The following is a 144,179-nucleotide window of genomic DNA, read 5'->3' on the forward strand; positions in this document are numbered from 1 at the left end:
ACCTCATCTTTGTTGTCTTTAGGTGTGCTGAAATATTTCTGAGCAAGAAGACCCAATTCAATAGGATCCAGAGTAGCTTCAATTCTTCGAGGAGCAACAGGACTAGGTGTATGAATACTAGAAAGTGGGGTGATTGGATAATCTAATATGTTCCTAGCAGCTACAGGTACAAGCTCTATGATCAAATTTTGATTTTGCTCTGTAACAGTTTTGATATTTTTACCTAGTTCACTAATAGCATCAATAATCGGCTGTTCTGTGCGCTTGTGTTGTTCATAGATACCTCGGTTCTCTACTTTCCATCCCTTAAATCTTTTTACAAGATAGTCTCTTAATTTGAGATCATCAATAATTGGACTTTCATGGTTTCATGGACTTTTTATATGTTTCAATGTCTAGAAAATAGTTAATTTTATTTCTATATTTACCACTATTAGGTTTCCTTGTCATATCAATTATGACAAACCCATAACTATCCTGATTCCAGCACCTACTGCAAAATTTAGACAAATAATTGTAGCTCAAGTCACCACCTACATATTCATCATGTATGTGTTTGAGGTTAGTAAGGTCTTGATTAAACACACATATAAAATTGCTGTTGTCTCTTATCAACTGTTTTGGTATTTTAGAAAAAGTCTGTGCCAGGTAGAAGCAATCTATGTTTTTGTGTCGGCCCTGTGTAAAAATATTTCTAACCTTGTTTTGGTTTTCCAGTATAATATCATCAAATACAACAACAGAGTTATCGAGACATTCTTGAAGTGGTTTAACATCTGATTCAAAAGTGGGTATATCCAATCCATCATATAGATTCATCAGTTGCTGATATTTTAATTGTTCTAAACTCTTAGAGAAGACATACAAGTGCCTATTTTTCCAGTCTAACCAGTTGGGTGCCAATAAAAAATTATCAATCATTAGTGTAGTTTTACCACAGGCCGATGACCCAACAATAAGACATCTAATATTATCAGGCAACAGTTTGCCATTTCTCTTATTCTCCTGTTCAGGATCTGGTTGTCTTTTTTTAACGTCCAAGGTGTTCATAGTATCACTTTGTCTGCCTCGATCCAACTGTGTTCTGGGAGACCTAGCCATTTGACCAGTATTTTGTTGCCTTTTTTGCGAATGACTTTCTCTATGAGATATGTGTCCGGCTGCTTAGTTTTGTTGAGTTCTTCTTCATAAAACCTGCCTTCGAGAATTTCTACTCGCTGATCTTTTATTATATATGTATTACGAGCCACAGGTTTAACTTGAACCACTGTAAATAATTCAGTACTCCAATTTCTTGTAAAACCTCTTTTGAATAAGTGCTTATATTTGCTAATTCTTACTTGATCGCCAACTTTGTATTTAGCTTTTCTAGTTGTTGGTTGGTATCTAGGATAGTAAACAGTGCTGATCAATTTCTGCTCATCAGATGAAGTTACCTCAGAGGGTTTCATGTTGATTGTAGTGTGAACTGAATTATTATATTTATCTAGAAGTTCTGGTAAGATGGTAAGCCATTTATAATTACCTTGAAGGTTAAATTGTTTATACATATGATTTTTTAGAGTTCTGTTAAATCTTTCTACAATAGAGGCCTTGAGATCACTGTAACTCGAGTAATGTTTTATTGAATGGTTTTTAATAAATTGTTGGAACACCAAATTACGGAATTCTTTGCCATTATCTGTTTGTAGATAGCGTGGTGATCTTCCACTCTGATTAATAATTGTCCTGGAAGCTTCTGTAACACATTTTCCAATCTTAGATTTGAGCGGCAATGCCCAGGCAAATTTTGAAAATGTATCTATGACAGTAAGTATATACTTGTATCCTTTGTTGACCTTGTCTAAATTTTTCAACTGTCCCGCCTTTAGGCGAGGTGCCATTTCCACCAAGTCACACTGCCATAAATCATCTATGCCTTTTGTGACTCCTGGTAGTCGCTTATAGTTATGTCTGGCTGGTTTGTGTAATTCATCAACAATAATTTGTCTAGACATAGTATGTCAACAAGAATATTGCAACTATAGGGTGTTCAGCAGCAGATACCACAGGATTTTCTAAATATTTGTATTTTAAATTCCCGAGATCCATCATGTTCAACATAAGATGTTTCTAATGTATTGGGATCTGTAAAATCCTCTAATTCTATATTGGTGACTTTTGGTTTGTTGTCAGCATTTGTTATTGATAAGGTAGGGTAGTGGTGTGCTTGTGGTTGTAGCCAATATTTAATCTTGATTGGTCTAAGTGTACCTCCAACAAAAAACTGGTAATAAAATTGTGCAGGGAACAGCTTATACAGTTTACCACCTGGTGTAAATGGTGAATCATATTCATTATTAGGGATACTGTTTAATTCAAGAATTACTGTATGCTTAGGATTCTCGATTAGGCCAGTTATTTCTTTTTCTGCTGTAAGCAATCTATTTATTACAGATTCAAGATGCTCGTTGATAGTCCTAATAATCTCATCGTGACCTGGTTTAATTCTTATGTCCACAGAAAGTTTTTTGTATTGTTGCACAATTTCTTGAAGCTGGGTGGCAAAAACAGACAGAGTATTTGCTTGGTTGGATTCCATGGTCCCTAGTTGTTGCTTGATGTTTGCTACAATTTGCTGTAGATTTTCAACAACTGCCAATTTTGAATTTTGGGCAGTATGATCATGGACTTGTCTTCTGATATCCTCAAATAAAGCATGCAGTTCATTAATATGTTGATTGGTTGGTAGAGTGGCCACTGTCTGAGTAATCTGTTTGATCTCTGTCTGGATATTTTTGATATCTTCTGATTTCAGTATGCGATTTACTGATATCTTAATATTTTTAAGTTCCTGAGATGTGGGCAGATTTGCTACAGTATTCTGCAAAGATTCAAGTGCCAATTTTACACTATTTAATTCACTAGCGTCAGCCACACTACGCATAGCATCTTGGAGCAGGGTTATGTCTGCCTGAGTAGGTGTCGATTGTTGTAAAATTTCAAGTTTTGTTTGGATATCATCGATCAAGTGATGAAAATGAGAGAGCTTAGATTCGATGTTGAGGTTTTCAAGTTTGGTTATTTGTTGCTGAACACTGACAAGAGTGTCTACAATACCAGGCAAACGAGATTCTAGAGTTTCTTGTACATTTGTCAGATCACTTTGTACTGCTGCTATGGTACCCTCAAGGTGAGTTATGGTACTCTGAATTTTTCCAAAATCTTCATATGTTTCAAGTTGCAGCTTGATGTTGACAATACTGCGAGTTAAAGCACTTAGAGCATCAGAAGATGGTAAGTTGTTCATAAAATTTTCAAGTGTCTCAATTTTTTCTTTAACCTCGGCTATGGCATTGTTCAAGGGGTCCAGATTAGGTATCTGTAGTGATTGAATTTGTTCTTTTAGAGTAGAAATTACTAGATCAAAATCTTCTTGTGATTTTATGCTTTTGACAATTATTTGGAGCTGTCCCTGGACACTACTAATCTGCTCTTGTAGTTGTTGTTTCAATTGTTCAGAGTTGGTAGCCTGGGTTTTTAATTTGGCTTGAAGAGTTGCTATAGCCTCCTCTAAATTTTGAAAATTATCCAATGTTGCCAAATCAGTATATTTTTGAAGCAATAATTTAAGTTCTGAATCAATTTTAAGAAGAGGGTTCATGCATTGTGATTGTAAATTTGTAATTTCTAGTTGAAGACTGGCATTGAGTGTGCTTTGTAAAACTTGTAAATCATTTCTTAATTTTTTCACTGTGACATGAAGCATCAGAATCTCATCACTGTGATCATTATGTCTTCTATGGCCAAATATATCATTAGGCATTTTTGTTTTTAGTTTGTTTTAGGGGTTATTTATTATAAAATATCTAATTCTTAATTCTATAAAAAAGGTATAAGCTTGTCATAATATCCCGGGACCTCAATATATAAACAATCACCGGCAGAAACGGTATATACAGTACCAGAAATCATGTTTGAGTGCTTAATTCTATAAATTTTTCTCCCTACTGAAATTTTGACATCACCCTCGGGAGTTGTAATAAATTGTAATTGACCACCTATAGGTAATTGGTAATGATTTAAATTATTATTAAATATGTAACCTGTTTTATCATCAACATCTGTAAGTATGCTATTCAAATCAATAATCAACAAGCCACTTAATTTAGATTGTATATCAGGAGAGGGTGCTGGTGTTGGCAGGTCCAGAATAGCTTTTTTTTAAATCCAAATAAATTCATTGGCATGTTTTATTTATTTTAAATTATGTTCTGTAATTGGGCATTGATTGCCACTTATCAAGTCACAATGACCCCACGGTAGAGTATGTATGCCACATGAAAAAATGCATCTCTTATCGTCATGTGGGTCTAGTGCTACTTTTCTTACAATATTACTAGTTAACAAGTGATCTACACTCTGGATTCTACATTCTGATGTTCTAATTAACCTATCTGATTTAAGACAATTTTTATAATCTTCAAATTCAAGCTCTTTATCTACAATTACTCTACCAATGCTCTTGGCTTTTTTAGTAACACCACCACTACATGTTTTAAAACTATACATCTTGGCTCTTAACCCAGCAAATCCTACAATAACATCGCCAAGGGTCTCATCTTTTAATTTGCCAGGCACCTTTTTGTTGTGGGGTTGAATTTTTGAATGTTCACTGGTATCAAAATATTTAAATAATTCAGGATGTGATATATCTTTATAAACATCTTCTGTTTGAATATCAAGAATAAAACTATCTGTATCCATATACATTAATTTTATACTATTACCGTAAAAAGGTTTCAACACATCATAATATAGTTTTAACATATGTAATTTCGCCAATTCTAATATCACCGCCCCTACATAAATAGGTTTATCAAACTTAATTTTGGTTCTTTTTTCATATTAAAAAGCGCCATATTGTCATCATAAATTCTTCTATAATTAAAATTCGGCTTTGCCACTAATTTTGTGCTCCGGCTGGGGTCGGTAACTAACTATCACTATGCTTTCTAACATTTTCTATTGTTTTGCCATATACTGAATTAACCATTAATTTAAACAAAGTTTTTTTCAAATTGGCTTACTGCAGATGTTCGAAGCTCAGTATTGGTATCAATATATGGTTTCAACCATCTTGAGTGCCTGAATCTCAAAACTTTGCCAACCTTAGTTACTTTAACACCGTGACGCATCAAAAACTGAAGGTTTTTGTAATATATTACATAATCCTGTTTTGGATCCAGAGTCATCATTAGCATTTTTTGTTTAGAATTAGGTGAACACTCAACCTCAGAAATTGGTGGCAGATCAGAAAACTTATTGTGTAAATCTTCAGGAATTGTCAAATCAACCTCTAAGAATAAACCATAGTGACTGTCATCAAAATCCTGAAGATCCCCAATATTAAAATCCTCGACCCATTCAAGCTCTGCATATGGTAATTTATCCATCATAGCATGACCATATAAGTTATTAGCATCCACATAAAGTATATAATTTGATGGCAATTCTGGATCATAATCAGAAATATATTTATTATTAGCTCTGGTATATCTCTGAGCGCATTGCACCATGCCACCCCTTATACATTGCTCCATAAACAAGTACATATCTTGATTTTGGATTAAATTTAACTCCATTTTAGGTTTAAAAAACATTGCAGACCATGCTAGCCCTGGAGCACTATAGAAATAAATTGGATCTAGCTTATAATTTTCTATTGAAGATTTTCTAAATGCCTGAAGTATATCGGCTAAAAGAGTTACATCAAGTTTTAAATATGCCATATGATAATCACCAAGTGCCTGGCATTTTAAATTTGTCCACATCAACTTGGCATGGTGATAATCTTCATCAGTAATTTCGGATGCCCTAAGTTTACTATAGAATGCTTGTTTTGGTGGCAGAGCACACTCATCAAATTTAGAAAAATCAGTAACATAATCATATGGATATACCCCTTTTCGCCTAATTAATTTCAAGTCCTGATTTGGAAACATGTCACAAGTAATTTTAAATTGGTCATCAGATAATTGACTGGCCAAAGTAGCCAAGCTAGCCGACAGAATTCTGTATGAATCAAGAAATCGTAAGTGAATAGGAACACCATTAACTTTAATTATCTTGCTAATAGCTATATATTTCTCATCATTTTCTGCTAAAATATTTAAATTATGCTTGTCAAACCCCTGGTACCTGATCAGATGATGAAAATCATAATTGGATGCACCATGGCAAAATATCGAGACAAATTTTGGTCTCTGGATCTTAATATTACAACTATTACACAGAGCCATTAAAAATTTACCATTTGTATGGGAATGGTGTTTCACCTTGATATTTGTATTTGAAAATTTAAAATCACATACCGGGCATTTTTGTGCATTGTTGAAATTTTGAATTTGTTCTTCTGTTAAAGGCATCATAGGTTTTGATTTTAATAAGATATTAGATGCTATGTCATGGCACTCATTTTCTATTCTATGTGCAATTTCTTTGATAGCATTTTCTCCCATGTATAATTGTGGTTCACTAGCTACAGCATTCTGTACAACAACATAAAAAAACTAGAAGGTTCATGTACCTGGTATGATGTAATTGAAGATTCATCAGGATCTGGGTTGCAGAATGCAAGAGGTTTCAGGTTTGATTCAAAATCACAAACTATATATGCTGGGTTTTCCAACAAGGCTTCAAATTTTTTGAATTTTGCATTTTCATTTGGATTAGGCATCACCATATGAACAGGTTTATGGTTGCCACAATATTTTAAATGTTCAACTAACTTGTTTTTAGCAATTTCTGCATTCACTTCACTAATCCCATTCACCATTTTTTACCATCAAATACAGTCAAACATCTTCGGCACAACTTAAATATTGTATTAGATTTATTTATTTGTTTTCTTACTAAAGCTTCAAGATTGCGTATTAGAGTGTAATGGTATGTGCCATCCCCCTCAATTAAGAGTAAATCAATCGGAATAGCCAAATTATCATCAAGTGTACTAATTCTGAGAGGTTCTGTCAAGCAATTCCCAGCACCATTAGAACAAATAAATACATTAATAGATAATGGTTTACCATTGATATTTCTAGCCTTTTTTTCAAATTTATCAATATTTTGAACAGACATTGGATATTCTAAGCCCTCCATTGCGTCATCAAAATCGTGTTCATATTTTTTATAATAAGTTATTCTTTGTGGATCCCTTAAAACTGGATACAAAGCAGCTAAAATACACCACAGAAAACATTTCTCATCATTATTTTCTATGTTAACGACGGCTCTTTTGTGTTTAATATTGGCAGGTAATGGCAGATATGTCGAACCTTGTAGTGGATTAAATTTAGAAATATTAATATATAATTTGTGTGGACTTCCACATAAACTCCATCCAGATTCTTTTGCTGCAAATTCAGAATGTTTAATATTCAATTGCTCTATCAAACTACTTATTATTTTGTCTAAATTTCTATTTGAATAAACAGCTACAGTTTCTGTTATGTGGGGGTGTGTAAATTTTGTTCCATTTTGTTTCTTATATCGTGTAATTAGTTTGAAAGATAATTTATAAGAGTTATTTTGTTTATTTAGAATATCCTGCACATCAGAATTTATATTATTCAAAAAATTCTTAATATCACATTTTGACTGTGATATAAAACGGTAATCACTTAGTTGGCCATTAAAACTACTATAGATAGGTGCATAGCGTGGCTGTTTTGTTGGTTTATAATTAATAGGGGTTTCAAGTTTTCTTTTTAATCCAGATGAAGATGTAGATGGATGTGATAAAGTAGAAAACTGTGCAGAACAATTATTTTTATGTTTATATAAGAAATATTCCAGACTATATTTTCTATGACAATTTGGACATATTCTTGTGGGAGTTCTATATTTGCCTGGATCACATTTCTTTTGGTGCCTAGTCCAATTATGGCTAGATATATTTTTATTGCATTGTTTACAATATTTTTGATTTGGCATTTTTGATATTAGTTATAAAATTTCTTGGGGTTTAAATTAAATCTCTATATTTAATATAAAATATGAATTGGGTTCAGCAGTGTACTTTGTATAATTATTGTATATATTAAATATGTTAATATTATTAATTTTTATCCTAGGTTTATTATATCAGATTTCTCGGGATTCAAATCAAAATTTTATACTTAATAAAACTATCGCAAATTATAATGCCAATGGCTTACGTGCACGAAGGTGGAATAAGTATTGATCGACAGAAAAACAGTGACCTTTCTCAATTGCGTGTTAGTACAGGCACGTCGGTGGCAGTGACCCAATAGCGTGTGCTATGTATTGATCTTGTAAAACACACATAAACAGATTCCAACAGCTGCAGGCCAAAACTCTAAATATAAACTAATTACAACTAGATGTAACAAATATCAGACCTTTTTATACAAAATATAAGATTCTTGTTCAGTATACTAGAAATATGTTTAATATAAATTATAAGAAAATCACTATATCAAACCAAACAGAGCTATAATATGAGGAGCACTAGAACAACACTTCTGTACACTTCAACTATTCTCACAATATTAACTGATTTGTAATGCAAGAACTCTTTAAATAGCCTAAGCGCAAATCGCATCTGAAACAGTGAACCACCCATGATGACATAACCAACCAATCAGAAAACAACACACGTCTAATAATTTGTTGCATAATAATGAATAATAATTTGTTGCACTACATGATGCAATAGAAGTAACCAGAAGTAGACGTGTGTGTGTATGTGTAGGTAAATATATGTGGGTGGGTGTGGGTGTGTGTGGGTGTGTGTGGGTGGGTATAGGTGGGTGTGGGTATGTGTGGGTGGGTATAGGTGGGTGTGGGTGGGTGTAGCTCTTAAGAGCAGCTTGACTTATTTTTAAGTGTAGTTAAAACAATATTGAGAAAAGCTATATTTTTAACAAATTTATAAACAGCAATTTTAGCAAATTTAGGCTTGATCACATCAATTTGAGGGGGTGTCTTCTTTTCTTGGAAGCTTTTTTTTTACAAAAATCGTAGGTTTTACACAGTAACAATGAAATTTTATAGACATTTTGCCTTAGTTTTAAGTATTTCTATACAGTCAAAACACCTCTTCATTTATCGCATCAGTCCTACCGTAAATTACACAACTATGCTATCATTGCGCCATCCAGGAGGTCTCCCCAATATTTGCAACTTAGCCAAAAGTGGCACAAGAAGCGAAGTAAAATAGAGCAAATCAATCAATCGAACATAGGGTCTCCGGTTTCATAGAGCAGTATGCAAGGCACTCGGTCATGAAGACCCTCAAAATTGAAATAATAAGTGGAACAAGAAACCAACCTGATATTAGAGTATTTTAAGAGTTTAGGCAGATTAACAGTTCACGTCAACCTACAACAATTTCACCTGTATTGTGTGATATATGGTTCTGCCCTAATATAATTGAACGTGCTCTTGCGATAATAGTTACACATTTCCGTCTTGCAACACACAACCTCGAATCGGCACGATATGTGCATTTCCTTGCCCCTTTTCTGTATTCTTTTCTATTTAGGATATATTGCGTTGCCTTTTTGCCTCTTGGTTAATCCGTGGCGATGAGAATGATTGACCAATTGATAAAATGGATGTGATGGGGCAAACATGCCTTAATCATGGTTCGAACTTAAGACCTCTGTCTTCAAAGCACGTTACAATCTGCCATGTCTGTCTTTTCATCTCCAGTCACCATTAATTTCAAGAGGTAGAAAACGACGTTACACAAACAAATAGTATAAATAATTTTAAAGATCATAAACATTTGTTGCACTTGTTGAGAGAAATCCATACTCTCGTAATTTATAAGTAAACGTCGACCTACTTGATGTCGCAGGAACTCTTCCTTGCACGAAAATCACACTGTGTCCACATGATTTACAACTGAACGCTTACTAACGTGATAGAAATGTGCATACCCATTTCTATTAATCGTTCACTCTTCGTATATTTTGAGGTCGGCTAATTCGAACATACGACCCTAAGACAGCTACACACTGCCAAAAAAACCTGCAGTGTCAACAAAGTAATTACTGTATATTTATATATTTTATATTTTGTAATGGAATATTTTTCCCTTCAGATTCTTATTGAGGTTTGATTTGGTTTATTTTACTTCGCGTTTCTGCCACTTTTGGCTAAACTCGACGATGAGGATGAGCGATGAAATGATGAAGGAACACTCACAATGAACACCGATCGAACACAATGCCAAGGCGGTCTTTAAGCAAGCAGTATTAACCACTCTACCAAGGAGCCCGAAATCCTTTTTAGTTAGGAGAAATCGTTCCTTGACAGCGAACTAAAAACAGTTAATATGCGTCACGTCAGAGTTATAATATTTGAAATTTCTAACAATCAATTGGGATTTACTCTTAACCATTTTTTTGCCTACATAAAAACTTCCACACAGTTAAGATCGTTTACACTAAGAACAACAGCGTTAAAGTCTATGCTTTAAGAAATTATTAAGCACACTATGATGACGGAAAATAATAATTCACATGACTGTATTGATGCATTACATCGGTGAAACATTAATTTTCGTTCAGGAAGAAATATTGAAAAACGCAGGGACACAATGACCAATTTATTTATTTATTTTACTTAGCTTTTCTTCCACTTTTGAGTAATCACATAGATAAGGATGAAAGGTGTGTTAAGACGAAATTTGTGAAAGGCAATCACAAACGTAGGACACAGCCCAAACTTCACAGACCAATATAATGACTGGCTTTGTGTCTAGACGCCAGATCCTCGTTAGTCTGCAAAATATACTCCATTGTTACAATGACGTAAGCATTCGTAGAATACATTTGTATATCATTCTCCCCCCTTCCCCCCTAAGAAATGTGATCTAAACTAGTGCGCATTCTTTGATATGTTTATTACTTCTCAGGGATCACTCGCGGCTTTAAACTAGTTTTTCCTGAAAATTCTGCGGGTTAGGATGTTAACATACAGAGTGATTCTAAAGGTAGGGTACAAACGAAAAACCACAGATACCTCCCATGAAATAGTGACGAAAGTGCCCCTTCCACTTTGCCCAGAGATGCCTCCGTGAGGAGCTAGACAACGCCGAAAACGTCTGAAAATGAACTTCACACCGCTGTACAGCCAGTATCAGTGAAGATAGAAAGGCGGAACAAAAGAAGTCAAAAGGAACACCAAAGTCGCCCATCCGAAAAACACCAGGCGGCAGCTGCGCAACGCATGCGCATGGGGTTCCACAAAGGAAATAGCAGTGTCCCACAAGACAAGTGAAGGGAAAGGGTAGCGATTGACAACAGTAGGGACAAAAGAAACAATGAATAATGATGTAACAATTGCACAGTGAGTGCCCTGATTTTTGTACTTATCCAAATTAACAAGGCCACACTCTTTGTTGAGTGGTTGTTCTGGTAAAGAATCAGACATGTACACACCTCTAAAATTTTTGATGCCCAGTGGCTTGATTAAAGCTTCAATATCTTGGTTTGTAAGCGGCTCTTGTTTTTTTAAACTTTTTCATGGCTCTCTTAACACCTTTGCATTGTTTCTCCATGGCCAGGTTATGGCGCTTTATTTCATCTAATTCTGCCCTATTCTTCTTGGCATCTATTACTGTCTTTGCTATGGCAGCTGATCCCCCAGCCAAGCTCCCAACAGCCCCAAGTGCTGCTAAGATGGCCGGGAGAGTAAATATAAATCCACCCACATGTGATTTTTTTTCTAGATTGTTGTAATTTTTTTAATTGGGGGGTACTAAGCAACAATTTCATACCATGGCCCTTTGCAAGACAAGAGCTTTTTTTCTTCCGCTGCTTTTTGGTTAAAAGGCTATCAATAGTTTTAAGAGATTTAAGACCTGCATAAGGTATTTGATACGTAACACCCTTGGCCTTCATTCTAGGTTTATTATATATATATTCACAAACCCCACCCCAGTTTTTGTTTGGTGTTCATAGTTATGGTGGTCCCCAATGCTGCTATTCTTTCACTTAAAGAAGCACTTTTGCTTACAAATCTACCAAATGCAGCCTCTTCTAATTTCTTGTCTGCAACATGTCACTTGTCAAGATCGGAATGTGTGTTGTATGCTATGTCATGGTCTCTACAAGCAGCAATTAGGGGATTAACACCAGGATCCCCTCTGTTTAATCAATGCTCCAATTTTGTACCTGGACCACAATACTGATAGCCTGGAATATGTAGTTCAAATGGCATCTTGTTTATAATGTCATTAACCAACCCCCGACCCTCAGAAATATTTCAAAATTTAGGTGGTAGAGTATTAATAATTTTTATAAGATATCCAATCCCCTTAGTGTCATTTACTATAAAATTAGACAATTTTGTGCTTATCATGTCCATAATTCCAACCTTTTCATTGTAAAAATTGTGGTTGCCAGCATTTTCCTCCCCAGCTATCACCAATAACCTATCCACAAGTTTCCTGACATCATCAACCCACACAAATTCTTTAAGTAGGGTGTTGTATTGTTTGATTCCACTGCCAGTCTTGATCTGTGACCATATGGGCTTGATTAAATTGTTGTATTTTGCTCCACTGCTAGACTTGACTCTTTTTTGTGTGGGATCATTGTTCTGGTATAGAGCATCTGATTTTATTAATATTTCTTTGTAGTGCTCATAATCTTGATCTGTATAGCTGCCAGGTCTCTTCCTAGTCATCAGTTCCCACAACCCAGGTGTGCCGGGATATTTAACAAAACCACCTTTTTCTCCAAGATGAGATTCTGAATATATAATCAGATCATCTCCCATAAATGTTACTCTGAAATTGCCAATTCTATGTATGATGCTACCATCACGCTCTGTGTCAGCATATAAGCCAAAGACCTCATCCTTGTTGTTTTTAGGTGTGCTTAAATATTTTTGAGCAAGAAGACCCAATTCAATAGGATCCAGAGTAGCTTCAATTCTTCGAGGAGCAACAGGACTAGGTGTATGAATACTAGAAAGTGGGGTGATTGGATAATCTAATATGTTCCTAGCAGCTACAGGTACAAGCTCTGTGATCAAATTTTGATTTTGCTCTGTAACAGTTTTGATATTTTTACCTAATTCACTAATAGCATCAATAATAGGCTGTTCTGTTTGTTTGTGTTGTTCATAAATTCCTCGGTTCTGTGATTTCCATCCCTTAAATCTTTTTACAAGATAATCTCTTAATTTAAGATCATCAATGATTGGCCTTTTCATGGTTATTTATATATGTTTCAATATCTAGAAAATTGTTAATTTTATTTCTATATTTGCCATTATTGGGTTTTCTTGTCATATCAATTGTGACAAACCCATAACTGTCCTGGTTCCAGCACCTACTGCAAAACTTGGAAAAATCATTGTAGCTCAAGTCCCCACCTACATATTCATCATGTATGTGTTTGAGGTTGGTATGATCTTGATGAAACACACATATAAAATTGCTGTTGTCTCGGATCAGCAGCTTCGGTATTTTTGAAAAAGTCTGTACCAGGTAGAAGGAATCAATGTTTTTGTGTCGGCCCTGTGTAAAGAAATTTCTAACCTTGTTTTGATTATCCAGTATAATGTCATCAAACACAACAACAGAGTTATCAAGACATTCATGGAGTGGCTTAACATCTGGTTCAAAAGTGGCTATATCCAATCCATCACATAGCTTCATCAGCTGCTGATATTTTAATTGTTCCAAGCTCTTAGAGAAGACATACAAGTGCCTATTTTTCCAGTCTAACCAGTTGGATGCCAATAAAAAATTATCGATCATTAGTGAAGTTTTGCCACAAGCCGATGGCCCAACAATAAGACATCTAATATTTTCAGGCAGCAACTTGCCATTTCTCTTAATCTGCTGTTCAGGTTCTGGCAGCCTTTTTATAACATCCCAGGTGCTCATATTATCACTTTGTCTGCATCGATCCAGCTGTGTTCTGGAAGTCCTAGCCATTTGACAAATAACTTGTTGCCTTTTCTGCGGATGATTTTTTCTATGAGATATGTGTCAGGCTGTTTAGTTTTGTTGAGTTCTTCTTCATAGAACCGGCCTTTGAGAATTTTTCCTCGGTGGTCTTTTATTATATATGTGTTAAGGGTCCCAGGTTTAACTTGAACCACTGTAAATAATTCAGTGCTCCAGTTTCTTGTAAATCCTCTTTTGAATAAGTGCTTATATTTGCTGATTCTTACTTATTCACCCACCTTGTATTTGGCCTTTCTTGTTGTTGGCTGGTATCTAGGATAATAAACAGTCCTGATCAATTTTTGCTCATCAGATGAAGTTACTTCAGAGGGTTTCATGTTGATTGTGGAATGGACCGATTTGTTATATTTATGTAGAAGTTCTGGAAGAATATTAAGCCATTTATAATTACCTTGAAGTGTAAATTGTTTATACATAAGATTTTTTAGGGTTTTGTTGAATCTCTCTACAATTGAGGCCTTGAGATCACTGTAACTCGAATAATGTTGTATTGACTGGCTTCTAATAAATTGTTGGAACACAGAATTATAAAATTCTTTGCCATTATCTGTTTGCAAATAGCGCGGTGATCTTCCACTCTGATTGATGATTGTCCTGAAGGCTTCTGTAACATATTTTCCAGTCTTGGATTTGAGTGGCACAGCCCAGGCAAATTTTGAAAATGTATCTATGACAGTGAGTAGATACTTGTAGCCCTCGTTGATTTTGTCTAAGTTTTTCAGTTGTCCACTTGCCATCTCAACCAAGTCACACTGCCATAAATCATCTATGCCTATTCTGACTACTTGCAGTCTCTTATAATTATGTCTGGCTTGTCTGTGTAATTCATCAACAATTATTTGTCTAGACATCATATGAAAACAAGAATATTGCAACTATGGGGTGTTCAGCAGCTGATACTACAGGATTTTCTAAATATAATTTGTCTCCTATTTGTATATGAAATTCCAGAGAGCCATCATCTTCAGCATAAAATGTTTCTAATGTATTGGGATCTGTAAAATCCTCTAACTCTACACTGGTGATTTTTTGTTTGTTGTCAGCATTTGTTATTGATAAGGTGGGGTAGTGATGTGCCTGTGGTTGAAGCCAATATTTGATCTTGATTGGTCTCAGTGTGCCCCAACAAAAAACTGGTAATAAAATTGTGCAGGGGACAGCATATATATTTTGCCACCTGGAGTAAATGGTGAATCATATTCTTTGTTGGGGATACTGTACAATTCAAGAATTACTGTATGTTTTGGATTCTGAATTATGCCGGTTATTTCTTTTTCTGCTGTAAGCAATCTGCTTGTTACAGATTCAAGGTGCTCATTGATGGTCCTAACAACATCATCATGGCCTGGCTTGATCTTTATGTCCACAACAAGTTTCTTGTATTGTTGAATCTCTTGAAGCTGGGTGGCATAAACAGACAGAGCATTTGCTTGATTGGATTCCATGGTCCCTAGTTGTTGCTTGATGTTTGTTACAATTTGTTGCAAATTTTCAATAACTGCCAATTTTGAATTTTGAGCAGTAAGATCATGGACCTGTCTACTGATATCCTCAAACAGGGCATGCAGTTCATTAATATGTTGATTAGTTGGTAGAGTGGCCACTGTCTGAGTAAGTTGTTTGATCTCTGTCTGGATATTCTTGATATCTTCTGATTTCAATATGCGATTCACAGCTCTCTTAATATTTTTAAGTTCCTGTGATGTAGGCAGATTTGATACAGTATTTTGCAAAGATTCAAGTGCCAATTTCACATTATTTAATTCAGAAACATCAGCCACATTTTGCATAGCATTTTGGAGCAGGGCTATATCTGCCTGAGAGGGTGTTGATTGTTGTAAAATTTCAAGTTTTGTTTGGATATCATCGATAAAGTGATGGAAATGAGATAGTTCAGATTCGATGTTGAGGTTTTCAAGCTTTGTGATCTGTTGCTGGACACTGACAAGTGTGTCTACAATACCAGGCACGCGGGATTCTTGTACATTTGTCAAATCACTTTGAACTGCTGTTATTGTACCCTCAAGATGGGTTATGGTACTTTGAATTTTTCCAAAATCTTCATATGTTTCAAGTTGCAGCTTAATATTGGCAACACTCCGAGTTATTGCACTCAAAGCATCAGAAGATGGCAAGTTGTTCATAAAATTTTCAAGTGTCTCATTTTTTTCTTTAACCTCGGCTATGGCAATGTTCAAGGGGTCCAGATTAGGTATCTGGAGTGATTGAATCTGTTCCTTTAGAGTGGAAATCACTAGATCAAAATCTTCTTGTGATTTTATGCTTTTGACAATTGTTTGGAGCTGTGTCTGGACATTATTTATCTGCTCTTCCAATTGTTGTTTCAATTGCTCAGAGTTGGTGGCCTGGGTCTTAAATTTGGCTTGAAGAGCTGCTACAGCCTCTTCTAAACTTTGAAAATTATCTAATGTGGCCAAGTCAGTATATTCTTGAAGCAGCAATTTGAGTTCAGAATCAATTTTAAGAAGAGGGTCCATGCATTGTGATTGTAAATTTGTAATTTCTAGTTGAAGACTGGCATTGAGTGTGGTTTGTAAAGCTTGTAAATCACTTCTTAATTTCTTGACTCTGACATCAAGCATCAGAATCTCATCACTGTGATCTTCATGTTTTGTAAGGCCAAATATATCATTAGGCATTTTTGTTTTAGTGGTTATTTATTATTGAATATCTGATTCTTAATTCTATAAAAAAAGGTATAAGCTTGTCATATGATCCCGGGACCTCAATATATAAGCAGTCACCAGCAGAAACAGTATATACAGTGCCAGAAATCATGTTTGAGTGCTTAATTCTATAAATATTTCTCCCTATTGAAATCTTGACATTACCCTCAGGGGTTGTAATAAATTGCAATTGCCCACCTACAGGTAATTGGTAATGATTTAAATTATTGTTAAATATGTACAATGTTTTAGCTGTTTCATCTTCAACATCTGTAAGTATGCTGTTCAGATGAATAATTAACAAAGCACTTAGTTTAGATATCATATCAGAAGAGGGTTGTGGTGTTGGCAGGTCCATAATAGCCTGTTTTTTGACCCCAAATAAGTTCATAGGCATATTTATTTATTTCAAATCATGCTCTGTAATTGGGCATTGATTACCACTTTTCAAATCAAAATGACCCCATGGTAAAGTATGTATGCCACATGATAAAATGCATCTCCTATCATCATGTGGGTCCAGAGCCACTTTTCTTACAATATTTGTAGTCAACAAGTGATCCACACTCTGAATTCTGGATTCTGATGTTCTGATTGTGCTACATGATTTGAGGCAATTTTTGTAATCTTCAAATTCAAGCTCTTTGTCTACAGTCACTCTGCCAATGCCCTTGGCCTTTTTGGCAACAGCGCCACTACATGTTTCCAAACTGTACATCTTGGCTCTTAACCCAGCAAATGCCACAATAACATCACCAAGTGTCTCATCTTTTAACTTACCAGGCACCTTTTTGTTGTGGTGTTGAATCTCTGTATGTTCAGTGGTATCAAAATATTTAAACAATTCAGGCTGTGTTATATCTTGATAAACATCTTCTGTTTGAATATCAAGAACAAAACTATATGTGTCCATGTATATCAGTTTTACACGATCCTAATAAAAAGGCTTCAACACATTATAATACAATTTTAACATGTGTAATTTGGACGATTCCAATATCACAGCCCCTACATAAATAGGCTTATCAAACTTAATCTTTGTTTTTTCATGTTGAAAAGTGCCATATTTTCATCATAAATTCTTCTGTAATTGAAGTTGGGCTTTTCAATCAATTTTTTGCTCCGGCTGGGGTCAGTAATTATTTTAACATCAATATGTTTTCTGGCATTTTCAATTGTTTTGCCATACACTGAATTGACCATCAATTTAAACAAGGTCTTATCAAATTGGCTCATTGCAGATGTTCGAAGCTCTGTGTTTGTATCAATATATGGTTTCAACCATCTTGAGTGCCTGAACCTCAAAACTTTTCCAACTTTGGTCATGTGAACACCATGATTCATCAGGAACTGGAGGTTTTTGTAATATATGACATAATCCTGTTTCGGTTCTAGAGTCATCATCAATTTCTTTTGTTTAGAGCCAGGTGCGCACTTAAACTCGGGAATTGGGGGCCGATCAGAAAATGTCTTGTGTAAATCATCAGGAATTGTCAGATCAACCTCTAAGAACAGGCCATAGTTACTGTCATCAAAGTCCTGAAAATCCTCAATGTTGAAATCTTCAACCCACTCAAGCCCTGCATATGGCATTTTTTTCATCATAGCATAACCATAGAGGCTGTTGGCATCTACATACAGTATATAATTTGATGGCAGTGCTGGAACATAATCAGGAATGTATTTGTTATTTGCTCTGGCATATCTCTGAGAACATTGCACCATACCTCCTATTATACATTGTTCCATAAACAGATACATATCTTGATCCTGGATCAGATCCAATTGCATTTTAGTGTTTAAAAACATTGCAGACCATGCTAGGCCTGGAGCACTGTAAAAATACATTGGATCCAGCTTATAATTTTCCATGGAAGATTTTCTGAATGCCTGCAGTATATCAGCTAAGAGGGTCACATCAAGTTTTAAATAAGCCTTGTGATAATCACCAAATGTCTGGCATTTTAAATTGTTCCACATCAACTGGGCATGGTGATAATCATCATCAGTAATTCCAGATGCCTGAGTTTTGCTGTAGAATGCTTGTTGTGGTGGCAGAGAACACTTATTAAATTTAGAAAAACCTGTAACATAGTCATATGGGTATACACCCTTCCGCCTAATTAATTTCAGGTCCTGATTTGGAAACATAGCACATGTGATTTTGAATTGATCATCAGATAATTGACTGGCCAGTGTAGCCAGGCTAGCGGACAGAATTCTGTAGGAATCAAGAAATCTTAAGTGAATGGGAACACCATTAACTTTAATTATCTTGCTAATAGCAATATATTTCTCATCATTTTCAGCTAAAATATTTAAATTCTGCTTGTCAAACCCCTCGTACCTGATCAAATGATGAAATTCATAATTGGATGCTCCATGGCAAAATATAGGGACAAATTTTGGTCTCTGGATCTTAATATTACAGCTATTACACAGGGCCATTAAGAATTGACCATCTGTATGAGAATGGTGATGCACCTTGATATTTGTATCAGAAACTTCACAATCACTTACCGGGCATTTTTCTGCATTGTTGAAATCTTCAATCTGATCCTCTGTTAAAGGCAACATGGGTTTTGATTTTAATAAGACATTAGATGCTATGTCATGGCACACATTTTCTATTCTATGTGCAAATTCTTTGATGGCATCTGCTCCCATGTATAAATATTCTTTACTAACAACACCATCCTGTACAATCACATAATAAAAACTAGAAGGTTCATGTAACTGGTATGATGTAAATGAAGGTTCATCAGGATCTGGGCTACAGAATACAAGAGGTTTGAGGTTTGATTCAAAATCACAGACTATATATGCTGGGTGTTCCAACAAGGCTTCAAATTTTTTGAATTTGGCATTTTCATTTGGGTTAGGCATAAGCATATGAACAGGTTTATGGTTGCCACAGTATTTCAGATGCTCAATTAACTTGTTTTTAGCAATTTCTGTATTCACTTTACAAACACCATTTATTATTTTTTTTACCATCAAATACAGTCAAACATCTTCTGCACAACTTGAATATTGTTTTAGATTTGTCTAGTTGCTTTCTGACTAAAGCTTCAAGATTATGTATCAGAGTATAATGGTGTGTATCATCCCCTTCAATTAAGAGCAGATCAATCGGAATAGCAGAATCATCATCAAATGTACTGATTCTGCGAGGTGCTATCAAGCAATTGCCACGGCCAGTAGAACAAATGAAAACATTAATAGATAATTGTTTACCATTAATATCCCTGGCCTTTTTTTCAAATTTATCAATATTCTGAATAGACATTGGATATTCTAAACCCTCCATTGCTTCATCAAAATCATTTTCATGCTGTTTATAATAACTTATTCTCTCAGGATTCCTTGAAACTGGATACAAAGCAGCTAAAATACACCACAAAAAGCATTTCTCATTATTATTTTTTATGTTAACCACGGCTGTTTTGTTTTTGATATTGGCAGGTAATAGCAGATATGTAGATCCTTGTAATGGGCTGAATTCAGAAATATTAACATAGAACTTGTGTGAAGTTCCGCATAGGCTCCATCCTGATTCTCTTGCAGCAAATTCAGAGTGTTTAATAATCAATTGATCTATCAAACTGCTTATTATTTTGTCTGAATTTGTATTTGAATATACAGGTACAGTTTCTGTTATGTGGGGCTGTGTAAATTTTGTGCCATTTGGCTTCTTATATTGTGTAAACAATTTGAGGGACAGCTTATAAGAGCCATTTTGTGCAATTAGAATTGCCTGCACATCTGGATTTATACTGTTCAAAAAATTCTTAATGTCAAATCTTGGTTCTGATACGAAACGGTGATCCCTTAATTGGCCGTTAAAACTGCTATGGATAGGTGGTGCATAGCGTGGCTGCTTTGCCGGTCCAGCATTAACAGGTGCTTCATGCTTCCTTTTCAGACCAGATGTAGATGGTTGAGGGGGCAATGTTAATGACTGTGCAGAGCAAGTACCTTTATGTTTATAAGTGAAGTATTCCATGCTATATTTTCTATGGCATTTAGGGCATATTTTTGTGGGAGTTCTGCATTTTCTGGATTACAATTCCTTTGATGCCTGGCCCAATTGCGGCTGGTTATATTCTTATTGCATTGATTACAATATTTTTGATTTGGCATTTTTGTTGTTGTTTATTATATAAGATTTCCTGGAGTTCAAATCAAAATTCTATGCTTAATAAAAAATATCAGTTGGGTTCAGTTGTGTGATTTGTGTGTGTGTGTGTGTGTATGTGTGTTAATATTTTTGGCTTTGGTATTTATATAAAATTTCTTGGGGTTCAAATCAAAACTCTATACTTAATAAACCTATGACAGGTTGTCAAAAATTCTGTATATTAAATCAAATAGATTTGTAATTCAATTTATACAAATCTGCATTATTTTTGTGTTTAAAAATATGGGCAACACTGCAACAACACACCCTTACTCTTTAATAACTCTCACAATACTGGCTGATTTGCAATGCAAAATCTCTTTATATAGCCTAATCACAGACCGCATTGAAAACATCTGAAACAATAAGCCAATCAGAATATAACACACTATCACATTATGTCATAAGCAACCAATCAGAAAACAACACATGTCTAATAATTTGTTGCACAACATGATGCAATAGAAATAAACCAGAAGTAGGTCACAAGTGGGCCGGAAGTGGACCGGAAGTAGGCAAACCGGAAGTGAACCGGAAGTGGACCGGAAGTAAATATGTGTGTGGGTGTGTGTGTGTGTGTGGGTGGGTGTGGGTGTGGGTGAGGGGGGCTTAGTTTTAAGTGTATCCAAAAAAAATATCAAGAGGGGCATATTTTTAACAAATTTATGGACAACAATCTCACAGAAGTGCCTTTTGTAAGTGTAGGCAAATCAATCTGAGAGGGATCATCATTTCACGGGAAATTCCCGAGGGCATTTTCACAAAAATCTTGGATTAGGCAGGGTTCCACAATTGAGCAAAAAGCTCATGTGGGCATGTTGAGCCTGTTTTAAGTGTAGCCAAATCTGCCTGAGGGGGTTCATCATTTCTCGAGTTTATAATATCACAAATCACACTACTTTCGTCCTCTGCCGAAAACAAACAAAGTTCTCAGCCTCGGCGACCACCGGCCGATAAATATTCTTCCGGCTCTGTCCAAAGCTCTCGAACACGTTGTCAGTAACCAAACGCGTAATTTCTTATCACGAAACAATCTAATTAATCCATTCCAATCGGGATTGCGGCGCAACCATAGCACCTGCACAGCGCTCATCAACGTGACGGATGACATAAGACACGAGATGGACATTAAAGAAGTAACTATTCTTGTACTTCTGGACTTTAGTAAAGCTTTTCAGACTTTTGACCACGATATCCTGCTATCCAAGCTATCCTTCCTGAACAACTTCTCTAACCCAACCGTAGCTTGGTTCCGTTCGCATATTAATGAACGCCAACAATGCGTCTTCAACTCTGGTGAGAAATCGTCGTGGCGATCAATCAGCGCCGGTGTGCCCCAGGGAACCGTCCTCGGTCCACTCCTCTTCTCTCTGTACATTAACCATATTCCTGACGCACTCGAACATTGCAAATATCACATCTATGCAGATGATTTTCAGCTGTATTTGTCCTTTCCTCCAAAGAATGTTGAAAATTCTATTCGCGATATAAATTATGATCTGAACAAAATCAGTACTTGGTCAACTAATCATGGGCTGCTAATTAATCCTTCGAAAACCCAAACTATTATTATAGATTCACAAAAAATGCTTCCCGCATTTGAAAATTCTTCCCTCCTGCCCATAATTGTCTTAGGGAAAGCTATTAAATTAAGTAAAACAGCCAAAAATCTGGGCGTAAAGTTTAATCAGCATCTCTCATGGTCAGATCACGTAAATTTAACTAGTAAAAGAGCCCTCGCTGCATTACACGCTCTTGTTCGGCTTAAACATTTTCTACCCGTTAGCATTAAAATCAAACTGGTTCAAGGACTTGTTTTTCCTTACTTCGATTACTGGGATTCTGTCTATTCCGAACTACCAGATGATCTCGCTCAACGTCTTCAACGAGTACAAAACACCTGCACCCGCTTTATTTTCGATCTGAAATATAGGAAATATAGGGACCATTTATCCGTTTTATTTACAAAGCTAAATTGGCTCAAGTTAATTGATCGGCGAAAGGTACACAACCTCACCCTTCTCTATATGGCAATCAGTCCAAAGGAACCGGCTTATCTCTCGAGCAGATTCTCAATGCTTTCCGAATCACACACCCTGGACACCAGATCGCGAGGGAGAACTCAACTTCTCGTCTCCATTCATAACTCTAATTTTTATTCAAAATCTTTCCCCGTCTCTACTTCTCGTCTTTGGAACTCACTGCCTCTCGAAATCCGGAACTCATCTTCGGCATATGTCTTTAAGACACAATTAAAACATTTTTTATTGATCACAAATAGTTAGCACATTATATTTTAGTTGTAAATTGAATAAAGTTAAGCGCAGAAAAACGATGAAAACCCTTATTCACCTTAACATTTCAAATCCCTGACTACTGTCATGAATATCTGATTGTGTGTGTGTGTGTATTTTGTTGTATGCTCGTGAGTATAGGTTAGGTTTTTATTCCCGTATGTATTTTTTTCTTATCTTTTTTTTCTGTAATTTTTTCTTTGTAATTTTATATTTCTCTTTCTATATTTTCATATTTACCTTTCTATGTAATTGTTTAAATGTTGTTGTAAACATGGTTAAGTGGTAGAAAAGGCTACAAAGCCTTAACTTCGCCATGATCAACAAGACCCAATAAATAAATAAATAAATAGAGGAATATTCATCAGCTTATGCTTCACCTTGTTTTTTGGGGGACAAAAGATCTGGAGGACATCGTCTTTTATGCTTGTACAAACATCTAAACAGGTTAATTGCCTATGATAAATTTCCCCAACCGAAAATTGACCTTTTTCAGCATTTACAATCGGCAAGAGTCTTTTCATGTTTGGAGTTATGTAAGAGTTTTCACCAGATCCGATTGGATGAACACAGCAAAAATCTTAGTTCTATTGTTACATCATTTGGACAGTATCGTTATACTAGGGTTCCTTTCGGGATTAACCTTGACACACAATTGTTACCTCGTGCTTTTGATAAAATGTTGGGTAAATTTAAGTACAAATTTCTCATCAATTATTCAGACGGCTTGCTTGTTTATAATTCAGATTAAACATCCCACTTGCAACCCACTTCAGCAAATACTACATGATTTGCGCGAGGCAGGTTTAACGGTTTACCGATCAAAATCCACTTGGGTGCAGCGGGAACTAAAGTATTTGGGGTATATTTTGCGTGAGGGTGAGCTTATTTTGGATCCTGACAGGATTTCTGCGAATCAAGAATTACCTCCTCCAAAACAACTTGAAAGCTCTCCAGAGAATTCTTGGTTTACTCGCTTACTATGCTAGATTTATACCTTCCTATGCTGATCTCACTAACTTTTGGACTAATAAAAAGGGAAAGGGAGTCACCTTTGTTTGGACACAAAATGGCCAATTACAATTCGAGCGTTTAAAACAGATATTTTTAAATAACACTGTACTATCCTTGCCTGACTTTTCACGCGACTTTGTTCTGCAGTGTGATGCGTCTGGGTTGGTTCTAAGAACAGGATCGTTCTTTACGTCCCATCGCGTTCGCCTCTAACCAACATACAGAGTTGGAGCGTCGAGAGTCCATTTATGAGGCAGAATCTTGCGCAATTGTTTTCGGATTGAAGAAATTTTAGACGTACCTCAAAGCCAAACCTTTCACCTTACAGATGGATAATCAAGCCTTGTTCTGGCTCCTCAGACATCCTTAGCAGTATGGTAAATTTAGATGTTTGCTCCAATATCTCTCTAGGTTTTCATACTTGGTGGAGCATATCCCGTCCCGTCTTAATCCAGTATCTGATTTCTTATCTCTAGGGCTCGGAAGTTGAGGAAAAATCCTATTTTTTCCTAGTGTCCGAAGACGAGGCCCAATATAATATATGTTTATTTTGGGTCATTGTAGGCCAGAAAAAGGTGAGTTTTATTTGTTCCTTTTTGCCTTTTTCGGCATTTTTTGGCTTATTGGCATTTTCTAGTATTTTTCTAGGTCTTAACGGCTATTTTTGCAACTTCACCTTCATTCGACTACGTTTTTATTGCACATTCTCAATTCGAATCACCATCAGTTCATCACCTCTTAAACATCATTTCTGTAGTAAAGAGTTAAAAAAACGAAAGAAATACATTTGAACCATCCCTGAAACGAAAGAAAAACATTTTTTGACTGAAAGAAGATGCATTTCATTCATATAGTTTTTTCGCACTGTGTGTTCAATACCACCAGAATTTTGTATTTTGTAACGGGCAAAATTCTTTATTTTATTGGCAATAGTGACAGCAGTCTCAAACAATAAGTCGCATTAAGTAAAATCCTTATTTTGCAGGCATTCTGCCAAACAAGCCACAGAGATAGCGAGTCCGATACTTCCTCTAGGAAAAGTCAAAGGAAAGATACCATCTTTCCCTTATTCTGGCAAACAACACAGTTGAATAACAGGATGTGGCCTAGCAAACGCAAATGTGAGATAATCTGTCATTAGGGGAGACGAGGTCAGATAGCAATCGCTAGTGTCCTCACCCAAGGTCTCAACATGCACATGTGGTTAACCCAACCCCTCCACGTGCATGAGATAATGATCGCCCTGATAGCTTGTTCTCTGAAGGGCAATACAGTAGGAAATGGACTTATGCAAAAATGGTCACTGGAATAGAGAAGGTTGCTTCAAGGGTAGGTCAAGTATCGAGACATGCTGACTGAAATGGTATAAAAAAAACTCCCATTTCGGAAACAGCATCCTGTACTAGGGGAATTACTGCCTGACGCTGATGGTGTCGCTTCTGCAAATCTTAGATAAAAAGGACTTTACTATATTCTTCTATAGTATGGCGCCTTAGATTATCTCCATTCACTAACTAAGAGGATTAGAACTTAGATCTTAGAACTCAGTATCTTAGAACATAGTGTCTTATCGGTTGGACATTATGCTATATACGCATTACTGGTCTTATATATCCGAACTTACGGAACCTTGTTTATTATTATTGAGTTTATTGAGCAATTTTCACACCGAAAGTACCCCGCAGGGGCATCGGTACATGTACATTACAAAATACAACACGTTGACATCGCACATAATAAATACGGTATCCGCCAAAATATACAGTACTGAAACTTGTGCAACTCGAACGCGCATGTGCGGTTGTCGATGGGGCATAGCTCCAGCCGCTCGTGTTGTCAGTAGTAAAAAGGAAGTTATAACTCGTTAATAGTGTGTATGTAAGTGTTTCTTTCTGGATAAATAAACTGACAGATGACAACAATGTAATGTTCGTCTTTTTATTTCAGTAATGTATATTTTGGCGCATACTGTATCTATACATCAATTTGGCAGAATTTTTTAATTATAATAAAACATAATATAATAGTAAAACACAATGACAAATTATTACTTGAAGCGAACTTGTGCTGTAAAAGTTCATATTAGATAGTGTATGCAATCTATTTTTTTTATAAAGTTATTTAATTCTTGAAATTCTTGAACTAAATATAATGTGTATTCCAATAACAATTGTTTCATTTTACTTTTAAAGATTGTGGTTCTTTCAAAACTTTTGTATTTTTTTGGTAATATATTGTATAACTGGACGCCTGAGTAAAAAGGTCCTTCTTGGTATGAAGTTAACCGCACTTTGGGAATGTGGAAGTTATATTTTTGTCTGGTATTGTAATTGTGAGCTTGATTGGATAGCTTGATTTTGTTTTGTGTATGAAAGTAAGAGTTTCACGTATGTACAAACTTGGAAGTGTTAATATACAGATTTTTTTTTGAAAATAGGTTTACATGTATCAGTTTTGTGTGCATTTGCCAAAATATGCAATGCTCTTTTTTGAATTTTAAAAATACTCTGTGATTGAGCCGAGTTCTCCCAAAATTGGATACCATACCTCAAAATACTTTCTAAGTTTGAGAAATAGATATTTAGTATACATACTGTATTGCAACTATTTCTTAAGGTTCTTAATTGGTAACATACGGTGTTTAGCCTCTTGCATAAATGATCAATGTGAACTTTCCAGTTTAGAAACTCCCCTATAAATATTCAAAGAAATTTTGTATTGTTAGTAGCTGTTATAACGGCATGCCCTACTGTGAAATTATCTTGCTTAATAGAAGAGTTTTTGGCTCTAGATACACAACATCTTATTATATTAGTTTCTTCGTTGTTCATAGAAAGTTTATTTGTTGAAAACAAGCTTTGTAGATCTGTAAGAGCTTCTTCCGTTTTTTTAAAATTAAAGTTACATCGTTAAAAAAATCTACTTAAGCCGTAGTATCATCAGCGAAAAGAGTAACTCTGGCAGTTTCGACATCTGCTGGAAGGTCATTTATGAACAAAAAAAACAATAGGGGCCTTAGTATCGATCCTTGGGAAATTCCAATAACCACATTTTTCAATTCTGAGTAATATGTTGTTTGTGTCCCATTATTGGTTAAGCTATTTATTGCAACGCTCTGTTTTCTATTCGACAAATACCATTCTATTAATTTGTTTGATAGACCGCGGATTCCCTAGTATTTAAATTTCTCTAGTAGTATGTGAAGATTCACACAGTCAAACGCTTTTGATAAATCATAAAAAATTCCAACAACAGAATACGTTTTGTTTATGGCGGAAATAATATTAACAAGTACATCAAAAATTGCATTTTTTTTGTTTTCGATTTCACAAACCCATTTTGTTGCTTTATGAGTATCTTTTTATCTTCTGCATTCTTTATTATCCTATTATAAAGTAATTGTTCGAAATTGTTTTCTTATATAAGGATATTACTTTTGATATTTTTATTTATTTATTATTTATTTGATATTTGTGTAAATTAGAGAGAAAATAAACATTAGAAAATGTATTATTGAAGTATCCATGAACCAACCTGAGCCATAACCCTAAGTGACGTCAAAGCCCCTTGGCGTTGCATAAGTGGTGGAGGTGCGGTTTTCTGTGCCATATTACGGCGGAAGGTACATATTTGGTTCTTTTTGTTGTTATGTGGAATTTCATACACATGGGTGTGTTGTCTTTCTGTTGTTGGTCCTTTTGTTGTTTTGTCTCTGAGCTATTAGGTGTTGTCCATTAGTTTGGTTGTGTTATCGTTAAGTTCTTTCGTATGGATTCTATTCGTTTCGATCTGGTCTTTCTTTCGATTTTTGAGTACCCACGAGTAGTATAAATTGATAGTTTTCACCCCATCTCCTTGGTCGTTTTCCATCCTTTTAGTAGTTTTCCATTTTCTTGGTCGAATTGCATAGCTAATTTTGTTCTTACGACCTCTTACAGGCTAAGTTAACCTACAAGTCTTGTTTTGGTCTGTTTTTCTTCTTATGACTTTTACGATCTTATGTGATATAACGTAACCTATTGGCATTTTTTAAATAACACTCCATGAAAAAAATCCCTGAACAAAAAATTGCTGCTTCGATATATAAATAACACTCCGTGAAAAAACTCCAGTACCTTATCATGAATGAACAATCACTAGACGCTCGAGCATTAAAACAAATGCTAAATTCATCCGTCGAGTACATAAAAATTCAGGAATTGGAGTTGGGCAAGTTTACACGATAACTTCCGGTGAAATTGATGCAACCCGGTATGGTCCCAAAGTGCGTCTTTTGCTCGACGGCCAATATAGCCTATTTTTACCAGATCGATATGATAACATGTTATCTGATCAGAAGTTATTTTTTTGAGAATAAAACTCTAATCGTGTACAAGGGGATAAAGAAACTTCCTGGTAACAAATCGAAGCATGTAATAGAATTTGTTTAATAGAGACAAAAAGATAGCACACCTGCGAAAAATTCATAGACCTAGCAAAAAAATCTAAGAGATTAAAAAAATTCCCAAAATATATAAATAACATACCGTCAAAATAAAAATAAGAAGAATTCATAGACCTAGCGAAAGAAAAAAAATACGCGATCACAGAGACAAAGAAAATATCGCGCTGAGTGAAACCCTGAATATATATATGGGTTAATCCATATGAAATCATACCAGCTGGTTGCTTGACCATTTTTAAAAAAGTTTATTTTTTGAGTGGTGTGAGTCTCATATATTGACAGTTCAGAACCGCTCTTATTTTATTTTTACTATCACCGATTTGAAGATGGCGGGCATTTTTTTATCATGGCGCGCGTCATTTTCTCCATTCGTAAGCATCAGCGGCAACTTTTTTTTCTCAGCTCTGGTAAGTCCTACGACAATGAGATAAACTCTGTGATGTTAACCACATTATAGGCTACAATTAAATTTGTGTGTAATTTTCTAAATATTATTCCTTCATAATAAATTTTAAGGTCAACATTGTGTATTTAAATCGCTCAAAATGACATTTTCGGACATTTTTTAGTTGGAGAAGGCAGTTTGTTTGACACTTGAATTTTTTTGTGCAAGTACCTGTGTACCAATAGAGTATGTCAAAATTATTTGAAGCTTGAGACTTCAATATTTGTTTTTCTACAGGGTCATAAACATGTACTTTTTGTTAAAAAATTACAAGTTCAGGGTTAAATATCTCTGGTGGGCAGTTGTTTAAAAATCTGAAATTTGTACACATTACAGTACTCCATGATAAGTAACTTCAGTAAAAATTTTGAGTTTGAGATTAAATTAGTTTAAGAGATACAAAACTCGTGAAAAATTCAACATTTTGCATTAAATATGGCATGTTTAATTTCATTTCGTATTAACATTTTGTGTTGAAATTATGCAACCTGTAATTTGGAATGTCAATGAACAACATTACAATCCTGAAATGGCTCTGCAATAAAGTATATATACGAGGGCGTGCTGAAAAGTAAAGCTTCTCATGTTTTTATTTTCTTTGTTACCTTGTAAACGCATTTTGGATTTTGAACAACCATACATTGCACTTATAAGACTTTCCCGTTTCTCCATTGAAGGTTTCAAACTTCTATCGCCGGGGGGTGCTGAACTATTGCAAGGAAAGTGGCAGCATGTAACCATGCAATGTTGGTGAAGCGCCTGAAGTAGCGTTCAGTGGTTGAGTTTGTAAACGCAGAAGATGTGCTACAAAGTGACATTCATCTGAGACTGAGGGCACTTTATGGAGATGAATGTGTAGACATCAGTACTGTGCGATCGTGGGCTGTTCATGCTCGTAAAGATAACTCCAGCTAAAGAAATCTCAGCTATGTGAGAGAATGGAATGAAAGGCGGCGAAATGCAACTGATGGAGGTCATCGGAATCGTGTTCAGCTGGGGTTATCTTTACAATCATGAGCAGCCCATGATCGCACATTACTGATATCTACACATTCATCCCCATAAAGTGCCCTCAGTCTCAGATGAATGTCACTTTGTAGCACATCTTCTGCGTTTACAAACTCGACCACTGCACGCTACTTCAGGCGCTTCACCAACATTGCATGGTTACATGCTGCCACTTTCCTTGCAATAGTTCAGCACCCCCTGGCGATAGAAGTTTGAAACCTTCAATGGAAAAACGGGAAAGTCTTATAAGTGCAATGTATGGTTGTTCAAAATCCAAAATGCGTTTACAAGGTAAAAAAGAAAATAAAAACATGGGAAGCTTTACTTTTCAGCACGCCCTCGTATATATACTTTATTGCAGAGCCATTTCAGGATTGTAATGTTGTTCATTGACATTCCAAATTACAGTTTCCATAATTTCAACACAAAATGTTCATACGAAATGAAATTAGACATGCCATGTTTAATGCAAAATGTTGAATTTTTTACGAGTTTTGTATCTCTTAATCCAATTAAATCTCAAACTCAAAATTTTTACTGAAGTTACTTATCATGGAGTACTGTATTGTGTACAAATTTCAGATTTTTAAACAACTGCCCACCAGAGATATTTAACCCTGAACTTTTAATTTTTTAACAAAAAGTACATGTTTATGACCGTGTAGAAAAACAAATATTGAAGTCTCAAGCATGAAATAATTTTGACATACTCTATTGGTACACAGGTACTTGCACAAAAAAATTCAAGTGTCAAACAAACTGCCTTCTCCCCCAAAAAATGTCCGAAAATGTCATTTTGAGCGATTTAAATACACAATTTTGACCTTAAAATTTATTATGAAGGAATAATATTTAGAAAATTACACACAAATTTAATTGTAGCCTATAATGTGGTTAACATCACAGATTTTATGTCATTGTCGTAGGACTTACCAGAGCTGAGGAAAAAAAAGTTTGCCGCTGATGCTTACGAATGGAGAAAATGACGCGCGCCATGATAAAAAAAATGCCCGCCATCTTCAAATCGGTGATAGTAAAAATAAAATAAGAGTGGTTCTGAACTGTCAATATATGAGGCTCACACCACTCAAAAAATAAACTTTTTTAAAAATGGTCAAGCAACCAGCTGGTATGATTTCATATGGATTGACCCATATATGAATAACATAGCATCATCATGATGCCCAAGGGTGTCGTTTACCAAGTACCGTACTCGAATCTAAAAAACTTTGGGTGACCTCGACTGGTTACTCTCCAAGAAGCAGCGCGAAAAGAAACGTTCTTGCTTGCCCAAAGGTCACGGAATGAAATTGTTGCTCAGCACTCCTCAATTGAAAATATTGCACGTTTGAGGAATAAGACACACGGGAGGTTTCATATTCAGCATTCCAGCAATTCTAGAGGCTTTGAGTGCCGTGGGATGTTTGGCAGGTGGAAGCGCGGCCATAGCAAAAACCGTAATAGACTCGAAAAAGAACAAGATGGAATTGGAAGAACAGAAACGTCACAATCTGGCCGTGGAGAAAAAGGTAAAGGCGTCTTGAGCAAGTTTTTTTTAAAAAAGAAGAAGCACTCAGTAACGGCGACATTGAATCTCTGATCGAATCAAGCACTTCAGAGGAGTTTTCATGTCAGATTCTTTACCCTCCACCGTAAGAAAAAAGAGTGTGGAGTCGTCAACTTGGACAGTTACGAAAATCCAGGCACACCCTGGACATGTTATCTCAAAAATTCAAACGCGTTCGTTTTCGATTCTTTCGGAGGTGTTCCTCCGTCGACTCTAGTAAAATATCTCAAAGCTTCAAACCTATACTACAACGATAAAAGAATCCAAAGTTTCGAGGAAGTGAACTGCGGTCATCTTTGCGTTTCCATGTTAATGTTTCGCTCTAAAATAAATAACCCATCGATTCAAGATTTCAAGAAAGCACTATTACATTTGAAACACGATGGGAGTGTTCCATCTCGCGAGCAAGACTTCGGTCATGAAACTCATGTTGCACCACGATATCATATATCCTAAATCTATAGCTTTGAGAGCTTTTCACAGCATGTACCTGATTCGCAACTTCACAGTACACAATAATAGGATTGCAGTAGGAAATGAAAAAAATAGCATAATACCCGGTCAGTACAATTTGTCAACATTGCAAGCTCAGTTGCCTAGAGGCGTGTTACTATCACAAAACTCAGTTACGCATAGAGTGGAATTTTTTTTGCGACTGAAACAGTCGATCTGAGTACACTCGGTGAACTTTTGGGTTTGGAGAATAACACAAAATCGAACCTGGAATCAAACACACAGGTGGGAATATTCCTAAATTATTGGCTATAGAGACTCTGGACGTACATTGCAACGTAGCAGAAGGAATGATCACAAAATCTGAAGGAATCGAAAGTCACAAACAAACTGGAATCATCGCGACCTTCAAACCGAATTCAGAATTCATGGAACCGATCATCTTCACTCCCTCGTCACCAATCTACTTTCCAACATGTCGCAAGAAAGTCGACCAAATTGAATTGGTGGTGACAAACGAGAAAGGAGAAGTTGTAGATTACGCAGGAGCCACGTCAACTGCCATCGTGGAAATCAATATATAAATAACAATCATGGAGCAAATCGAAAGTTACTAATCGCAATCCTTTCCTCCCAACCGTCGCACGTTCGCCAATCTCAACGAACCGAACCGGGAAATCAAGTTCGACGTGGACGTAGGGGACGGATTCGTTCATCCTCACACAGCAGACCTTTACGTTAAATTCGACGTGGTGAAAAAAGAAAGCGGAGATGCATTCCCGCCCAACGCAAATTTGAAACTCGTGGACAAATTCGTGCCCTACCTGTTCTTGCAGGTCGAAGTCGGAAAACACGGAACGGTCATCAATAGAGTCGATTATCCAGGCATCACTTCCACGGTAGTGGGAACTTTGAAATTATCGAGAACGGATGTCGCTTACTACCAAGCGGGGGGATTCGAAGCGGGAATGAAAATATCAACGAAAAGTCACACGGTACTCTTTCCCATGCGTCTGCTTCCGGGTTTCTTCTCGGACTACAAGGATATCATGTGGAAAGGAGGTTAGAGAATCACTTTTCGCAGATCCTCGAAGGACAACAAAGTCTTGATGAGATACTGTAACTTGGGTCCGGACGGAATCACTCCCCTTCCTAACACATTACCCGAAGCTGCAAAATGCGTGATCCAGACAATGGAATAGAGAATGCCGGTGGTAGAAGACGAAACGAATTACGCTCTCAAGTACAAAGCGAAAATCTTGAAAAATCCACAGGTGCACGTTCATTTTTACGGTTACCAGTGCGTGCAGAAACCAGCTTCCGCTAACCATTACGAATTCGACGTCACGAATGTCGTCATACAGTACGACATTTCAGATTTCGTCATAGTACTCCTCCAGACCAGGAGAGACAACAACCAGGAAAAAGATTCCAGCATTTTCGAGAACAACAAGATCAAGAACGCATACCTCAAGAACGGACACAACGAAGTGTTCCCGCGTGAAAATTACAATCTGAACAATTTGAGACGATTATCTCAAATTATAAAAATCGCACACAAAAGAGTGATCGAGGAAAACGTAGACCTATACTACACACCCAGCGAATTCAAATCAGAAAGACCCATGTTCGTAATCAACACGTCGAAAAGGAAACAAGTCTTGGTCAACGATCGCACAAACATCAAGATCGTTTGCGAATTTCACGACACCGTTTGCAGCGTTATTCTGGTGGCAGAGTAATCTTTCGTCCAAGACGTCAAGAACGGGAGGGTCACGGAATAGTTTTAAAAACTAACACAAGTAGAAAAGTTTCTTTCATATCATTTCTAGAAAAAAATTGCAATAAAATTGTAAAAAATTACAAATATCGTAAAATCGCGGCCGTATCTGGGAATGTTCAGGTATGTTATTTATATAGAATTTCTCGGGGACAGAAAGTAAAATCTGGCCATGTAAAAAATTCAACTTGGTCGAAAAAACAAGGCAACACCTCTAAACTTGAAAAAAACAAGTTAAAGGACTATGATTCGCAAATGCGATAGAATTTTCAAGTCTGTTATTTACATAGAATTTTTCGGGGACAGCAAATAAAAAAATTCCGATCACTTAAACAATTCAAGGTGTTTATACTTTTTCAAAGAATGCAAAATTTCACCACCATTTCTATTTAGATTGTAGAAACCTATTGTCATATTTTTTCCGAACTTTCAATCGCCACCTCCGTTGTTATTTTTGACTCAAATTTCATATTGCTCATTATAATTATTTTTTACCACAAGCTTCCTAAATGACATGTTTTCTTTAGTGAAAAAAAATCGACAGAAAATTCCAACATTCAAGATTGTTTTTTTTTTTGCTCATATTTTAAAAATTCCGCGAAATTCAGAAATCGCGAGCCTATCTCCCACTGTCGAAATATTTGAAATGAGTTTTTTTCCAACCCACGTTGAAAAACCTAAAGTTTCGAAAACACACACAGGGAGATTTCGACGATGTATACGAAATATATATATATTTATATTGGTCCACCAAAACTTTTGTGATTGCTTGTAGGTTCGAACGTAACATAAAACAAAATAGTACAGTCATGTTAGAAAAAAAATTGTAGTGGTCTCAACTAATCTAAAATCCAAAATACTAGATCGACGTTATTTTCCTACTGAATTCTAAGTCCCCTTTATGAACAGATAGGCTAATCGGGACTGGACCTATAGTTTAAAGTGAGATACGAACCCCTATGTGTACCCACTTGTTAAACTGCACTGAACTTAAACAAACAGCTCCCCGCCCTCATCTCTAAAACAAAGGGAATGATTTACTTGATTTTGATGTGCCTTTGGATGAGAGTATCCCATTCACCTCATCTCCTTCCGACTTTGATTTTGACCTGCTAGATATTTTTCCATCACCGCAACCAGTACAAATGACAGATGCGGTGGATATCCAACTTTCATTGTTTCCACGATGGTGAAGTAGAGACCCTCCACTACAATTTCCTGGTCTTCGATTTTTCTATGATGTTTGTTGCACCCCGCAACCCCTACATTCACACCGGATTTAACGTGTTAGATGTAGTCTCGCCTTGAGGAGCCCCCTCCTACTTTTTTGTCATTTCTGACTTCATCATGTTCTTGAGACTTGCATTAGCACGTCTTCCCTCTGTCTCCTGGCAAGACGACTGGCTTCGAGATTTTACACAGTCTTTCGGGGGAGGTATTCGCCGAATCATTAAGAATGCAGGTGACCTTTGGACCCTACACACACACACTTCGACTTGAAGGATGTTATAGTCCATTATTGGACCTTATATCTGGAGGCCCGTCTGGGTCTATATGAGGAATAAACTTTTCATATGCCTTCATTCAAATGTAAATTCTTTAGGTTAAGTTTATTTTTCAATTCTACATGTGTTACTGTTTATTTGCATTCTTGTGTTCTTTTATCTGTATAGTTATGTTAATCAATTTTTCTCAGGGGTTTCTTTTTTTGCTTCGAGACGAAGCAATACATGCTAAGGGGAGTGATTCCTAGTTAGAGTTGTGTCACTCATACGTTTTCTAGTTCCAGAAATATCCATGATGTCACTGATTCTGTTACTTTTCATTTTGGACTGGACGTGGTCTAGCCCGACCATAAAAATGATAACTGAAGCATACTGGAAACATTTCCCGCAGGTGACACTATACAAGGGTAGTGTCCCTCTGACATACACCGAAGATCTCACGCCACCTATGGTAATCTACCCAGCAATACTGTACCTTACTAAAGGAGAACAGATCAATTAGGTAGCCGCATATCATGATATGCAGGTATTCAATACACTGGATAAATGGGAAAGTGATTATCAGTCTTTAATGTTAACGCATCTAAATACCACATGAATAGTATTAAACACTCCTACAGATGACTTTGAAAGGGTTAAAAGAGGCATAGGTCTAAATTTCATTGGATACTTTGCAAGTTGGTGTTGTGGAATTGTGAGAGGACAACAATTCCAACAACTCTTAGTAAACGAACAAACTCTTAATGCAGAACTTCATAAAATCACTTCAAGCTTAAAAGTAGAACACCAGCAACTACATGTCATAAGAACTCAGATTCGTGAGTCCATTAGTCAGAAAACGATACAGTTGTAACAATGAAAAAACAAATAAATCTCCTACGAACTAGAATTATGAATGCATCTTCAGAACCAATTAGGGATGAAAATGCTACCACATATAAATTCTATAATCTTGCCTTACAGTCAGTTATTTTACACCAAATAATTTTAATTAACTCCAGGAATTCAGAATTAAGAAAAATAAGAACCTCATATTTTGCTAATAAAATTTCCTTAATTTTAATCACACCTCAAGTTTTGAGAAGATTTAAAACGTTTACAATTTACCTTATGGAAAAAGCATGGACGTATTTAGAGGCTGGGTTTATAGGGTTCAAACCCCCCCCGAAACTTCTGACATGTTCGATTAATGGAAGTTCAGAAACCAAAATCTGTAACAAATTTTCAATTTTTTTCTTCGAAGCATCACAAATAAATTGAGACAATGTTGAAACGATCGAGCTTGAAATTTCATACATTTGGAATTCTGAAACTTGAGTGAAACAGGATTTATTCTCAGAATCGTAACCCACCCGCGACCCCTCCATTATCACTTCTGCTGTCATCTTTCCAGTGTTGCTCCTGCGTCACAAGGAATATGGACTGAAGATTCCCTTATGATTGTCTCAAAATTCCCTTTCCAGCTTTTAAATTCCCTGTCCGATAAAGTCGAAAATCCCCCTTCATAGGAGTTCAAACCTAGGATATCCAGTTTTGTAGCGGATTACGTTCGCGATTGAGGTTACAATCAATCCATGCACTAGGCTAAGTTTTGAAAAAAGAATAACTGCTTCCACACTTTTCAAAATTCCAAAAATTTAATTTTAAAGACAAACAACAAAAACTTTATGACTAAAATTTCCATCTAACTTTTAAAGCTTTTCTCTTGAAGGTATCTAAAGTTTAATGACGAAGTATAATAATTGTGCATTTCAGTACATACTGTATGAAACGTAAAAAACCAAAAAGAAACTTGTGTTGGATATTCACTCATCTGCTGGATTGAGTAAGCCCCCTCAAGGATATAACAATAATATAATAATAATTATTATTAGTATTATTATTATGGAATAAAATTGTTTTATTATTATGAAATTTTAATTATTAATGTACAATTATTGTTATTATTTATATTATTCAAATTTCTGGCAACGTCCATGGGAACAATTATGAATGAACCATCCCCCCGAAATTTTTTCCTGCCTACGGCCATAGGAGAAAGGGTTACCAATTAGCAGTTCCTATTTCTCAACTAATAAAGTATTACACCATGCCCTTGGCCCACTTTTTATTCAGAACAACGCAAGTGGCAATTAATCTGAAAATCCCGTTACGAAAATTGGTGAAAATGTAATATTAGAAGACTTCCTAGCAGTCCCATTTCAATAGGAATGAATACTTGCAATATAATACACCCACCTCTATTTTCAGCAACAAGTTCTCAATCTATTCGACTTTTATCAGTAACCTTTTTATCCACATGTGATCCACACAATTCACCAATGTGTTACATTCGACGTTACGGTTACGATGCAACATTAGGAAACTCTTGTGCACAAAAGATACGACAAGGTGCCACTATAAAAGAACTAGCAGGACACTGCATGTTTCAGTGCTATGACGGAAATAATGTTATCATTACAGAAATAGCTCCAGACCATTACGTCATAACGAATCCGCCTTTAGTGATAACAGGCGAGTGTCATAACGAGACGTTTAATCTCCATACATATGCTAACGAACCAGGACCACTAGAAATAACATTGCCTCGCCACTGCTCTCTCACTGTAACTAAAGAAACATTCATCCCCCGAACCTTTCTGTGTTCAAGTAAAACAAGTGATGATATTAAGTTCTATCACATATTGCTCGCCTCATGGGGAAAAATTCCAACCATGAAGATCGATGTATTACTTGCCGAGACAAAAGCTGCTGAATTTAATCATTTCAACGATTGTTTAGATACCGCGTGGCCAGAAAACATTCCTTTCTTAAAGATTACAACTCAAACTGAACCCATGATTAATGACATAAGTAATTTAGACAACTTAGAAGATTTGCCAAATCTTCCTTATCCTGGAATCAATCATTTTGAAACTTCATTTATAATAATATGGAACATAGGTCTCACTATTTTGATTTCATGGCCTATATAAAAATTTCGACTGTTATCCTCTCAAATGGTTGCTCTTAATCATATTAACTATGTTGAAGCCTTAAGTTTTGGTCTAGATACATTAGATGATATTCTTATCTATATAATAGTCTGACTAATTCTTATTTTGTTTGGGATAATCCTGCATTGAATAGGGAAACAGTACAAGAAATGTTGCTGCAATGCAACTCCAATGTTTAAACGAATCAATCACTCTCATCCTAATCCTATCTTTTTCATGAACGACGAAGTTCCTAGACTCCATATTCCAACTAGGAATAGACCAACACGTAAGCCTCCTCCTCGTACACACAATCCTGGACGTGTTCCAGTATATTTAACCATGACAGAATGACTGACCGTACATTTACTCCTTATGATGTCTCTCGCCACCACTATTAATGGACTAACCATGAGAACTTTCATATCTTCTAGCCTATATAAAAATCAAGTGGACTCTCTCATTCTATATGAAACTTCAGTTCCCTTGATATATCGATTGCAGTATACTCCTATCACTTCAATCTATCTAGATTGGAAAAATTTACTGCTTTACTAGGAAATACTTCCATTTTAACCTACCCAGCGGTACAAGGATGGAGTTATTTTAGAGCCACTAAAACACATATAAGGACTTTATTCTCAAAAGACCCTGACATTAATGAAATTTACGACCGTATACAATATTGTCCAGCCCAAAATTTGGGTTACTTTTAAGGATTTACCACTGAACGACGTACCCGAGTTATTTCATGTTATTACCTCCTCTTGCCAAAGTAAAATTCCACATCCCGCATTAATTTCATTTCAATTATTGCACGATCACTTAAAGACTGTAGTCCGAAGAACAAGTCACTATAACTATACTCGAGCTATCCCTGTGAGTAAGTTAGGACAATATTATAATATTCCCATAGTAGAGTGTACTGTCAGTTCCACAACTGCTTTAGTAGCTGTTAAAGTACCACTTGTACACAAGTATGCAAATTATATTGCATATAGCTTTAGACCGTTACCTTTTCAATACTACGAAAAGACTTGCATTACACTTTTATGCATTTCTAATGTTATATATGACACCAAAAGGAAAACATTACACACACCTCTTTGTGATTTTTCTCAACACACCCTCTGTTTTATAACTCCATTTAGAGATATGTACACTCCCGAGAATCGATGTATATTTTCAAATATTAAAAACGACGTGCCTAATCAAGTAAAATACTATCCCTTGAAATGCATTGAAAATCCGTGGATTATTTCCCCAATTCTGTATAATGTTTCCACTTATCTATTATTAATCCCTTCTAACGTTGAAATTAATGTAAAATGTGAAAGTATTCTTTTCAGTTTTCAACGAGAATCTCCTTTTGGAACACTGGTAATCCAATTAGGATGTCAGTGCAATCTTTGAATCTTTAATGCATGTTATCAAGCTCAATTTCCATGTATACTTCCCATTCCTACGAAAGCCCAAATTTCGAGGATATTACCTATTAATTGGGTAGATTACTCCCTGGCTAATCAAACGAGCTATGAATGTACCCTAGATATACAAGATACCCCTATCTGTAGAATCTCGACTGCCATAGAACTTCCAGAAAGTAACAAATCATATTCCACATTGCCTATACATATTTGGCTCTTCTTAATAACTTGTGTCTTGTTCAGTCTTATTTTCTGGATTATATATCGCATAAATGTTAGAAAATATAGAAATGTTAATGTTCCAGTTGCCATGAGAGCAACCGCTATGAGGCCACCCTCATATTAGGCCCCGAAAAACCCACCTATCTACGAATGTATTTTGGAAGGCTAAGGAAAATCAAGTTGCTTATATATTCTTCTCAGTTACAGATTCAATTTCCATTTCATTGTTTGAGTGGGAGATGCTGCCATATTCCAGAGTCGGACATCCAATGACACCGGCTAGAAAGAAATTACTTTACCCAGTAACATCGAAGTCAGTACTACCCCCGGTGAAGTGAGCTTTTCCACAAAATATCCCCAGTTGTATCCAGACAACATCAGATTGACCCAGGCGTACTTCAATCCTCAGTGACAACCTGTTGTGTGAAAATATATTTCAATTCCGCTGAATGCAATCTCCAGTTAAAACTTTCCATGCAGCGACATCAAGAATACAATTTACTGACATTAAGGAAAACGGACTTCTTCAAGAAATGATAGATGAGTAAAATTGTAATCAATGAAATGATTGATTCGTATGAACATATATTAACTCCTATGTGCAATGAAGAAGGAGTACACACACTTAGATGTGAAACTTATGACTGTCATGTAGACAAAATCAATAATTGCACTAAAGAAGAAACACTTATTTACAATGTTAATATGTAAGAAGTGTCGTGTAACATTACACAGACAATGAATGTATATACAGGGTGGCTCAATAAGTCACTTAACACCGTCAGTACAAGGCCACTGCAGCGCGCAACATGGAAATGGTGATGACCAATCGTTATCAGGCCAAGGAAGAATGACATTGACGCCACCCACACGGTCGGTGGCCATCTTGATGTCCACCATCTTGAATTCAACTTCAGAATTTTAAATGGGAAGGGGGTCGTGCGACATATCAAAATGGGCTAGAATTTCATGAGAAATGCAATGGTGAAGGTTTTTTCGACGTATCTTTAACTAGTAAAAGGTTATAACTGAATTCCTGTACCAATTTGCTCCTTTTCGAGGTGTTAGAAAAATGCCTTAAAATTAGCGCTTCCGTAATGCATCGAGATCAAAGTGATGTCTAGGGAGAGAAGTTCGCATGCCATTGCACATTATTTTAATCGGATACATCCATGAAGAGCTGTGCATTATGAATGGTTGTCGCGAACAATTTACAGTGTGACGCTTCCATTGAATTATAAGTCCTTCCCAGTGACAAGGCTAATGTTTATGTTCAGAAGTAAGTTCATAAACATAATATGTGACCCTTGTCATCTGATAACTAACTTTGGACAAAAACTGGTTCATAACGTTCCCATAAGTGTTCTGGTGTTTTTCCCTATTGAAAAAACTCTGTAAAAAGTACCTTCTTCCACAAGCAAAGATGAAAAAAACGGTTTATTTAACAAATCCAAGTATCCCTAAGCATTTAAGGTTCCGTTGATGGAAAATTGACTAACCAATCGTGTTCCACACAGCACGCCCCAACATTAACTTACCAACACTAACCATTCAGCTTTGATCTGTCGAAAATAGGTTATCTGATAAAAATCATCGAATATTCTGTTTATGAACTTCCTTATGAACATAAACATTAGCCTTGTCACTGTGAAGGACTTTTAATTCAATGGAAGCGTCACACTGTAAATTGTTCGCGACAACCATTCATAATGCACAGCTCTTCATGGATGTATCCGATTAAAATAATGTGCAATGGCATGCGAACGTCTCTCCATAGACGTCTCTTTGATCTCGATGCATTACCGAAGCGCTAAACAAATTTTAAGGCATTTTTCTAACACCTCGAAAAGGAACAAACTGGTACAAGAATTCAGTCATAACGTTTTACTGGTTACAGATACGTCGAAAAAAACTTCACCATTGCATTTCTCGTGAAAGTCTAGCCAATTTTCATATGTCGCACGACCCCCTTGCCATTTAAAATTCTGAAGTTGAATTCAAGATGGCGGACATCAAGATTGCCGCCGACCGTGTGGGTGGCGTCAATGTGGTTACCCCTTGGCCAGATAAGGATTGGTCATCGCCAATTTCAAATTCCATGCCGCAGTGGCCTTGTACTGAGGGTGTTAAGTGACTTATTGAGCCACCCTGTATAACTATCTAGGTTAAGTAACTAGGATCTAAGATCCTAATAGATTAAATGAACATTCGTTCTCATTATATAATTGATGAGTATTTTTTTATTTAGATAGAATCAATGAAAACCTACATTTTTAATTATAGTTACACAGTTAGGACTTGAGGAAAGTAGTTAGGATTATGTTGTGCATAAATTTTAATGATAAGTTCTCTATATGATTCACTAGTATCAATATTCATTTTGTTATTATTTCCGGTATTTTATTATTACATTATAAGTTTGTTTTTTATTCAGTTTCATTATTATTTCAATTTTATTTTCAATTTTTCATTTATTTTTATTATTATTTTCAATCTTTTGCCATATACGAGGGCAGTTGAATTTTAGGACTTAACTGAGTAGTACAGTAAATGTGCATCCCACTGCAACCCTGATTTTTCGACCTCTAAGAAAACTGCACCAAAACCTCAAAAACTCACTTTCTCTCCACGTTCCGCGCCTCATTTATTGCGCTGACGATGTTCACGGCGCAGAAAAGCAGTGATGAGTAAATTCACTTTCTCATTCTTGAAGGATGAATGCACCTTATCGTAATTTTCCAAGTCCGGGACCATGTTTACATATCGTGACCTTTGTAAACCTCTCGGGAACGATGTGATCTCTCTGCCACACAAACACACACACACGCGCGCGCGCGTGCCTCTCATTATTTCTGTATTGTGACGCAAGCAAACAAACAAATAATAATTATTTTTTATTTTTTTTAGGATTCCTGGCCCCTATAACCCCGCCAGGGTGCGTGGTGCCCAACCCAGTTCTAATGGCCATGGCTATCAAAGCCATACCTCTGTAGAGTTTCACGTGCTTTTTTTGTCCTATGGGACACCTCTGTTTGTCAAAAATTCGAGATATTTGCAATTTAACGCAGGACTTGGAAAAAAATTTCGGAAAATTTTTGGTTCCATGACGACCTAGGTTTATTTTGGTATGGGAGGACAGAGGACACCGAGACTCGACCGACGTACTAAACCCGACCTTTCTACGACTATTCGTTCAAAAGTTACGAGTGATCAAAAGTTTTGGAGGGGGGTGGGTTAACTTCTTACCCCTTGACCCCAGGACCACCAAAACTTGGTACACGTATTCTACACCTCCCAAATCGACAGGGGGTATCTAACCATACCGCATGGGGGTGTTTTTCGATATATTTTTTCGATAACTCTTACCATTTTCGAGATATTTGCAATTTAAGATTTTTTTAACGCTATATAAAATAACATACCTGAAAATTGTATCGCCATGTACTATACTTTTTTGGTTTGTGTGATCTGAGAAAGCATAATGGAATCCACCAGTTTGATCGAATGTGTTACTTGCGAAAAATTAATATCTAAAACTAATATTAGCAAGCACAGGGCAAGATGTAGCGAAACAGCTTCGAGAATTAATCGTTCGTTACCTTCTAAGCCTTGTGCTCGATGCGGAAAGATGATCAGCATTGCAAATTTAAGTAAACACCTGAAAATTTGCAAACCATCGACCGAACAAGGAACATTGAAAAGAAAAATCGATGATCCAGGAACCAAAGCTTCCACTTCCAAACAAGTTAAATTATCCGATGAACGCAAACCAATTAGATCTGCATTTAACCGTCATATTCAGGATTCCTCTTTTACTTCGGAACCAGGCTGCGACATTCTTAGTTTCATCTGTACTAAATATTTTAAAAGATAAACTTGAAAACAACTCTATAAAAGTATACGTTGTTCTGTTTTCTGAATACGAGAAAGTTGATAGTTCGTTCACTATCACGCTTGGTCAGAAGTCAAACTACCAAGCATGCAAACAACATCGAAGTTTGCCCGAGATGCCTAACCACATTCAACGATATAAAACAAGTCGATTATCGAAAATACACTGGACGTCAGATTGGTATCGAGAAACTTGCCGAACATAAAATATATTGCGGCAACAACAGACCGGTTCGAATGTTGATGCCCGAAAAGAACGAAGTGGAAGAATTCAAAATGCACAAGGCGTTGTTGGAACATCCGGCCATCATCGTTGCTGATTTCGAGGCGTTCCTCAAACCACTCTCGTACTGCGATCCGGATCCCGAAGTATCTTCCACCACACCTTACCAGCTTCACGAACCAAACAGTTTCGGTTACGTTGTCGTGCGACATGATAAAATAGACGAACCGTACGTATACCGAGGACCCGATGCAATCGAACGCTTCTTCGAAAAGATGATCGAGGAGGTTGGGAAATGGGATGCATGCTGCAAACATTGAAACCGATGCTTCCGTTATCTGCTATCGAACTTCAAAATTACTATGACACTGTCTAGTGTCCTGTGTGTGATATCCATTTCACAGACGACAATCGTAAAGTGTTTCACCATTCGCATACGGACGATCGCTTCATAAGCGGAATTTGTAATGCATGCAACCTCAAAATCCAAAAACCAAAATTCGTCCCCATATTCTTTCACAATGGCTCTAATTACGACTTTCATCCCTTAATTAGGAAACTCGGATACGACACTCAAAAAATAGATATTCTTGCTCAAAACGAAGAACGATACATCTCTATAAGTAAGAAAGTTATGATTCCTGAGACTAAAAATACCATCGAGATGAGGTTTCTGGATTCATACAGATTTCTCTCTGCCAGCCTGGACGCTCTTGCCAGCAAACTTTTAGACGAACAATTCAAAATTACAAAAGCTAGTTTTCCCAACGTAGACATAGAACTCGTTAGACGTAAAGGGATTTATCCTTACGAATACGTTAGTGATAATTCTAAATTTAATGACGACGCTCTCCCACCTCCAAGAGAATTTTACAGCAGACTCAGAGAGAAAGGAATTACGGACGAAGAATACCAACACGCGCAACTCATGTGGGAGAAATTAGAATGTAGGACACTCGGAGACTACCACGATGCCTACTTAAAATTAGACGTAACGATACTCGCGGATGTTTTTCAAGCGTTCAGGAAAACGGCAACGAATATTTATAAATTAGATCCAGCGTATTTCTACAGCCTATCGGGATTAGCGTGGTCGGCAATGTTATTCCAGACAAAGGTCAAGCTGGAACTGATATCGGACGTGGACATGTTACTTTTCATCGAGAGGGGGATTCGGGGCGGGATGGTACAATGTGTACAGAGATATGCAAAAGCCAACAACGTGCACATGAAATAAGATTATGATTCAAATCGAGCATCGAATTACATCTTCTACGCCGACTTTAATAATCTCTAAGGCCATGCCATGGTACAGAAACTTACTTACGGGGGATTCGAATGGGCATCAATAGACATAGAAAATTTCTATGATAGTGAGTATGGCTTCTTCGCAGAGGTGGATATCGAATTCCCCGACCATTTACACGATCTGTTCAGCGATTTACCACCGGCATCCGAGTTCAAATCTTCGCCTCATTCTAATCAATGCAAGCTTTTATTAACTCTAGAGGGGGAAGAGAGATACGTTGTTCATTATTCGAATCTCCGATTCTTGATCGGGAAGGGTGCTAAGGTAGCGAATATTAGAAGAGTCCTCAGGTTTAAACATTCCGAGTGGCTCAAACCGTACATTGAAACAAACACGCAACATAGGACAGTTGCCACTTCCGATTTAGACAAAGATTTTTTTAAATTGATGAATAACGCGGTGTATGGCACGACGATGGAAAACGTGCGGAATCATGTAGACGTGAAATTGGTTTCGGATAAAATTAAATGCATGAAGTGGGTGGCCGATCCTAGATTCAAGTCGAGAAAAATTTACAATGAGAATTTGGCACTTTTCAATCTAGATATAAAATTGATGAAATTCAGGAAACCAATTTACGTTGGCGCAACGGTTCTCGACTTGTCGAAACTTTACATGTTCGAATTTCATTATGACGTGATGAAACCCTTCTTCAATGATAAGATATCACTTTTGTACATGGACACCGACAGCTTCATTTACAGCATACAAACACCTAACCTCTATGAAGACATAAAAAATCCTTCCATGCTTGAGTATTTCGATACTTCTGCATATCCTCAACCCAACAGATTTGGGATTCCTTCCATCAACAAAAAAGTCCTAGGTAAACTGAAAGATGAATGTAACGGTGATATCATTGTCGAGTTCGCGGATTTGCGTTCGAAAATGTATGCCATGAGAACAGAAAGTAGCGTCACGAAGATAGCAAAAGGTGTGTGCAAGAATACGGTGGAGAACAAAATCACCTTCCACGATTACATCGATTGCCTTTACTCACAATCGACGATACTAAGTATAGAACAAAGAATCCAAAGTGTAGACCATGTGATTACAACAAACAAAGTTAGGAAAGTAGCATTAGATCCGCATGACGATAAAAGATGTATTTTGTCTTGTCGAATCCACACGTTGCCTTGGGGACACTATCGTTTAGAAATTTGTAAAAATTGTAGGCAATGCAATTGAAAAAAAAATAAACTTAAATAACTATATCTAAAATAGGAAAAACTTTAACTGTCTCAAATTATCACATACACAATAAATAACTAGCAAGGACAAGGAATCTCTTTGGTTTCCGAAAGCAAACAATGGAGACTGTACACCGCACGGCAGATCATGAATTTCTACCTTCCATGTTATCTAAACTCAACGACCTGTTGATCAATCAATTTTCGGAACGTTGCTCTTCTTGCTGGAACAGTGACGATTTAGGATTCGCGACGATCGACATGACGAGGAAACCCAACGACGGAAAAAATACAGAAAGAAAATCAACTACTTTCTAAACGTTGCAACGTTGTGAGAAACGTTTCATTGTCCTTGCTAGTTATTTATTGTGTATGTGATAATTTGAGACAGTTAAAGTTCTTTTTATTTTAGTTATAGTTATTTAAGTTTATTTTTTTTCAATTGCATTGCCTACAATTTTTACAAATTTCTAAACGATAGTGTCCCCAAGGCAACGTGTGGATTCCACAAGACAAAATACATCTTTTATCGTCATGCGGATCTAATGCTACTTTCCTAACTTTGTTTGTTGTAATCACATGGTCTACACTTTGGATTCTTTGTTCTATACTTAGTATCGTCGATTGTGAGTAAAGGCAATCGATGTAATCGTGGAAGGTGATTTTGTTCTCCACCGTATTCTTGCACACACCTTTTGCTATCTTCGTGACGCTACTTTCTGTTCTCATGGCATACATTTTCGAACGCAAACCCGCGAACTCGACAATAATATCACCGTTACATTCATCTTTCAGTTTACCTAGGACTTTTTTGTTGATGGAAGGAATCCCAAATCTGTTGGGTTGAGGATATGCAGAAGTATCGAAATACTCAAGCATGGAAGGATTTTTTATGTCTTCATAGAGGTTAGGTGTTTGTATGCTGTAAATGAAGCTGTCGGTGTCCATGTACAAAAGTGATATCTTATCATTGAAGAAGGGTTTCATCACGTCATAATGAAATTCGAACATGTACAGATTCGACAAGTCGAGAACCGTTGCGCCAACGTAAATTGGTTTCCTGAATTTCATCAATTTTATATCTAGATTGAAAAGTGCCAAATTCTCATTGTAAATTTTTCTCGACTTGAATCTAGGATCGGCCACCCACTTCATGCATTTAATTTTATCCGAAACCAATTTCACGTCTACATGATTCCGCACGTTTTCCATCGTCGTGCCATACACCGCGTTATTCATCAATTTAAAAAAATCTTTGTCTAAATCGGAAGTGGCAACTGTCCTATGTTGCGTGTTTGTTTCAATGTACGGTTTGAGCCACTCGGAATGTTTAAACCTGAGGACTCTTCTAATATTCGCTACCTTAGCACCCTTCCCGATCAAGAATCGGAGATTCGAATAATGAACAACGTATCTCTCTTCCCCCTCTAGAGTTAATAAAAGCTTGCATTGATTAGAATGAGGCGAAGATTTGAACTCGGATGCCGGTGGTAAATCGCTGAACAGATCGTGTAAATGGTCGGGGAATTCGATATCCACCTCTGCGAAGAAGCCATACTCACTATCATAGAAATTTTCTATGTCTATTGATGCCCATTCGAATCCCCCGTAAGTAAGTTTCTGTACCATGGCATGGCCTTAGAGATTATTAAAGTCGGCGTAGAAGATGTAATTCGATGCTCGATTTGAATCATAATCTTATTTCATGTGCACGTTGTTGGCTTTTGCATATCTCTGTACACATTGTACCATCCCGCCCCGAATCCCCCTCTCGATGAAAAGTAACATGTCCACGTCCGATATCAGTTCCAGCTTGACCTTTGTCTGGAATAACATTGCCGACCACGCTAATCCCGATAGGCTGTAGAAATACGCTGGATCTAATTGATAAATATTCGTTGCCGTTTTCCTGAACGCTTGAAAAACATCCGCGAGTATCGTTACGTCTAATTTTAAGTAGGCATCGTGGTAGTCTCCGAGTGTCCTACATTCTAATTTCTCCCACATGAGTTGCGCGTGTTGGTATTCTTCGTCCGTAATTCCTTTCTCTCTGAGTCTGCTGTAAAATTCTCTTGGAGGTGGGAGAGCGTCGTCATTAAATTTAGAATTATCACTAACGTATTCGTAAGGATAAATCCCTTTACGTCTAACGAGTTCTATGTCTACGTTGGGAAAACTAGCTTTTGTAATTTTGAATTGTTCGTCTAAAAGTTTGCTGGCAAGAGCGTCCAGGCTGGCAGAGAGAAATCTGTATGAATCCAGAAACCTCATCTCGATGGTATTTTTAGTCTCAGGAATCATAACTTTCTTACTTATAGAGATGTATCGTTCTTCGTTTTGAGCAAGAATATCTATTTTTTGAGTGTCGTATCCGAGTTTCCTAATTAAGGGATGAAAATCGTAATTAGAGCCATTGTGAAAGAATATGGGGACGAATTTTGGTTTTTGGATTTTGAGGTTGCATGCATTACAAATTCCGCTTATGAAGCGATCGTCCGTATGCGAATGGTGAAACACTTTACGATTGTCGTCTGTGAAGTGGATATCACACACAGGACACTAGACAGTGTCATAGTAATTTTGAAGTTCGATAGCAGATAACGGAAGCATCGGTTTCAATGTTTGCAGCATGCATCCAATTTTCCCAACCTCCTCGATCATCTTTTCGAAGAAGCGTTCGATTGCATCGGGTATACGTACGGTTCGTCTATTTTATCATGTCGCACGACAACGTAACCGAAACTGTTTGGTTCGTGAAGCTGGTAAGGTGTGGTGGAAGAAACTTCGGGATCCGGATCGCAGTACGAGAGTGGTTTGAGGAACGCCTCGAAATCAGCAACGATGATGGCCGGATGTTCCAACAACGCCTTGTGCATTTTGAATTCTTCCACTTCGTTCTTTTCGGGCATCAACATTCGAACCGGTCTGTTGTTGCCGCAATATATTTTATGTTCGGCAAGTTTCTCGATACCAATCTGACGTCCAGTGTATTTTCGATAATCGACTTGTTTTATATCGTTGAATGTGGTTAGGCATCTCGGGCAAACTTCGATGTTGTTTGCATGCTTGGTAGTTTGACTTCTGACCAAGCGTGATAGTGAACGAATGAGACAGTAATGGTGAACACTGTCGTTTGAAATTAGAAGATTAATCACACGAGCATCGTCATCGTCGACATCGCTTATCCTGACGGGATGCACGACATGTTAATCCAACGTATAGGAATACACGTTGATGATTAAGCGTTTTCCTTCTGCATCTCGTGCTCGTGTTTCGAATTTTGATATATCAGAAATGGTCACCGGGTATTTGATGCCAACCATTGCATTTTCCAGTTCATGTTCATGTTGCTTGTAATGATAAACCCGTTCTGGATGATTTGACCAATGAATCGGGTGAAGTTCCGCCAACACACACCAAAGGAAACACTTGTTATCGCTGTTCTGTATATTTAACACAGCGCTCTTGTGTTGAATGTTCGGTGGAAGAGGAACGTAGCTGGAAGCGCGAAGAGGCGAGAATTGGTTCACGTAAACAGTTAACGTGTGAGGACTTCCACACAGAGACCATCCCGACCCTTTAGCCTCGAAATCGTCATGTTTCTTAACCAGCTCATTGGTAACTTTATAATAGAAGTTGTTTAAATTTTCGACGTCAGCAAAATAAAGAGTCTGGTTTTTTGTACGATGATAAAAAATAGTCGTTGTGCCATCAACTTTCTCGTATTCAGAAAACAGAACAACGTATACTTTTATAGAGTTGTTTTCAAGTTTATCTTTTAAAATATTTAGTACAGATGTTTTCGTTTCACGCAAGAAACTAAGAATGTCGCAGCCTGGTTCCGAAGTAAAAGAGAAATCCTGAATATGACGGTTAAGTGCAGATCTAATTGGATTGCGTTCATCGGATAATTTAACTTGTTTGGAAGTGGAAGCTTTGGTTCCTGGATCATCGATTTTTCTTTTCAATGTTCCTTGTTCGGTCGATGGTTTGCAAATTTTCAGGTGTTTACTTAAATTTGCAATGCTGATCATCTTTCCGCATCGAGCACAAGGCTTAGAAGGTAACGAACGATTAATTCTCGAAGCTGTTTCGCTACATCTTGCCCTGTGCTTGCTAATATTAGTTTTAGATATTAATTTTTCGCAAGTAACACATTCGATCAAACTGGTGGATTCCATTATGCTTTATCAGATCACACAAACCAAAAAAGTATAGTATATGGCGATACAATTTTCAGGTATGTTATTTTATATAGCGTTAAAAAATCTTAAATTGCAAATATCTCGAAAATGGTAAGAGTTATCGAAAAAATATATCGAAAAACACCCCCATGCGGTATGGTTAGATACCCCCTGTCGATTTGGGAGGTGTAGAATACGTGTACCAAGTTTTGGTGGTCCTGGGGTCAAGGGGTAAGAAGTTAACCCACCCCCCTCCAAAACTTTTGATCACTCGTAACTTTTGAACGAATAGTCGTAGAAAGGTCGGGTTTAGTGCGTCGGTCGAGTCTCGGTGTCCTCTGTCCTCCCATACCAAAATAAACCTAGGTCGTCATGGAACCAAAAATTTTCCGAAATTTTTTTCCAAGTCCTGCGTTAAATTGCAAATATCTCGAATTTTTGACAAACAGAGGTGTCCCATAGGACAAAAAAAAGCACGTGAAACTCTACAGAGGTATGGCTTTGATAGCCATGGCCATTAGAACTGGGTTGGGCACCACGCACCCTTGCGGGGTTATAGGGGCCAGGAATCCTAAAAAAAATAAAAAATAATTATTATTTGTTTGTTTGCTTGCGTCACAATACAGAAATAATGAGAGGCACGCGCGCGCGCGTGTGTGTGTGTTTGTGTGGCAGAGAGATCACATCGTTCCCGAGAGGCTTACAAAGGTCACGATATGTAAACATGGTCCCGGACTTGGAAAATTACGATAAAGTGCATTCATCCTTCAAGGATGAGAAAGTGAATTTACTCATCACTGCTTTTCTTCACCGTGAAACATCGTCAGCGCAATAAATGAGGCGCGGAACGTGGAGAGAAAGTGAGTTTTTGAGGTTTTGGTGCAGTTTTCTTAGAGGTCGAAAAATCAGGGTTGCAGTGGGATGCACATTTACTGTACTACTTAACTGACATTAGATGGAGAACATCTCAGATATGGTGGGGAGTTGTGTAACGGGCAAAATTCTTTATTGTATTGGCAATAGTGACAACAGTCTCAAACAATTAGTTGCATTAAGTAAAATCCTTATTGTGCAGGCTTTCTGCCAAACAAGCTACAGAGATAGCGAGTCCGATAATTCTTCTAGGAAAAGTCAAAGGAAAGATACCATCTTTCCCTTATTCTGGTAAACGAGACAGTTGAATAACAGGATGTGGCCTAGCAAACGCAAAAGTGAGATAATCTGTCATTAAATGAGACGAGGTCAGATAGCAATCGCTAGTGTCCTCACCCAAGGACTCCACATGCACATGTGGTTCACCCAACCCCTCCACGTGCATGAGGTAATGATCGCCCTGATAGCTTGTCCTCTGAAGGGCAAGACAGTAGGAAATGGACTTAAGCGAAAATGGCCACTGGAATAGAGAAGGTTGCTTCAAGGGTAGGGCAAGTATCGAGACAGGCTGACTGAAATGGTATAAAAACCCTCCCTTTTCGGAAACAGCATCCTGTACTAGGTGAATTGCTGCCTGACGCTGATGGTGTCGCTTGTGCCAATCTTAGGTAAAAAGGACTTCAGTATATTCTTCTATAGTATGGCGCCTTAGATATCTCCATCCAGTTACTTATAGGATTAGAACTTAAATCTTAGAAGATAGTGTCTTAGAGGTTGGACATTATGCTATATGCGCATTACTGCTCTTATATATCAGAACTTACGGAACCTTGTTTATTATTATTGAGTTTATTGAGCAATTCTTGAACTGAATATAATGTGTATTCCAATAACATTTTTTTCACTTTACTTTTAAAGATTGTGGTTCTTTCAAAATGTTTGTATTTTTTTTTTGTAATATATTGTATAACTGGATACCTGAGTAAAAAGGTCCCGTTTTGCATGCAGTTAGCCGCACTTTGGGAATGTGGAAATTATATTTTTGTCTGGTATTGTAATTATGAGTGTCTTTGTTCTTTGGATAGTTCGATTTCGTTTCGTAGTAGTGTGATTGGTGCTATAACCAGGACGAGAAAGTATGAACCCCCCTCAGGCAGATTTGGCTACACTTAAAACTTGCTCAACATGACCATATGAGCTTTTTGCTCAAGTGTGGCACCCTGTCTAATCCAAGATTTTTGTAAAAATGCCCTCGGGAATTTCCTGTGAAAGTATGACCCCCCTCAGATTGATTTGCCTACACTTACAAAATCTACATCTGCCAAATTTTTGTCCATAAGCTTGTTAAAAATATGCTCCTCTTGATATTTTTTTTGGCTACACTTAAAACTAGGCCAAACGTATTAAAACACACACACACACACACACACACACACACACACACACACACATTTACTTCCGGTCCACTTCCTTTTCACTTCCGGTTTGCCTACTTCCGGTCCACTTGTGGCCTATTTCTGGTTATATTCTTATTGCACTGATTACAATATTTTTGATTTGGCATTTTTGTTGTTGTTTATTATATAAGATTTCCTGGGGTCCAAATCAAAACTTTATACTTAATAAAAAATATCAGTTGGGTTCAGCAGTGTGATTTGTGTGTGTGTGTGTGTGTGTGTGTGTGTTAATATTTTTGGCTTTGGTATTTATATAAAATTTCTTGGGGTTCAAATCAAAACTTTATACTTAATAAACCTATGACAAGTTGTCAAAAATTCTGTATATTAAATCAAATAGATTTGTAATTCAATTTATACAAATCTGCAATATTTTTGTGTTTAAAAATATGAGCAACACCGCACAGCAGCAGCAGAAAGCAAATAACTTATAGAAGGCAGTGTGTATCATATCTAATTGCATGGATAATCTTGACACAGGATTTTTTGAGAGAAGATGTATTTCAAAATACATAAAATCTAAGTCACTTGTTGATGATTTAAAGCTTAGATTCTGTGGCCTGTCCGAGTATGACCTGTTTGCTGTGCAGAATGAAACTGAAATGCAGTGGGTGCTTGCCAGTGACAGGCCATTCCAATGCCTGTATCTCAATTCTATCACCAAGTTTGAAAGGCTTGTATACAACAAGTACAAGAGAATTGTTGGATTGTTTGTTAATTTTTATACAGACAGGTGCCATTATAATTTAAGGTTGAAATTGTTTGACAATTATTGGTTCAACAATTGCTATGAGCAATGTTTTGAGTATAGGATGCCCATGATTACATCTCAGAATTTAAATTGGAGACATTATAAATATTCAAATAAAATTATTAACAAGATATCTAAATATAAGAAGATTGAATTTGTTAGAACTGATAATGGGAATTTGTACAGTGGTGAAGATTTCAATCCAGAGTTTGTATCTTATTCCAACTATATATATTTGAATGAGCTTGTCATGTATTTTATAAGGCAAAAATTTAGAGATTGCACTTATGATTGTATTGTTGAGGCACTGGGGCAGAATAATTTGCATAACATATGCAACTGTGGGAGAGTTTTATCCAGCCTCTCAGTGTGATTTCAAGCACAGGAATCTGGCAGTTGGGAATCAACTCGCAGCAGGCAGCCCGGTTTATTTCAGCAGAGACAGCAATCAAGGTAAATAAATATTTGCTGCAAGTGTAAATCCCTGCCCATCACAGCCAAGCTCGGGTCTGTATGCAGGAAGAGGCAAGATATTTGTTTGAAATCTGCTTGCGTATAATTTTCTGATCTTTTTATAGCAGAGTTGTGTTACTGTTATTGGAATAGGCTTCAAATCACACACAGATACCTTAAATACTTAATATCATCATACCTGACAGAGCTGTGTTGTTAGTGGGGAAGAATTGCCATATCTCTATATATGACAGAGATGTGTTGTTATTGGGAACATATTTCATATCCCAACACAGATACTATTATGAATAGGTAACAGATTTTGAATAATATTTTTCCAGAAATCTATACTCCATATCCCTGTACAAAACTGTGCTATGTCCTGTGAATTATCCAGACACAAACACAGAAGATAAATATATTCTTAACACCCGCTTTAGCTGTGAGTGCTGTTATTAGGTACAAGAGTCAATTACAAGTGATTATCTAGATATTTTAATTGATAGAAGATACATACTTAATTAAATCTATATTCAATATCCCTGTCCCTAACAATTACAAATCCCACCCAGAACCTTGCCGATATTGCTACAAGCATGAAACTGAAAATAAGAGAACTGTGCTGTTATTAGGAACAAGCTTCAAATTCCACACAGACACAGAGCCTTGTTGAGTTTAGAATTATTATAATAGATATTTTAATAGATAGAAGATACATACTTAATTAAATCTATATTCAATATCCATATCCCTATCCCTAACAATTACAAATCCTACCCAGAACCTTGCCGATATTGCTACAAGCACGGAACTATTGCCGTGAAATAACATCTAGATGTTTCCTAAACATAACAGAACTGTGCTGTTATTGGGAACAAGCTTCAAATCTCACACAAACACAGAGCCTTGCTGATATTTCGGAACTGTTGCCGTGAAATAACATCTAGATGTTTCCATAATTTCTATACATAACAGTGATGCTGTTATTGGGAACAAGTTCTGAGGTTCAGGCACTCAAGATGGTTGAAGCCATATATTGATACAAACAAGCTTCAAATCTCACACAAACACAGAGCCTTGCTGATATTTCGGAACATAACATCTGGATGTTTCAATAGTTTCTATACATAACAGTGATGCTGTTATTGGGAATAAGCTTCTCCCACACAGATACAGAGGCTTGGAATCTAGATATTTTAATAGATAGAAGATACATACTTAATTAAATCTATACTCAATATCCCTATCCTAACAATTACAAATCACACAGACATATAGCCTTGTTTGGAACTGTTGCTGAAATAACATCTAGATGCTTCATCCCTGACAGAGCTGTGCTGTTATTGGGAACAAGTTTTGGAATCTAGATATTTTAATAGATAAAAGATATATACTTAAATCTATACTCAATAACCCTATCCCTAACAATTACAAATCACACAGACACAGAGCCTTGCTCGGAACTGTTGCTGAAATAACATCTAGATGTTTCATCCCTGACAGAGCTGTGCTGGTATTGGGAACAATCTTCAAATCCTACACAGATACAGAGTTTTGGAATCTAGATATTTTAATAGATAGAAGATACATACCTACTTAATTAAATCTATACTCAATATCCTATCCCTATCCCTAACAATTACAAATCACACAGACACAGAGCCTTGCTGATATTTCTACAAGCACGAAATTGTTGCTGTAACATCTAGATGTTTCATCCCTAACAGAGCTGTGCTGTTATTGGGACTAAGCCTCAAATCCCACACAGATACAGAGTCTTGGAATCTAGAGATTTTAATAGATAGAAGATACATACTTAATTAAATCTATACTCAATATTCCTATCCCTAACAATTACAAATATTTCTACAACATTTACATGTTTCCTATACATAACAGAGCTGTGCTGTTATTGGAATAAGCCTCAAATCCTACACAGATACAGAGCCTTGGAATCTAGAGATTTTAATAGATCGAAGATATATAATTAATTAAATTTATACTCAATATTTCTATCCTAACAATTACAATCATGGAACTGTTTGAACTAAATCTGTTATGCAGATTTTTGATTTTGTCCTGTATAACAGGTACAGCAATTGTATGTTCCTGCCCAGCAGGGCTGTGGAAATATCCGCTATGTTTTGGTTTGTATGCAGGAACAGGCATGACACCTGCAATGGTACATAAAATTTGATATTTGCTTGGGTATAATTTCCTGAAGCCTGTACCTAATAACAGCATCACAGCACAGCTCTGTTTGGGATAGGGACATTATTAAATATGTATCCAGATCCAGGTATGTATTCTTATCTTAAACACAACACAGCTCTGTTACTATTATTCCAATAACAATATCAACAAAACAAGACACTATAGACAACATAGAACAATTCTATGCTTGTAAAAATATCAGCAAGGCTCCATTCTAAATATTGATTCAATTTTTCACTTCACCTATCCATAACAATTCCAAGCTTGTTCCTCATAACAGCATCACCGCACAGCTCTGTCAGGGAAGAAACATCTAGATGCTATCAACAGTTCCCTACTTGTAATTGTTAGGGATAGGAATATTGAATATAGTTTGTATCTTCAATCTATTAAAGATTCCAAGGCTCTGTGTGTGGGATTTGAGCATCACCACACAGCTCTGTCAGGGATGAAACGTCTAGATGTTATCAACAGTTCCATACTTGTAATTGTTAGGAATAGGAATATTGAATTAAGTATGTATCTTTATCTATTAAAGATTACAAGGCTCTGTATCTGTGTGGGATTTGAGCATCACCACACAGCTCTGTCAGGGATGAAACATTTCAGCAATAGTTCCATGCTTGTATCAATATTTATAATTGTTAGGGATAGGGATATTGAATATAGATTTAATTAAGTATGTATCTTCTATCTATTAAAATATCTAGATTCCAAGCCTCTGTATCTGTGTGGAATTTGAAGCAGCACAGCTCTGTCAGGGATGAAACATCTAGATGTTATTCCAGCAACAGTTCCATGCTTGTATAAATATTTGTAATTGTTCGAGATAGGGATATTAAAATATCTAGATTCCAAGCCTCTGTATCTGTGTGGAATTTGAAGCTTGTTCCCAATAACAGCACAGCTCTGTCAGGGAAGAAACATCTAGATTTAGTTCAAACAGTTCCATGATTGTAATTGTTAGGATAGAAATATTGAGTATAAATTTAATTAATCATATATCTTCGATCTATTAAAATCTATAGATTCCAAGGCTCTGTATCTGTGTAGAATTTGACGCTTATTCCCAATAACAGCACAGCTCTGTTATGTATAGGAGACATGTAAATGTTGTAGAAATATTTGTAATTGTTAGGGATAGGAATATTGAGTATAGATTTAATTAAGTATGTATCTTCTATCTATTAAAATCTCTAGATTCCAAGACTCTGTATCTGTGTGGGATTTGAGGCTTAGTCCCAATAACAGCACAGCTCTGTTAGGGATGAAACATCTAGATGTTACAGCAACAATTTCGTGCTTGTAGAAATATCAGCAAGGCTCTGTGTCTGTGTGATTTGTAATTGTTAGGGATAGGGATAGGATATTGAGTATAGATTTAATTAAGTAGGTATGTATCTTCTATCTATTAAAATATCTAGATTCCAAGTTTGAAGCTTGTTCCCCATAACAGCACAGCTCTGTCAGGGATGAAACATCTAGATGTTATTTCAGCAACAGTTCCGAGCAAGGCTCTGTATCTGTGTGATTTGTAATTGTTAGGTATAGGGATATTGAGTATAGATTTAATTAAGTAGGTATGTATCTTCTATCTATTAAAATATCTAGATTCCAAGTTTGAAGCTTGATCCCAATAACAGCACAGCTCTGTCAGGGATGAAACATCTAGATGTTATTTCAGCAACAGTTCCGAGCAAGGCTCTATGTCTGTGTGATTTGTAATTGTTAGGTATAGGGATATTGAGTATAGATTCAATTAAGGATGTATCTTCTATCTATTAAAATATCTAGATTCCAAGTTTGAAGCTTGTTCCCAATAACAGCACAGCTCTGTCAGGGATGAAACATCTAGATGTTATTTCAGCAACAGTTCCGAGCATGGCTCTATGTCTGTGTGATTTGTAATTGTTAGGTATAGGGATATTGAGTATAGATTTAATTAAGTAGGTATGTATCTTCTATCTATTAAAATATCTAGATTCCAAAACTCTGTATCTGTGTAGGATTTGAAGATTGTTCCCAATAACAGCACAGCTCTGTTAGGCATGAAACATCTATATATCATTTCAGCAACAGTTCCGAGCAAGGCTCTGTGTCTGTGTGATTTGTAATTGTTAGGGATAGGGTTATTGAGTATAGATTTAAGTATGTATCTTTTATCTATTAAAATATCTAGATTCCAAAACTTGTTCCCAATAACAGCACAGCTCTGTCAGGGATGAAGCATCTAGATGTTATTTCAGCAACAGTTCCAAACAAGGCTATATGTCTGTGTGATTTGTAATTGTTAGGATAGGGATATTGAGTATAGATTTAATTAAGTATGTATCTTCTATCTATTAAAATATCTAGATTCCAAGCCTCTGTATCTGTGTGGGAGAAGCTTATTCCCAATAACAGCATCACTGTTATGTATAGAAACTATTGAAACATCCAGATGTTATGTTCCGAAATATCAGCAAGGCTCTGTGTTTGTGTGAGATTTGAAGCTTGTTTGTATCGATATATGGCTTCAACCATCTTGAGTGCCTGAACCTCAGAACTTGTTCCCAATAACAGCATCACTGTTATGCATAGAAATTATGGAAACATCTAGATGTTATTTCACGGCAACAGTTCCGAAATATCAGCAAGGCTCTGTGTTTGTGTGAGATTTGAAGCTTGTTCCCAATAACAGCACAGTTCTGTTATGTTTAGGAAACATCTAGATGTTATTTCACGGCAATAGTTCCGTGCTTGTAGCAATATCGGCAAGGTTCTGGGTAGGATTTGTAATTGTTAGGGATAGGGATATGGATATTGAATATAGATTTAATTAAGTATGTATCTTCTATCTATTAAAATATCTATTATAATAATTCTAAACTCAACAAGGCTCTGTGTCTGTGTGGGATTTGAAGCTTGTTCCTAATAACAGCACAGTTCTCTTATTTTCAGTTTCATGCTTGTAGCAATATCGGCAAGGTTCTGGGTGGGATTTGTAATTGTTAGGGATAGGGATATTGAATATAGATTTAGTTAAGTATGTATCTTCTATCTATTAAAATATCTAGATAATCACGTGTAATTGAATCTTGTACCTAATAACAGCACTCACAGCTAAAGCGGGTGTTAAGAATATATTTATCTTCTGTGTTTGTGTCTGGATAATTCACAGGACATAGCACAGTTTTGTACAGGGATATGGAGTATAGATTTCTGGAAAAATATTATTCAAAATCTGTTACCTATTCATAATAGTATCTGTGTTGCGATTAGAAACCTGTTCCCAATAACAACACATCTCTGTCATGTATAGAGATATGACAATTCTTCCCCACTAACAACACAGCTCTGTCAGGTATGATGATATTAAGTATTTAGGGTATCTGTGTGTGATTTGAAGCCTATTCCAATAACAGTAACACAACTCTGCTATAAAAAGATCAGAAAATTATACGCAAGCAGATTTCAAACAAATATCTTGCCTCTTCCTGCATACAGACCCGAGCCTGGCTGTGATGGGCAGGGATTTACACTTGCAGCAAATATTTATTTACCTTGATTGCTGTCTCTGCTGAAATAATCAGGGCTGCGTGCTGCGGGTTAATGCCCAACTGCAAAATTCCTGTGCTTGAAATCACACTGAGAGGCTGGATAAAACTCTCCCACAGTTGCATATGTTATGCAAATTATTCCGCCCCAGTGCCTCAACAATGCAATCATAAGTGCAATCTCTAAATTTTTGCCTTATAAAATACATGACAAGCTCATTCAAATATATATAGTTGGAATAAGATACAAACTCTGGATTGAAATCTTCACCACTGTACAAATGCCCATTATCAGTTCTAACAAATTCAATCTTCTTATTTTTAGATATCTTGTTAATAATTTTATTTGAATATTTATAATGTCTCCAATTTAAACTCTGAGATGCAATCATGGGCATCCTATACTCAAAATAATGCTCATAGCAATTGTTGAACCAATAATTGTCAAACAATTTCAACCTTAAATAATAATGGCACCTGTCTGTATAAAAATTAACAAACAATCCAACAATTCTCTTGTACTTGTTGTATACAAGCCTTTCAAACTTGGTGATAAAGTTGAGATACAGGCATTGGAATGGCCTGTCACTGGCAAGCACCCACTGCATTTCAGTTACAGCCTACAAGTGGAAAAATAGAATAAATATTGATCTACACTGACCTTCCGCAAATGCCTGCACAGACATGCATGTCCTAGAAAGGCAATGACCTAGCGCTGTGTTATGTATTGATTTTTGTACAACAGGCTGGGACAAATATAAGCCTGACTCTAAATATGAGTGGATTACAACAAACAAGCTGGATGTAACAAATATCAGATTTTTTATACAAAATATAAGCTCTTTTTGTTCAATATACCAGAAATATGAATAATAAGAATTAAACCAAACAGGCCTGTAAGTATGAGAAGCACTGTAACAACACATCTGTTCTCCTCAGCCACTCTCACAATACTGGCTGAGGAGCAGCGCAAAATCTCTTTATATACCCTAAGCACGGATTAAAACATCTGAAACAATAAAGCAATCAGAATATAACACATCATCACATTATGTCATAATTAACCAATCAGAAAACAACACATGCATAATAATTTATTGGATAATAATTTGTTGCCCAGCATGATGCAATAGAAATAAACCAGAAGTAAGCATGTATGTGTGTGGGTAGGTGTGTGCGTGTATGTGTGTGGGTGTGGGTGGGTGTGTGTTTTATGAGGATTTTGGCTTAATTTCAAGTGTATCCAAAACAATATCAAGAAGAGCTTATTTTTAACAAATTTATGGACAACAATCTGGCTGATGCAACTTTTGTAAGTATGGGCAAATCAATCTGAGGGGGCTCATCATTTGTACACTGTAGCTTCGGGCATTTTTACAAAAATCTTGGATTAGACGGGGTGCTACACTTGAGCAATAAACTCATATGGGCATGTTGAGCTAGGTTTAAGTGTGGCCAAATCTGCTTGAGGGGGGCTCATCATTTGTAAACTGTAGCTTCGGGCATTTTTACAAAAATCTTGGATTAGACGGGGTGCCACACTTGAGCAAAAAACTCATATGGGCATGTTGAGCTAGGTTTAAGTGTAGCCAAATCTGCTTCAGAGGGGCTCATCATTTGTACGCTATAAGTGCGCTGGTTGTATATACTTTTATACTACTTTTCGTGTATGAAAGTAAGTGTTTCAAGTATGTACAAACTTGGAAGTGTTAATATACACAATTTTTTGAAAATAGGTTTACATGTATCAGTTTTGGTGTGCATTTGCCAAAATACGCAATGCTCTTTTTTGAATTTTCAAAATCCTCTGTGATTGAGCCGAGTTCCCCCAAAATTGGATACCATACCTCAAAATACTGTCTAAGTTTGAGAAATAGATATTTAGTATACATACTGTATTGCAACTATTTTTTAAGGTTCTTAATTGGTAACATACGGTGTTTAGCATCTTGCATAAATGATCAATGTGAACTTTCCAGTTTAGACACTCCCCTATAAATATTCAAAGAAGTTTTGTATTGTTAGTAGCTGTTATAACGGCATGCCCTACTGTGAAATTATCTTGCTTAATAGAAGAGTTTTTGGCTCTAGATACACAAAATTTTATTATATTAGTTTCTTCGTTGTTCATAGAAAGTTTATTTGTTGAAAACGAGCTTTGTAGATCAGTAAGAGCTTCTTCCGTTTCTTAAATTAAAGTTATATCGTTAAAAAAATCTACTTAAGCCGTAGTATCATCAGCGAAAAGAGTAACTCGGGCAGTTTCGACATCTGCTGGAAGGTCATTTATGAGCAATAAAAACAATAGGGGCCCTAGTATCGATCCTTGGGGGAATTCAATTTCCACATTTTTCAATTCGGAGTAATATGTTGTTTGTGTCCAATTATTGGTTAAGCTATTTATTGCAACGCTCTGTTTTCTATTCGATAAATAGGATTCTATTAATTTATTTGATAGACCGCGGATTCCCTAGTATTTAAATTTCTCTAGTAGTATGTGAAGATTCACACAGTCAAACGCTTTTGATAAATCACAAAAATTTCCAACAACAGAATACGTTTTGTTTATGGCGGAAATAATATTATCAAGTACATCAAAAATTGCATTTTTTGTTGTTTTCGATTTCACAAACCCATTTTGTTGCTTTATGAGTATCTTTTTATCTTCTGCATTCTTTACTATCCTATTATAAATTAATTTTTCGAAAATTTTCTAAAAAATTGACAATAAGGAAATTGGTCTGTAGTTTTCAATTTTTGTTTTATTTCCTTTCTTATATAAAGGTATTACGTTTGATATTTTTATTTATTTATTATTTATTTGATATTTGTGTAAATTAGAGAGAAAATAAGCTTTAGAAAATGTATTTTTGAAGTATCCATAAACCACCCTGAGCTATAACCCCAAGTGACGTCAAAACCCCTTGGCGTTGCAATTTTTTATTCGTTAAATATGTAATTAAAACTGAAGTTATTAATTAATTTGGATGACATTTATACGTCCTCTTATCCGGTTTTAGGTCCTTTTTTTGATATTTTTAGGTCTTTCTATAGGTATTTTTTTGGCAATTTATAGGTCTTCAACTTTCGAGCCCTACTTTGTCGAATGTATTGTCCGGATGAATTCCAGTCCTAAATTTCAGTTAGTACAATTTAATAAGGCAAATATTATTTTACTACAACATAAGGATTCTGGTTTGTTTAAAATTATCCAAACTCTTAAGTCAGGACAATCTAATAAACATTATGCCTTGTACCAGGACATGTTGGAATGGCAACCTCCTCGGACAAATTTCTCGTTAGTGGTTGTTCCACAGTCACTACAGCATTTGATTTGTCGCTATTATCATGATACTTATGCAGGTGGATCACGTTTAGGCATTCATAAATGTACAAAAAGATCAATTCTTTATTTTAGTGGCCTTCCTCTCGCAAAGACATCAAATAGTACTTACAATCGTGCGATATATGTCAGAAGTCTAAATTAATCATTCTTAAACCTCCAGCTTTTCTCTCCTCTGAGATCGTTCGTCATCCATGGCGTCGTCTTTATATTGATCTTGTGGATCCTTTGGTCCGTTCTTAAAAAATAAACACCTTCATTTTGTTGGTAGTCAATGTTTTCTCCAAATTGGTTTCACTCTATCCTATTCGTTCTGCTACGTCTCTTCAGGTGGTAGACAAATTACGTTCCTCTTTCCTTACTTTTGGGGCACCGCGTGAACTCGTTTCGGATAAAGCTTCTTAATTTAGGTCTCGTCTTTTAAACAAATTTCTTATTTGAGTCTCAAATCAAACATATTTATTCGAGTGCCTATTATCCAAATACTTCTTTGGAGGAACGATTTATACGCAATCTAAATGCCTCCCTTATTTGTCATCATTCGGATGACCATACAAAATGGGATGTTCACCTCCAATATATAGCTCTCGCCTTAGTAGTGTAAAATACTATAGGATGAGGACAAAAATCATACAAATGAAGAGGTCATTTGATTAACAGACCCAATTTGGCTACACTTAAAACTATGCCAAGATGCCCGTATGCCCCAATTGCTCAAGTGTGCTATGCTGTCAATCCCAAGAACTCTGAGCCCTAGTGTACAAATGAAGAATCACACAGTGTACAAATGAAGAGCTCATATGATTAAACAGCTTGATTTGGCTACACTTAAAACAATGTCAAGATGTCTATATGAATCAATTGGCCAAGTGTGCACACAATTAAATCTAAAGATTCCTGAATTCTAGTGTACAAATGAAGAAGCCTCAACAGACAGATTTAGCTATACTTAAAACTATGCCAAAATGCCCATATGGGTCAATTGCCTCAAGTGTGCCACACAATTCAATCTAAAGAATCTTCAGCCCTAGTGTACAAATGAAGAAACCCCCTCAGATTGATTTGGCCAAGTGTGTAAAGGCTGAATCTCTCAGTCTGTTGTCTGTAATCCTGCTAAAAATATAGTCTGCTTGATATTGTTATGGCTATGCTCAATACTTTAATTGGGCACCAGGCTCAACTCATATATCTAATACTAAGACAATGTAATATGCAGAGACTTTCTAGAATTGCTCTGTGACTCTGTCATTTCTTACATCATAAATATATGATTTTTCACCTATAAGAATAACACTACATATGGTGTCATCAGGGAGTGTATCATGAAATTCACAGATAATTTTAATGTTTGTCCTGTCAATAACCACAACCTGTTTTCTTTTCGAGGTGTTGATGACAAACATGGGTCTTTGTGTTTTAAATTCATCTGGTGTGTAATACATGTCAGTATTGCCAGTAGTGACCCTTTTGTATGCTGTAAATGTTTCATATAATTTAAGAAAATCATCCTTGGACATGTTTAAATTATAATTTTCTCTAGGAAACACCTCATTTCTGCCATTTTTAAGATATATGTTCTTGATGTTGCAGCTATCAAACTTACTTGAATTTTTTTCATGATTATTGTGTCTTCCAGTCTGAAACAGAACCACTACAATATCTGGCATGTCATGTTGTATGCTGGAGAATGAATTTGTAGCATCAAACTCAAATTAGCTGCCAGTGGCAGGCTTCTGCACTCATTGATATGTATAAATTGTAAAGGCACCTGTGGATTTTTTAGGATATCTGCTTTGTATTTAAGAGCATAACTGGCTTCATATTCAACAACCGGGATTCTTAGCTCCATAGTCTGAATAATGCATTTGCCTTCATCAGGTAGGGTACTAGGCAGAGCTTCCCCAGTAGAGTTTAAAGAACTGTACCTCATCAAAGCATTATTATCATTGGCAGCTCTTCTAAATGTGATTCTTAAATCACCCTTCCACATAATATCTTTGTAATCTGAGAAGAATCCTGGCAACAGGCGCATGGGGAACAGCACTGTGTGGCTTTTAGATATAATTTTATCACCAGATTCAAATCCACCTATTTTGTAGTAAGAAGCCTCGGTTTTGGATAATTTTAGTGTGGCCAAAGATGTAGAGGTAATACCAGGGTAATCTACTCTGTTTCTAACAACACCATGTTTTCTCATCTCAATTTCAGAGAACAGATGCGGCACAAAATTGTCTACCAATCATATGTTTGAGTTAGCAGGATAATCTGTACCATCGAGCTTTACAACATCAAATTTGATGTATAGATCTGCTCTGTGGGGGTGTATAAAGCCATCCCCTACATCAAGATCAACCTCAATCTCTGTGTTGGGTTGATTTAAATTTGCAAGGGTCTTCCGGTTTGGGGGGAATGATTGTAGCTCATAACCTTCAATATTTTCCATTTTTTTTGTATGTATTTTTATTTAAATATTAATTTAAATGATAGCAGTTGTTGTGGCTCCAGCAAAATCAACTAATTCTTATTTTTAATTAGTGACCATCAACTCGATATAATCTATTCTATTATGGCACACAGGAAAATATAATGTTGGTGATGGAGTGTAGATGATTGGCTCCATAAATTCAGAGTTAGGTTTGAATGTTGCAATAACGCCAGTTTGTTTGTGATTGCCTAAGACATCTGATTTGGTGATCATACCCTCGGCCACATTACAGTGAATATTCAGAGTTTCTATGGCTAAGAATTTAGGTATATTAATAGCAGTGTGTTTGATGTCAGGTTCAAGTTTTGTGTTGTTCTCAAAGCCTAACAGCTCTCCTATAGTACCCAGATCCACTGTCTCTATAGCAGACACACTCTCTACTCTGTGAGTGACAGAATTTTGAGTTAACACTATACCTCTGGGTAACTGAGCATTTAAAGTAGACAGATTATACTTCCCTGGAGTGATGACAATATTTTGATCACCAACTGCAATCTTGTTGTTGTGGTGTGTAATATTAGGGATCAAGTACATGCCATAAAATGCTCTGAGAGCTATTGTTTTGGGATACACTATATCATCATATAATCTAAGTTTCAATATTGAATTTTGGCTGGTGAGATGGAATACTCCCATGATGTTTCAGATACCACAGGGCTTTTTGAAAATTTTCAATTCATGGTTTATTTATTTGAGACGTATATCTAAGAACAGATAAACACAGATGTCCACAATTAATATCTTTGAAGTTTTGAACACGGGCATTATTGTAATAAAGGTTAGTTGATTTTAGATATTTTACTAAATTTTCAGGTGGAATACCTCCAAATGAATCAAACACAAATGCCTCATCTTTTAAATATTTAAGATAACAGATCCAGTGAGTGCCCTGATTTTTGTACTTATCCAAATTAACTATGCCACACTCTTTTTTGAGTGGTTGTTCTGGTAAAGAATCAGACATGTACACACCTCTAAAATGTTTGATGCCCAGTGACTTGATTAAAGCTTCAATATCTTGGTTTGTAAGCGGCTCTTGTTTTTTTAAAACTTATTCATGGCTCTCTTAACACCTTTGCCTTGTTTTTCCATGGCCAGATTATGGCGCTTCAATTCATCTAATTCTGCCTTATCCTTCATGGCATCTATTACTGTTTTTGCTATAGCAGCTGATCCCCCAGGCAAGCTCCCAACAGCCCCCAAAGCTGCTAAGATGGCCGGGATACTAAATATAAATCCACCCACATGTGATTTTTTTCTAGATTGCTGTAATTTTTCTAATTGAGGGGTACTAAGTAATAATTTCATACCATGGCCATTGGCAAGACAAGAATTTTTTTTCTTGCGCTGCTTTTTGGTTAGAAGACTATCAATAGTTTTAAGAGATTTAAGACCTACATAAGGTATCTGATACATAACACCCTTGGCCTTCATCCTAGGTGTATTATATATATATATATTCTGGGATTACATACTTTTTTTTTAAAAAAAAGTGCCTTAAATTTATTTAATTTATCACAACCCCCACCCCAGTTCTTGTTTGGAGTTCATAGGTATGGTGGTCCCCAATGCTGCTTTTCTTTCACTTAAAGAAACATCTTTGCTTACAAATCTACCAAATGCAGCATCTTCTAATTTTTTGTCTGCAACATGTCGCCTATCAAGATCAGAATGTGTGTTGTATGCTATGTCATGGTCTCTACAAGCAGCATCTAGAGGATTAACACCAGTGTCACCTCTGTTTAATCTATGGTCCAATTTTGTACCTGGATCACAATACTGATAGCCTGGAATGTGTAGTTCAAATGGCAGCTTGTTTAAGATGTCATTAACCAGCCCCTGACCCTCAGAGATATTCCAAAATTTAGGTGGTAGAGGAGTATTAATAATTTTTATAAGATATCCAATACCCTTAGTGTCATTTACTATAAAATTAGATAATTTGGTGCTTATCATGTCCATAATTCCAACCTTTTCATTGTAAAAATTGTGGTTGCCAGCATTTTCCTCCCCAGCTATCACAAGCAACCTATCTACAAGTTTACTGACATCATCAACCCAGACAAATTCTTTAGGCAGGGTGTTGTATTGTTTGATTCCACTACTTGTCTTGATCTGTGACCATATGGGCTTGATTAAGTTGTTGTATCTTGCTCCACTGCTAGACTTGACTCATTTTTGTGTGAGATCATTGTTCTGGTATAGAGCATCTGATTTTATTAATATTTCCTTGTAATGTTCATAATCTTGATCTGTATAGCTGCCAGGCCTTTTCCTAGTCATCAGTTCCCACAATCCAGGTGTGCCAGGATATTTAACAAAACCACCTATTTCTCCTAGATGAGATTCTGAATATACAATCAGATCATCTCCCATAAATGTTACTCTAAAGTTGCCAATTCTATGTATGATGCTACCATCACGCTCTGTGTCAGCATATAAGCCAAATACCTCATCTTTGTTGTCTTTAGGTGTGCTTAAATATTTTTGAGCAAGAAGACCCAATTCAATAGGACCCTGATTTAGCTTCAATTCTTCGAGGAGGAACAGGACTAGGTGTATGAGTACTAGAAAGTGGGGTGATTGGATAATCTAATATGTTCCTAGAAATTACAGGTACAAGCTCTGTGATCAAATTTTGATTTTGCTCTGTAACAGTTTTGATATTTTTACCTAATTCACTAATAGCATCAATAATAGGTTGTTTTGTTTGCTTGTGGTGTTCATAGATTCCTCGGTTCTCTGATTTCCATCCCTTAAATCTTTTTACAAGATAGTCTCTTAATTTAAGATCATCAATGATTGGCCTTTTCATGGTTATTTATATATGTATAAATGTCTAGAAAATTGTTGATTTTATTTCTGTATTTGCCACTATTGGGTTTCCTTGTCATATCAATTGTGACAAACCCAAAGCTGTCCTGGTTCCAGCACCTACTGCAAAACTTGGAAAAATCATTGTAGCTCAAGTCCCCACCTACATATTCATCATGTATGTGTTTGAGGTAGGTATGATCTTGATGAAACACACATATAAATTTGCTGTTGTCTCGGATCAGCTGATTCGGTATTTTAGAAAAAGTCTGTGCCAGGTAGAAGCAATCTGTTTTTGTATCGGCCCTGTGTAACGAAATTTCTAACCTTGTTTTGATTATCCAGTATAATGTCATCAAACACAACAACAGAGTTATCAAGACATTCATGGAGTGGCTTAACATCTGATTCAAAAGTGGCTATACCCAGTCCATCATATAGCTTCATCAGCTGCTGATATTTTAATTGTTCCAAGATCTTAGAGAAAACATACAAGTGCCTGTTTTTCCAGTCTAACCAGTTGGGCGCCAATAAAAAATTATCAATCATTAGTGTAGTTTTACCACAAGCCGATGGCCCAACAACAAGACATCTAATATTATCAGGCAGCAGCTTGCCATTTCTATTAATCTGCTGTTCAGGCTCTGGCAGTCTTTTTAGAACATCCCAGGTGTTCATAGTATCACTTTGTCTGCCTCGATCCAGCTGTGTTCTGGGAGTCCTAGCCATTTGACAAGTATTTTATTGCCTTTTCTGCGGATGATGTTTTCTATGAGATATGTGTCAGGCTGCTTAGTTTTGTTGAGTTCTTCTTCATAAAATCTGCCTTTGAGAATTTCTCCTCGGTGGCCTTTTATTATATATGTGTTAGGGGTTCCAGGTTTAACTTGAACTACTGTAAATAATTCAGTGCTCCAGTTTCTGGTAAAGCCTCTTTTGAATAAGTGCTTATATTTGCTGATTCTTACTTGATCACCAACCTTGTATTTGGCTTTTCTTGTTGTTGGCTAGTATCTAGGATAATAAAAAGTGCTGATCAATTTTTGCTCATCAGATGAAGTTACCTCAGAGGGCTTCATGTTGATTGTGGAATGGACCGAGTTGTTATATCTATCTAAAAGTTCTGGTAGGATTGTAAGCCATTTATAATTACTTTGAAGTGTGAATTGTTTATACATAAGATTTTTTAGGGTTTTGTTGAATCTTTCTACAATTTTGGCCTTGAGATCACTGTAACTCGAGTAATGTTGTATTGACTGGCTTTTAATAAATTGTTGGAACACCGAATTATAGAATTCTTTGCCATTATCTGTTTGCAAATACCGCGGTGATCATCCACTCTGATTGATGATTGTCCTGATGGCTTCTGTAACACATTTTCCAGTCTTGGATTTGAGTGGCACAGCCCAGGCAAATTTTGAAAATGTGTCTATGACAGTGAGTAGATACTTGAAGCCCTTGTTGATCTTGTTTAAGTTTTTCAGCTGTCCACTTGCCATCTCAACCAAGTCACACTGCCATAAATCATGTATGCCTTTTGTAACCACTGGCAGTCTTATAATTAAGTCTGGCTTGTCTGTGTAATTCATCAACAATAATTTGTCTAGACATAGTATGTAAACAAGAATATTGCAACAATAGGGTGTTCAGCAGCTGATACTGCAGGATTTTCTAAATGCAGTTTGTCTCCTATTTGTATATTAAATTCAAGAGAACCATCATCTTCAGCATAAGATGTTTCTAATGTATTGGGGTCTGTAAAATCCTCTAACTCTACACTGGTGACTTTTGGTTTGTTGTCAGCATTTGTTATTGATAAGGTAGGGTAGTGGTGTGCCTGTGGTTGTAGCCAATATTTGATCTTGATTGGTCTAAGTGTGCCCCCAACAAAAAACTGGTAATAAAATTGTACAGGGGACAGCATATATATTTTGCCACTTGGTACAAATGGTGATTCATATTCTTTGTTGGGGATACTGTACAATTCAAGAATTACTGTATGTTTAGGATTCTCGATTAGGCAAGTTATTTCTTTTTCTGCTGTAACCAATCTACTTGTTACAGATTCAAGGTGCTCATTGATAGTCCTAACAACATCATCATGGCCTGGCTTGATCTTTATGTCCACAACAAGTTTCTTGTATTGTTGTACAATCTCTTGAAGCTGGGTGGCAAAAACAGACAGAGTATTTGCTTGGTTGGATTCCATGCTTCCTAGCTGTTGCTTGATGTTGGCTACAATTTGCTGTAAATTTTCAACAACTGCCAATTTTGAATTTTGAGCAGTAAGATCATGGACTTGTCTTCTGATATCCTCAAACAGGGCATGCAGTTCATTAATATGTTGATTAGTTGGTAGAGTGGCCACTGTCTGAGTAAGTAGTTTGATCTCTGTCTGGATATTCTTGATGTCTTCTTATTTCAAGATGCGATTCACAGCTCTCTTATTATTTTTAAGTTCCTGTGATGTAGACAGATTTGATACAGTATTCTGCAAAGATTCAAGTGCCAATTTTACATTATTTAATTCAGAAGCATCAGCCACACTTTGCATAGCATCTTGGAGCAGGTTTATGTCTGCCTGAGTAGGTGTTGATTGTTGTAAAATTTCAAGCTTTGTTTGGATATCATCGATCAAGTGATGAAAATGAGATAGCTCAGATTCAGTGTTGAGGTTTTCAAGTTTTGTGATCTGTTGCTGGACACTGACAAGGGTGTCTACAATACCAGGCAGGCGAGATTCTAGAGTTTCTTGTACATTTGTCAGATCACTTTGCACTGCTGCTAATGTACCCTCAAGATGGCTTATGGTACTCTGAATTTTTCCAAAATCTTCATATGTTTCAAGTTGCAGCTTAATGTTGGCAACACTTTGAGTTATAGCACTCAAAGCATCAGAAGATGGCAAGTTGTTCATAAAATTTTCAAGTGTCTCAATTTTTTCTTTAACCTCGGCTATGGCATTGTTCAGAGGGTCCAGATTAGGTATCTGAAGTGATTGAATCTGTTCTTTTAGAGTGGAAATCACTAGATCAAAATCTTCTTGTGACTTTATGCTTTTGACGATTGTTTGGAGCTGTGTCTGGACATTATTTATCTGCTCTTCCAATTGTTATTTCAATTGCTCAAAGTTGGTAGCCTGAGTCTTAAATTTGGCTTGAAGAGCTACTACAGCCTCCTCTAAATTTTGAAAATTATCCAATGTTACCAAATCAGTATATTTTTGAAGCAACAATTTGAGTTCTGAATCAATTTTAAGAAGAGGGTCCATGCATTGTGATTGTAAATTTGTAATTTCTACTTGAAGACTGGCATTAAGTGTGGCTTGCAAAGCTTGTAAATCACTTCTTAATTTTTCGACTCTGACATCAAGCATCAGAATCTCATCACTGTGATCTTCATGCCTTGTATGGCCAAATATATCATTAGGGATTTTGTTTTAGTGGTTATTTGTTATACAATATCTAATTCTTAATTCTCTAAAAAGAGGTATAAGCTTGTCATAGGTTCCGGGACCTCAATATATAAGCAGTCACCAGCAGAAACAGCATATACAGTGCCAGAAATCATGTTTGAGTGCCTTATCCTGTAAATATTTTTGCCTATTGAAACCTTGACATTACCCTCGGGGGCTGTAATAAATTGTAATTGACAACCTATAGGTAATTGGTAATGATTTAAATTATTGTTAAATATATACAATGTTTTACCTGTTTCATCATCAACATCTGCAAGTATGCTGTTCAGATGAATAATATACAAACCACTTAGTTTAGATATCATAGATTGTATATCAGAAGAGGGTGCTGGTGTTGGCAGGACCATAATAGCCTGTTTTTTGAACCCAAATAAGTTCAAAGGCATATTTATTTATTTCAAATCATGCTTTGTAGTTGGGCATTGATTACCACTTTTCAAATCAAAATGACCCCATGGTAAAGTATGTATTCCACATGATAAAATTCATCTCTTATCATCATGCGGGTCCAGAGTTACTTTTCTTACAACATTTGTAGTCAACAAGTGATCCACACTCTGACTTCTATTTTCTGATGTTTTAATTAACCTCTGTGACATGAGAAAATTTTTGTAATCTTTAAATTCAAGCTCTTTATTTACAGTATGTTGCCTTTTTTGGCAACAACACCACTACATGTTTTAAAACTATACATTTTAGCCCTTAACCAAGCAAATCCTACAATAACATCACCAAGTGTCTCATCTTTTAACTTGCCAGGCACCTTTTTGTTGTGGGGTTGAATCCTTGTATGTTCACTGGTATCAAAATATTCAAGCAATGCAAACTGTGACATATCTTGATAAACATCTCTGTCTGAATATCAAGAATAAAGCTATCTTTGTCCATGTACATCAGTTTTACACGATCACGATAAAACGGCTTCAGCACATCATAATACAATTTTAACATGTGTAATTTTGCCAATTGCAATATCAGAGCCCCTATATAAATAGGCTTATCAAACTTAATCTTTGTTTTTTCATATTAAAAAGTGCCATATTGCCATCATAAATTCTTCTATAATTGAAATTAGGCATTGCTATCAATTTTTTGCTCAGACTGGGGTCAGTAATTAATTTAACATCACTATGTTTTCTGACATTTTCTATGGTTTTGCCATACACTGAATTTACCATCAATTTAAACAAGGTCTTATCAAATTGGCTCATTGCAGATGTTCGAAGCTCTGTGTTTGTATCAATATATGGCTTCAACCATCTTGAGTGCCTGAACCTCAAAACTTTGCCAACTTTGGTTACTTGAACACCATGATGCATCAGGAACTGGAGGTTTTTATAATATATGACGTAATCCTGTTTTGGCTCTAGAGTCATCATGAGCTTCTTCTGTTTAGAGCCAGGTGAACACTTAACCTCAGGAGTTGGGGGCAGATCAGAAAATTTGTTGTGTAAATCATCAGGAACTGTCAGATAAACTTCTAAGAACAGGCCATAGTGACTGTCATCAAAATCCTGAAAATCTCCAATATTAAAATCTTCAACCCACTCAAGCCCTGCATATGGCAATTTATCCATCATAGCATAACCATACAGGCTGTTGGCATCTACATACAGTATATAATTTAATGGCAGTGCTGGATCATATTTGAGTATATACTTGTTATTTGCTCTGGCATATCTCTGAGAACATTGCACCACCTCCTCTTATACATTGCTCCATAAACAGATACATGTCCTGATCCTGGATCAGATCCAATTGCATTTTAGTGTTTAAAAACATTGGAGACCATGCTAGGCCTGGTGCACTGTAGAAATACATTGAATCCAGTTTATAATTTTCCATCAATGATTTTCTAAATGCCTGAAGTAAATCAGCTAAGAGAGTGACATCAAGTTTTAAATATGCCTTTTGATAATCACCAAATGTCTGGCATTTGTGGTGGCAGAGAACACTTATTAAATTTAGAAAAACCTGTAACATAGTCATATGGGTATACACCCTTCCGCCTAATTAATTTCAGGTCCTGATTTGGAAACATAGCACATGTGATTTTGAATTGATCATCAGATAATTGACTGGCCAGTGTAGCCAGGCTAGCGGACAGAATTCTGTAGGAATCAAGAAATCTTAAGTGAATGGGAACACCATTAACTTTAATTATCTTGCTAATAGCAATATATTTCTCATCATTTTCTGCTAAAATATTTAAATTCTGCTTGTCAAACCCCTCGTACCTGATCAGATTATGAAAATCATAATTGGATGCACCATGGCAAAATATAGGGATAAATTTTGGTCTCTGGATCTTAATATTACAGCTATTACACAGGGCCATTTTGAATTTACCATCTGTATGAGAATGGAGATGCACCTTGATATTTATATCTGAAAATTCAGAATGACATACCGGGAATTTTTCTGCATTGTTGAAATCTTCAATCTGATCCTCTGTTAAAGGCAACATAGGTTTTGATTTTAATAAGATATTAGATGCTATGTTATGGCACTCATTTTCTATTCTATGTGCAAATTTTTTAATGGGATCTGGTCCCATGTATAAATATTCTTCACTATCAACACCATCCTGTACAACAACATAATAAAAACTAGAAGGTTCAAGTAGCTGGTACGATGTAATTGAACATTCATCAGAGTCTGGGCTGCAGAATGCAAGGGGTTTGAGGTTTGGTTCATAATCACAGATTATATATGCTGGGTGTTCCAACAAGGCTTCAAATTTTAAAAATTTTGCATTTTCATTTGGCTTAGGCGTAAGCATATGAACAGGTTTATGGTTGCGACAGTATTTTAAATGTTCAATTAACTTGTTTTTAGCAATTTCTGCATTTTGTTCTCGAACCCCATTTATTATTTTTTGAATATCAAATACAGTCAAACATCTTCTACACAACTTGAATATTGTATTGGATTTGCCTTGTTGTTTTCTGACTAAAGCTTCAAGACTGTGTATCAGAGTGTAATGGTATGTGTCATCCTCTTCAATTATGAGCAGATCAATCGGGACAGCAGAATCATCATCAAGTGTACTGATTCTGAGAGGTGCAATCAAGCAATTGCCACGAACAGTAGAACAAATAAAAACATTAATAGATAATTGTTTACCATTGATATCCCTGGCCTTTTTTTCAAATTTATCAATATTCTGAACAAACATTGGATATTCTAAGCCCTCCATAGCATCATCAAAATTGTGTTCATATTGTTTATAATAAGTTATTCTCTCAGGATGCCTTTAAACTGGATACAAAGCAGTTAAATACACCACAGAAAACATTTCTCATCATTATTTTTTATGTTAACCACGGCTCTTTTGTTTTTAATATTGGCAGGTAATTGCAGATATGTAGATCCTTGTAATGGGCTGAATTCAGAAATATTAATATATAACTTGTGTGGAGATCCACATGGGCTCCATCCGGATTCTTTTGCTGCAAATTCAGTGTGTTTAATATTCAATTGCTCTATCAAACTGCTTATTATTTTGTCTGAATTTGTATTTGAATATACAGCTACAGTTTCTGTTATGTGGGGCTGTGTAAATTTTGTGCCATTTGCTTTCTTATATTGTGTAAACAATTTGAGGGACAGCTTATAAGAGCCATTTTGTGCATTTAGAATTGCCTGCACATCTGGATTTATACTGTTCAAAAAATTCTTAATATCACATCTTGGCTCTGACACAAACCGGTAATCCCTAAGTTGGCCAGCAAAACTGCTATGGATGGGTTCATAGTGTGGCTGCTTTTCCGGTCTAGCATTCACAGTTATTTCAAGCTTCCTTTTCAGACCAGATGTAGATGGCTGTGAGGGCAATATTGATGACTGTACATAACAAGTACACTTATGCCTATTGTAATATGCTTTGCTTAATATTTTAATGCATCTTGGGCATAGTTTTGTAGGCTTTCTGTACTTCTTAAAATCACAATTATGCCGGTGCCTAGCCCAATTAGAACTAGATATATTTTTATTCCATTGATTACAATATTTCTGATTTGGCATTTTTATTGTTTATTTATATAAAATTTCTTGGTCCAAAAAAAACAGAACTATGGAAAATATGCCAAAACAATTATAACAGCAGTTAGTGGCTGAGCTGGTGCTTTTATACCCAAACCACAGCAATAACTAGGCTCTGGTGATCCCCAATATAGAGTAGTTTTGCTTTATTATGCTGTTGTATAACACACTTTACCAGGTATCAAACCCGGGAGCTATCAGCTGGATATCAGCTAGCAGTGAATATTCTAAAAATCTCACGTGTGGGGATATTATTCTGCCACATGTATTTTAATCTCACACACGTTACCAGGTCTCAAATCCGGGAGCCTCTTGATTAGAAGGCAAAAATACCAACACTTTGCCATCAGGAATGCCTACACACTCTACCAGGTTTCAGACCTGGGAGCCTTTTGATTACAAGGCAGCAATATTAACACTTCTCCATGGATTGGCCTCAATCCCAGGAGCCTCTGATTACAAGGCATATAAACCATGGGGCTATGCCCACACTTTACCAAGCCTCAAACCCGGGAGCCTCTTGATTACAAGGCATATAAGCCATGGGGCTATGGCCACGCTCTACTGGTTATCAGAGCCAGGAGCTATGAGCTGGATACCAGCTAATACAGTTAAAGTTAGATTTTAACTGTGCAGTGAATATTCTTAAAGTCTTACTTGTGTATATATTATTTCAGAGCAAAGCATTTTGGATTGGAGTCAGGTTTGCATGCTGTCATGCAAGAGGGGTAATGTTCGTTTACTAAGAATTTTCCCCCTATTACACAGAAATATTAATTGAAGTTTTATGCCCTTTCAGAGAATTGGAGTCAATGGCATGTGTCAGGCCTACATTTCTATCATACAAAAGGAATTTTCTCTAGAATTATACAGATATATCAATAATGCCCCTTTTAGCCTATTTTTCTGCGTGCCAACAATAATGGAATATGAAAGCCTCCAAGCGTGCATAATTTATTGCCCGGGGCAACCAATGCATCAATCTTCCCGATCGAAACTGTCTGACAGACTAATGCATTTCTGAGCTAAGTAATTACTGCCCCGGGCAATAAACTGATCAAAGATTAGGAAGAAAACAGGTGACAGTTCAATTTGCAGCTGCCTTTGTCCAAGGTAATCCTGTATTGTATTAGATATTTTTAGCAGGATTACAGACAACAATCTTACAGATTCAGCCTTTGCAGACATGGCCAAATCAATCTGAGGGGGGTTCTTCATTTGTACACCAGGGCTCAAGATTCTTTAGATTTAATTGTGTGGCACACTTGAAGCAATTGACCCATATGGGCATTTTGGCATAGTTTTAAGTGTAGCCAAATCTGTCTGTTGAGGCTTCTTCATTTGTACACTAGAATTCAGAATTCTTTAGATTTAATTGTGTGCCAACTTGATCAATTGATTCATATAGACATCTTGGCATTGTTTAAAGTGTAGCCAAATCGGGCTGTTTAATCATATGAGCTCTTCATTTGTACACTAGGGCTCAGAGTTCTTGGGATTGACAGCATAGCACACTTGAGCAATTGGTGCATATGGGCATCTTGGCATAGTTTTAAGTGTAGCCAAATTGGGTCTGTTAATCAAATGACCTCTCCATTTGTATGATTTTTGTCCTCATCCTATAGTATTTTACACCACTCGCCTTTAACACTGCAATGCATGATGGTATCCACACATCGCCGTTTCAAATCCTTTTCGATCGAGATATTGATGAACCCATGAATTTTCATTGGAACATGCAATCTGAGGTGGAATTAGCCACACCTCCTTCTCCTGAACGTGCTAAATCCTGGGCACAGGCATATCACTGTTTACAAAAGGCCTGGCTTATTCGTAAAGATAAATACGACCCAAAACGTCAAGATTGTAACTTTAAGGTTGAAGATTTAGAGCCATATCGCACTTTTCCGCAGAGTAACGCCCTTCAAAAAATTTCAGCTAAGGTACAAGAGCGTTGGTCTGGTCCTCTCCAAATTTTCAAATTTTTAGGTCCTGTCACGGTTCTTCTGGTTGATCCTGATACTCAAACATTTTTACGTGAGCTGCATATTTCCCATATTAAACCTAACAATGTCCGTGATTCACATCCATCAGATTTAGAATCTTCAATTTCATTGGCTACCCTCTTTTTACCAATCTCAAGTACATCATACTAGATCTTCACCTACTATGACATGTTCATATTGCCATAAAAATGGGCATTTGATTCGATTTTACAGAAACAGGCTTTCAATATTGCGTACGAAAAACTTGTTTAGTGCATATTTATATTTATAATGTATATATTTCTTTTCTTCAAGGTGTGTACCTATAATATACTGTTGTCTGTTTTCTATTTAAGGAATTTATCATGGTCACCTGGAATTTTTCTGCAATTGTAATGCTCGTAATATATTTGGATAAGGGGTAGTATTGTATATTTGTAGAGTGACATACTTGTTTCATTCTTTTGATCTTTTCAATGGTTTTTATATCTTTCTTATAAATGTTTGGTGCCGTACCATTTCTTTCTTTTTTGGCCTCCCCGATGGCGCAGTGGTTGCGTCGTCGCCTTGTAATCAAGGGGGCCCGGGTTTGATTCCCGGTTGAGGCACATAGTGGTTCGGATCCCACTGTAAACTGTAGGTCCAGTCCCGATTAGCCTTACTGTGCATAAAGTGGACTTAAAACAACAAATCAATCCAATCCAAACCATTTCTTTCTTTATAGTATAAGATATTTACGTAATCTTTGCTTATTAATTTTTAATTTCGACTTGAAGAAAGCATTCTTTCAGCTTGAAGAGGCTTTCATTTCGTCATTGCTTTAAAATTTTGCTTCAATTTTAATAGATGCTCAATCCTGTTTTTTTCAATCTTAAAATTACTTCTTTTTTCTCATTCTTTCCTATCACTTCTTCCTTTCACCTTTCTAATTTTTGGTTATTTTTGCTTTCATGTCGTTAAATCGAGAAAAAAGGTTAGTCCATTAAAATTTGCGTACCGTCTGGCATAATAAAAAGAAATATGGAATGTGCGTGCTTTACATAGTTCACATCGTTCAACTTACCACATCACCTTCAACATTGGATATGGTTTCCTCAACAAAAGTATACCGACATAAATAAGAGATTCATGAAGGCATTGTATGGTATAGTTCTTTGAGGGTATCCGCAAGCACTCTATTCTTAGGAATTTAAGTATGAAATGCCATTTGATATATGTTAATTATGATATAAAATATGTTAGTATTTTTCATTGGAATCAATGATATTTCATTCATATTTTGCTTCTCCATTTAGAAATGATTGCAATCGAATCACATCATTCGTTCATCAAATCAATTCAGTCATTCATCGTCATTTATCATTTGAATATTTATATATATATATATATATATATATATATATATTCACATATTTAATCATATTATGCTATAATGTTATATTGGCATATATTTATATTTTGGCTATCATTTAATTTATATAAATATCTGTTTATATTATGGTAATATTTTTGAATTTTATTTGCTTTGTCAATTAAATTTATGCGATATGAACATAGAGTGCAGGTTTGTTAAATTTCTATTTATTTTGCACACATTAGGTACTATTTTTGATATAAAGTAACTTTTTTAGGATAGAATGATACTCCAAGTTTTTTTTCGCCAGAACGGGGAGATTTGTAGCGATTTTCTTTAAAAACGTAGTTTATTTGTATAAAGTTACCGAAAATCCTACAATCTTCAACACCGAGTGTTATTCCGCTATATTTACGAAAGAAAAGTGACGTAGTTCAGGAAACTCGCTATAGGTGGCAGCATCTGTTATGTTGTTCGGCTGACTACTTAATCACGCCAGTTGGTATGACGTAAGTCTAAGTACCGTGTGAAGAAAAGCAGACACAGTCGACACACAGTTCGAATAACGCATCAGAAAGGGACAGTTGCAATTGCCGTTACGGCAGTTCAAATTTGTATTGCATGTACTTTGCTACTTTCGACAAGAGCGATTCAAGGGGAGTATAATTTCATGCATTTTATAGGCAGCGTCAAGAACTAATACATACGAACGTGTGACTATAACACGTAAAAATCGAGATGCACGAAGGTTACTCATGGGCAAAAACTCAAAATATTGGTCAAATATTTCTTTGTGATTAACACGTTTGGAATATACAATGAAAAAATACTAAATGCTATCCAAATTCTACAGGACGTCGTGCAGAACGTCTACAATGTATGAGAGTTACATCTTTAAAGTGTGCTTATAGTATTTAGTTACATATGGTGATCTCCACAAGTTTTCCAGTGTTTGAATACGTGTCGTAGTGCAAGTGAAACCCCTAACCCCCATGAACCTATTTTACATTTGAGTAAGGCGTGTTCAACTAGTACACTCGAAATCGAATGAAACGCCCCCCCCTTACGGTTATGCAACCCGGAATTTTATATCATCTAGTTTCGCCAGGAATAGCAGCTCGCGAGAAGCGTAGTGTTTCCAACTCTTGAATCTAGCCACAGATTCAAGCGACCGGGTGGAGATCTTGCTTTCCTCTTGATTTGATTTTAACGGACAAGAAGTTTATTTTGAGAATGCCTCTGGTAATAATAACAAGTGTTATTAACATTTATGCTTGAGTTTTTTATTATTCTTTTACCACTTCCGAACGAATATGTGAAGATTTTTTTTTCATTTTGCAATAACGCTCTCGGCATTTTTCCTTCAGAGTTATTCTTTTTGTTTTTAAATTTTTTGCGACATCTGATTTGGAAAAAGTTCCACGAAGTTTATTTTAAGTATAAATGCATCTGGACATACAGTGTAGAGTGGGATTCGAACAACAAATATGAGCTTCCGTCACGAATCGAACCAGCGCTCCTTTCATTATGTTTTCTTTCCACGTTTATTAAAATTTGCTTCCTTCAGCCTACTTCCGATTGTCGTATATTTCAATTCCTATTCCCGTTTTTTTTTTCATTTGCATTGTTCGAGCCGTGATAACTTTCTCTCTTAATCTGCTTATTCGAATACTTTTATACTTATTTTTTTTCCTTTTCTCGATTTTCCCCTTGGCACTCATTACAGATTTCGGTATCACGCTTTTCCATATTTTCAGTAATTTAATTCTTTGACTATTTTTAATTTGCCCTTAGTCCGAATCAAGAAAATATGTTAGAAAATGTTTCCCGTGTAAATCTTATTGTATGGTGGTGTAAAATTGATGCCAGCTTTTTCTTGCGATAAGGGTTTTGAAAGTGCAAGGGTCTCATTTATTAACCATGGTGGGAAGGGGGGGGCGGAGGGTGCCAGAAACCTTCCAGTCGGAATATGCCTGAAACGAAAAGTATAGATCGACCACAACGAAAAAAATCCTTGGAACGAAAAGTACCCGCGCAGATCTCCCTTCTTCCCTTCAGGTCGGGCCATAAGGAAGCATGGTCCGCTCTCCCCTGCCCCTCCTCGCGGGAGTACGGTGCACAGGAGTCGTGGGTCTGCGCAGGTTGTTTTGCTTGTGGTTCCACTCTTCCATCAGCATGTGGGTGCTGAGAAGGCGAGTGAGGGGGAGGGGGTGACGAGCAACACTGCCACAGCGAGTCGCTGTAAATGATTTCATCGTCTGTGCTGCGTGAAACCGGTTCTTGGTGCTCCTACACTTTTCCGATACATTTCTGCCAGCCTTTCTAGCGAAGCGAGGTCATATGTTCCAGACTAGAACTCTGGTCAGGCATGAATGTATCACGGAGTTTGTCCCGTCACAATTTTATAAATTGATAATTCATCCGTATTATCGGGATTAACTCAAGAGGCAGAAGAGTGATGTAAAATAACCGAAATAGAAATTGATGCATTTGTGCCTGGTGCTAGTGTAACGACGAAGTTAACTCTTTATAAATGATGAAATAGGTAGCCCTTGCGCTCAAATACACTTATACCTTGGCACAAAAAAAATCTGATCTCTTACTACATTTGGAATACAGCCAAGAGCGATGTAAATCAATGCAATTACATTGTGAATGTTTCACATCCTATAGTCTTTCTTTTTCTCGTAGCGGGGGCGGGGGTTCATTCATTACAAATATCTAGGAATGGATTTAGCAGCAATCCGTGATATACTTAAATATCATAACATGCTGCGTAGCCAGGGTTCTTGGGTCCTAGTCTCTGATAATGAGTTTTTCTTTTTCGTTGTTTCTTCAATCTTCGTCAATTTCCCTGAAGCATCATTCATCCTCTGTCGCCATTGGCTATATGTAAAAGTTGACATAAAATTAGTAAATTTTGAAAAGAAAACAGAAGGATCTGCTTTTCTCATAGCTCGCCAAACATGCTCATTTCTGTATTTTATGCTTTCAGCGCTATCATTATTCTTGGCAGGCAATGGAATTGAAGCAACTCTCACAACTAACGTAAACTACATATCACTGAGGCATGACAATTCTCGCGGGCAAAGTGGATTTTTTTGGCACATGGTAGCGCAATAACTATTTTCTGGGCTAGATTTAAATCCGTACTTTTTATTCCAGTTGAGTGATTGACTCATAATTTTGCCATTGAAGGTTTGGGTTGTATTTGGGTTATACGTATTGTTTTTTTGGTGCGCTAGGAAAAAGCAATCCCAAAGGTTCGCACTGAACAGAAAATTGTGTGCTTTTCCTCTCTCTCTCTCTCTCTCTCTCTTCCAACTCCGTCCCTCTCTCTCACCCCAAGTCCCCACTATTTAGGTAAACTGTTGTTAGAAACATATCTTCTGAAGAATATCCACATTGAAAATATTATTCCCCAATTGTTTTGATAGGGCATTTCTATTGCTCCGAACGAATTACCTCCGTAAGAGGACTAGGGCCTCCCCGATGGCGCAATCGTAGAGTCGTCACCTTTAATCAAGGGGTCCCGGGTTCGATACCCGGTGGAGGAACATAGTGGTTCGGAACCCACTATAAACTCTAGGTCCAGTCCCAATTAGCCTTTCTGTGCACAAAGTGGACTTAAAAAAACAACAATTCAATTCAATTCAATTGAATTATCTTATCAATATTTTTAAATCTGCATGCACCTACTTAATTTAATAGATTATACATTTATATTTATTGCGGGCAGAAATGTGCGAGAAAACAATGTATTTTTTTCAGGGAATGCATGAGTCAATAATAATGTATATTTTACGGTATATACTCTTTTATATTGCATTGATTCAATAGTATCCTTATTTCCTAAAGCAAACATGAGTTTCTTTGCACACACCACGCAGGCCCTGCTTGACGTAAATCTCAGATGCAGTAACTTCACGGTTGCCTTTTGCCACCACGCTTTGGCTTTAAATCGAGCCCCGGTGGGTGCTTCGTTCGAGATCCTGCAGCAGTTTTACTCGTATCTATGCCTTGAGCATGTCACTTGCAACGGAACCAATAAAATGAAACTTTCTGCACCGGAATGGGCGTGAAACTCTACATGCACCAATGATAAGGTGTTTTGAAGAGGCATGTGCCACATGCAGCATGTCCCTTCGGTCCGAATGTTCCTTTACGATATCATTTCATCATGCCTTACTTTCGGAATTTACAAGAGAGAAGATAGTCCGCATGTTCTTGTGTGACGGATCTGCTGCACTACAGAATGCTACGACCCTTGGTGTGGACGATTCATGCGTCAGGCGTTGGATTCGGTGTTACGAGGAAAAAGGGGGCCAAGGAATGAAGTGAAGACCCAACAAAGGCCGGCCGAGGAAGGCAACCAAGGAAGAAGATGCAGGCATCATTGAGATGAGCGAGGGCAATCCCTTCATGGCTACAACGAAGATTCGGCAAGAGTTGAAACTGGAGTGCCATGCTGCAACAGTTCGGCACCGTCGAGCGGCAAAGAAAGAAGCAATGATGCATTTCCATCACGAAGCACGGATCAGTTTTCTTTACAATATTTACCAGCTCCTAAAGAATTTTGGCAGAACGTAATTTTGAGCGACAAAAAAGTATTTTGTCTGACGAAAATGGTCAGGTTTATGTTTGGAGGCGCAACAACACTCGCTACGGCCCCGAGAACATTTCTACCCATGCTAGGAGTGGCAGGATATCCGTGGCGGTGTGGGGATGGATCAGTTCGTCTGGAGTAGGTGGATTGATGGAAGTGTCCTCGAGAATGAATTCGCAGGAATACATCGCAGTGCTGGAAAACCACACGCTTCCCAGCGTGCGAGAGAGACACCTTGTAGATGAGATTTCGCACGTGACTTTCGATCAAGACAACAGCAGCGTCCATACATCGAAAGCGAACACCACCTGGTTTAATCAGCACCCAGGAATTTCAAGAGTAGATTGGCCAGCGAAGTCTCCCAATCGAAAACATTTTCACGTGTTTGATGTTTGGAAGAGTTTAAGGAGAAGACCAAACATCTGCTCGTGAAATCCTTGCCTCGTCGACTAGATGCAGTGCTTGAATCCAACTGCGGGTGGACACAGTATGGAAACCCCGCACGGTTTAACCGATGTTCTTTGCTACATCCCAGAACAAAACTAATTACACACATCTCCATATGCAACTTATGTTTCCAATTCTATTTTATTGATACCTTGGTGCTCATGGTGACTTTTTCACACACCTGCACCATTATATTATATTCTATAATATTAATATTCACATTATTGACAGATATGATTCACATGAAATTCAAATGCGCAGCACACATGCACCCATTCCTAACACTTAACTATTAGTTACATTACACCTATCACGTTGTCACAGTTCTAAATCAGTGGTGCCCAGGGGGAGGGGCATTATGGCGCAGACTGTGATGGAAATTTGACTGAGTAAGCAGGGAACAAGTTTAATTACGTTATCAATTAGCCATTGCTGTTATACAAATAGTAATTTGTAGATTGTCAGGGGAATTGTTATGGGTAATATGTGATATTGGTGGGGGGGCGATATCCAACTCTTACATATTAGGCCTTAGATTGATAGGGAAATTATGGTGGGCGATTAATGAAGTTAGTGGGATTTTCAGGTAGCTGGATTATTAATTATTTTGGGGGCAGGGAATCCCAAATTACTATTACGTCTTAGATTGCTTTTTTGGAGGGAGCAATATCAACAGGAAGTCTAAAATTGGCATGGAAATTTTGTTGGGAAGATAGAGTATTAAATTTGAGGTGGAGTGGAGGGGAATGAACTTTTGATAAAGTGTTACGTCTTAGATTGTGAAGGGACTCGAACCCGGAACATTCGGTGTCTGGATCGTTAGTCCATCACTAACCGCGCTTGGCCGCAGAGAAGGTTCTCTTTGGTGGCCAAGCGCGTTAAATGGTCCACTTCCGATACCACGAAATTTCCTGGTTCGAGTCACGGCTTCAGTATTGGTATCATGGTGTCAATTTAATCTAATCGTCACTCATCCTCATTAGCCGAAAGTGGCAGAAGAGCGAATTAAAATAACAAGAGGTACAAAAACAACTTTAACCCTCTAGTAATTTCTGATCAATAGATGCGTATTAGCTTTGATTGTTGACTCTTTAATGATAAGCTTACGATTATTATTGTTAATATGGATTGCCATCCAGTAACAGAAGGACGGACCAATCGATCATTTGATTCAAGTCGTTTTTTTGGTATTTGTTGTTCCTTCGGATCAGCTTCGAAACCTAAGGAAATGTTTAGATGTCTGTCTGAAGTTAGTGACAATGGTTCTTTAATTTCCCGTCACTCTTTCAGCCGGCGCGGGAACCACCTTTATGGCAGTGATCCTCTGTTGCCACGTTTACCTACGAAGGAACTCGTGGCCAAACAACGAATTAGGTCTACCGCTTGGGCAAGAAGCGGCAACTTCACAAAGCCCTCACCTCCGAAGCAGCCAGCCGGGAAACAGAATTTTGTCAAAATAACCCTTCTGCTCTGTGAATGAACACCGGTTCTAACAGCGTTTCTGTACTTAATTGGAAATTATCCATTGTTTTTCTTTTTGATTGACTATATATTCTATCTATATATTTCGAGACACATCAAGACATCACCTCTTCTCTCATCTTCAGGCGATCAATTTTTGATATGTCTGTAGTGTGATTGGAACTATGACAGTCCGTGATTTTTTCCAAATCCGGTCCGCTAAGCAACCAGTCTTAGATGCCCATTCGAAATCGACAGCTATAGAGCAAAATATGTTTGAAGTGAAGAGTCTTATTGAATGAAACATAGCTCGACTCACCCTCATATTTGAATTTATTAGATAACTTGCTTGCACTTCGTATAGAAAGCACCACGAGACTGAAAATTCACACTATTTGGCATGGCAAATAGACCTTATTCCAGCTTCGCTGAAAGTTCGATGTAGTTGTCAGTCTGTGTTGTGATGGGTTACCATGTTCCAATTTTGTTTTAATTCCATTTCATGCTCAAAAAAGGCTACCCGAAGTGGGACCTACAGTTGAAAGTGGGATCCGAACCACTAGGCAGTTGTGTCTCCACCAGGAATCGAACCTGGGACTCCGTGATTATAGGGGGTTAACGCGTTCATGGCTTTACAGTGTCGTAAATTCAAGGAAGCCAAGGTGAGAAAATGTGAAGAAATATCTTCTACACGGAGCTAACTGTGTGTATGTATGTAAAACTTTCTAGCACATCATCCATTTTCTTACCTTCATTTTATCATCATTACGTAGAATTTTGCATCAGTGATTTTTCACTACGTTCTAGGTCAAGTCACTTTGAGTCGTAAAGTATTGTCTGTAATTCAGTTTTAGTATAGTTTGTAGCCTCTCACCCAAAAATTTCTGGAAAACTCAACTTCTGGAAAAAATATTCCGAGTTCAATTGAGAATACGAAAATAGAGCGGAATGATTATATTGCTACAATATCTTCAGGAAAGTAAAGCGTAAAATTGAATTCTGCCTCTGAGTGAGTCCATGATATTGTTTATGTTTGAAGGTAATATATTAAACATGACTATCAGCATAACCGAACGCATATAATGAGATGATTTATTAGTGTTACCAGACTAAAGGTGTGGAGTGCGGCCTGTTGCCTCCTTCATTACGGAATTCCACATGTAAAAATTGATCAGCTCTTATTCCGAGTAACCATCATAGGCTTAGACCAAATTCTGGCGTTTATATTTCAATTCACTTCCTTAACAAATCTTTCTCGATTTTCTAGATTTTAAGCGGAGCGTCATTCAGTTGTTTGTGAGTGTTTTTTTGCAGAAGCAACAGCAGCTCGCTCACATCCACAGCGCCCCGCCCACTCGACGAGACGCGTGGTCTGTGCAGTGCAGAACATTGACAGTGTTGCCTCTCTATTCGATCTTTGTATTGTCTTTTGCCTGCCACTACACACACATTTCAGAAAATTCTTCCCATACAACAAATGGAAAAGCAATCAGGCAACTGTTAAATGGTTCTTTTCTAGATTTTCTATTAACACTTTCCACGGCCAAGATATGTTAACTTGGTTCTGTTTCGTATTCCCACAATTTGGCTTCGTGCAGCTAAAGAAAACAACGTAGGCAGTTATTTTAACATTTTAATTTTCATCCGTTTCATGATTGTGTGACAGAATATGGTGAAAAAATACACTACTTGAGACAATATCACTAGTAATAATTGGCCGCCGCTGTGCCCGAGCGTGGTAAGCCGTCGGCTTTTGATCTCGCTGCCGAAATTCCCGGGTTCGAGTCCCGGCCTGGGTATGATTGTTTATGAGTGTTACTTCATGAATTTTATCATACACTAATCCTCATCGTTGCGACTAGCCAAAAGTAAAGTAAAAAAAGAGAAAGATATTAGTAATAATAAAAATATGAATCTAGCTCCCCATGGTTCCTTTATGACTGTCCTGTTATCAATTTCATCGAGTCATCATTCATCCTCATTGTTGCGATTAGCCAATGAATGGTAGAGAAGCTGCGAAAAATAAGATGTAAAATAATAACAGAATTATCTCCACAGAAGGAAAAATAAATGCTCCAGAAAACATGAAATACAGGAAAAGAGTGTCCTCTAATGTGAGTCTGTAAACCAAATGTAAATCACGAATGAAGAAGTTACGTGAAGGTTTCGTCTTCTACAAAGCAATACAGGCTTGGATGGCGTAGTGGTAGCGTCGTCGCCTTGTAATCAAGGGGTCCAGGTGGAGGCACAAAGTGGTTCGGATCCCACTTTAAACTGTAGGTCCAGTCCCGATTAGTCATATTGTGCATTGTGGACTTAAAACACCAAATCAACAACCAACCAACCAATACGGGGTTGGAAACACTACTGTTATAGGTTGGGAAACACTGCTCCTCTCGGGAACTACTCTACCAGGCGAAACTAGACGATATAAAATTCCGGGTTGCATAACCGCAAGGGAGTGCGTTTCTTTCGAATTCCCGTGTACATTGGTCCATCAAGAAGTACTTAAAATAAATAACAACATATATATATATATTTGCTCAAGTGAAGTTCACAAAATGCCTAACTTTGAAACTAGTGTAAACTTATTGTTTCAACGCAGCACTTTGTAGAAATCGTCTTTTAGCCTCTTTTATTATCAATTAAATATCAGTTTTTGACATATTTTGACAAATTTTTGTCGATGATTTAGCGTTTAGCGATGTTTTAGTAAAATTTCCCTTTTTTCCCACCTCGCACTTTGTAGGTATACATTTGTATCCTCTTTTTTATCGATTGAATATCAGTTTTTGACATATTTTGACAATTTTTTGTCGATGTTTTAGCGTTTAGCGATGTTTTGGTAAAATTTCCCTTTTTTTTCCCACCTCGCACTTGGTAGGTATATCACGATCTTACGTGATATAACTTAACCTATTCAATTTTTTTGTGCTAAACTACACGAGAGCCTCTACGTGCTTTGACCTACTTAGAGAGTAGGTGGAATGCTTCGTTCTGGACCCACCCTTTGACCTACTTTTTATTTTACGACGTTTTACGGACTAAACTAACCTACAATGAGAGAAAAATGGACAGAAGAAAAGCTCTGGCATCCCTTTTTAAACTATTTTTTTTTACCTCCCGCAAATTTTTGCACTTATGCTAACTCGTCCTTTGGCCTTTTTTGAAATGACTTACGATATTTTCCTATAAGTCTGCTGTCTCCTCTTACTGTAAGGTTCCCTCAGTGTAATCTACTACGACCTTGCTCTCACCGTAATCTGCCACGATGTTTTTTAAAACTCTCATGTGTGATCTTCTACAATGTGTGGCCCCCCCTGCTACGACCTAACGGGACCTCTCTCCTACGATGTTTCCCCCCCTGCTACGATGTTTTTCTCCTCATGATGCAAAAAAAAGGTATTGTAGCGATATTTGAAATCGACTGTGCTGTGTGAAGGGCATGTTCACTGAACAATAGGAGGAGAGCGGGGGAGAGTACAAGCAAGCGCCACCTCAAGTTTTTTTTCAGGAAATTCGATTTGATCCTAAAAACTCTGCATCCTATTGGATTGCTTTGGGGGTTTTTTTTTAGATTAAAAATTTTGTAATGGAGGATGTAGTGAAAGCCATTCTTGCTCGACGAAGGCGATATTTTTAAAACTGCTCCGTGACCCTCTCGTTCTTCACGTCGTACGCGAAGGACTTCTCGGCGACCAGGATGACGCTGCACATGGTGTCCTCGGGAAGTGCGTCGTGGAACTCGCACACGATCTTGATGTTGGTGCGATCATTGACCACGACCTGCTTCCGCTTCGTCGTGTTGATGACGAACATCGGCCTGTGGGTTTTGAATTCGCTGGGCGTGTAGTACATGCCCACGTTTCCCTCGGTCACGCGCTTGTAAGCAGAGAACGCTTCGTAAAGTTTGAGGTAATCATCTTTAGTCATGTCGAGGTTGTAATTCTCGCGCGGGAACACTTCGTTCCTGCCATTCTTGAGATAAACGTTCTTGATCTTGCAGTCGTCGAATTTGCTGGAATCTTTTTCCTGATTGTTATCGCGTCCGGTCTGAAAGAGTACAATGACAAAATCTGGCATGTCGAACTGTATGTTGTTGAACTGCGTCGTCACGTCGAATTCCATGTGACTTCCCGACGCTAACTTCTGCACGCACTGGTAACCGTGAAAGTGAATGGGCACCTGTGGACTTTTCAAGATCTCCGCTTCGTACTTGAGGGCGTAGTTCGTTTCGTATTCCTCGATCGGCATTCTCAACTCCATGCTCCGGATGACGCATTTGGCTGCTTCGGGTAAAGTGTTGGCTATCTGCGTGCCGTCTGCGTTCAAGTTGCTGTATCGCATCAGTGCGTCGTTGTCGTTGGCCGCTCTTCGAAATGTGATTCTCACTCCTCCATTCCGCATGATCTCCTTGTAGTCCGAGAAGAAACCGGGCAGCAGACGCATGGGAAAGAGCACCGTGTGACTTCTCGTCGATATTTTCGTCCCTGCTTCGAATCCTCCAGCTTGATAGTATGCTGCGTCCGTTTTGGATAATATCAATGTTCCCACTGCCGTCGACGTGATGCCTGGATAATCTATTCTGTCGATGACCGTACCGTGTTTCCTCACCTCCACCTGCGAGAACAGGTGAGGCACGAAGTTGTCCACGAGTTTCAAATTGGCATTGGGCGGAAACGCTTCTCCGCTTTCCTTCTTCACCACGTCGAATTGAAGGTAAAGGTCTGCTCTGTGAGGATGAACGAACCCGTCGTCTACGTCCACGTCGTATTCGATCTCCCGGTAGGCTTCGTTGAGATTGGCGAACGTGCGACGGTTGGGAGGGAAAGATTGCAATTCGTAATTTTCGATTTGCTCCATTCTTTTCACTATGTGTGTTATTTATTATACGTTGATCTCCACGATGGCCGTCGTAGTGGCACCTGCGAAATCCACAACGTCGACTTTCTCGTTCGTGACCACCAACTCTATGTCGTCTATGCGGTTGCGACATACTGGAAAATAGATCGGCGAAGAGGGTGTGTAGATGATCGGTTCCATGAATTCGGAACTGGGTTTGAACGTGGCGATGATTCCCGTCTGCTTGTGACTTCCTAACAGTCCGTCCGAGGATTTCGTGATCATTCCTTCCGCCACGTTGCAGTGAACGTTCAAAGTTTCGATGGCCAAGAATTTAGGAATGTTTGCTCCCGTGTGTTTGATGCCAGCTTCGAGTTTGGTGTCGTTCTCGAAACCTAAAAGTTCTTCCATGGTGCCCAGGTCCACGGTCTCCGTCGCCGACACGATTTCCACTCTGTGCGTGACCGAATTTTGAGAAAGGTACGTGCCTTTGGGTAACTGAGCTTGCAAAGTAGAAAGATTGTATTGGCCTGGCGTGACGTCGATATGTTCGCTTCCGACGCTAATTTTGTTGTTGTGCTGCGTGACGTTAGGTATGAGGTACATGCTGTAGAATGCACGCAGAGCTACGGATTTAGGATAGACGATGTCGACGTGCAGCGTGAGTTTCAAGATCGAAGATTCGCTCGTGAGATGGAACACGCCCATCGTGATGCTGTTTCAGGTTCCACTGTGCTTTCTGGAAATCTTCCACCTGCGGCTTATTTATTTTAGAGAGAAACGCGAGCATGGAGAGGCAGAGATGACCGCAGTTCACGTCTCCGAAATTTTGAATGCGTTCGTCGTTGTAGTATATAGGTTGGTTCGTTTTCAGATAATGAACTAAATTTGTAGGTGGAACATCTACGAAAGAATCAAAAACGAATGCTTTATCATTTTTGTGGTAACATATCCAATGCATGCCTGAATTTTCTTGACTGTCCAAGTTCACTACTCCGCATTCTCTTCTTTTAACGGTTGAAGGTAACGAGTCGGACATGAAAACTCCTCTGAAGTTTTTGATTCGTAATGGTTTGATCAGAGATTCAATGTCTCGGTTGGTGAGTGCTGTTTCTTTTTTTTAAACTTTTTCATTACGCCCACCCCCTTCCCCCCTTTCTTCTCCATGGCCAGGTTGTGACGTTTCTGTTCTTCCAATTCCGCCTTGTTCTTCTTCGAGTCGATGACGGTTTTCGCGATGGCGGCGCTTCCGCCGGCCAAACTTCCAACGGTCCCCAATGCTGCCAGGATGGCCGGGATGCTGAATATGAAACCTCCGATCTTTTGCTGTTTCCGCGAACGCTGCAATCTTTTCAATTGTGGAGTGCTGAGAAGTAATTTCATTCCGTGTCCTTTCGTCAAGCAAGAACGTTTCTTCTCGCGTTGTTTCTTGGTGAGTAACCCATCGAGGGCACCTAGATTTTTAAGATTCGAATATGGTATCTGGTACACGACACCCTTGGGCTTCATTTTTTTTCACGGTATGTTATTTATATATAAATGTTCTGAGATTTTTTTTTGTTTCGTGAAATTTTTTTTTTCAAGGTATGTTATTTTATATACTCCGCGCAGCCCGTTACACAAATTATATTACGTGCTTCGTTTTCTTACCAAGAAGTTCCTTTGTCCCCTTGTACACGATTCGAGTTTTGTTCTCGATTAAAATAGATAGCTTCTCGTCGGATAACATGTTAGCGTATCGATCTGGTAAAAATAGACTGTATTGTCCGTTGAGCAACAGACGCACCTTGGGACCATACTGGGTAGAAACAATTGAACCGGAAGTTATCGTGTAAGGTTTGCTGATTTCCAATTCCTGAATTTTTACATATTCGACTGACAAATTTAGCATTTGTTTCAATGCTTGGAGGTCACTCATTTTTTCAGTCGTCATATCGAAGAGGTGTGTGTTAGAGAATTTTAATTCTTTTTTCACAATGTGTGTTATTTTTTTTTTGACAGTGTGTGTGTGTTAGAGGAAGAAAGTTCGTGCTTCGGAAAACGCGATGATGTGCGTAATTATATCTTCGGTCTCCTGTTTAGACTTGCGCCAATCATCCGTGTATCGTCTTCTCCCCTGCCTCTCCTCGTGAAGTTCGTCCATCCTATCGTTTTTGCTATGATTAAAAGTTTCCCTACATCTCCGTTTACTGCGTGTTTGAATATTTTACATAACAGTTCGTGCGGTAAGTCGGTTATACAAGACATGTTGTTTTTTTACTGTATGTTATTTATTTATACACCCCACCCAAATTTTTGTTTCGTGTTCATGGCGATGGTGGTGCCCATTGCCGCAACTCTTTCTCCCAACGATGCGTCTCTGCTGACGAATCTTTCGAGAGCGACATGTTCCAATTTCTTGTCTGTTTCGTGACGTGCATCCAGATCGGTGCGAGTGTTGTTGTAAGCGATGTCGTGATCTTTGCACGCGGCGTCCAACGGATTCACACCGTTGTCTGCTCTCTCCAATCTTTTCTCGAGTTTGGTACCCGGTCCCTAGTACTGGTAGCCAGGTAAATGCATCTCGAAAGGTAACTTGTTGATGATGTCGTTCACGAGCCCCTTTCCTTCGGCCACGTTCCAGAATCTCGGAGGCAGCGTGTTGATAATTTTGATCAGGTAGCCGATGCCCTTCTCGTCGTTCACGATGAAGTTGGAAAGTTTTGTGCTGATCATGTCCACGATGCCAACCTTCTCGTTGTAGAAATTACGATTGTCTGCATTCTCTTCGCCGGCTATCACCACCAATCGGTCCACGAGCTTCCTCACGTCGTCCACCCAAACGAATTCTTTGGGTAACGTGTTGTAGCGTTAGACGCCGCTTCCACTTTTCACCTCGTTCCAAATCGGTTTGATGAGATTCCTGTACTTCTCACCGCTGCTCGATTTCACCCTATTCTGCGAGGCATCGTTGTTTTGGTACATGGCACCCGTCATGATTAAAATTTCCCTGTAACTCTGGTAATCTTCGTCGGTGTAATCTTTCGGCTGTTTTTTGGCAACGAGTTCCCACAGTCCCACCGTACCCGGATACCTGGTCCAACTATTCTTCTCGCCTAAATTAACTTTAATGTCGAAGGTGACTTTCGATTTTCCAATCTTCCACACGACACCTTCGTTGGTTTCCATGCTCGGATACAATCCGAACACTTCATCCTTGTCGAACTTCCCCGTGCTCAGGTAGTCTCGTGCCAAAGGTCCCAACTCGATCTTATCCGAAGACGACGACGTGCTACCTATGGCTTGACGTCGTGCCGGTACTTCCTTCAGTTCGAACGGCGTCGAAGGAATGCTCGAAATGGGCATGGGTACAGCGTAAGTTTTAGCTGCGAGTGGTACGAGTTCGTTGATCAAATTTTTATTTTGTTCCGTGACAATTTTAATTTCTTTACCTAGACCGCTGATGGCGTCGATCACAGGTTGATCTTGACGTTTCTTCTTTTCGTAGGATCCGCGATTCTCGGATTTCCAAGTTTTGAAGCGTTTCACGAGGTATTCCCGCAACTTGAGATTTTCGTCTTCTTGAAATTGACGTTTTGACATTTTGCTATATACGTCGAAACGTTTCTGAAACGTCAAATTCTCAGCCTATACGTTCGGTTCTCGTAGTTTTCTTGCCGTCACCCTCAAGAGACTATACACTTTTCTAACACTCACTTTTTGTTTGTAATGGTTATTTTTATATGCTTGTCAGACGTTTGAAAAAAAAATTCAAAATTTCATTTTTTTATATTCTCACGACCTTTTCATTTTTTTTAGGATTTTCTTCTCGTTGCAAATCTGAAATTTTGCTCTTGTTAGATTCAGGGTGATTAATATACTCTGAGACGTCTAGATAAACGTTTATTTTATTCCTATACTTTCCATGGTTTGCCTTTCGAGTCATGTCAATGGTCACGAATCCGAAATCGTCACTGTTCCAACAGTGGGAGTAGAATTTAGAAAATAGATTGTAATTCATGTCAGCCCCTACGTAATCATCGTGTGCGTGTTTTAAATTGGTGTGGTCTTGTCGAAACAAGCAAATTAAATTAGCATTGTCGCGTAGCAGTTGTTGGGGAACCTTGGAAAAAGTTTGTGCCAGGTAGAAACAATCTAATTCTTTGTGACGACCTCGAGTGGAAAAAAATACGAATCTCGCTTTGATTTTCCAGGATCATGTCGTCGAACACCACAACGGAATTCTCGAGACAATCGTCCAGTGGAATGATTTCAGATGCGAAAGTTGCAATGCGCAGTCCATCGTACAGTTTCATAAGTTGCTGGTATTTCGGTTGTTCGAGACTTTTCGAAAATACGTAGAGGTGTCTGTTTTTCCAGTCTAACCAATTGGGTGCGAGGATGAAATTATCAATGAGCAGTGTCGTCTTTCCGCACCCCGAAGGTCCTACGATCAGACACCGTATTCTATCGGGGAGCAATTCGCCGTTCCTTTTTTTCGTTTGACTTTCCGAATCAGGTAGACGTTTCACAACATTCCACGTACTCATAGAATCACCTAGTTCGAATCAATCCAACTTGTTCCCGGAAGTCTCAGCCATTTCACAAAAAGTTTGTCACCTCTCTTACGCAAAACTTTTTCGATAAGGTACGTGTCGGGGTATTTAGTTTTAGAGAGTTCCTCCTCGTAGAAGCGCCCCAATAAAATTTCACCGCCAATGTCCTTTATTATATACGTGTGACGGTTCCCGGGTAAAACTCGAACCACGGTAAAAAGTTCTGTGCTCCAGTTTCGTGTGAAACCCTTGTCGAACGTTCGCTTCAATTTACTGATCCTCACCTGGTCTCCAATTTTGGATTTAGCTCTTTTTGTCGTGGGTGTGTACTTTGCACAGTAAACGCTAGAAATTAAACGTTGCTCGTCGGACTTCGTAACGTCAGCTGGCTTCGTGCCTATCGTTCTGTGCACCGTGTGATTATAGTCGTTAACGAGTTCCGGAAGAATGGTGACCCACTTGTAGTTTTCCTGAAGCGTAAAGCGTGACCACATGCGCGATTTCAGAGTCCGATTGAATCTTTCCACGATGCTGGCTTTGACGTCACTGATGTTCGAGTAATGTTGAACGTCTTGTTTCCGAATAAACTTTTGGAATACGGCATTGTAGAATTCCTTCCCCTTGTCCGTCTGCAGAAACCGAGGTCGTCTGCCGCTTTCGCGAAAAATGAATTTGAATGCTTCCGTGACGCATGTTCCCGTTTTCGCCTTCAAAGGTAGAGCCCATGCGAATTTCGAAAATGTGTCTATGACGGTGAGGAGGTACTTGTTGCCCTTGTTCAATTTATGTACATTTTTTAGATTGCCGCTACTCATCTCGACGAGGTCACTTTCCCAGAGGTCATCGATGCCCTTGGTTGCCACCGCTAAACGTTCGTAGTTGCGGCGTGCAGGTTTATGCAATTCTTGGACGATGGCTTGCCTAGACATTTTTGTTATAGAGATTACGTTTGAAGAGAAGCACGAGCGTGATGGGATTCAAAGAGGGTGGCACCTCGCTCGTGTTTTGAATGATCAGATTATCGCCGGCACTCACGTCGAAAACGGTAAGATCTTCGTCTTCGTGTATTTCATATATGTTGTGCGTTTCGTTCCAACGTGCCAGAGGAATGTTTCCTGCTTTGTGGACACCACGATTCGATATCAACGTCATGGTGGAGACGCTAGCTTTTCTGCCGTGAGACCAGTACGAAAATTCGTTTATCTTAATCGTGCCATCGAGGAGAAACTTGTAATATGGATGATAAGGATGTAACATGTACAGTTTGTTACCTTCGACGAACGTCGAGATTCTCTGTTGATTGGGTAGGCTGTTGATTTCGATGGCTTGCAAGGTGAAAAATTTGGCGATTTTAGTGTCGACGCTCAGCAGATTACTGTGAACGTGTCCAAGTTTATTTTCGATGGGCAACAAATGCTCGACTATGGTATCCTTTACGGTAGAAAATGACGGTTTGATTTTCACTTCCACGTTCAACTGCTTGTAGTTTTCGTTCAGTTCTTGCAACTTGGCACCGAAAGAAGCCAGCGTCGATTCCTGCGTGGATTCCATCATTCCGACTTGATCTCTGATGTTGACGACAATGTTCTGAAGGTTCTCGACTTGATTCAATTTCGAACTTTTCTCGGTAAGATCGTTCACGATGCTTCGCATCTCTGTAAACTGCGTGTGAAGATCCGTGACGCTCTGCGAAGTGGGCAACGTCGACACCAGCGAACTAATTTCATCTCGAATCTGTTCAACGTTTGCCGTTTCCTTTTCTAGTCGTTTCAGCATTCGAGATATGTTCCTTTTCAAAGCGTGTAATTCTTTGGAGGTGGGGAGATTGGCCACCGTACTTTCGAGATCGCTCAATGAACTTTTGATGTCGCTCGATTCGGATAATGCCGTCACTGCCGTTTTCAATTTTTCCAAATCTTCCTTCGAAGGCATGCTCGTCCGTAACGATTCCAAGTCACCCTGTATGTTGTCGAGTACGTGATGAAAATGAGCAAGGTTCGATTCGACGTTCAAATTTTCTAAATATTCGATCTTCTGCTGAACCGTGCTCAACGTATCCTGAATACTCGTCAACGCGCTAGCGTGAACGTGAATATTTTTAATTTCTTCGTTGATCAACTCCAGAGACGCCTGAAGAGTTGCGATGGTCTTTTGAATGTGTTCGAAATCTTGATAAGCTTCCAATTGAATTTTTATGTTCGCGACGCTTTTACCGATGACCTGCAGTTCGTCTGACGATGGTAGGTTCGTCATTGTATCTTCCAAAGTCTGTAACTTGGATTTAATTTCTTCCAACGTGCTGGTGAATTATTCTTGTAATTTGGAAACGACGACATGCAAGCGTTCTGCATCGATATCGTTCACGACGGTTTGAAGTTCAAAGAAATTCTTTTCGATTGCGAAAGTTCGTTCTTCGATTTCGAGTTTCAATTTTTCCAAATCTTCATTTTTCGATTGAAATTGCTGTAATTTGGCCAAATCATTTTGAAGCGAATCCACGCTCAACTGTATATTTTGAACGTTGTCGTTAGAAGGTACGTCAACATAATTTTTTATGAGCGTTTTCAGTTCGGAATCGATTTTCAGAATGGGGTCGAGACATTGCGTTTGGAGCGTAGCGATCTCCGACTCTAAACTTTTGTTTAAGGTCTCCTGCAAAGCGATCAACTTTTTAATTCGAACGTCCAGCATAAGAATCTCTTCTGCGTGGTCTACACGCTTGGTGTGGCCGAAAATGTAGTTAGGAATTTTTGTTAACGGTTATTTATAATAGGATAGACGATTCGTAATTCTACGAAGAGAGGAATGAGTTTGTCATAATCTCCGAGGAGTTGAACGTAAAGACAATCTTCTGAGAAACATCGTACGCCATGTTAGAAAGCACCTTGTCGTGCTTCATTCGAAAAATGTTCTTGCCGGTAGAAATTTGGATTTTTCGCCCTTCGTTCTCCGGATTCACGGTGATCCGAAGTTTCCCGTCGATCGGAATCTCGTAAAAATGTAAATTGTTATTAAAGACATAAAAATCTTGCCCACATCATCGTCCAATTTTGTCCAAATACTGTTGAGATGAATAATCAGTAGACCATTGAGTTCAGATAACACGGAAGGTAGATCTGTCGTCGTGCGGTGTAAAGTCTCCATTGTTTGCTTTCGGAAACCAAGGAGATTCATTGTCCTTGCTAGTTATTTATTGTGTATGTGATAATTTGAGACAGTTTAAGTTTATTTTTTCAATTGCATTGCCTACAATTTTTACTAACTTCTAAACGATAGTGTCCCCAAGGCAACGTGTGGATTCCACAAGACAAAATACATCTTTTATCGTCATGCGGATCTAATGCTACTTTCCTAACTTTGTTTGTTGTAATCACATGGTCTACACTTTGGATTCTTTGTTCTATACTTAGTATCGTCGATTGTGAGTAAAGGCAATCGATGTAATCGTGGAAGGTGAGTTTGTGCTCCACCGTATTCTTGCACACACATTTTGCTATCTTCGTGACGCTACTTTCTGTTCTCATGGCATACATTTTCGAACGCAAACCCGCGAACTCGACAATAATATCACCGTTACATTCATCTTTCAGTTTACCTAGGACTTTTTTGTTGATGGAAGGAATCCCAAATCTGTTGGGTTGAGGATATGCAGAAGTATCGAAATACTCAAGCATGGAAGGATTTTTTATGTCTTCATAGAGGTTAGGTGTTTGTATGCTGTAAATGAAGCTGTCGGTGTCCATGTACAAAAGTAATATCTTATCATTGAAGAAGGGTTTCATCACGTCATAATGAAATTCAAACATGTAAAGTTTCGACAAGTCGAAAACCGTTGCGCCAACGTAAATTGGTTTTCTGAATTTTATATCTAGATTGAAAAGTGCCAAATTCTCATTGTAAATTTTTCTCGACTTGAATCTAGGATCGGCCACCCACTTCATGCATTTATTTTTATCCGAAACCAATTTCACGTCTACATGATTCCGCACGTTTTCCATCGTCTTGCCATACACCGCGTTATTCATCAATTTTAAAAAAATCTTTGTCTAAATCGGAAGTGGCAACTGTCCTATGTTGCGTGTTTGTTTCAATGTACGGTTTGAGCCACTCAGGAAAACCTGAGGACTCTTCTAATATTCGCTACCTTAGCACCCTTCCCGATCAAGAATCGGAGATTCGAGTAATGAACGTATCTCTCTTCCCCCTCTAGAGTCAATAAAAGCTTGCATTGATTAGAATGAGGCGAAGATTTGAACTCGGATGCGGTGGTAAATCGCTGAACAGATCGTGTAAATGGTCGGGGAATTCGATATCCACCTCTGCGAAGAAGCCATACTCACTATCATCGAAATTTTCTATGTCTATTGATGCCCATTCGAATCCCCCGTAAGTAAGTTTCTGTACCATGGCATGTCCGTAGAGATTATTAACGTCGGCGTAGAAGATGTAATTCGATGCTCGATTTGAATCATAATCTTATTTCATGTGCACGTTGTTGGCTTTTGCATATCTCTGTACACATTGTAGCATCCCGCCCCGAATCCCCCTCTCGATGAAAAGTAACATGTCCACGTCCGATATCAGTTCCAGCTTGACCTTTGTCTGGAATAACATTGCCGACCACGCTAATCCCGGTAAACTAACTAACTCTCTAGCCTTCTTAAACCCGAAGGTTCATGGCTGCAGCAACACAGGCCTTCCATCTGTCCCTATCTTGAGCAAGATCTATATACTCTTTTCCATCCCTACCGATTTCCCTTAGGTCCATCTCGACGTTGTCCCTCCATCTTCGTCTTGGCCTTCCTACTGGTCTCTTACCATCAGGTTTCCCAACAAGAATCCTGAAAACTCCTCTTTCCTCTCCCATTCGTGCCACATGGCCTGCCCACCTAAGTCTTCTTGATTTAATTATTCTAATAATGTCTGGACATGAATACAAATTATGTAGTTCTAAATTATGTAACCTTCTCCACTCACCTGTCTCCTCATCCCTTTTAGGTCCAAATATTTTCCTAAGGATCCTATTTTCAAATACTCTCAATTTATGTTCCTCTTTCAATGTAAGGGACCAAGTTTCACACCCATATAATACTACAGGCAAAATTACGGTTTTGTATATTTTAACTTTTAGATTCTTAGATATTAAACGAGAAGACAAAAGTTTATGAAGAGAGAAGTAACATGCATTTCCTGAATTAAGCCTACTTTTTATTTCCTCTTTAATATAATTTTCATTTGTTAATATTACTCCTAAGTATTTGAATTTGGAAACTGTTTCAAACGAGTTGTTATCAATAATTATATTTTGATTATTACCTAACACTTGGTTTCGGCCTGTAAGCATATATTTAGTTTTCTCTTTGTTAACTTCCAAACCTATCTCTTTAGCAGTTTTGAAAAATATTTTAGCATTATTCTTATTTGTATTCACATCATCCCCCAGTAAGTCTACATCATCTGCATATGCTAACAACTGAGTCACACCATTTAATTTTAGTCCTTCTTTAGTTTCGTTTACCTTCCTTACAGCATATTCTAAGGCAAAATTAAAGAGCAATGGAGATAATGCATCTCCTTGTTTTAACCCATCATGAATTGTAAATTTGTCAGACATATTAATACCCACACGAATTTTACTTTCTGTTTCACTGGTGCATATTTTTATCATACTAACAAGCTTCTTAGGTATTCCAAACTCTACTAATATATTATATAATTTATCTCTTTTGACCGAATCATATGCTTTTTTGAAATCAATGAATAGCTGATGGACATTTTGATTATATTCCCACTTTTTTTCAAGTGTCTGTCTGATGTGAAAAATTTGATCTGTAGTTGATCTGTTGCGTTTAAATCCACATTGATAATCACCTATAATTTCATTAGCATATGGGGTTAGTCTTGTTAAAAGAATGTTAGATAATATTTTATATGTTGTTGAGAGTAGAGAAATTCCACGGTAATTATTGCAGTTCATTTTATCACCTTTTTTAAACACAGGAACAATTATGGATTCTTTCCACTGTTGAGGGATTTCTTCTTTATTCCATATTAAACAAATTAATTTATGAATTTGACAAATTAATGAATTTCCACCATATTTAATTAACTCAGCTGGTATTAAATCAATGCCAGGTGCTTTGTTATTCTTTAGCCTTTTAATAGCATCTTTAACTTCAGTCAAGTTAGGTTCTGGGACTAAAGGTTCTGCTGTGTGTACTTCATTCACTTCTGATTTATCTCCTACATGGACATTTAAAAGGTCATTAAAGTAGTTCTTCCATCTATTTAGAATATCACTTGGGTCAGCTAGAAAATCACCGTCTTTATCTTTTATCAAGTTTACTTTAGGTTGCCACCCCTTTCTAAACTCATTTACACCTTTATATAAATCTCTGATATTTTTATTTTTGCTGTTTGTTTCAATTTCGTTAATTTTGCTTTTCAAGTAATCTCTTTTTTTACTTCTAAACGTGCGGTTAACTTCTCGCTTTATTCTATTATAATTGTTTAGATTTGTATCATCAGAGTTATTTAACCACCTAAGTCTAGCCTGATTTCTTATTTCTATTAGATTATGACATTCATTATCAAACCATGGCTTACTTTTTCTCGGTTTATGGTATCCTATACTTTCTTTAGCTGCTGATTCTATTGCATTACGTATGTGCTCCCAATTCTTATTTACGTCTGTTTCATTTATATTTTCATCATCATTTAAATCCTGCAAAACATCAAATCTATTTGACAGTTTAATTTGGTAATCTTTCTTAATTCTTTCATCAGTAAACTTTCCTGTATCAAATTTTAGAACTTTTAGATTTTGTTGCTTATGATTTATCACTGAGAGTCTTTCTCTTAATTTAGCAATTACTAAATAATGGTCACTGGTACAGTCAGCACCTCTATGTGTACGAACGTCAATTATACTAGTATGCCTTCTCTTATCAATGAGAATATGATCTATCTGATTATGAGTTTTACCATCTGGAGAAGACCAGGTAAATTTATGGATATCTTTATGTTTAAAAGTGGTACTTTTCACAATCAAATTCTTTGAGGTTGCAAAAGTAATCAATCTTATACCATTATCATTACTTAATTCATGAAGACTTTCTTTACCAATCGTGGGTTTAAATGTCTCTTCTTTCCCAATCTGTGCATTACAGTCACCTAACAGAATTTTCATATCATACTGAGAAAATTTATCAAAGACCTGTTCTAACTCTGTATAAAAATCATCTTTAGTATTATCATCTTTATCTTCCGTTGGTGCATGTATGTTTATTAAAATAATTTTACACCACCTACCCTGTAAAACTGCATATGATATCCTATCATTAATAAATTCTATTGTTTTAAGAGCAGAGATAATTCTATTATTTATGAAAAAGCCTGTTCCAAAATTATGATTTTCAGTACCACCATAGAAAAAAGTATAATTTTTAGTTTTACAATTCCCTTCTCCTGGCCACCTAACTTCCTGGACAGCTACTACATCTAATTTATACTTGACTATCTCATTAACTGTACACTGAAATGCCCCAGGCCGGTAAAGGCTCAGAACATTCCAGGTGCCTAATTTAATATTTTTCTTATTCCTAACGTAGATCTTATCCTTAGTCCAGGGACCTCCCAAAGTAGTCCCCACCCGGAGATCCGAACGGGGGACTATTTTACCTCCGGAATATTTTACCTTGGGAACATCCATGGCCTTATATTGCTGATTCTTGACATGGCTTTTTACAGTGCAGAGTTGTCAGCTCTACGCCTAACCCCCAATATGAATGGAGGAACTACTACACAAGACAAACACAAACACATTAGACAGCACAACTACTACACAAGACACACACAAACACTTCACAACTATAACACAATATAAACACAAACACACCACAACTACTACACAAGACAAACACAAACAAATTAGACAGCACAACTACTACGCAAAACAAACCTACTAGACAGCACAACTACTACACAAACATACTAGACAGCACAACTACAACACAAGACACATACATACAGACCACCGATACTACACAAGACAAATACAGGGTGGGAAATAACCCCTTGCCAGGGGTCTACAGTAAAAAGCAACAACAATTAAAAAAAATCACGGAAACACCAAATGCTCCCCATGACAACTGCGGCCACAAAAACAAAAAACAAAACCAAAAACCAAAATAAAAAAAAAATAAAAAATTAAAAGTTAGTATGTCTGCCATTTGCTCATTTCTTAATATTAATCCTAAGTATTTGAATTTGGAAACTGGTTCAAACGATTTGTTATCAATAATTAGATTTTGATTATTACCTAACACTTGGTTTCGACCTGTAAGCATATATTTAGTTTTCTCTTTGTTAACTTCCAAACCTATCTTCGTAGGCAAACAAACTTTATTCACATACGCCACATGCAAGGCAGAGGTGTGAAAGCGGCGCTAATCCCGGTAGGCTGTAGAAATACGCTGGATCTAATTTATAAATATTCGTTGCCGTTTTCCTGAACGCTTGAAAAACATCCGCGAGTATCGTTACGTCTAATTTTAAGTAGGCATCGTGGTAGTCTCCGAGTGTCCTACATTCTAATTTCTCCCACATGAGTTGCGCGTGTTGGTATTCTTCGTCCGTAATTCCTTTCTCTCTGAGTCTGCTGTAAAATTCTCTTGGAAGTGGGAGAGCGTCGTCATTAAATTTAGAATTATCACTTACATATTCGTAAGGATAAATCCCTTTACGTCTAACGAGTTCTATGTCTACGTTGGGAAAACTAGCTTTTGTAATTTTGAATTGTTCGTCTAAAAGTTTGCAGGCAAGAGCGTCCAGACTGGCAGAGAGAAATCTGTACGAATCCAGAAACCTCATCCCGATGGTATTTTTAGTCTCAGGAGTCATAACTTTCTTACTTATAGAGATGTATCGTTCTTCGTTTTGAGCAAGAATATCTATTTTTTGAGTGTCGTATCCGAGTTTCCTAATTAAGGGATGAAAGTCGTAATTAGAGCCATTGTGAAAGAATATGGGGACGAATTTTGGTTTTTGGATTTTGAGGTTGCATGCATTACAGATTCCGCTTATGAAGCGACCGTCCGTATGTGAATGGTGAAACACTTTACGATTGTCGTCTGTGAAGTGGTTATCACACACAGGACACTTGACAGTGTCATAGTAATTTTGAAGTTCGATATCAGATAACGGAAGCATCGGTTTCGATGTTTTCAGCATACATCCAATTTTCCCAACATCCTCGATCATCTTTTCGAAGAAGCGTTCGATTGCATCGGGTCCTCGGTATACGTACGGTTCATCTATTTTATCCTGTCGCACGACAACGTAACCGAAACTGTTTGGTTCGTGAAGCTGGTAAGGTGTGGTGGAAGAAATTTCGGGATCCGGATCGCAGTATGAGAGTGGTTTGAGGAACGCCTCGAAATCAGCAACGATGATGGCCGGATGTTGCAAAAATGCCTTGTGCATTCTTCCACTTCGTTTTTTTCGGGCATCAACATTCGAACCGGTCTGTTGTTGCCGCAATAAATTTTATGTTCGGCAAGTTTCTCGATAGCAATCTGACGTCCGTTGTATTTTCGATAATCGACTTGTTTTATATCGTTGAATGTGGTTAGGCATCTCGGGCAAACTTCGATGTTGTTTGCATACTTGGTAGTTTGACTTCTGACCAAGCGTGATAGTGAACGAATGAGACAGTAATGGTGAACACTGTCGTTTGAAATTAGAAGATTAATCACACGAGCATCGTCATCGTCGACATCGCTTATCCTGACGGGATGCACGACATGTTTATCCAACGTATAGGAATACACGTTGATGATTAAGCGTTTTCCTTCTGCATCTCGTGCTCGTGTTTCGAATTTTGATATATCAGAAATTGTCACCGGGTATTCGATGCCAACCATTGCATTTTCCAGTTCAGGTTCATGCTGCTTGTAATGATAAACCTGTTCTGGATGATTTGACCAATGAATCGGCTGAAGTTCCTCCAACACACACCAAAGGAAACACTTGTTATCGCTGTTCTGTATATTTAACACAGCCCTCTTGTGTTGAATGTTCGGTGGAAGAGGAACGTAGCTGGAAGCGCGAAGAGGCGAGAATTGGTTCACGTAAACAGTTAACGTGTGAGGACTTCCACACAGAGACCATCCCGACCCTTTAGCCTCGAAATCGCCATGTTTCTTAACCAGCTCATTTGAAAGATCAGAATAAAATTCGTCCAAATTATCGACGTCAGCCAAATAAAGAGTCTGGTTTTTTGTTCGATGATAAAAGACTCTTGTTGTACCATCGACTTTTTCGTATTCGGAAAATAGATCAACGTATACTTTTATGGAATTATTTTCCAATTTATTTTTTAGAATATTTATCACGGATGTTTTCGTTTCACGCAAGAAACTAAGAATGTCGCAGCCTGGTTCCGAAGTAAAAGAGAAATTCTGAATATGACGGTTGAATGCAGATCTAATTGGTTTTCGTTCATTAGATAATTTAATTTGCTTGGAAGTGGAAGCTTCCGTATCTGAATTATCTATTTTCCTTTTCGATGCTTGTTCGGTCGATGGTTTGCAAATTTTCAGGTGTTTACTTAAATGTGTAATGCTGATCATCTTTCCTCATCGCGCACAAGACTTAGAAGGTAACGAACGATTAATTCTCGAACCAGTTTCGCTACATCTTGCCCTGTGTACCGATAAATTGTTCCTTGAGATTTGCTTCCCACAAGTAACACATTCAGTTTTATCATTTTTTCGATTGAAACTGGTGGTGGATGCCATTACTTTCTCCAAAATCACAGAAATCAAAAAGTCTAGTGTATATAGCGATACAATGTTCCTTTATATAGAATTTCTTGGGGGTGAATAAAAAAAACTCAAGAATTCAATCTATACTGTGAATAGAATTTATGGTATGTTATTTTATATAGAATTTTCTTGGGTGCGAATACAAAAAACTCAAGAATTCAATCTATACTGTGAATACAATTTTCAGGTATGTTATTTTATACAAAAAAATCTTGGGGGTGAATACAAAACTAAAAAAATTATAATCTACTGCGAATAGAATTTCAGGTATGTTATTTTATATAGAATTTCTCGGGGTGATACTAAAATCAAAATTCAATCTACTGTGAATATAATTTCCAGGTATGTTATTTTATATATAATTTTCTTGGGGTTCACATACGTCGCTCTATCCGAGCGTCATGGTCGCAGCAGGGCTTTCGCCACTCCAAGTTCACGTTGAAGGGCGTGAATTCCACACCGGAATTCCACCAGGCACGGAAGTGGATGTTTATCGCGGCAGCACGAATCCCACCGGCTGCACGGAAGCGGATCTCCACGTGTATTTCTCGCCCGACACGCTCAACGCCGTGTGCATCCGCAAGATCATGGCCTTGCACAAAAAAAATTGAGGAAGCCAAGAATTGCAAGAAGACCTTGCCGCCGGGCAAATTGCTCGAAATGGACGCGAAACAAAATACGGCGAAGTTGATGATGAACAGCATGTACGGTCAGATGTACGAGCTGAAAGACATTCCCGAATAAATTCGCGCTCACGTGAACCAACCTTACGTTCGCAGGCCGTACGGGAAAAAACGTTGGGGGCTCGTTCGTTTCGAAGAACGCCCCGCTGCGCGTCACGATCGTCACTTTTCTCTGTCGCGAAACATCCTGGTGAAATCGCGCGACGTGGTCGAAAAATTTCCCTCGAACCCCAACGACCGCGCATGATGTACATGGACACGGATTCGCTTATCATACTCACGGATAAACGCGCTCAGGACAGCTTGATCGATCACCTGCACGAGCGGTTGGTTCCCGAACTTGCGGGTGAAGGTCGAATTCGTACTGAACGATCGCACCAACATCAAGGTCGTCTGCGAGTTCCACGACGCGCTGCCCGAGGATACCGTGTGCAGCGTCATCCTGGTCGCCGAGAAGTCCTTCGCGTACGACGTGAAGAACGAGAGGGTCACGGAGCAGTTTTAAATATATCGCCTTCGTCGAGCAAGAATGGCTTTTTCTACATACTCCATTACAAAATTTTTAATCTAAAAAAAAACGCCCAAAGCACTCCAATAGGATGCAGAGTTTTTAGGATCAAATCGAATTTCTTGAAAAAAACTTGAGGTGGCGCTTGCTTATACTCTCCCGCTCTCCTATTGTTCAGTGAACATGCCCTTCACACAGCACAGTCGATTTCAAATATCGCTACAATACCATTTTTTTGCATCATGAGGAGAAAAACATCGTAGCAGGGGGGGGAAACATCGTAGGAGAGACGTCCCGTTAAGTCGTAGAAGGGGGGCCACACATGAGAGTTTTAAAAAACATCGTGGCAGATTACGGTGAGAGCAAGGTCGTAGTAGATTACACTGAGGGAACCTTACAGTAAGAGGAGACAGCAGACTTATAGGAAAATGTCGTAAGTCATTTAAAAAGAAGGCCAAAGGACGAGTTAGCATAAGAGCAAAAATTTGCAGGAGGTAAAAAAAATAGCTTAAAAAGGGATGCCAGATCTTCTTCTGTCCACTTTTCTCTCATTGTAGGTTAGTTTAGTCCGTAAAACGTCGTTAAATAAAAAAGTAGTCGGTCAAAGGGCGAGTTAGCATAAGAGCAAAATTTGCAGGAAGTAAACAATAGCTTAAAAAGTGATGTCAGAGCTTTTTCTGTCCATTTTTCTCTCATTGTAGGTTAGTTTAGTCCGTAAAACGTCGTAAAATAAAAAGTAGGTCAAAGGGTGGGTCCAGAACGAAGCATTCCACCTACTCTGTAAGTAGGTGAAAGCACGTAGAGGCTCTCGTGTAGTTTAGCACAAAAAAATGAATAGGTTAAGTTATATTACGTAAGATCGTGATATACCTACCAAGTGCGAGGTGGGAAAAAAAGGGAAATTTTACTAAAACATCGCTAAACGCTAAAACATCGACAAAAAATTGTCAAAATATGTCAAAAACTGATATTCAATCGATAAAAAAAGAGGATACAAATGCATACCTACAAAGTGCGAGGTGGGAAAAAAGGGAAATTTTACTAAAACATCGCTAAACGCTAAATCATCGACAAAAAATTGTCAAAATATGTCAAAAACTGAAATTCAATTGATAAAAAAAGAGGCTAAAAGACGATACCTACAAAGTGCTGCGTTGAAACAATAAGTTTACACTACTTTTGAACAAGCGAGTTGATAGTGAAGTTTTACGTAAATTGGTAATTCTCGTTAAATAAAAAAAACGAACCTATAATTGTCTGCTATACGGGAAATCACAATTAGTTACCACTAGTAGATTCTGTGCTGTGCTAAAACTGTTGTTAAGTTGCAAAAATAAAAGAAAGTAAACCGTCACGAAAAGTAAATTTGCAAATCGCGAGAATGGTGATTCTGGACGCATGGTTCTGGTATTAGTATCGTCCATTTAAAGTAAGTAATTTTACCATAACCTTCCTTCCGCATGAGCATTTAATTAGCATTACTTCAAATTTTAACTGAGTAGTTGCATAATAAGAGTAACGTAAAATGAAAGCCATTGATAAAGGGTCTTTCATTAAGAGTGATACATTTTAAAATTTGAAAAAAATAAACCACTCAACGCATCAAAGTAAATTGTGCTTCTTTTTGAAGCTTAGACATTGCAGTTATGTTCTGAACAAAATATCGTTCAAATGTCCACCACGGCTTTGAACACACCGACGCACACAATGGCTCCACTCATCCTGATTTCAGTGGAAAAATCATCTTCTCAAACGAGGCGCATTATTGTCTTAGTGGATTGGTCAATACGCAAAATTGTCATTATTGGAGCGAGAAGAACCCACAAGTGGTCCATGTGGTGCCATTGCATTCAGAAAACTCACTGTGTGGTTCGGTTTATGGTGTGGCGGCGTCATTGGACCTTATTTCTCTCGAGATGATGACACAAGAACCGTTACCGTCAATGGCAACCGCTACAGATACATGTTACGCGAATTTCTGTGGCCAGAACTTGACACCATAGATATTGAAAACATGTGGTTCCAGCAGGATGCTACGTTCGATTTGCTGAGGGAGAAGTTTGGCGACCGGATCATCTCAAGACGGGGATGTGTGAATTGGCCTCCACGGTCGTGTGATTTAACACCCATGGATTTTTTTATTTGGGGCTACATCAAAGCCCACGTCTATGCTGACAAGCCACGAACTTTGGAACATTTGGAGGCGAAAATTCGTCACGCTATCGCAGACATAACGCCACTAAGGTTGGACAGAGTGATTAACAATTGGAGCTTCGTGTGCGTCAGTGTGTTCAAAGCCGTGGTTTACATTTGCGCGATATTTTGTTCAGAACATAACTGCAATGTCTAAGCTTCAAAAATAAGCACAATTTACTTTGATACGTTGAGTGGTTTACTTTTTTTCAAATTTTAAAAAGTATCACTCTTAATGAAAGACCCTTACTTGTCACTCTTTATAACTCAGGAATGCAAAGTTTTGAACACTTGTTAATTAAACCGATTTTTTGCTGGACAATCTTTTTTTGGTTTTAATCAAAACGTGTACGTTATGCAATTGAATAGGTTTTTTTTGCAATTTATAGTTTTCTAGTTATGTATTCGCGTGGAATTAAAAAGAACGAATGTTGAAATTTAGAAAATGAAAAATACAAGGTTATGCAAAGCAATTAATTAGCTATTCTTGTTGTAAATTATTATTATATAGAAAGTAATTAAGACTTGATTAATATACGAGTAATTGAATTGTTGTTGTTAAAGAAACACACAATTGAATAAAGTTGTCAAAATTGTTGCAAATTGAAATACGTGTAACATAATTTAACCTTGCCATAAGAACAAATAAGTGTGGGCATACATGACGTGTGTAGTTAGTGGTGAAGGCACTAATATTAACCATTGTAATACTGTTTGTTTATGCCTGCGCAAACTTGAAAATTTCGCGTAGAATTTACGTATTTCTTTGCAGGTTAATTGTATATGAATACGAAGCTTGACTTGTGTTTCTTGTTACAAGTAATTATCCGTATCTTTGTTAGGCACTGCTTAGTCCTTCTTATAGATATATTGGGTCCAGTGTGCATTAAATATTGAGGTGCTGTGAACAACGCGGTAAATACTTCACGTTGTTTCCAACTTTAGTAGTTTTGTAAGGGTTCTCCGAATATTAATATTTTGATGTAGGCATCTATTATTTATAGTTTAGGTAACTTATTATTTTTGTAACCTTTGAAGCAGACCGTTGCAGGCTTCCCTGTTTGAAAGGTAGCAAGAGGACTTTGCCCCAGGTATAACTACCGGGTTCCGACTTGTTACTGTCTCTCATATTCTCATATCCTCATATACATATTCCCAAGCTCTCAGATCTCAGGAAGTGGCCATCCCTCAATGGATTAGGATAGTTTTATGGATGCATCGAGACACAAAGTGTAAGCGCCATATGTGTAGGAAGTAGAGTACTGCATCAGACCAGTTTCGCTCGCTCAAAACTCGTTCGAATTTCCCACGAACATGCTACGCTCGAACGTACCGCTCTCATAGTGGAATGATTGACAACGTCCAATATTTGACAGCCTAATAAGCAGCACTGTCAACCTATAACCCATACATGGAAGGAAATCACTCTACGCAATTACAATTCTAAATCAAAATTTCGTACATTATGTAATACTCAAATACAGCACATATGAAAGTATGCAGTATCTACGGACCGAAAAGTTAAATGGATACACATGCAACAGACCTGACTAAGCAATTACAAATATCGTATCACAATGCACAACATTGTTCACTTACCGAAAAGGATAATCATACTCTGCCAAATAATAAAATGCAGTTATAACCAATCCCAGTCGATAGCTAAGGAGTGCTTCAATTGTTTGTTCCTTGCTCGTGACGTATCGTGGGAACCAATGTTCAAATCTCACATATGAGAAGTGTGTAATGCTCTGCTTAAAAGAAGATTCATGAATGAAAAAGTTCGTTCTGTGCTAATTGTTGGTAACGAAAGTTGAAATCGAAGTTGAAATTTGAAAATTTTCCTTCGCATGATTAATATGCTTGGTATTTGACACTGAAAATTGTGAATATTTGTAGTGATGCATTTTGTGGAAACGTCTCGTATTTCACAGCATGTATGGATTAATCAACCACAGACAAAAGAGAAGTGCACAAAGCCTGATCCGTCGTGCACTCTACTTCATAAATAATCGCAATTTTCTTGTATCCATCATCAGACAATTATTTGATACGAAATGTAGGACCACGCTTTTGCATTGCAGCATGCATTTCTACATGTATGTGCACTTTCCTACAAGATATGAAAGAACAGTGTTGCAATATGCAAGTATAAAAATCAACAAACGCAGATACTCGAAACAACTCTGAGAAACAGACAAATAGCAAAGAGTTAATTCACGTACTTAATGTTAATAGAAAGATGTAATATTTTCGCCAGACGTGATATATATTTTCAGATTCAGCATGGAATTAACGTTGCTGGATTTTAAACATACCGACAAATGGATTTAGGGAGAATAACAGACGTTCAAAATCGTTTGGAAAAACTGTTCCTATTTTTGGGCCGGGTGAGAATACGCACACTTTAAAACAAATATTGTGTTCTTTCCCTGTCCGATCTGTCACTCAAATCTTTGCAGATGTATATCTTGTAACATATTAAATTTCAATGTATTCTTAGCTCTTGAAAAATATTTCTGTACGTGTAATATATTGAAGTGTTACTAAATTAAATAATTTAAGGGTTATAGGAAATATTATTTAAGCAGTTGGGTATTCAAGAGGTATTCAGAATGATAATTTACAATAACTGCACATTTTTATTTATTTATTTATTTTATTCTTGCGCGTGACTTGCTCGGAAGCTAATATACAGTAGTTGTTTTTAATACGTTAATACAAATGGATGCCTTGTATTAGAATGAAAAGTTTCGATAGCTTGTTATTACCTTTGAATCAAGGTGTCCTGAATTCGATTCAAAGGTTTATATCCTAATTTAAGATGTAAGTCGAAAACCGATTAAACTATCAAAGGAAAAGGCGAACTTAAAAGGGGAAAAAAATACGGAATCAACTGGGAAGTGACTAGGTTAATTTATATGCTAGATTAAAAAAAATATTTGGTGCAAAATGATCTTGTTAAAAATTTGCGAATAGACTCATCATACAAAAAGCCGAAAAAAACACTAATAAAAGGACTTGTTGGCGTCAGCCAATGGCCCAGCTTATCTTTAAGTGCTTCTCTCAATTAAATTATCACATAAAAGTTATTAACTTTGTCAAAAGTGTCCGGAATACTTTATTATTGGCCGATGGCGATTTTGTTGAAATTAGAGATGGTAAGGAGACGAGAAAATCTGCTTTTTTTCTGTCCCGTCTCGAATTTTGAGACTAGCTGCGGTGAACCTTTAGAAATTGACACGAAAATGAGACCAAACGCTTAAAGAGTTTTTGAGACGAGATGAAAGAGAATCCCTCTCTCTCCCTCGTAGCTACGTGGAGTCAATACTGTTCGCAATTCCTGTTCATGATCTTAGGTGCTAGGACGTTTAAATTTTGCCACTGGTGTACGCAGAGGGAAACTGATGGGGCTACAGTCCCTTTCGAAATTTTGATTGATTGATTGATTTAGTTTATTTTACTTCGCTTTTCTGTCACTTTTGACTAATTGCGAAGATGGACATGAGTCATGATATTATGAAATTGATGATGGGACACTAACAAACAACCATGCCTAGGAACCCTGGGCCCCTGGTGTCGTAGCGCGATGTGCAAGTGGGCCGGCTCCGAAAGTTTAAGAAAATTAAAGAAAAACAAAGTGATAAATGCAAAGTCCCCTAAAATGACACCTGATAACCAACTATTCTTCTCTTTGAACAACTTTTAAAATGAAATATTTTATTGTTGTATTCCGCCTCCTAGGATTACACCTTTACATTTCCAATCCTTCCGAAAAAATCCAGCGTATGCTAGTGGATTCGGCACATAGTCTTCTGCATTGAAATCTACATTATACGCATTTTTGCATGTTTTATATTGCTAGGTCTTCCTGCGTGGCCGTGCGGTCTAAGGCGCTGTGCTTTGGACTCCGACTGCCGAACGGCATGGATTCGAGTCCGCCTGGGTTCAGTCTCTGGGTTTTCGGCCTGTGTATATGACCGGTGGCAACCCACCATCGTGAGGAAATTGGGGAGCTACAAGTGAGCAGTGTATACCGGTCTCGGATATCTCCTATAACGGCTGAGGGTTAGACGACACCCCATTACCGGTTGAAGATCTCCACAGCTCTATATTGTGGAGGGAGACTGGCAGCCGGGAGTTAGGCCAAGGCCCCTCGAGGGCTGTCGCGCCATCGGTTATTAAACATTATTATTTTTATTGCTAGCATATTTACGCTTGCAAGCACAAATTCACTGGTCCAAAGGAGACGAATCGTTTGGATTATTACTGTACGAAATGTTTGTGTTTCTATCTTTGGACCTCAACGGCAGAAACTAGTAGTATTATAACGTAACCATAATGACGAAACAGGTGAGTGTATTTATAAGCAAAATACAACTTATTTCATGTGTATAAACTGCTTATGAATCGTTGATATGGAATATGCTGCTTCATTACTGTGAATAATCACATCAACTTCCCTAATTCAGATGTAGTGTTATATGTCGAAAGAAAGAAGATAAACGTTCTTTTATGACACAACAGAAAATAAGTAAAATCATTAGTAATGTATTTTTCCTCAGTTGAAAGGTTGAGTTCTAAGGCATCATTCTATTTTGAGAAATGATGAGGTTTTAATTTCACAATTACGTAGTGTTATAATTTTACACGATTCAATAAATATTGATAATTTTAAACTGGATTGTACCTACTAATCATGATACAAATTATTCATAAATTATTACTTAATTTTTTCTACCAGTTTTGACTAAAATATAAGGTGGGTATGCACAATTTCGCCATGTTTTCAATTCTGCCAGGTACCTGTATTTCCCAACACGTCGGCCTAAGTCGGTAGATGGTGCTAGTGTATAGGTAGGTAGCGCACGCTGATCGTGTTTTGTCTCATGTCGATGGGGAGGAGCTAGACGGGAAAGACAGGCAGCCATTGTGTGTGCGAGACGTATCGTTGTTATGAGATCGAGAGCAACAAAGTGCGGTCCTTTTGTCCAGGAAGGAGGGTTCGAAGCAATGTAGTAAGTATTACATTGTGAAGACGAACGCTTTCTGCCTACAATGATATGTGTAACGTCGTGTCGTATACATTAAGAGTCAAATTTTCACCCCATTTGTGTAGTCATTGGAAGTGCTTGCAATTTCGCCATGAAGAACAAAGGGTAGCGAAATTGTAAACTATGCTAATGTGCATGACGTAATGGTGCAAAGGCAGTGATATCTCCTTTCCTTGGGTTTCGTTGCAGATGATGGCAGACAGACGGAATCAAGGAAAGTACTGCAAGTGGTCAGCGAATGATTTAAGCAGAGCTGTGACCAGCGTTACCCGGCAGCAACTATCTGTCAACGCTGCAAGTAAACAGTTCAACATACCACGCCGAACATTAGGTGCCTATATACAAGCACGAAAAACACAACGGACACGCGCTGGTAGAAAACCTGTGTTAAATGTAGCAGAGGAAGATGTCCTAGTCCAGAGGATTGTGCGGCTAGCGGACGTAGGATTTCCTCTCACACTGCGACTGTTGAAAAAGTGTGTTTACACGTTTTGTACCCAAAACAAGCAGCCACACCCTTTCAAAAATATGCAAGGTGCAGAAGGTTGAACATGGCTTCGTGGGTTTTTTGCACGACATCCTGAAGTGGCTAAAAGAAAGGCTCAACATTTAAATGAAGCAAGGGCCCAGAAGTTAAATTGGTTCATTGTCCACGATTATTTTCAGAAAATACACAAAGTGCTCGTTGATCTGGATCTTGTGCAGAAACCCGAGCGGGTATTTAATGTTGATGAGAAGGGATGTCGCTTAAATTTACATCATCAACCTGTTGTTTTGGCCAAGACTGGGTCCAGACGTGTGCACTACAGAGGAAAAGAGCATGGGGAAAATGTGTGAATTGTGTGCTGTGCAAATGCAGTAGGAACTGTAATTCAGCCAATGATTCTGTTCAAAGGGCAACGCCTGAAAAGAGAATGGGACAATAAGATACCTAATGGGAGTGTCGTGCAGGTAACTCCAAAAGGTTCAATGACTACAGAATGTGTTTGTTAAATGGCTAGAAGTAGTGTGGTTTGTGGTATTATTAGCGCACACATAGCGTACAAATGAAGAGGTTATTTGATTAAACAGCCCGATTTGGCTACACTTAAAACTATGCCAAGATGCCCATATCCCCCAATTGCTCAAGTGTGATATGCTCTCAATCCCCAAGAATTCTGAATCCTAGTGTACAAATGAACAACCCTCAACAGACAGATTTGGCTACACTTAAAACTATGTCAAGTACCCATATGATCTTAGTGCTTACAGTGTGCTATGCTGTCAAAATCCCAAGAATCCTGACTTCTAGTGTACAAATGAAGAACCCTCAACAGACAGATTTGCCCATGTGTGCAAAGGCTGAATCTGCCAGATTGTTGTCCATAAGCATGTTAAAAATATGGCCCTCTTGATATTATTATAGCTACACCTAAAACTAAACCAAAAATGCTCATGTCCTCATACTCTAACAACTTACAGATCTAATTCAATATAGGATTACCTTGGACAAGGGCAGGCTGCAAATTCTGTTTTCTTCTTAATCTTTAATTAGTGTTATTGCTCGGGGCAATTACTTAGCTCAGAAATGCATCAATTTTCCCGATCGAAACTGTCTGACAGACTAATATATTTCTGAGTTAAGTAATTGCTTCCCCGAGCAATAAATTATGCACGTTTAGGGGCTTTCATATTACATTATTGTTGGCACGCATGGGGGGGATCTACACAGAAAAATAAGCTGAAAGGAGGCATTATTGATATGGCATTGACTCCAATTCACTGGAAGAGCATAAAACTTCAATTAATATGTCTGTGTAATAGGGGGAAAATTCTTAGTAAAAGAACATTACCCCCTTGCATAAGAGCATGCAAACCTGACTCTATTTCCATAAGGCCTTGTTCTGATAATATATACACAAGTAAGATATTGAGAATATTCATTGCACATTTAAAATCCAATTTTGACTGTATTAGCTGATATCTAGCTTATAACTCCTGGGTTCTGATACTCAGTAGAACGTGGACATAGTTCCATGGCTTATATGCTTTGTAATCAAGAGACTTCTGGGTTTGAGGCCTCTCCATGGTGAAGTGCTAGTCTTGCTGCATTGTAATCAAGAGGCTCCGGGTCTGAAACCTGGTAGAGTGTGTAGGCCTCCCTCATGGCAAAGTGTTGGTATTGCTGCATTGTAATCAAGAGGCTCCGGGTTTGAGCTTTGATAAAATGTGTAAGATTGAAATACATGTGGCAGAATAATATCCCAACACGTGAGATTTTGAGAATATTCACTGCTAGCTGATAACCAGCTGAGGTTTGAAACCTGGTAAAGTGTGTTGTACAACAGCATAATAGAGCAAAACTATTTTATATTGGGGATCACCAGAGCCTAGTTATTGCTGTTGTTTGGGTATAAAAGCACCAACTCAGCCACTAACTGCTGTTATAATTGTTTTGGCATATTATCCATAGTTCTGTTTTTTGGACCAAGAAATTTTATATAAACAAACAATAAAAATGCCAAACTTGAAATATTCCAATCAATGCAATAAAAATATATCTAGTTCTAATTGGGCTAGGCACCGGCATAATTGTGATCTTAAGATATGCAGACAGCCTACATAAATATGCCCAAGATGCCATAAAATATTAAGCAAAGCATATTACAATAGGCATAAGTGTACTTGTTATGTACAGTCATCAACATTGCTCTCACAGCCATCTACATCTGGTCTGAAAAGGAAGCAAGAAGCACCCGTTAATGCTAGAGCTGCAAAGCAGCCACGCTATGCACCACCTATCCATAGCAGTTTTAATGGCCAACTTAGGGATCACTGTTTTGATTCAGAACCAAGATGTGACATTAAGAATTTTTTGAACAGTATAAATCCGGATGTGCAGGCAATTCTAAATGCACAAAATGGCTCTAAAAAGCTGTCCCTCAAATTGTTTACACAATATAAGAAAGCAAATGGCACAAAATTTACACAGCCCCACATAACAGAAACTGTAGCTGTATATTCAAATACAAATTCAGACAAAATAATAAGCAGTTTGATAGAGCAATTGAATATTAAACACTCTGAATTTGCTGGAAAAGAATCACGATGGAGCCTATGTGGATCTCCACACAAGTTATATATTAATATTTCTGAATTCAGCCCATTACAAGGTTCTACATATCTGCCATTACCTGCCAATATCAAACAGAAAAAAGCCGTGGATAACATAAAAAAATAATGATGATAAATGTTTTCTGTGGTGTATTTTAGCTGCTTTGTATCCAGTTTTAAAGGATCCACAAAAAATAAATTTATTATAAACAATATGAACACAATTTTGATGATGCTATGGAGGGCTTAGAATATCCAATGTCTGTTCAGAATATTGATAAATTTGAAAAAAAAGGCCAGGGATATCAATGGTAAACAATTATCTATTAATGTTTTCATTTGTTCTACCGGCCGTGGCAATTGCTTGATAGCACCTCTCAGAATCAGTACACTTTATGATGATTCTGCTGTTCCGATTGATCTGCTCTTAATTGAAGGGGATGACACACAACATTACACTCTGATACACAGTCTTGAAGCTTTAGTCAGAAAACACCAAGGCAAATCCAATACAATATTCAAGTTGTGTAGAAGATGTTTGACTGTATTTGATGGTAGAAAAATGGTGAATGGTGTTTGTAAAGAGAATGCAGAAATTGCTAAAAACAAGTTAATTGAACATTTAAAATACTGTGGCAGCCATAAACCTGTTCATATGCTTATGCCTAACCCAAATGAAAATGCCAAATTCAAAAAAATTGAAGCCTTGTTGGAACACCCAGCTTATATAGTCTGTGATTTTGAATCAAACCTCAAACCCCTTGCATTCTGCAGCCCAGATCCTGATGAATCTTCAATTACATCATACCAGTTACATCAGCCTTCTAGTTTTTATTATGTTGTTGTACAGGATGGTGTTGTTAGTGAAGAATATTTATACATGGCACCAGATGCCATCAAAGAATTTGCAGATAGAATAGAAAATGAGTGCCATGACATAGCATCTAATATCTTATTAAAATCAAAACCTATGTTGCCTTTAACAGAGAAACAGATTGAAGATTTCAACAGTGCAGAAAAATGACCGGTATGTGATTCTGAATTTTCAGATGCAAATATCAAGGTGAAAGACCATTCTCATACAGATGGTAAATTCAAAATGGCTCTGTGTAATAGCTGTAATATTAAGATCCAGAGACCAAAATTTGTCCCTATATTTTGCCATGGTGCATCTAATTATGATTTTCATCATTTGATCAGGTACGAGGGGTTTGACAAGCAGAATTTAAATATTTTAACAGAAAATGATGAGAAATATATAGCTATTAGCAAGATAATTAAAGTTAATGGTGTTACCATTCACTTAAGATTTCTTGATTCCTACAGAATTCTGTCTGCTAGCCTGGCTACACTGGCCAGTCAATTATCTGATGATCAATTCAAAATCACATGTGCTTTGTTTCCAAATCAGGACCTGAAATTAATTAGTCGGAAGGGTGTATACCCATATGATTATGTTACAGGTTTTTCTAAATTTGATGAGTGTGCTCTGCCACCACAACAAGAGTTCTACAGCAAACTCAGAGGATCTGGAATCACTGATGAAGATTATCACCATGCCCAGTTGATGTGGAACAATTTAAAATGCCAGACATTTGGTGATTATCACAAGGCATATTTAAAACTTGATGTCACTCTCTTAGCTGATATACTTCAGGCATTTAGAAAATCTTCCATGGAAAATTATAAGCTGGATCCAATGTATTTTTACAGTGCCCCAGGCCTAGCATGGTCTGCAATGTTTTTAAACACTAAAATGCAATTGGATCTGATCCAAGATCAATATATGTATCTGTTTATGGAGCAATGTATAAGAGGAGGCATGGTACAATGTTCTCAGAGATATGCCAGAGCAAATAACAAATATATTCTCAATTATGATCCAGCACTGCCATCAAATTATATACTGTATGTAGATGCCAACAGCCTGTATGCTTATGCTATGATGGACAAATTGCCATATGCAGGGCTTGAGTGGGTTGAAGATTTCAATATTGAAGATCTTAAGGATTTTGATGACAGTGACTATGACCTGTTCTTAGAGGTTGATCTGACAATTCCTGATGATTTACACAAGACATTTTCTGATCTGCCCCCAATTCCTGAGGTTGTGTTCACCTGGCTCTAAACAGAAGAAGCTCATGATGACTCTAGAGCCAAAACAGGATTATGTCATATATTACAAAGACCTCCAGTTCCTGATGAATCATGGTGTTCAAGTGACCAAAGTTGGCAAAGTTTTGAGGTTCAGGCACTCAAGATGGTTGAAGCCATATATTGATACAAACACAGAGCTTCGAACATCTGCAATGAGCTAAATTTGATAAGACCTTGTTTAAATTGATGGTCAATTCGGTGTATGGCAAAACCATAGAAAATGTCAGAAAACGTAGTGATGTTAAATTAATTACTGACCCCAGCCTGAGCAAAAAAATTGATAGCAAAGCCTAATTTCAACTATAGAAGAATTTATGATGAGCATATGGCACTCTTCAACATGAAAAAAACAAAGATTAAGTTTTATAAGCCTATTTATGTAGGGGCTGTGATATTAGAATTGGCCAAATTACACATGCTGGAGCTCTATTATGATGTGTTGAAGTCTATTTATGGTGATTGTGTAAAACTGATGTACATGGACACAGATAGTTTTATTCTTGATATTCAGACAGAAGATGTTTATCAAGATATGTCACAGCTTGCATTGCTTGAATATTTTGATACCAGTGAACATACAAAGATTCAACCCACAACAAAAAGGTGCCTGGCAAGTTAAAAGATGAGACACTTGGTGATCTTATTGTGGCATTTGCTGGGTTAAGGGCCAAGATGTACAGCTTTGAAACATGTAGTGGTGCTGTTGCCAAAAAGGCCAAGGGCATTGGCAGAGTAACTGATGACAAAGAGATTGAATTTAAAGATTATGAAGATTGTCTCAAATCCCAGAGTTCAATCAGAACATCAGAATGCAGAATTCAGAGTGTGGGTCACTTGTTGACTACAAATGTTGTAAGAAAAGTGGCTCTGGACCCACATGATGATAAGAGATGTATTTTGTCACGTGGCATTCATACTCTACCATGGGGTCATTGTTAATTTAGAAGTGGTAATCAATGCCCAATTACAGAGCATGATTTGAAATAAATAAACATGGCTATGAACTTATTTGGGTTCAAAAAACAGGCTATTATGGACCTGCCAACACCAGCACCCTCTTCTGATATACAATCTATGATATCTAAACTAAGTGTTTTGTTAATTATTCATCTGAACAACATACTTACAGATGTTGATGATAAGACATGTAAACCATTGTACATATTTAACAATAATTTAAATTATTACCAGTTACCTGTAGGTGGTCAATTACAATTTATTACAACTCCCGAGGGTAAAGTCAAGATTTCAGTAGGGAGAAATATTTATAGAATTAAGCACTCAAACATGATTTCTGGCACTGTATATACTGTTTCTGCTGGTGAATGCTTATATATTGAGGTCCCGGGATCCTATGACAATCTTATACCTCTTTTTATAGAATTAAGAATTAGATATTCAATAATAAATAACCACTAAATCAAAATGCCTAATGATATATTTGGCCATACAAGACATGAAGATCACAGTGATGAGATTCTGATGCTTGATGTCAGAGTCAAAAAATTAAGAAGTGATTTACAAGCTTTACAAACCGCACTCAATGCCAGTCTTCAACTAGAAATTACAAATTTACAATCACAATGCATTGACCCTCTTCTTAAAATTGACTCAGAACTCAAATTATTGCTTCAGAAATATACTGACCTGGCAACATTGGATAATTTTCAAACTTTATAGGAGGCTGTAGCAGCTCTTCAAGTCAAATTTAAGACCCAGGCCACCAACTCTGAGCAATTGAAACAACAATTGGAAGAGCAGATAAATAATGTCCAGACACAGCTCCAAACAATTGTCAAAAGCATAAAATCACAAGAAGATTTTGATCTAGTGATTTCCACTCTAAAGGAACAGATTCAATCACTCCAAATACCTAATCTGGATCCTCTGCACAATGCCATAGCCGAGGTTAAAGAAAAAATTGAGACACTTGAAAATTTTATGAACAATTTGCCATCTTCTGATGCTTTGAGTGCAATAACTCGGAGTGTTGCAAATATTAAGCTGCAACTTGAAACATATGAAGATTTTGGAAAAATTCAAAGTACCATAACCCATCTTGAAGGTACAATAGCAGCAGTGCAAAGTGATTTGGCAAATGTACTAGAATCCCGATTGCCTGGGATTGTAGATACCCTTGCCAGTGTCCAGCAACAGATCACAAAGCTTGAAAACCTCAACACTGAATCTGAGCTATCTCATTTTCATCACTTGATCGATGATATCCAAACAAAACTTGAAATTTTACAACAATCAACACCCACTCAGGCAGACATAACCCTGCTCCAAGATGCTATGCAAAGTGTGGCTGATGCTTCTGAATTAATAATGTAAAATTGGCACTTGAATCTTTGCAGAATACTGTATCAAATCTGACTAAATCACAGGAACTTAAAAATATTAAGAGAGCTGTGAATCGCATATTGAAATCAGAAGATATCAAGAATATCCAGACAGAGATCAAACAACTTACTCAGACAGTGGCCACTCTACCAACTAATCAACATATTAATGAACTGCATGCCCTGTTTGAGGATATCAGAAGACAAGTCCATGATCTTACTGCTCAAAATTCAAAATTGGCAGTTGTTGAAAATTTGCAGCAAATTGTAGCCAACATCAAGCAACAGCTAGGAAGCATGGAATCCAACCAAGCAAATACTCTGTCTGTTTTTGCCACCCAGCTTCAAGAGATTGTACAACAATACAAGAAACTTGTTGTGGACATAAAGATCAAGCCAATCCATGATGATGTTGTTAGGACTATCAATGAGCACCTTGAATCTGTAACAAGTAGATTGGTTACAGAAGAAAAAGAAATAACTGGCCTAATCGAGAATCCTAAACATACAGTAATTCTTGAATTGTACAGTATCCCCAACAAAGAATATGAATCACCATTTGTACCAGGTGGCAAAATATATATGTCGTCCCCTGTACAATTTTATTACCAGTTTTTTGTTGGGGGCACACTTAGACCAATCAAGATCAAATATTGGCTTCAACCACAGGCACACCACTACCCTACCTTATCAATAACAAATGCTGATAACAAAGCAAAAATCACAAGTGTAGAGTTAGAGGATTTTACAGACCCCAATACATTAGAAACAGCCTATGCTGAAGATGATGGCTCCCTGGAATTTAATATACAAATAGGAGACAAACTGTATTTAGAAAATCCTGTAGTATCAGCTGCTGAACACCCCATAGTTGCAATACTCTTGTTTACATACTATGTCTAGACAAATTATTGTTGATGAATTACACAGACAAGCCAGGCATAATTATAAGAGACTGCCAGTGGTTACAAAAGGCATAGATGATTTATGGCAGTGTGACTTGGTTGAGATGGCAAGTGGACAGCTGAAAAACTTAAACAAGATCAACAAGGGCTTCAAGTATCTACTCACTGTCATAGATACATTTTCAAAATTTGCCTGGGCTGTGCCACTCAAATCCAAGACTGGAAAATGTGTTACAGAAGCCTCAGGACAATCATCAATCAAAGTGGAAGATCACCGCGCTATTTGCAAACAGATAATGGCAAAGAATTCTATAATTCTGTGCTCCAACAATTTATTAAAAGCCAGTCAATACAACATTACTCAAGTTACAGTGATCTCAAGGCCAAAATTGTAGAAAGATTCAACAAAACCCTAAAAAATCATATGTATAAACAATTTACACTTCAAGGTAATTATAAATGGCTTAATATTCTTCTAGAACTTCTACATAAATATAACAACTCGGTCCATTCCACAATCAACATGAAGCCCTCTGAGGTAACTTCATCTGATGAGCAAAAATTGATCAGTACTTTTTATTATCCTAGATATCAGCCAGCAACAAGAAAAGCCAAATACAAGGTTGGTGATCAAGTACGAATCAGCAAATATAAGCACTTATTCAAAAGAGGCTTTACCAGAAACTGGAGCACTCAATTATTAACAGTGGTTCAAGTTAAACCTGGGACCCGATACACATATATAATAAAAGATCACCGAGGAGAAATTCTCAAAGGCAGGTTTTATGAAGAATATCTCAGCAAAACTAAGCAGCCTGACACATATCTCATAGAAAAATTCATCCTCAGAAAAGGAAACAAGATACTTGTCAAATGGCTATAACTCCAAGAACACAGCTGGATCGAGGCAGACAAAGTGATACTATGAACATCTGGGATGTTATAAAGAGACTGCCAGAGCCTGAACAGCCGAATAAGAGAAATGGAATGCTGCTGCCTGATAATATTAGATGTCTTATTGTTGGGCCATCGGCTTGTGGTAAAACTACACTTATGATTGATAATTTTTATTGGCACCCAACTGGTTAGACTGGAAAAACAGGCACTTGTATGTTTTCTCTAAGAGCTTGGAACAATTAAAATATCAGCAGCTGATGAAGCTATATGATGGACTGGATATAGCCACTTTTGAATCAGATGTTAAGCCACTCCATGAATGTCTTGATAACTCTGTTGTTGTGTTTGATGACATTATACTGGATAATCAAAACAAGGTTAGAAATTTTTTACACACGGGCGGCACAAAAACGTTGATTGCTTCTACCTGGCACAGACATTTTCTAAAATACCGAAGCTGCTGATCCGAGACAACAGCAACTTATATGTGTGTTTCATCAAGATCATACCAACCTCAAACACATACATGATGAATATGTAGGTGCGGACTTGAGCTACAATGATTTTTCAAATTTTGCAATAGGTGCTGGAACCAGGACAGCTATGGGTTTGTCACAATTGATATGACAAGGAAGGCCAATAGTGGCAAATACAGAAATAAAAACAACAATTTTCTAGACATTGAAGCATATATAAATAACCATGAAAAGGCCAATCATTGATGATCTTAAATTAAGAGATTATCTTGTAAAAAGATTTAAGGGATGGAAATCAGAGAACCGAGGAATCTATGAACAACACAAGCAAACAGAACAACCTATTATTGATGCTATTAGTGAATTAGGTAAAAATATCAAAACTGTTACAGAGCAAAATCAAAATTTGATCACAGAGCTTGTACCTGTAGCTGCAAGGAACATATTAGATTATCCAATCACCCCACTTTCTAGTATTCATACACCTAGTCCTGTTGCTCCTCGAAGAATTGAAGCTACTCAGGATCCTATTGAATTGGGTCTTCTTGCTCAAAAATATTTAAGCACACCTAAAGACAACAAAGATGAGGTATTTGGCTTATATGCTGACACAGAGCGTGATGGTAGCATCATACATAGAATTGGTAATTTTAGAGTAACATTTATGGGAGATGATCTGATTGTATATTCAGAATCTCATCTTGGAGAAATAGGTGTTTTAGTTAAGTATCCTGGAACACCTGGATTGTGGGAACTGATGACTAGGAAGAGACCTGGAATCTATACAGATAAAGATTATGAGCATTACAAAGAAATATTAATAAAATCAGATGCTCTATACCAGAACAATGATCCCACACAAAAAAGAGTCAAGTCTAGCAGTGGAGCAAAATACAACAACTTAATCAAGCACATATGGACACAGATGAAGACAGGTAGTGGAATCAAACAATACAACACCCTGCCTAAATAATTTGTCTAGGTTGATGATGTCAGGAAACTTGTAGATAGGTTTCTGGTGATAGCTGGGGAGGAAAATGCTGGCAACCACAATTTTTACAATGGAAAGGTTGGAATTATGGACATGATAAGCACCAAATTGTCTAATTTTATAGTGAATGACACTAAGGGGATTGGATATCTTATAAAAATTATTAATACTCTACCACCTAAATTTTGGAATATCTCTGAGGGTCGGGGGCTGGTTAATGACATCATAAACAAGCTGCCATTTGAACGACACATTCCAGGCTATCAGTATTGTGGTCCCGGTACAAAATTGGACCATAGATTAAACAGAGAGGACCCTGGTGTTATTACTCTAGAAGCTGCTTGTAGAGACCATGATATAGCATACAACACACATTCTGATCTTGAGAGGCGACATGTTGCAGACAAAAAATTAGAAGATGCTGCATTTGGTAGATTTGTAAGCAAAGATGCTTCTTTAAGTGAGAGAATAGCAGCATTGGGGACCACCATAGCTATGAACACCAAACAAAAACTGGGGTGGGGGTGGGGGTTGTGAATATATATATATAATAAAACTACAATGAAGGCCAAGGGTGTTATGTATCAGATACCTTATGCAGGTCTTAAATCTCTTAAAACTATTGATAGTCTTTTAACCAAAAAGCAGCGCAAGAAAAAAATTCTTGTCTTGCGTAGGGCCATGGTGTGGAATAATTACTTAGTACCCCCCAATTAAAAAAATTACAGCAATCCAGGAAACAATCACATGTAGGTGGCTTCATATTTACTATCCCGGCCACCTTAGCAGCACTTGGGGCTGTGGGGAGCTTGGCTAGGGGATCAGCTGCTATAGCAAAAACAGTAATAGATGCCAAGAAGAATAAAGCAGAATTAGATGAATTGAAGCGCCATAATCTGGCTATGGAAAAACAAGGAAAAGGTGTTAAGAGAGCCATGAATAAGTTTAAAAAACAAGAGCCGCTTACAAGCCAAGATATTGAAGCTTTAATCACGCCACTGGGCATCAAAAATTTTAGAGGTGTGTAAATGTCTGATTCTTTACCAAAACAACCACTCAACAAAGAGTGTGGCATAGTTAATTAGGATCAGTACAAAAATCAGGGCACTCACTGGATCTGTTATCTTAAATATTTAAAAGATGAGGCATTTGTGTTTGATTCATTTGGAGGTGTTCCAGCTGAAAATTTAGTAAAATATCTAAAATCAACTAATCTTTATTACAATAATGCCCGTGTTCAAAATTTCAAAGATGTTAATTGTGGACATCTGTGTTTATCTGTTCTTAGATATATGTCTCAAATAAATAAACCATCAATTGAAAATTTTCAAAAAGCCTTGTGGTAACTGAAACATCATGGGAGTATTCCATCTCACCAGCCAAAATTCAATATTGAAACTCAAATTACATGATGATATAGTGTATCCAAAAACAATAGCTCTCAGAGCATTTTATGGCATGTACTTGATCCCTAATATTACACACCACAACAACAAGATTGCAGTTGGTGATCAAAAAATTGTCATCACTCCAGGGCAACATAATCTATCTACTCTAAATGCTCAGTAACTTAGAGGTGTAGTGTTAACTCAAAATTCTGTCACTCACAGAGTAGAAATTGTATCTGCTACAGAGACAATGGATCTGGATACTATAGGAGAGCTGTTAGGATTTGAGAACAACACAAAACTTGAACCAGCCATTAAACACACTGCTATTAATATACCTAAATTCTTAGCCATAGAGACTCTAAATATTCACTGTAATGTGGCCGAGGGTATGATCACCAAATCAAATGGCATAGGCACTCACAAACAAACTGGCATCATTGCAACATTCAAACCTAACTCTGAATTTATGGAGCCCATCATCTACACTCCATCACCAACATTATATTTTCCTGTATGCCATAATAGAATAGATTACATTGAGTTGATGGTCACTAATGAAAAAGAAGAATTAGTTAATTTTGCTGGGGCCACAACAACTGCTATCATAGAGATTAATATTTAAATAAAAATACCTACAAAAATTGGAAAATATTGAGAGTTATGAGCTACAATCAATCCCACCAAACAGGAGGACGTTTGCAAATTTAAATCAACCCAACACAGAGATTGAAGTTGATCTTGATGTAGGGGATGGCTTTATACACCCCCACAGAGCAGATCTATACATCAAGTTTGATGTTGTAAAGCTCGATGGTACAGATTATCCGGCAAAATCAAATATAAGATTGGTAGACAATTTTGTGCCACATCTGTTCTCTGAAATTGAGATGAGAAAACATAGTGTTGTTATAAATAGAGTGGATTACCCTGGTATTACTTCTACAGCTTTGGCCACACTAAAATTATCCAAAACCGAGGCTTCATACTACAAAATAGGTGGATTTGAGGCTGGTGATAAAATTATATCTAAAAGCCACACAGTGCTGTTTCCTATGCGCCTGTTTCCAGGATTCTTCTCAGATTACAAAGACATTATGTGGAAGGGTGGTTTAAGAATTACATTTAGAAGAGCTGCCAATGATAATAATGGTTTGATGAGGTACAGTACATTAAACTCTACTGGGGAAGCTCTGCCTAGTACCCTACCGGATGAGGGCAAGTGCCTTATTCAGACTATGGAGCTAAGATTCCCGGTTGTTGAATATGAAGCCAGTTATGCTCTTAAATACAAAGCAGATATCCTAAAGAATCCACAGGTGCCTTTACAATTTTATACATATCAATGTGTGCAGAAGCCTGCCACTGGTAGCTATTATGAGTTTGATGCTACAAATTCATTCTCCAGTATACAATATGACATTACAGATTTTGTGGTGGTACTGTTTCAAACTAGAAGACACAATAATCAGGAAAAAAATACAAGTAAGTTTGATAACTGCAACATCAAGAACATATATCTTAAAAATGGCAGAAATGAGGTGTTCCCTAGAGAAAATTATAATTTAGACATGTCCAAGGATGATTTCCTCAAATTATATGAAGCATTTACAGCATACAAAAGGGTCACTACTGGCAATACTGACATGTATTACACACCAGATGAATTTAAAACACAAGGACCCATGTTTGTCATCAACACCTCGAAAAGAAAACAAGTTGTGGTTAATGACAGGACAAACATTAAAATTATCTTTGAATTCCATGATACACTTCCTGATGACACCATATGTAGTGTTATTCTCATAGGTGAAAAATCATATGTTTATGATGTAAGAAATGAGAGAGTCACAGAGCAATTCTAGAGGGCCTCTGCATATTACATTGTCTTAGTATTAGATATGCAAGTTGAGGCTGATGTCCAATTAAAATATTGAGCATATTCCAGGTAACAAGTATTTAAGCATATATTACATTATACTACTGTGTAAGCAAAAGCTCTTATGAGCATTTTTGGCTTAGTTTTAAGTGTAGCCATAACAATATCAAGAATACTATATCTTTAGCAGGCTCACAGACAACAATCTGGCAGATTCAGCCTTTGCACACATGGGCAAATCTGTCTGTTGAGGGTTTTTCATTTGTACACTAGAAGTCAGGATTCTTGGGATTTTGACAGCATAGCACACTGTAAGCAATAAGATCATATGGGTACTTGACATAGTTTTAAGTGTAGCCAAATCTGTCTGTTGAGGGTTGTTCATTTGTACACTAGGATTCAGAATTCTTGGGGATTGAGAGCATATCACACTTGAGCTATTGGAGCATATGGGCATCTTGGCATAGTTTTAAGTGTAGCCAAATCGGGCTGTTTAATCAAATAACCTCTTTATTTATACGCTATGTGTTCGCTAGTAATACCACAAACCACACTACTGCTAGAGCATTTTGCTAGGTTCAAACCAAATGGACAGTGCGTACTAGTGTTGGATGGAGCCAAATGTCATTGTATCACACAATTCTTGATTCTGCTGACAGACATGATGTTACCCTTTTCTGCCTACCGAGGAACACTACACACGAACTTCAATCCTTTTAGAAATCTCTCTTTCGATCCTTTGAGTCATATTGGGATGACGAACTTATAAACTACTGGGCACGAACGGAAGACAGAAATTTACCAAAACACCGCTTTGGTGTATTTTCACGCCTACTTGGGAAAAGGCCACAGTTCCGAGAAATGTTGTGTCCGGATTTGAAGCATGTGGTTTGTTTCCATGGAATCCTAATGGAATCTCTGATGAAACTTTCGCGCCCAGTGAAACTACAGCAATACCTGTTGTACCCGAGGAACACACAGACGTCGCAGTCCCTGGACCAAGCAATGTCGTACACCAGACACCTACAAGTACGGCGACGCAGCATGTTGATACGAATGAGACGTCTGATTCTCATCACGATTCAGCTGCACAGAGCAATCCGATGAATAGGATACGCGCCTTTCAGAACATATACCCCAAGGAGAAAATCCACTCAGACGAAAACGCGCAAAGCAATCAACAGTCGGGCTAATGTTATTACCAAATCCTTATTTCCAGAAAAATCACCGGGAACATCAAGATGGTCAAGGTCCACACAGGGTGGGGTTGGGATTCTGTCCTGAATGCTCTCGGTAACATCAACAAAGTTTCAATGTTGTGTGACACATGTTTCTTAAACTTTGATAATGTTCATATTCCTGTCCGAATAATAATCACACTCTTCATTTAATACATATTTCATAATGATTATACAGGGTGTCATTTTAATGGCGCCCGCGGAGCACGGAAACGTATAGAGGACATCAAAACAAACAACTTTTCTCAGTAACATTTTTCTCGTTGAAGCGTTGTTTCGGCGCTACAGTCGTTCAAAAAAGCCCGTTTTGCCGCCTGAATGCTGGCAACCACACACAACATTTTATTGCATTTGTGACGTCATATCCCGTCGTGAAGCGATGCGTTACAGGGTTGCCAGGAACACACATATTCTGTGAAAAATACATAGCTACAATCCGCCACATTATGTACCGTAAAACAAACGAGAAAACACGTTCTGTAACCTAACAGGAAGTAAACAAACGATACGAAAAATGGTAGAAAGAAACTAGAATTCAAGTGGAAGTGGCCATATCGAATTTTCTCTCAGCTTACATGTCAAATATTTGCAAACCTGGTTACCAAGTTGGCATCTACAATTTAGTCTATCCACTTCGTCCTTCTGATAGTAGTTGTCTGTGACACACTGAACAGATGACAAAATAGAAATGAAAGAACTCAAAATTCCAAAGGTAAGCAACACATAATATAATGTATATGGGCATTATGAGGCAAGTGGCGAAAATTGTTGAAAATACAGGGATATAAATAGTAGTAAAACAAACTCTCCGACGACTGTGTTTATCTACGCACCGGATACACATGTAATAGTTGGCAACTCTGAACAGGACAGTATATTCGCTACTGATTCATCATTAGATTGTTACTGTGGTTGTACGTGTTTTAGCCGTAATGTAACAACGTGAACCTCAGATACTTCCGTTATCACCACAAAGTACCACAAGGCATCTGGACACAAACCTGTAGATATCAACCTTGCAACGAGATTTGCAAATATAATTGACATGTAGCTGGGCGTAAACAGCCACATGTAAGTTGTAAGTACAATAAAATGTATTGTTGTTGATATTTGACATGTAGGCTGAGACAAAATCCGATATTGACTCTTCATTTTGAATATAGTTTTACCATTTCTCATATCGTTGGTTCACTTCCCCCTTCCCCTGAGATGACTACTGATCTTCTGGCTGGTAGACTATGATGTTCGGTTTACTAGACGAGTTTCTCGCTTCGTTTTACAGCTAATAATGTGGTTGGTAGTTTGTAATTTTTCACAAAATTTGTGATTCCTTGCAACCCTACCGTACGCTGTTTCGCCGCAGGAAATGACGTCACAGATACGATCAAATGTTGTGTTGGGTTGCCAGCATCCAGGCGGCAAACGGGCTTTTTTGAACGGCTGTAGCGTCGAATTGACGCACCAACGTGAAAAATGTTACTGAGAAAAGTTATTTGTTTTGATGTCCTCTACACGAATCTGTGGTCCGTGGGCGCCATTAAAATGACACCCTGTATATTACGTTTGTCATTACTATCTATAATTTTTTCATTATATTCATGGGTTGAAAATATCTCTGTTTTGTATTATTTGTTTTGTAGCGCGGTTTGACCTGTCCCCCTCTGTTTACAGTGGGTGGCAAAATTGTGTGCAGGGTGTATGCAATTTCGTCAGTTGTAAGGTTTTTTTCTTCTGTCTTTTGAAGTAACTTATTAATAGCGTATGAACGTAATTTTTTTTTCCACACATACCTTAACCTATATACTATCAATTTCCAGTACAGACGTTATCACCATACCTATCAGGAATTTGCAACGGTCCTTCAAAGCTTAACGTGGCGAAATTGCGCACACCTACGTAAAACATATTAATTTTTTTCGAATTAAGTGAATCATAGGATATTTCATGAAAATATCATGTCATGCAATACAATTAAAGTGACGAAGACAATCAGAATCACCAAAATACAAATACATCCCCGTCATCCCTGTTCCTTTCTTGCGGTTCTCTTGAAATTGCATCCGCCATTTTGTTGAGTGTGCCTTTTAAGTGGATAGGTACGATCTCGTATTCCTGCAGATACTGACTCCAATTCGTCATGCGAGAATTTAGGCTGGTTTTGTTATTCAAGAACGTGAAGGCTTTATTGTCGGTTACTAAATGCACTGTTTTACCTAACACATAGTAGCGGAAGGTACGTAAGGCGTAGATGCATGCAAGAATTTCTAGAGAAAAGGTATCATATCTGGTTTCTGTGTCTTTTAATGTTCTACTAGCAAAACAAATGGGATGAAAATCTATTTCACCGTTTTCACTGGTTGCCGGTTGACACAAAATGCCACTTATACCCTTTTTTGATGCATCCACAAACACGTAATTTGGTTTTTGTGGATTGTAAGGGGCGAGAACAGGAGCTGAAACAATCTTGTTCTTCAGCGTTTCGAACGCTTTTTGGCACTCGTCGGACCAAGTGAACGGAGTGTCTTTTTTCAAAAGCTGTAGAAGGGGGTAGATTAAACTACTAAATCCGAAAATATAGGATCGCACAAACGAGCACATACCGATTAACCTTCGCAATTGTTTAATGTTCTTTGGTGGTGGATATTTGGTTATGGAATCTAGGCTTTTGGGAGAGATTTCAAATCCAGTTTCACTTACTTGGTGGCCTAAACAGGTGATTTTTGTGTAAGCAAAGCGTGATTTTTCTACGGACAGCCGCAGGTTCGCGTGCCGTAGTCTATTGAATGCATTACTCATTACTCGAAGTAACGAGTTCAAGGAATCGGCACTCAAAACAATATCATCCACATAGATGGACACTTCATCCTCACTTACCCCATTGAACACTAATGAAATAACTTTATTTAAGGCATATGGTGAGTTTTTGTATCCCATTGGCAAACGACAATATTCAAATGATTGAAAATTTGGAATGGAGAATGCTGTTTTCTGTTTACTTTCCTCTGAAAGTCTGACCTGATAGAATGCATTTTTCATGTCTAGTTGGGTGAAATATTTCTTTCCAGCCAGGTTGTTTAGAACAGATTCTACGGAAGGCAGTGAAAAACTAAGGTAGGGCGTTTGTGAGTTCAAATAACGAAGATCTGTTAGAATTCTATACTCGTTATTGGGTTTCTTGATTAAAAATGTAGGAGAGTTGTAGGGAGACCCCTGTGACTGACGAATGATTCCCTGACTTTCCATTTCTAACAACTGATTTTTAATTTGCTCACGTAAGTGTATTGGGATATTAAACTGGGGTCGGTGAAAGGCTGGATTTGTCCCCGTGTCAATTTCATGCTCGTAATCTTCAAAATCTCCTCTATCTTTGGAATCCCAAGCAAATGTATCGCTGTATTCCTGTATTAAACTTAATATCTTTTCTTTTTCCTTAACTGTCAATTCTTTGTTTATGTTAAGACGAGAGGGATCAAATTTTTGTTGTGCAATTTTTATTTTCTCTGTTAACTGCTCTTCTGTCATTTTTAGACATGTGTCAGTGGGGGGGTTTGAAATATTGTCACTTGATATCTGCTCATTCTGTATATCGTTCCTTGTTGGGGGGAATTGCATTATAATTTTCCCTGTAGATAGATTACCTAACACTGTGTTATTTGTGATTTTTATCTTATGAGTTGTAGGATTAATTATGTGAATTACAGGATTTTCTGTATATAATAAAGCTCTAGGAACCAGCAGGCTCCTTTTCAAGAGAGAGGGTTCTGGCTCGAAAATGTTACAGTCTTTGTCTGCAGTGTTAATAATGTTTACAGGAACAAACATTTTAGAATGGGGTGGCATTTGAACTTTCTTTACTAATAAAACTTGGGGGATATTATCAGCAGCAATTTTCTGAATAACGTGTTCGGGTAGCGTATTCACCTCAATTTTGTCTTTGGGAATCTGGAACTTAGGTGGTTTCCCAAACCGAGTGAGTTGCATGGTGTTGTTACTGGAATTTATGCTTACGTCGTGTGTCATCCAGAAATCGTTGCCTAACAATGGCAGCATGGATGGCATGTGGACGACTCTAAATGGATGAAGAAACCATTTATTTCCTAGACGAAATCTAATAATTGCAATTTCCTTTATCGCTATTTGATTTCCCGTGACACCCCGGATAACACAATTTATTTGCAATTTTTTTGTTTTTTCAGGTTCTAGATGATCTGGGAAAATTGATGTCATGGCACCTAGGTCGACGCAACAGTTGGTAGTTTTCCCCTTACAGTTACCAAGTGTAGCGTGGACCAGGTATAAATTATTTTGCTTAATTAGTGGGACATTAATTCGTACCCCTCTTTCCATACGTGGTGTCCCTCTACGTACGGAAGTTAACCGTTTAAAGAATCACTTTGGACAGCTTGTTCAAAAAGTTGATTGACGTGACCACAGCTAGTGCATTTATTATGGGACTGGTGTGTTTGGGACGTCTGCGTGTTTCTATCCCATTCGCTGGTAATTAGGCCGTTGAAAGTTACGTCCTCCCCTGCCTCTGAAGCCTCTACCTGCACCCCTGTTACCTCTAGTGAAATATTGATTTGGCCTGTAAAAGTTCTGGCGTGGAACTTGGTTAGAGAAGTTACCATTATTACTAGAGACGTACTTTCTATTCTTGCCACCTCTAGATGGCCAATAGTTGTTTCTGGGGGTTGATTTTGCATTTGTTTTATGAGCTTGTTGCTATCTGTCACAGAATTGATCAATTCTTGGTGTGAAATTTGCATATCGTGAAGTTTGTTTGCAAGAAGGCTAACGTCTTGATTATCCTGACCGGTGCTATTTGGAACGGCCGTGCGTGGAAATGAGGCGCCCTGAACGGTCGTTGCTCTGGCTGACTCGACTGGATGGGCAGCTGTTTCCGCCGTGGGAGCTGCTGCGCTCGCAAGTTTGTGCCTGTGAACGTGTTTCCTTCGCGTCGGCTTCGCAAGGATTTTCTCCTCGTCAGACGAGAAGGAATCGGAAGACGACGTGTTGGAATCAGAACCAAATATTGTAATGAATTTTTCTTGCCGATTGCGTCCTTTAGCGATGACTCGACGCTTCTCCACGCGTCTGAGCCAGCTAATAAGGTCTTCCAAACTTGCGAACTCCTTCTCGGCGGCTTTCAGGTATTTATCCTGGAGGCCACTTATGATGGAATACATGAGCTTATCCTCTCGAATGCCAGGAACAAGTTTCCTGACCAGAGCGGATTTACTCGTTACGTAATTCATCACCGTTTCATCCTTCCTTTGGATCCTAGCACGGATCCTGTCCTCGGCTAACCTGAGGTCACCTTTCTCCGGGAACGTGTCTTTTAATTTGTCCTTGAGATCGTTGTAGGACAACGTAGCAAAGTTCGGGGAAAGCTTAATGCCAGAAAACCATTCCAGGGCGATTCCCTGCAACGCTAACACCAGAGCCGATTTCTTTCGTTCTTCGTTGCACCCGTTAAATTCCGCCAGGTTGTCGAACTTCAACAAGAACTGATGGACACTCGTTTACCTCCCGAAAATGCGGGCGTTTTAAAGGATGCGGTATGCGACATGTTGACCTCAAGGTCGCACGAATTTACTTGATGCCCTAAGGACTCTTCGGGGTGGTTTGGATAGTGCGGATCAGCTAATGCATCGATTCGAGTGGCCTGTATTTGCCTACTTAAAGATCTGGTAATGACTCGCCGATTGGTGTGGGGGATGGGGGTAGACGAAACAGCTAATGAATGAAGTTCATCGAGGGTGCGATCAAGTTCATCTTCGAGTTCATTGAGCCTATCCATTGAACACACATTGCTTGGCAAATAGAAATAGACATGCCTATGGGGGGGAGGGGGGGTTGATGCCAAAAGAGAGAAAAATAAAGGTTGAAAAACCGGGAAGCCAAGCCTCCACCACATAAATCGTCTTCTTTACATATCGATTGAGCACTTACTAAGGGGAGAAATGAGAAGGTCAGATGGAGTTTTACAGTTTACTCAGCTAAACAAATGAGAGTAGGAGGAGAAGGATAGGTGGCTGAGGGATGCGCCAACACTTACCTCTGCTTCCTGGCGGCGGCACTGGCTGCTACTACCAACTGATTACAACTCAAAAAAAGACGTGGTGACAGGGCACCCTTCGCTTAAATAGTAGCCAGTTCCTCTGTACTTTGCAACCTCCGTTTCCTGTGGAATTCTCCTCTGCAAGTCGGAACATTCCAGGAGATGCAGGAAACCGGACGAGAAGTACACCAGGAAGCAAACGTTCTGCACCCGCATCCCCAGCCATCTACAATACTATCAATTTCCAGTACAGACGTTATCACCATACCTATCAGGAATTTGCAACGGTCCTTCAAAGCTTAACGTGGCGAAATTGCGCACACCTACGTAAAACGTATTAATTTTTTTCGAATTAAGTGAATCATAGGATATTTCATGAAAATATCATGTCATGGAATACAATTAAAGTGACGAATACAATCAGAATCACCAAAATACAAATAAGAAACAAATTCGCTTCTGGATTCGATCTTACAACCTTCAGATTGTGAAGCAAAACGAAACCACTGTACTAATTTGCCACCACAAGATACGAATATATACTATCTATTGTTTTTTGGTTTGAACTAGGAATCGAAATATACTGCTTTAAAAACTTATAATTGCTTTTCACTTTAAAAGCTTGCTTTCCACGTTATTTTGTGTAACGTGTAACATTAATTGTGTAAAATTATTGCTCAAAACATTAATTTAGAACATCTATATGCTGAAGCGTGGTCTCGGATTGCACATTAGATAGCTTGCATATCTATACGAAAATAAGCAATTTCAACCCCTTTAAAGTGATAATCTCCAACAATGTTTAGTAATTAAGAACCATAAATGAACTGTCACATCTAATTATTAGCAGTTATGTGCTCCATTTCAAGTTTTCACTTTGTGCTCTTTCTTGATAAGTGAATAATGCAACACTTCTACGTGTACTTTCGGGGGTTAGATTCACTGGATCCCACGATTCGTCATCAGATCGCATGCATTTTGTGTAAACAAGCTTACGCCCCAACCTTACAAAATTCGAATAACTTTGGTTATAACATTCAGTCGAACATCATATCAATGTGACAATAATCGTAGAAACATAAAATGTCAGTCTAGGTAGTTTTAGCCCATAATAATCTATTTCATTTTCACATATCTCGGTAAGATACACAAAACTGCATTTTAGCATGTGGAATTTACTTATTTCATTTATTTTTCGATATCACTTTGTCTTTTACTTCACGATCGATATTTGGGGGCCCACTACCACAGAAAAGTGACAGAAATACGTGTACTAATAGGGTTTGAGAGTTCGAGTGTATTTTGCTCGTTCAGTCATTTCTGGGTCAGACGGAAAAACTATCAATTCTGCATGCCACCTAGCGTTGCCCGTGCCAACTATTTGCCGCTCGAGCGAAAAACGGTCATTTCAGCACTCTAGTAGGAACCTCTGCGATATAAACTGCGGGAAGGGTGAGCGCTTTGGTAAATAGTGCGCTCATAGAGTGAAATCTTGATAAGTGCATTTCTCTGTGTGATGGGACAAAAGGCAACTTAGAGCATATGTTATTGGATCTGTAATGGAAGAATGTACAGTGTGGCTCAATAAGTAACTTAACACCCTCAGTACAAGGCCACTGCGGCATGGAATGTAAAAATGGCGATGACCAATCATTGCCTGGAAAAGGGGGAACCACATTGACGCCACCCACACGGTCGGCGGCCATCTTGATGTCCGCCATCTTGAATTCAACTTCAGAATTATAAATGGGAAGGGGGTCGTACGACATATCAAAATGGGCTAGAATTTCACGAGAAATGCAATGGTGAAGGTTTTTTCGACGTATCTTTAACCAGTAAAAAGTTATGACTAAATTCTTGTACCAATTTGCTCCTTTTCGAGGTGTTAGAAAAATGCCTTAAAATCTGCTTAGCGCATCGGTAATGCATCGAGATCAAAGTGACGTCTAGGGAGAGAAGTTCGCATGCCATTGCACACGATTTTAATGGGTACATCCATGAAGAGCTGCGCATTATAAATGGTTGTCGCGAACAATTTACAGTGTGACGCTTCCATTGAATTAAAAGTCCTTCACAGTGACAAGGCCAATGTTTATGTTCAGAAGGAATTTTATAAACAGAATATTCGATGTTTTTTTATCTGATAACCCATTTTCGACAGATCAAAGCTGAATGGTTAGTGTTGGTAAGTTAATGGTGTGGCGTGCTGTGTGGAACACGATTGGTTAGTCTATTTTCCATCAACGGAATCTTACATGCTTAAGGCTACTTGGATTTGTTAAATAAACAGGTTTTCTCATCCTTGCTTGTGGAAGAAGGTACTTTTTACAGAGTTTTTTCAATAGGGAAGAACACCAGAACACTTATGGGAACGTTATGAAGCTGTTTTTGTCCAAAGTTAGTTATCAGATGACAAGGGTCACATATTCTGTTTATGAACTTCCTTCTGAACATAAACATTAGCTTTGTCACTGTGAAGTACTTTTAATTCAATGGAAGCGTCACACTGTAAATTGTTCGCGACAACCAGTTATAATGCGCAGCTCTTCATGGATGTATCCGATTAAAATCGTGTGCAATGGCATGCGAACTTCTCTCCCTAGACGTCACTTTGATCTCGATGCATTACCGATGCGCTAAACAAATTTTAAGGCATTTTTCTAACACTTCGAAAAGGAGCTAATTGGAACAAGAATTCAGTCATAACTTTTTGCTGGTTAAAGATATGTCGAAAAAACCTTCACCATTGCATTTCTCGTGATATTCTAGCCATTTTGATATGTCGCACGACCCCCTTCCCATTTAAAATTCTGAAGTTGAATTCAAGATGGCGGACATCAAGATGGCCGCCGACCGTGTGGGTGGCGTCAATGTGGTTCCCCCTTGGCCAGGCAATGATTGGTCATCGCCATTTTCACATTCCATGCCGCAGTGGCCTTGTACTGAGGGTGTTAAGTGACTTATTGAGCCACCCTGTATATACGGAATAGGGGAAGTATGTGTAAATGAAAGTGTGCATACAGGAAAACTGCGTGAGACGTTAGTAACTCGTAACAATACTCACAAATATTAATTTGCGTTTAATAAATAGTACGTCAAGAAAACTGAATCTTTTTACTTCCCGTCGTCATAAGACACGCCTCTTATTGCTTCTTGCGATGCGTTGGAGAGAAAATTGCGTATAATGTTTAACATTGTAAAGTAACTTTGTCGACATTTCAATAAAAAGTATATTTATTGTATGTCTAAGTAAACTGCGATATTTTTCTGATACGCTGTTTTGAAATCAGGTAAAATATTAAAGCGATCAATTTAAATCTATTGCGAAGATTAATATCATGTAATATTTTCAACTTTTCCACTAACTAATTTTCGTATAGTTACCTTAATATTGCGTTTGGAGATTGTACAATATGCTTAACGCCATCTATGGATGAGTATCTTAGATAATCAAAAGTAGCTTTCTTCAAGGTCATTAGCCAACTGGAAGTTAGTACCCTCTTCTTATTTTGGCTTCTTCTCCTGAAAGAATTAAAGTAAATAAGAAGATGGGATTGACTGATTTGATTAATTGATTGATTTGTTGTTTTAACTCCACTTCATGCACAGTAAGGCTAATAGGAGCTGGACCTTCAGAATAAAGGGCGATCCGAATCACTTTGTGTCTCCACCGGGTATCGAACCCGGGTCCCCTTGGTTACAAGACAACGACGCTACCACTGCACCATCGGGAGGTCAATATGTCATTGAGAACTGTTCTCGAAATTATAATTCTGTACAAGCACACAAAGACCATTTTCATGTTACTTTTACCGACTTCCTTCATTTCAAAATATTTTTGTGTATGTATGTATATATATATATATATATATATGTGTGTGTGTGTGTGTGTGTGTGTGTGTGTGTGTGTGTGTGTGTGTGTGTGTGTGTGTGTGTGTGTGTGTGTGTGTGTGTGTGTGTGTGTGTATTGTTGCGTTCACTAGTTTCAATTACTTAAACTACGGGGATCGTTACTGTGAACGCTATAGGGGTCAGATAGTAGAGCTAGGTTACGTTTTATGGTTTCCATACAATTTCGCTGACAGGCTTCTGGCAGGGAGTGGAATGATTTCAATGGATGTAGACGACGTACATCTTACCTCTCGGCCAAGCGGTTGAGTGGGGACGTCAGGCGACAGAGCACGGAGTCCTGAGTTCGACGTCCCACGGTCTTCTTGCCTGTAGCTTGGCGACGAAGCACACGCTGGTCTTGAAGTATCGGCACTAGAAAAGGCGCCGGGACGATGGTCTGACCGACGGCTACAAGTTCCAGGCCGTGCTACTGAAGATAGTCAACTCACGAATGTACTGCGCTTGCCTTAAGCAAAACCTTCGTCTTGGTTCCCCCATCTGGGTTGAGACCTGAAAGGTGTCGAGGTCTTCGCCAGGTAGCTGTATTCTTCTGGATGTCCTTTGAATTCTGAGACTAAGCATTGAATTCTGTTGCTTAGCTCTTTTAAGCTGCTGGCAAATACTTCCTAGCTGCTTAGACAGCACTTCCGTATTTGCCAGCAGATAACGGGCTTTAACCCGGTACTATCGAAGAATGCTGTGTCTCCTGACGTCATGTGTTTCCGCTAATTCTGGAATGTTACATTATGTAGTGTGTTATTGCTTGAGCGAGCACTGATGTCTGGCGAGACATTTTACATTTTTTACAGAGTCTCCCTTAAATCGTTCCACATTCCCCTGCTCGTAGAGTATCCAGAGGTTTGTGGTTACCCAGAGCCTTGAGGAAGATTATATGCGGTTAATTTATTTGACTCAACAAAAAAAAATGTTACATAAAAGTATGAAGTAAGGTACCCGATGACCGATGGATTACATAATTAAATGTACCTTCACCTGTTGATATACACACAAGGAATTCTTGCTTATGTTGCAGTGTTCATGCATTTGGAATGCATTTCTTTTGTAGATAAACAAGAGAACAGATATACACTAAAGAAATTACTTCTTTTTTTATTGTTTTGTTTTTGTTGGAAGTACCCAAGTACTAGTAGTGTTCCTGACCTTGTGGCACTGATTATATTTTTGTTTTTCTTTTTGTTGTATTTACCTTATTATTAATACCCCAATCCATGAATATTTTTTTACATCAGTTCTGCAGTATTATTTGCTTAGGATACTGTCAATTGTTCAAACTGCATGTCGTGAGGTGGAAGTCGTTAAGCTTAAAATAATTGTTTAGAGCTTAATTGCATAAAGAAATATAGACTTGTGATTTTTCCTTTTCTTGTTTACACACTGTGAATCGAAGCACTTATACACTGTTTGTTTTGAAGAACTTGTCTACTGTTTGTTCGGAGCACTTAAACACTGGTGTTTTTATGCCACCGTGCGGCATAAGATACCCTTAAGTGTGTCGTCAAGGGTGACAACACGTAGCTCCTTTTCGATGCACTGATTGAAACACAGGGTGGCGGGGGAGGTTAGAGTTCTGGCGTCGAAGATGTTGGTACTCCTCTGGGCTGCTTCCGGATGGAATGACGTCTGTTGCTTAGCCGAGGGTTGGGGTGATTATAGAAGGAGATTGTGGGAAATATATTCTTGCGAGTAGATAGACTGTGAGGGAGGGGTGCGTATCACTTTGAAGGTTTGAATTTGTGGAGCTACTGATGGGATTGGGGAGCTTGATGTCAGGGGACTGCCATAGAGATTGTTTTGGGCGGAGGGGGGGTCGTACTAATGGGCGAGATAACGACGGCAAAGGTGCACTCATAGTTGGAATTTCGTAATCGTTAACCTTTCGAATGGGTTTTCTACACGTTCTCATTTTGTAATACAAGTAAACGAGGATTATACTGAGCGTTAGAATAACGAATAAGCAATGTATAAAAACGACGCACCATGACTTGGGATTGGAGGACGAAATGGGGTGAGAGAGCATCAGCTTCCTTGGGGCATAAGAATAACGGAATCAAAAGAAATACTTCATGCTGATATAATGTGAAGGTAGTTAGACAGGCGAGCCATATGAATAGCATGATTGTTGGGAAATATTTTTGTTGAAAAACCGTAAGATTGGGCGCAATGGTGACGACACGGAATTTTGTTATGTTGAGGTGGGGAATTTCAAGTGACCAATGGTGGTTGAATAACATGGTAGCATTGAATATATGGGGAAGTTTTATAAGTAATGTTAAGTTGAAAAACAAGGTTTTTTGTCCATGCAGCGGGTAGGATATGGATTGTGTGGTTAAGGATGGAATTGTCAAATCCACAGGGAAAGATGGGATGTATTCTTATGATATTATAACGTCCACGTTGCATTTAACATGTAACAGTATTGCACCTGGGTGTTTTTGAGATTCGAGATCTACTATCTCATACGTGCCGTTGGCGTTTAAATAAGTAATGTTGGGAGGGGGATTGATAATAGCAAATACATTTAGATCTAACTGAATTATACCCATGTTTGAGAACTCATGAAATGTGTACGAACAGGTTTATATAGTTTGTTCTACTGTTTTTGCTTTTATTAATGTCGAAAAGCAGACGTTTTGACCGTCTGGTCTTCTGGTGTGAGAAGGCAGTAGGCACAACTTTTGCGTTTGAATCTGGCAGTTTACTAGCTCAGTTCCACTTATTGTTATGACGTATTGAATCGGAATAGCAGAGAATAACTTGTAATTATTTTGTTGCGATTGGTTTGGTATTTTTACCTCCATGTTGACGGCTCCATCAGATATTCTGCACTGCGTCAGTGGTATCTGAAAATACATGTCAACAAGTTTGGTCGAAATACATAAGTCAAAACCTTCACTAAAAATGTTTTTTTTTTTTAAATTTTGTTAAGGTCCCTGAGCAATACTCTTTTCGGGATAAAGTGCTCTCTTGCTAAGTGGTGTTTACAATTGGCTATGGCATCTTGAAATTGAGAAATTTCCATCAACTGGATCAGTGGTATCATAATTGTCAAGATTTATGGAACAAACGCTTGATTTAGGTGCGTGCTTTTATTTGTTAAATTTTGTAATTTGGAAAGCAATTCTTGCTTATTACGGGCCAACACCTCTGAGTGGTTGTTATAAGCACGGAAGACATCGTGAATTTGATGTTGGAACGATGTGATTTCGCCACTGATATTTTGGAAAAATATGTGATTGGCTTCTAATTGAAGCAGCATGTCTGTTATTGTTTGAGATTAATTTGTTTCGCATTTTGAAACAGTGGTTCGATCTGCTTTGCTGTGGCAAAATCACTACAGTAGCTCGCCATTGTGCTAACAAAGCCTAATATGGATCGCTTCTGTTTAGAGGACGGGTTTTGTCTGGAGAAAAGGGAAATATGATTGAACAAATGAGCGCGTAAGTTTTGTAGTTTTATGGATAACACTGATGAACAAATTCAAACTTTCTTTTGCTCCTTTGAACTAAAATAGGTGATTATTTATAATTCGACCCTGCTGAATCCAAATCTGAAAGTAGAGATACTTATCACCTATCGATTTCCCTGGATTTTTATTTTTTTGTTTTTAATAAAAATTTAATTCCCTTTGTAAAAATATATCGAAATTTGAAATTATTTTTGTTTGTTTACTCATGAAATAAGATTTAAATAATGAATTGAATTACTATGAAATATAAAAAAAAAAATATATTTTCACCGATTTTGACTGTTCAATGAAGAAATTTTATGCAAAAAAGGAAAAAACACATTTTTACTCACATTTTTAAAATTTCTTTCTTGAATTCTGCCGTTTGTAACTGCCACCAGAAACCTCTTCCTTGAGGTTCCAACACAAGTCTGCTTTTAGGTTTTGTACCGATTTTCCTGCATATCGTTTCTGCATGACAATTATCTGGCCTCCCCGATGGCGCAGTGGTACCGTCGTCGCCTTGTAATCACGGGGTCCCGGGTTCGATTCCCGGTGGAGGCACGTGGTGGTTCGGATCCCACTTTAAACTGTAGGCCCAGTCCCGATTAGCCTTACTGTGCATAAAGCGGACTTATAACACCAATTCAATCAATCAA

This window comes from Lepisma saccharinum, chromosome 5 (assembly GCF_977018435.1).
Source record: "Lepisma saccharinum chromosome 5, izLepSacc3.1, whole genome shotgun sequence".
NCBI lineage: Eukaryota > Metazoa > Arthropoda > Insecta > Zygentoma > Lepismatidae > Lepisma > Lepisma saccharinum.